Below are 144,179 nucleotides of genomic sequence, written 5' to 3' on the forward strand. Positions count from 1 at the left end.
TTATTGATATACTATTATCGTGTGGATGAAATTCCAACTCTGTATCATTCTTCTTAGCAAATTTATAAGGTATCAAACTTGAATACTTCAATTTCAGAAATGTCGCTTTTTGTATGCATTTCCATAGACTAATACGTATAGTTAATAAACATGTACTGTACATGTATAATATGTATAATGTATAGTTTAATAAAATTTAAATGCAATTATCTCCGCTTTTTAACCACTTGGAGAGTTAAGAGTAGGCTTTTCTCTATCAGCTACATAAAACAAAATGTTGGCACATCAAGGCCTGACCCTCTCATGGGGTGGGGGTGTCGAAGTCACCCCCCCTTGCCCTTGGCTATATCATGTTGTTGTATATTGCCTATTTGTTGGAAAAATCTCTGTTTTTTGGAGCACCCATTGAAGCAAAAACAGGCATTTCTGCTATACAGAACAGTCACTTTGATTGCTTTGAAACCACTTGGAGAGGAAAGAGTATATAGGCTTTGTTCTACCAGCTACATACAAAGTGGCACATCGAAGCCTACCCCTCTCGGGGGGGGGGGGGTTTGCTTAATATTGCCAATTTATTTGAAAATTCACAATTTTTGAGCCCCCATTGAGGCGATATGCACTTCTGCTGTATAAAACACCCAATTTCATTTTCTTGAAACCACTTGGAGAGGAAAGAGTAGGTTCCCATCTTTCAGCTATATATAACGAATTGCTGCCATATCGAAGCCTGACCCACTTCAGGGGACTATATAGATGTTACCCCACCTTTTTTACGATTTTTTCAAATTCATTGGAAAACTCGCCATTTTGGAGCCCCATTGAGGCAAAAAAGTGTTTCTGGTATATAGTAGAGCCACTTCTTTATATGTAGCTGTTAGAGGAAAGCCTACTCTTTCCTCTCCAAGTAGTTTCAAGGCGATAATAGTGGTAGAACTATATATCAGAACCGCCTTTTTGCCTCAATGGGGGCTCCAAAATGGTGAATTTTCCAATAAATAAGCAATAATGAAAAAGGGGTGGGGTGATTTCAACAGCCCTCTGATGGGGATAGGCTTTTATTTGCGAGCATGTCTTTATATGTAGCTGTTAAAGCAAAGCCTATTTTTTCTCTCCAAGAGTTTTCAAGGGTGAAAAAGGCAGAAACATAATCAGAAATGACTTTCTGCCCCAATGGGGGCTCCAAAGTGGTGATTTTTTCAATAAATAGGCAATAATGCAAAAGGGATGGGTGATTTCGACAGCCTCCTGCTGTTTGCCTGCACTTTTTTATATGTGGCTGATAAAGCAAAACCTATTCTTTCCTCCCCAAGTGGTTTCAAGGATTTAAAAGTGGCAGAACTATATATCATAAACGCCTTTTTTCCTCAATGGAGGCTCCAAAATGGTGAATTTCAAGGGGGGGGGGGTAATTTCGACAGTCCCTTAAAGGGAGTAGGCTTTTATTTGCCAGCACATCTTTTTATGTAGCTGATAAAGCAAAACCTATTCTTTACTCCCTAAGTGGTTTCAAGGCAGTAAAAGTGGAAGAACTATATCAGAAATGCCTTTTTGCCTAAATGGGGGCTCCAAAATGGTGAATTTCCCAATAAATAAGCAATAATGCAAAAGGGGTGGGGGGATTTCAACAGCCTCCCGGAGGGGGTAGGCTTTTATTTGCCAGCACTTCTTTATATGTGGCTGATAAAGCAAATCCTATTCTTTCCTCCCTTTTTTGCCTCAATGTTGGGTCCAAAATGGTGAATTTCCAAATACATTGGCAATAAGCAAAAGGGGGAGGGGTGACTTCCCCAGCGCCCTCCCCCCCGAGAGGGGTTGGCTTCGATGTACGTGCCACTTCTTTTGATATAGCTGGTAGAACAAACATGACAAAGCTTACTCTTTTCCTCTCCAAGCGGTTTCAAAGTAATTAAAGTGGCTGTACTGTATAGCAGAAATGCCTTTTGCCTCAATGGGTGCTTCAAAAAATAGTGATTTTCCAATAGGCAATATACAACAACATGATATAGCCAAAGGGGGTGGGGGGGGGGGGGGCTTCGACACCCCCACCCCATGAGAGTGTTAGGCCTCGATGTGCCAACATTTTGTTTTATGTAGCTGATAGAGAAAAGCCTACTCTTAACTCTCCAAGTGGTTAAAAAGCGGAGATAATTGCATTTAAATTTTATTAAACTATACATTATACATATTATACATGTACAGTACATGTTATACGTATTAGTCTATGGAAATGCATACAAAAAGCGACATTTCTGAAATTGAAGTATTCAAGTTTGATACCTTATAAATTTGCTAAGAAGAATGATACAGAGTTGGAATTTCATCCACATGATAATAGTATGTCAATAAAGTTTTCCGGAACATTTCAAGGTAATTCATTCATTTTTCTCAGAATTATGTAAAATCATGTATTTGCTAAATTTTCAATTTTCGGGAAAAAATGGCAAAAAATGCAGTTTTCTACTTAAAATCTCAGCCAAATGACCTACTTATCCCCTATAAATAGTACCAAATTGTAGAAAATTTATTTGTCTTTCATATGACACTAATTTTGTGGCAATGGAATATTTATGTCAAAATCTATGTACGAAAATTCACATGTTCTGAAAATTTGGCGGCCATTTTGAAAAAAGCGCCCTCACGGGTTAATTTTCAGGATACAGCCTGGTTACCTCATATATTCATATTCAGCGTAAAAAACTGGTCTAGAAGCACTATATGAAAATTTCTCCTTTTTCTTGTGGCACCTTGCTCAATTATAACCCGGACTATAAGGTTCCTGAGTGCTTTTATGTCACAGATGACATTTTGAAGAGGAAGTGGAGACCTTCCCGGAGACCAGCTGATGAAGATTGGTGTATAATTCACCACGGGTAGATCCTCCCTGTTGCCGCACACAGATTCTGAAATTGGCTCATGAGGCAGGCCAGCATGTTGGTATTCGGAAAACATAAGATAGAATTCTGCACGAAACATCTGTGATTCATTTTAGAAGAAATAAAATCTCTCATTAAGCTCCTGATCATTTTGTGATAATCAAAATTTCAAATTAATGGTGCAAAACAAGACTTGAGATGGCTGTGTAGTGATATCGTTTCATCGTATATACTTTTGCTTATAGCACAGCACAAATTTAATGCCTGTCCCTTTGAGCAGATACTTGCTGAAAAGCGGAAGAGATGGCATATGGGTATTTGTATTGTATTTTATTTATTTAATCACGGTTAAAAAGCCTGCTTTCAGCTAGAAGCTGCTTTTCAGCAAGGCCGTGGACAAATGATAATAACAAATAATATCAACATAAAACAAGCATACAAAAATAAAAACGAAAAACAAAATATATCAAAACATGGGTAAAATATAATTGGCAAAAGTAAAATTGGAGTAAACAAAAATGAAAAATGAATAGACGAAAATAATATACAAAGTTATGTCAAAATTAAACATAAAAAATGAAGATATATAATGCGGCATCATCAAGGGTGATCGGGGTGGAGAATTAAATTAAGAAAGTGATATGAGACGTGCAAATGTAGCCGGGTTTTTTTTCTAATCGGGTTGTTGCGGGTAGGTTATTGAATAATTTAGAAGCTGAATAAAGGGGACTGTTTTTTAGATAATTAGAATGAGGCTTCGGTAATTGAATTTGTCGGTCTATGTTTCTTAAAAGATATTCTCGTGATTTAAGTGTGATTCGAGTACAAAGGATAGATGGAGCTAGATTATTGACCAATTTAAAAATGGTAAAAATTGACTGATTGTTCCATCTCTTGTTGAGTTGATCAACCTTTAAAATGGCATATATATTCGCTGTACTAAATCTACTGTTTACTTCTAAGACAGATTTCAGTGCTCTGTTTTGTAGAACTTGGAGACGATTTAGTTGGCTTTTATTGCCATTTCTCCAGATTGTACAACAATAGTCAAATATCGGTTGGATTAAAGCCTTATACAACATAAGAGCTGTGTTTTGGGGTATATAACATCGAATGCGTTTTAAAGAATAAAATGTCTGTAAAACTTTCTTCCGAACACTGTCAATTTGGGGGGTCCAGGTTAGGGAGCTGTCTATTATTACACCAAGATATTTACATTGGCTTACCCTGTGCAATTCATAATTTTGCATTTGTATTTTTATATTACTAAATAGACGGAGTTTTGCTTTAGATCCTAATAACATAAATTGACACTTATCGATGTTGATTAATAGTTCATTATTAGAAAACCATTTAGAAATTAACTTCAAATCTCTGTTAATAGTCATTTCTAAATTTCTGGGCTCTTTAGATGCAAAGTAAATGCATGTGTCGTCTGCATATAAAGAGAGGGAGCATTGTTCTACAGATCTGACCAAATCATTTAGAGTGATTATAAAGAGGAGGGGGCCTAGGATACTCCCCTGAGGCACTCCACTTTCAACAGTACGAAAACCTGACATATTACCATTGACAACCGTTGATTGCTGCCTTCCATAGAAATAATTGCGAAACCATTTTACTGCATCCTGATCAAATCCAAAGTAAGATAATTTCTTTAACAGTAATTCAGACGATATTAAATCAAATGCCTTCTCTAGGTCTATAGTGACCATACCAATAACGTAACCTTGATCAATTTTGTTAGCAAAATCATCAGTAATATTTAACAAGGTTGTTGAGTGGCCTGGACGAGGGTGGGGGGGGGGGGGGGGTTTGTCGATGCAATTAAAAACAAATACTTTTCATACTTTAAACCATTGTATAATTTCTGGAAAGAAATACACTAGGCCTAGTCCCAAATCCAGGGAGGGGAAAAACTGAGTAGAAATAAGGTGTGAGAAACAAAGGGGGGGGGGGGGGGGGGTTTGTCGATGCAATTAAAAACAAATACTTTTCATACTTTAAACCATTGTATAATTTCTGGAAAGAAATACACTAGGCCTAGTCCCAAATCCAGGGAGGGGAAAAACTGAGTAGAAATAAGGTGTGAGAAACAAAGGGGGGGGGGGGGGTTTGTCGATGCAATTAAAAACAAATACTTTTCATACTTTAAACCATTGTATAATTTCTGGAAAGAAATACACTAGGCCTAGTCCCAAATCCAGGGAGGGGAAAAACTGAGTAGAAATAAGGTGTGAGAAACAAAGGGGGGGGGGGGGGGTTTGTCGATGCAATTAAAAACAAATACTTTTCATACTTTAAACCATTGTATAATTTCTGGAAAGAAATACACTAGGCCTAGTCCCAAATCCAGGGAGGGGAAAAACTGAGTAGAAATAAGGTGTGAGAAACAAAGGGGGGGGGGGGGGGTTTGTCGATGCAATTAAAAACAAATACTTTTCATACTTTAAACCATTGTATAATTTCTGGAAAGAAATACACTAGGCCTAGTCCCAAATCCAGGGAGGGGAAAAACTGAGTAGAAATAAGGTGTGAGAAACAAAGGGGGGGGGGGGTTTGTCGATGCAATTAAAAACAAATACTTTTCATACTTTAAACCATTGTATAATTTCTGGAAAGAAATACACTAGGCCTAGTCCCAAATCCAGGGAGGGGAAAAACTGAGTAGAAATAAGGTGTGAGAAACAAAGGGGGGGGGGGGGGTTTGTCGATGCAATTAAAAACAAATACTTTTCATACTTTAAACCATTGTATAATTTCTGGAAAGAAATACACTAGGCCTAGTCCCAAATCCAGGGAGGGGAAAAACTGAGTAGAAATAAGGTGTGAGAAACAAAGGGGGGGGGGGGTTTGTCGATGCAATTAAAAACAAATACTTTTCATACTTTAAACCATTGTATAATTTCTGGAAAGAAATACACTAGGCCTAGTCCCAAATCCAGGGAGGGGAAAAACTGAGTAGAAATAAGGTGTGAGAAACAAAGGGGGGGGGGGGGGTTTGTCGATGCAATTAAAAACAAATACTTTTCATACTTTAAACCATTGTATAATTTTTGGAAAGAAATACACTAGGCCTAGTCCCAAATCCAGGGAGGGGAAAAACTGAGTAGAAATAAGGTGTGAGAAACAAAGGGGGGGGGGGGGAAAGGCGATTTCGATATTTTTCCCGCGCGGAGCGCGGAATCAATTTTTTTTTAGAGAAAGACGAACACCCTCGTTAAGGTTTTTATTCTTTTGACAAAATAGGAAAAAACAATAAAGTTATACCCATTTTCCCTTTTCTCCTATGTTCGCTTTTTCGTTTTATCCCTTTTTCCCTTCCCCCTTTTTTCAGGGGGGGGGGGGCAACCGTCCCTATCGCCCCCTGGCTACGCGCCTGTCCATGTATAGGCCTTAGTGAAAGTATATATGTTATAACGAAAATGTTATGTTTTAAATCAGTAATCATTTTGATGTATGAAGTTTACTTTCGAGGAGCAGGTTAATCGAATAATAAAATACACATTTTTGAGGTCTCGCCTATAGTTGTTATTATTCAGATTCAGATTCAGATATTATTTCCAACAGAAAAGACATACATATTGATACAACTCATTTTCATACATTTATAATAAATATTTACGATACAAATCATTGTCATTATAATTATATTCAACAACACCAATGATAATCAACATATTAAGATATATATACAACATATGGTACATTTTGTAGTCAAATTATGATGTATGATTTAAATAGAAAAAAAGGTATCTGTTGAAATGGGAGATTCACTCAAAAGCATAGCTTGTATAATGTGAACCGCCCTAAAGAAAGAGAAAGGAGGACAGAGAGAGGGAGAGAGAGACGCAATAGTTGCTATTTGCCTACGGAGACTTACTGGACAGATAAAAAGAACAAGATAACACACAGGACAAGACAAAACTAAAAAGAATTAAATAAAACGAAAAAAAAAAACAGGACGACAACTAAGGAAAAAAAAAACATAAATAGAAACAGGACAAATTGCGACCGAAAAGAGAGAATAAAACAAAATGATAAAGACAAATAAAAATAACTTGATGTCTAAGAGGAGAAAATAAGGAGCGAGAATTAGTTTTGAAGACCTCGGTAGGATTTAAGTAAGAAGGTTTTTTTTTCAGTTTTCTTTTAAAGGAATGTAGGGAAGGGCTGTTTTTTATGTTATTGTCAAGAGAGTTCCAAAATCTAGGGCCATCGAACATGATAAAATAATGTACTCTTTGCCAATAAACATGATAAAGTTCTAAAAGGAGGTAAATTAAATTGGTTAGATTGCCTAGTAGGGAAATTATGAAAAGACCGATTAAGAGGAAACATAGATTCAAAATACATGTGGAAGGGTATTTTCGTCAAATTTAAACACAAATTGTCCTAAATGAAATATAGGCCGCTTATATACAGCAATTTTCTATAAAAAATAGTGGGTCTGTGTGTGAACGAAAAGCTGAATTATGAATAATACCAAGGGACTTAATTTGCAGTTATAACAGTCTATCTAAAATGGTTTGATGGGTGCTGCCCCAAGGCAAGTATCCCATAATTCAAGTAAGGTATAGCATTAATAGTGATGGCGACGAAAAATAATATTTCATTTTATTGATAATGCCAATATTTCGCGAAATCTCGGAGAAGTCCAGAAAATAATTCCCGACTAGATTTTAGCAATTATCAAAAGCGTGGGCCAGTCTTTATCAACAAAATTCAATATTAAATGAATGTTCTGTGTTATTCTTTTTCTCTAAATACAAACTGAAAGTTAGAAAAAAAAACATTGCGAGATTTTAAACATCAATTGTTTGGCTGTAAACCACTTTTTCTAAAATTTTGGATGCATGATAATAAAGAAATTATTGGGCGATAGTTACTGATACTTAACTTGTCACCCTTTTTGTACATGTATGGAATGACCTTGGCAATTTTCATGTTATCAGCTAGGGACTTGACCAGAGCTAACCGTTAGTGAAAGGTTAGAGATATATTATTATACCTTCTAAATTGATGACATCATCATAACCAGGACTTATTATTATTATCAATTATTTTTTGGGGGTGAAGTTGAAATATTATTTTACTCGTATCACTCTCATTCTTTCTTCTTCTTTCTTTTTATATACCGTCATTCTGTATGAAAAAAAATATGTTAGCTATACGAACGGGATACCGACAGGCAGTTCCTTCACAAATTGTGCAATCAATCCCCCAGCTTATAATACATGAGGTCAATTCACCGGACATGGAAATTTTCCCTGGTATAGCTGGTGGGGTTCGTAATGCCTATAATAACGGCCATCTAGTTCTACATGCAGGCCTGCATGCTCGCTATTCGGCGTGAGATGTGAAAATGTTCTTTGTTCAGCTGCTAAGGCATTGCCCTCGTCGATTACTTATGCTGCCGCATTCTGTACTGACATAATATTATATTGACACAAGACTATCAGAGAAGCTTTCCTAGCCGAGACTGAGAATATTATGAGAGTAAATGATTAACTCAAGTTGAAAGACATTAGCCGGCATTCACATAAATGACATATGTTTGGAGTCTTGTACAGGCCCTTTAGAGCAAAATAAGGTAAGTCTATTACTTTCTACCATTTTGATGTTTTCAAGAATAATAATTAAGTGATACCTCCGACCTGGTGATACCGGGTAATTCCAAGCATTTATCAGTCTACCTCCACGTTCCAATCAAGCAAGCCCGTATCGAAAGGAGATGGCATATGGACACGCTTTCATGGAGCTGATCAGATTATGTCTTTGCAAATTATTAAAGGATAATCAAACCTTTGGAACAAGATAGCTTGTGTGAAAACAGAAAAATCAAAGAAACAGATCAACGAAAGTTTGAGAAATATCAGACAAATAATGAGAAAGTTATGAGCATTTGAATATATTTACGATCAGCTATGGAGATCCTCATATTGGCAATGCAATAAAGATGTGTGATGTCACTTGTGAACAACTTACTTTATTATATATTTCAGTTAAACTGCCTCTTTTATCACATCTATCAGTAGATCATGACATGTGTTCTTTCTATAGGAGGGTACGTAATACAAGTTTTCAAAGAATACATCATGGATAAAGAGTTTGTATCACTGTATAAGAAAACGCAAAAAATGTATTGCTGTACACATGCGTGACCAAATTATTTCCAAACACCCCCTAAATGAGTTTTTCTATTTTTCTCTGTGTGCAAAATAGACCCCCTAAACAAGTCTTTCGCCGGCTTTATTTACACATTTTGGCCCCTAAACAAGTTGTCGCCAGAATATGACACCGGGGAAAAAGCTTGAGGGAAAATACATACGTACCAACACAGTCACGTTGGTCTTTAAAGTCTTTAAAGTCTTTAAAGGACAAGTCCACCCCAACAAAAAGTTGATTTGAATAAAAATAGAAAAATCCAACTAACAAAACACTGAATATTTCATCAAAATTGGGTGTAAAATAAGAAAGTTATGACATTTTAAAGTTTCGCTTAATTTCACAAAACAGTTATATGCACATCCGGGTCAGTATACAAATAAGGAGACTGATGACGTCATTCACTCACTATTTCTTTTGTATTTTATTATATGAAATATAAAATATTCTAATTTTCTCCTCATTGTCAAGTGAAACAACGATTAATTCCTCCTGAACACGTGGAATTAGGATTGTTTAATACTATTTGGTTCAGTCAAGTTGGTCCTCATTGTCAAATCTGTAAAAAATTAAATATTGTATAAATTCAAACAATAAAAAACAAAAGAAATAGTGAGTGAGTGACATCATCGACTCTCTCATTTGCATGTCATTGAGTTGTGCATATCACTGTTTTGTGAAAAAATAAGCGAAACTTTAAAATGCCATAACTTTCTTATTTTACATCCGATTTTGATGAAATTTTCAGTGTTCTGCTAGATTGATTTTTCTCTATTTATTCAAACAAACATTTTTCTGGGGTGGACTTGACCTTTAAAAAAAATCTTTGGAAAAAACACACCCTAAATATGATTAACCAGTCTTTCAAAACCACCTTGTTTTGGAAAATCGGTGTTTTTGATACCCTTAATAAGTGCACGCGCGGCCCTCGTCCAAAACTGGAAAAAACCTTTAAACGCGTTTTTTGGGTCACGCATGTGTACAGCAATATATTTGACTGCCCCCTTTTTCTCCTCATCTTTTCTTTCCTCTCTCTTCTTCCCTTCCTTTTCACTCCCCTTTTCTTTTCCCTTCTCTTTTTCTCTATCCCCTTTCCTTTCTCTCTCCCTTCCTTTCTTTTCCTTCACTTACTTTCACCTTTCCTTTTCCTCCCCTCCCTTTTTTTTTACTTCCCCCCTTTTTCTTCCTTTAGTTCTCACTTTTTTGGGAGAGGGGGGGGGCATTCATTACCATGGAAACCTTACCAGGGTAGAGGCTGCCACCTGTGGTTTTATCGCCTCTTGTTGAAGAATTTCACCCCCCTTTCTACCCGCCCGCCCGCTGCATGCTGGCAGGGCACTGATAAAACGGGGCTTTAGACTGCTATCGCCCTTACAAACCTACCCCGAAATTACCCTAGCACAACTATCCGCGTATACACAAAATCACAACAGTTAAAGGGGGAGTTCACCCTGAAGAAAGGTTTGTTAGGTAAAAAATAGTAGTTAGAAATATTGGTGAAAGTTTGAGGAAATTCATTAAAGATTAAGAAAGTTACTAGACTTCAGTTTTGGATTTGTGACGTCATTTACGAGCAGCTATAGCAGCTGCCCCATTATATTATGTAATAGAAATGCATATATTTCCATCTTTTAAAGGGGAATCCAGCCTTGGTCATAAAATGTTGTGTTGGGAAGGAGAAAAATAAATTAAACAGAATGGTGAAAATTTGAAAGAAATCAGACAAGCAATAAGAAAGTTATAGCTGCTCTAAAATTGAGATCACTGATAGTATGTAGATTTCAAATTGGCAATTTGGTAAGTAAATAATGACAAGGGGCAAGGACAACTTTACCATAGGCCATGTACTTTATTATCAGGGATTTGTGGTTTTCTCCCAAGTACCCATTCCCCTGGGGCAGTAATCTAAATATAATCCAGGTAGTATATTGTTTTATGTCCTCATGAAAGAAAAATAATATTTGAAATAAAACTTTGGGAAAAAATGACATGTTAGCCCTAATATGTATTGGAGTATACATGGAAGAGTAGTCCTTGCCTTACATCACTATGACATCCCATATGCGGCCAATTTGAAGTCTCCATGGGTAAAGTGATTACCATGCAATATTTACAACTTTTAAAAATTCATAACTTTCTTGTTGTTTGTCCAATATCGTTCAAACTTTCACCAATCAACTTGTCTGATTTTTTTCTTTCTCATAAAAACAAGTTTTTATTTGGGTTGGATTCCCCTTTAAAGGCTCGTGATGACTTGTTTTATTTGAACGGATGTGAAATGATTTGTCTATCTAAACATGAAGGTAAGCCCGTATACAGTAAAAATCATTTTCAATTTTCTGAGAAAAAAAAAAGACATTTCTTATTGATTTTTACCATACAGCTACTCGCATAATGACGTCACAAATCAAATGATTAAAATTCTAATAACTTTTTTTTTTATTCTTGGGTGGATTTTTGTCAAACCTTCGGCAATATTTTCCTTATTTTTCTGCTATATTTACAATTTACTTTTTGTCAGGGTGATCAACTTCCCCTTTAATTGTTTCATACCTGTTCTACAGCGCGTATCAAAAAAAAGTTTACACTTTGAAAAAGCCCTCGAAATTAAAAAATATACAACATGTGGGTAATTTTTTCACATATATTCTTGGGTTTGGGTCTCATCTATCCAATGAAAGTAAAAGTTTTGACAGAATGGTACACTTGAGTGAGCACTGTCCATTTTTGTAAAGCTTGCAGAAATCTGTTTGCGCAGAAATGCTCGTTTTCACGTTGTGTCAAGGGGAAAAGGCGAAATCAAACTTACCCTGCGAAACATTTCTCATACATTTCCCTTGCACTTTTAGTCAATTGAAATAAAACGGATACATTCAAGCATTTTGTAACAATTTCAGCACTTAGTAAGCGCAACATTTACCCTTTTTGTTCCAGCTGGATCTGAGAAAATAACTTAATCTGAACAAAAGTTTATTTCAGACATTTCCAGCATTTTTCACTAATTTCTTATCATTTCAAGTGGGTTTACATTTCATTTATTACTTGTTTCTCTGCACTTTTCCCAAGCTCGATAATGATTAACAAAATACAAATCAAGCCAAAGCCATGTCATGTAAATCACAGCTCAGTGTAAAGCAAATATCGTCACGATGGCCTCGGTGTGTGAGGGAGTGGGGTGGGGCGCAATTCACTCTTCAAAGTGTTTTGGGCAAGGAAACAAGTTAAAAAAGGTAAAAGATATCTTCAAATAAATTTTACTAGCTAAATTCCATGTGTTCTTCATGATTAAGGTCTGTTTTTCTTCACATAACTATTTCAAAGTTCTGCGCAAATCATTTTTCGCTAACTTTTCAAAAGTAAGTGGTGCTCACTCAAGCGTAAATATTTTTCGACAGTTTTATCGTCATTTGCTTAAATGGATCTGTACTAATGTTAAAATGTGGAAAAATCTTCAGGATATTACAAATGTATAATTTTACAAGATTTTTTCTAAGTGTAAACTTTTTTTTGATACGCACTGTATAGAAGCAATGATGAAGTGAGAATGTCATTGATAAGCCTTATTTGCCCTCCCGATATACAAATATAATTATCACTTCCCCGTAATTTGAGATAATTCTCCCAGACTATGTTGTCCTCCCAACGAGTAATAAATTATGTCATTGCCCTGGACATTGCCAATAAACATTACGTAATAATGTGCAGCTAGTGTCCACTCTCGGAAAACTAACCAAGGCCAGACACCAGCTATAGGGTAAACTGCCTCACGTTGACCTGCGTGTGTTTGAGCAGGGAAGTGTTATAACACGTCCCTGGTTTGAGATGCTAAAAGCTTTATACACGGAAATATCATACCCTGAGCAACACATAAGCAAGGAGTATACAATTAGGAGGAGGAAAGAGGAAGTTCGACAATGTGCAGTGTCTGAAGCGAATAAATCCATCTGGTCCGACGGTCTGACTTGTTGGCGATAGGTCAGGAGTGAAAAATCATTGTTTTGGAGCCATTATTTTTTTTCAGTCATCGATATATAGGAGCGTTTGGTCACTTTGGTGCTTTACATAGCTATAGTGAGGAGGCTTGACGAAAGTGTGAGTAGAGTTCATGTCATTCTCTGGTTCACAATCACATGTAAATTTCTCTCTGATCAAATATGATATATTCCTTTGTTTGAGTTCGAAAATGTTTGAGAATTTGGAGAATTTCAGGATCATTGTGGTCCTATTGTCAAGCTTACATTATTTTGTATACTATAGTTTCATAGTGTTAGTAATATTCGACATTTTATTAATTCATAATATCGTGGATCTTTCGTTATTCAATCTGATGAATCCCATTATGACGTAGGCCTACCGATCACTGCACTGATCGACAGCCATCTTAAAAAGAAAAAAAATGCATTTTATTTTAAGCTGATTACAATTAGGCATACTCGTATATTGCTCGTGTGTATAGCTTCTGGTAAATATCCATCTGATCTGGCATCCATGTATTGTAGGGCTTCGGTCTGAATTCTAGTCTTCAGAAGATGCTTTGAATAATAAAAAAATATATACGACTACGAGATCGATTTCTATCGATCTGTAAATTTATGTAGAGTAGGCATATAGGGGAAGGGGAGAGTGCACTTTACCTGGGGATCAAGATAGAACGTCACCTTTCATCATTGTTCTTTTCCTCTCTTGTCATTTAATACATCCTATTGTTAATATTTCATTTTGTAATTGTTGAAACACATCAGTATTAATTTCCAGTATATCTGAAGTTTGATGTATATTTTGTATAATTATATGGGATATGGATTTATTGTATAATTTATAATCACGTTTCAAATAATTTGTACAACTTGTTTATGGAATGTGATTTGATTTGAAAGAATACAATAAAAACATCCTTAAAAATGTACCCATGCAGGGAATTGGAACTTATTCTATAAGTTTCATTTGCAGCAAATGAGTTTTCAACAATAATTTTCACCACATTTTCGGCCATGATCTGGATGGTTAAAAATGGAGACATGTAAATTAATATTATCAACAATAATTGACCCCCCCAAAAAAAAAATCAATGAACAAGCTAGAAATTGTAGAATATAATTATACCACATAAAATATAACAAAAGATGAAAATGGAAAAAGAGAAAGAGAGCCATACAGTACATGAGTTTTGGCGAATTACCAGCGCTTTGGAGTATACTCCCGTGATCTGTAGGCCGTATATTAACAAGAAGTGGGAATTATGTAATCGAACAAAATGTTGAGCTGGCTGTGATGTGAGTTCGTAAATAAGTTCCATAAAAATTACGACTTTTCGGGCATTCTCAACTAAAAGAAGGCCACCTTTGTGTCAACTATTCACGTTTGAAGACACTGTACTGGTCATTTGTCAGCTTTCGAAAATGATTTTATTTTTCATCCCAGAAAAGGATGTATTGAGAATTATCAATGATTTTTCACGACTTAATTATAAGAAGGCCTTTATTAAAAGGCCATGTTTTGATATTTTGTAAAATTGCCTATGCTGAAATGGCCTATGATGGAAATAAACATACAAACATACAAACAAACATTAATGATCAGGGACTAATTTTCGTAACTTTCGTAACTTAGATCATGGACCTATATAGGTCTATGCTTAGATCGACTTCCCTCACTTAATTTTGATGGAATTTTTAAATATGTTTATACGATTTTTGCCTCCGACGAAGATTCTGCTAGGATCGAAAGCTTAGGCCCCTTTTGACTTTCTGATTTATTTACGTGTGATTGAGTAAAAACGACCTGAAAGTTTGCGTAATCTAAGGGCGGTGTCACGGAGGAGGTGGGCGCAGAGGACTTTCGCCTCAAACGATATTTTTCATGTGGGCGGGGGGGGGGGGGGGGGCGGGGGGAGACGAGGAGAAAAAAGAGGAAAAGCAAAATGAAGAAGAGTACATAGGGCCTATATTGTTGAGTCGTGGAACTCTATTTTCTCCTTGCTAAAAAGAGAGAAAACTTCACCTTTAGGTCTTCTGCCTCCCCTCTTATCAAAACATCAAGGCCCCCGGCCCGTGAATGATCCCCAGATGGACCAGGTTTTGGTAGAAAACCCTATCACCAAAGCGTGGTACTCAGCAGTGGTATGTGCACAGAATATTACATTACGTTTTTCCTACAGACATCAGGGGCCGCGGAACGGTTTGCGAGGGGGGGGGGGGGGTAGGTGGGCTGAGTCAAAAGTGGAGGACTGACCATGCAAAAAATCACAATCAAATTGTCATTTTTACGCTTATTTGTACACGTTTTTTTTGTTAAAAGTGGGGGGGGGGGGAGTCTGAAGCCCCCTAATAATATATCGTTTGCCTTTTGTGACTTCAACATGTGTTGTGTCGAATATATTTCCCCATGATAAGCTGCACCTTATATGAGAGATATTAATAAGAAAAACAGAGAAATTCTGTTAACACATATGCAGACAAGGGCCGCGCCACGATATTTTTTTTTATGGCAAAAGGCATTCTGAAAGAACCATGGAGGTAGAAAGAAACACAATGTCACTCACTGTCACACATTACAGTGTGTTCACATTGACATAGTGGACGATGTGAAAATGTCCGAATTCATCAGAGTGGACATATCACACCGGCTGCCTCCCCGGCAATGTCGACTCTACAAATACTCACAGATGGGCTATTTTTTATCTTCTAAAATGTAACTTTGAAGTATATAAAATTTAAATATCTCCACAAATTCTCCTCCATAGGAGGCGGCTTATTTTCATGGGGGGGGGGGGTAGTGGACAACTGTGCAAAATGTCGCGTTCGAAAGGTGAATGTAGAAAAAATGTCGAAATTTTGTCAGTTTTAAAAGAAATTTGATATTTTTTCTTTAAAAAAAGAACGGGCATTCGGTTGAGCTGGGGGGGGGGGGGGGGGTAATAAAAACTGCATGTAAATGAATTGAACCAATGCATTGTCTCCAATATTTTTATCGAACCGTATAGGCCTATATGTATTGGTCTCAACGTTGCCAGAACTGGCATAATTATGCTTTCTGGCATAATTTCGACCCTTTCAGCATAATTCATTATGCTGGCATAATTTTGGCATAATTAGACTTTTTAAGCAAAGAATCTGGCATAATAATAGCATATTTAGCATAATTTTGATTGATTTTTTCCCCCCACATGTTGTTTATCATTTTTCACATTTCTACTAACTAATGAACGGCGCCAGCACCGACAGAAGTGGGGGAAATCGTTCACATGCATGCATCCACTCCTAAAATTTAGGTTGATAACCTTTTTTTTTTTTTTTTTTTGCTAGTCAAAAAATTTTGGTTAGCCACTCCTAAAATTTATGTTGATAACTTTTTTTTTTTTTTTTTGCTTGTAAAAAAAAAACGGTTTGGCATAATTTTTCGCGATTTAGCATAATTTCGCTGCTACTGTTGTTTATTTTGAAAAGAACGCCATGCTCTCTCATCACTCAAAAACAGGTCCGACATCATCATCAAGCCTGCAGACAAAGGATCAGCCGTCGTTGTTATGGACCGCCAGCAGTACATCGATGAAGCCATGAAACATCTCAATAATCGATCTCACTATGCACTCCTCGATTCTGACCCTACTTGTAATTTCTCCCTACAGATCCAATCGACACTGAATGACATGAAAGAACACAAGCATCTCTCTGAGAAGGCCCACAAATTTCTCTCCCCTACTAATGCGAAACCTGCCCGCTTCTATCTCCTCCCGAAGATCCACAAACCTGGCAACCCCGGTCGACCCATCCTCTCAGGAAATGGTTCCTCAACAGAGAACATATCCCTTTTTGTTGATTACCACATTAAGCCCCTTGTCTCACGTGCACCCTCTTACATCCACGACACTCCAGACTTTCTCAGGAAACTAAATGACATCAAGGACCAGATACCCGAGACTGCGATCATCGGCACTTTCGATGTTTCTTCACTGTACACCAGCATTCCCCACGACGAAGGTATCCAAGCATCATGTGAAGCCTTGGCCGCCAGTGGCCATTCCAGTCCCCCCATATCCGATATCAAATCTCTGATGTCTCATGTACTAACAAAAAACAACTTCACATTCATGGGCAAGCACTACCTACAGATATTCGGTACAGCAATGGGCACCCGGATGGCTCCTTCATTCGCCTGTCTCTTCATGACCAAGCTGGAACAGCAGATGTTAGATTCAGCCCCCTGTCGCCCATGGATTTGGTGGCGTTACATAGACGACATTTTCTTCATCTGGACCAGGGATGAAGACAGCCTCCATACATTCATTGACCACATCAATTCCTTCCACAGGACCATCAAATTCACTTCTGATTTCTCCCAACAGGAAACCCACTTCCTTGATGTTACAGTCCAGAAAAAGTCTAATGGTATCACCACTACCCTATACTCTAAACCCACAGATACCCACCAGTACCTCCACTCATCCAGCTGCCACCCCCGTCACTGCAAAACCGGCATCGCTTATAGTCAAGCCCTCAGACTTCGCCGTATCTGCTCCGAGGACCCTGATTTTTCCTTCCATGCCAGGAATTTGCAGAAACATCTCTGTGCCAGGGGCCACAGGGCCAGGGCAGTCCAACTGGCAATTAACAAAGTTCGTTCTCTCCCCAGATCTGAAGTTCTCAAACCAAAAAGTGACAAGGAGACCACCGACAGAATACTGCTTGTGACCACCTTCCATCCCAATCTACCCCCTCTCCGCAAAATCCTGTGTGATAACCACCACATTTTACACACTTCTGATCGTCTCCAACAGGCCGTTCCCGATACTCCCCTTCTAGCATACCGACGCCCACCGAATCTCAGGGACCTCATTGTTCGTGCTGAAGTGCCCTCCCTCACTAACCATTCTTCTCCCATACAGCATGGCACCTTCAAATGCACCAGCAACAGGTGCATCCAGAGGCGTCGATCCTGGGGGGGCAGGGGGGGCGATCGCCCCACCAATGAAAATATTGGGGGGGGGGGGGCAAACATATCATTTTGCCCCCCCCCCAATAATTCCGGATATGCATTAAAAAAACAAGATTGTAATGTTCAGCAAGGGAGATTGAGATACACAACTCGTTCTTTATTTAAAATCGTGCTCAAAGTGTCCGCTTTTCAGATTGGAATATAAAAATTTTCAGCTCGCGCTTCGCGCTCGCATCATTTCTGTAGCAAAAACCCATACTTTTCATGATTAAATTGGTGAATGTAAATGTCCCATTTTCAGTTCTAAGCCTCAAAAGAGCTGCTTCAATTTGCAATCATCTTTTCTTTATCAAAAACGTCCAGTAAACTGTCATTTTTTCAGATCGAAATATCAAAATTTTCAGCTCGCGCTTCGCGCTCGCATCTATTCTCTTTTAGATACAAATCTTAATCATTGGTACCAAAAATGCTTAGAATATCAAGTTTTCAGCTCAGAATATAAAGAAATTTGAGCTCACTCTCGGCACTCGTACTATCTGTGTAGTGAGATACGTGTCTGTGTCTCATGAGTCATACATATATATAGATATATACATACATATATATATATATATATATATATATATGTATATATATATGTGTGTGTGTGTGTGTGTGTGTGTGTATATATAATATATATATATATATATGTATGTGTGTGTGTGTGTGTGTGTGTGTGTGTGTGTGTGTGTGTGTGGGTGTTTTGTACGATCGAGCGCCTTTGGAACGTTAATGATTTCGCCCCCCCCCCCAATCTGAAAAATGGATCGACGCCCCTGGGTGCATCATATGTGAAATACACCTTCACGAGGGCGATACTTTCACCAGCAACTCTCCCAGCCTGTCTCACCAAATCAAGGGCAACATCACATGCACTACCACTAATGTTGTATATCTCATCACTTGCAGAGTTTGTAGGGTACAATACATAGGGGAAACCAAGACCACACTCAAGAAACGATTCTACGGGCACAGATCCACCGTCAACACAGCAAAGCTGGACACTCCAGTTGGCCGCCATTTTAACCTCCCCAACCACTCCATCACTGACATGATGCTACAGGGCATCGAATCTTTAGGTACCCGTCCTGACTCAGTCCGTACTAGCAGGGAGAAGCTCTGGATGAGACGACTTCGCACCACCCAACCTCATGGCCTGAACATCCAAGAGGGGAACGACTGATTATTCTTTCCTATCCACTTTCAATTTATATACGGTATACATATAATTTTTCCCCTCAGCTCTTTTGAATAGTTACATTATAGTTTCTTCCTCTACTTTCCTCCCATATCTCATACAAGCTCAGCTCCAATTTTCCTTCCTTATTCAGGCGATATAATAATTATTATATATATATTTTTTTGTTTCTCCACTCACCTCTTTTAGATTTACCACATTTGCTTATTTACATGTATACTATGGTTTCTTCATAATACACCCCCTCTCTTCTATATTTGCTTTTACCTTTTTTTAAGCAATTTGCTTCCTCTTTTTCACATATACAGGTTTTTTTTTTTTTTTTTTTTTTTTTTTTTTGTTGTTCCTTCTATATAGTCTTATGTTTTTTTCCCGTCACACCTAGCGGATTACAATATCAGTTACACCATATGTGTATTAATATTTTTTCATATACATTTCTTTTTTGGATATATTTATATACATATCACTTATAGAAACATATTTACACTTACCTTCTCTTAGTTTGTTTAATGCTTTATCATATATACTTATATGTCTGTTGCACATTATCAGTTGTTCCCATTCTTTTCCTTTTTCCCCCACTCTTACGCACCAGTTTATTATGCCTTTCTTTGTAACCTGTTTGACCCACCTCTCACTAATTCTCTGTTATTCATCCCATTATCACTGTTTTGTTCCAGATCCTGTTTGATGTTGCCTGCCTCATTATTTTAATCCCTCTTGGCTTGAGGTCTTTTACTGGCCTTACTTACACTAACTTCCCTTTGTGTCTGCCTACTCCTTTTCTTTCATCCCCTTCACTAACCTGATTGGTCTTCTCTTACTCACTAATGCCCCTTTTGTCTCCTTGTTTCTAGTGTTGCTGTAGCTTGTTTGTGGTCTATATTATGGTTGTTCCACTTTATATGTTTGTCATTTTGCCTCCGACGAAGATTCTGCTAGGATCGAAAGCTTAGGCCCCTTTTTGACTTTCTATTTTGAAAAGAATGAAAATAAACTTAGCTAATTCAGCTGCATACACAGATAACCAATATGACATTATAAGCCTCAAGGCCTATGGCATAAATTGAGGCAAAGCCTTAGATGACAAAGATTTTTACACATTTTTAAAATGAAATCAACAGTAGTCCTTTTATTGCCCCCGCTATTGCCGGGCGTTATTGCCGTGATTGATATCGAAAAAAGAATGAGTGAATTTAAGACTTATGAATTAATCTTTGGTTTGGTCTACATTCATTCAGATGTGAATGACGTGAATGATGAAAGAAAAAGTGATTCTTTCTTTCTTTCTTTCTTCCTTTCTTCCTTCCTTCATTTCTTTCTTTTATTTTCTGCATGTACCTTTATTTTTGGTGTATCTGCCTGTTTTCCTGAATGTCTGTTTGTCCGATGCTAATCTCAAGTAAATTCATTTGGATTATTCATAATTTCCGATACAATTATACATTATTGATATCAACAGGCGATACTATTATATTGATTAATAATGGGTATTGGCTTTTTACAAATAATATCTTCATTAGTTTGTTTGGACAGATCTTTACATATTTTTCTTTCTGTTGTGATTTTTAAAAACAAATCTGTGATAAATCTGGAGAATATGTGGATCAGAGTCAATGGTTCTGGTGCCGTGAATGGAAGAGCGCCCCCCTTTCTCAGTACATGCCTGTTTTGTAATGATTGCGCAATCGCTATCGATGCGAGCGGTGAGCCGGGCCGCGCAGAGTACAGTACCGTACGAGTTGATTCAGAAAGCTGAAAGTATCGATTAGGGTCATTTGAACTAAAACCAGGGCGGCCTGTTACACTTAACTAATGCCCTGTCGTGCCTGTCGAAGTGATGCACATCCCATGCATCTCAGACAGCAGAGTTGTCTGATTTATTTACTTCTTCACGTCTTTTTCTAACTAAGTTTCATGAAAAAGAACTTTCATCATCATGTCTTTCACAGACGAAAACAACGAGAGAGCACCTCTCCTTGGGGGAGAAAATCACCAAAACATGGGCAAGAAGGACGAAGCAAAGAAAGCGACTGAGAATGGGGGTTACGGCGGAGTGAAGTCCTCTGGAGTGGCCATTAAAGAGCTTGGAGATGACAGCGATACCAGCAGTGTCGAAATTAAGTAGGTCCATCAAAGTCATCTATTAATTCTCTTCATTGTATTCTCTAGAAGCATCCAAGAAGCTTAGATCTATTCATTTTTCTATTTTGTTAATAAAGAAGGTGTTTATTAATATTACAATAGATCTAGACACACTACTACTTCCCAGTCTGAGAGTGAGATTAGATCCAAAATGATGATCTTCAAACAAAAAATTGATAAAGAATTAAAACTACATCTGACTATAGACTATCTCTAGGCCTGAGATAGTGATAAGATAGATCTAAGTGATTTAAGTATAAAACCATCTAGTATTAAAGTAAGGCAGTGAGTGAGTCCAAACTTTGTGTGTTCATGACCGATTCTTTAGCATTTTGTCATCCATTTGATATTATTAAATATCCCACCTTTTGAGCTTGAGTTTTTGTTTAAATCTTCACAATACTTTGCCTACTTTGCAGGGACGGTGAGGATAAAAGGAAGGTTCCATTGAGTACACTGGTAAGCTATTTTTTTCATTCGTACATCATTGGAATGTATACCCAGTTGTGTGTCCGGACAGGTTGTGTGTCCGGACGATCAATTTTAGAAAGTCATTTGGAAAAAATTACAAGCGAAGTTTCATCAATTTTTAGTACAAAATGTTAGAAAATATTATAGAGAACAAAATAGAAGATGATTACAACTATTGAGTTCATATTTTTAGTGTAATCTTAAGACAAAAAAGAAGGCTTCAAAAATATAAAGTGTCCGGACACCCGACCCCCCATCCTACAAGGTTAAACTAAAATCTATCCATTGCTCCATTTCTAGAAAAAATAACTGTTTGACCTAATCTGGTATTTCATTTAGCTCCAAGAAACATCTCCATTTAAGAGCATCCATTAAAAAAATTCTTAATAGAGGAATGAGAAGGATAATAAAATGTGATGATTGTATGATTGTGATGGTGATGGTGAGGATGATGATGATGATATGGTGATGACATAATGGTAATGATGATGATGATGGTAAATGATTATGATGGTGGTGGTGGTGGTGATGGTGATGATGGTAAATGATTATGATGGTGGTGGTGGTGGTGGTGATAGTGATGATGGTAAATGATTATGATGGTGGTGGTGGTGGTGGTGGTGGTGGTGATGATGATGATGACGATGAGATGATGATGGTGGTGGTGATGATGATGATGACGATGAGATGATGATGATGGTGGTGGTGATGATGAGGAGGAGGAGGAGGAGGTCAATGATCATAGCGATGATGATGATGATGACGATGAGATGATGATGGTGGTGGTGATGATGATGGTGATGATGATTCCATCCATGATGGTGATGTCTGGAGGGGATATGAATGATAATGATGATAATGATGATTATAATACTAAAGTAATCAGAAACAATAATTTTGTATCTGGAAGTGAATACCGTAAGTGAAAGAAACTTAACAGTATGAGTAATTGACAAACAACAAAAAGATAGAAATTTGAAGAGCAGAAAGACGAATGCAATTGTGGAACATATTGCATGAGATGAAAGAGTAGTAGGATCTTAGTAGGCAAATGAATATAAATAAATAAATAACTTTGTAAAGAAAAGTATAATTGCAAATATTGAAGAGCCCAACTTAAAAAAAAATACTTGCTGATGAAGGGTAACTTTTGTACACTATTTGCTATCCATAGATTACTAGAAAACTTCAAGTGACAGCAAAAATACCACAGGCTAAAAATAAGATGACGTACCATCCCCCCCAAAAAAAGAGCAGACCTGTAGAACATGCAATCAAAAACAAAATATCTATTGTATCTTCCAGTTCAGGTATGCTACTGCTTTTGATTATTTCATCATGGTCATCGGAGGTATCGCTGCCTTGGCACACGGTGCTGGCTGGCCGGTACTCAATCTTTTCTTCGGTGATCTTATTGATGAATTCATCGGCTTTGATACTGATAATACCACTGCTATTCCAATCCTTCCACCTGGCGTGACGTACCCTCCCTTTGATCCGATGGAAGAATTTGATAAGCAGATGACAAAATATGCCTTGATATTTACTTATGTCGGGATAGCCGTTGTGTTTGCTTCATACACACAGGTAGATCTATATAGTACATGTGTGTTGATTTTTTATTTTACCTTTTTCAATAATGCCACTTTCATCATCATGATGGCCATTGCTATGTACATGTATCATCACCTTCTTCATCTTCATTATCACCAGATCTCATCATCATCACCATCATCATCGTCTTTATCGTCATCATCACCACCACCACCATTATCCTCCTCATCGTCTTCATCATCATTATCATCATCCTCATGACACTATTCATCATCACTACCACCACCATCATTATCCTCATCATCATCATTACCACAACCACCATCACCCTCATTTTTACCATTATCATCATCATCACCCGTTCACTATCATCACTATTCACTATCATCAATTTTAATCATCACCATACAATAAGATGCCAAAGAAAGAGTGATTGAGTTGATATGATATCATTGACTCCTTCAAATGCATACAGCCTATAATGATGTGAATATGTTTTGTGAAAATAAGTGGAACTTCAAGGACAAGTCCACCCCAACAAAAGGTGATTTGAATAAAAAGAGAAAAATCCAACAAGTATAACACTGAATTTAAAAAAATCAAAATCGGATGTAAAATAACAAAGATTTGACATTTTGAAGTTTTTGCTCAATTTCACAAAACAGTTTATGCACATCCTGGTCAGTATGCAAATGAGGAGACTGATGATGTCATCCACTCACTATTTCTTTTGTATTTTATTTTATGAAATATGATATTTTCTAATTTTCTCCTCATTGTCAAGTGAAACAATGATAAGTTCCTCCCTGTCAAGTTGGTCCTTATTGTCAAATCTGTAAAAAATGAAATATTGTATAATTCAAGCAATAAAAAACAAAAGAAATAGTGAGCGAAGGACATCATCGACCATCTCATTGCATGTAACTGAGTTGTGCCTAAAAATGTTTTGTGAAAATAAGTGAAACTTTAAAATGTCTTTCTCATTTTACATCCGATTTGATGAAATTTTCAGCATTAATCTACATGTAGTTGTATTTTTCTTTATTTATTCAATTCAACATTTTTCTGGGTTGGTATTGACCTTTAAATTATTAAAAATAACTTCCTTATTGTAATTCACCGATATTAATGAATATTTTTAGTGCTGTTAACTATTCTCATCATAATTTTCTCTTCTAGGGCCTGTTTCAAAAATTCCTATGACAAATTCATCTCACAAGTTTACTATTAGCCAATCAAATTGAATTATTCCAGTAGCTTTGTTATTGCGATAATTACAAGTTTTATGAAACTGGCCTCTGAACCAATTCAACTTGTTCTTAAAGACTTCTTTTGAAGTCTATACCTGTGCTTATTTATAATCAATGCCTACATGTATATTTGTTTGTGCAGGTATCATGTTGGAGTCTGTCGTGCGAGAGGCAGAGCCATAAACTAAGGAAGGAATTCTTCCGAGCCATTCTCCATCAAGAGATTGCATGGTTTGATAAGCACCAAAGTGGAGAGCTTACGTCTAGATTAGCAGAGTAAGTAAAAGCAAAACTGATGGAGTTTTAGACATATTCAGGCCCTCTTGAAGTTCCAGGTGTTCTCTGATCAGGAAATCTGCCCTGAACTGCCCCAATCAGAAAATACCAGGTACTGTAGAAGCTGTTATTTTCGCGTACAGAATTTTTCGCGAATCGCGGGGGTCCCGACATTTTCGCGGGTTGTTAAATTCGCGATCGGAAGATGTAGAAAACATTTCCACAGCATTTAAAAGAAGCAAAACTAGTGCTAATCACGTGCAAATCTCTACTCCTCAAATTCCCATGCTGATGTGTCTTATTCATCATGCCACAGTTTGATCTGTAATTTATAGGGTTAAGCAATCTTTAGAATTTGTGTTTTGTTCTATTAATTTTTCAAAAAGTTGGTAAAACTGCAAAAATGTGGAATTTTGTGAACAGAATCTTCAACTGTAAAAGCTCTGGTCATGTGACTTATGAATATTAATGAGTATGCAAATAGCTGCCATTACGTGTGTAATAGAGTCAATCAGATGACAATAATATCAAATTATTTCATGGAAAATACATTTTAATATTACAATGAGTGTATAGATATTGATAAAATAATGTTAGAAAATACTTTAGGCTCTGATTTTGTTTGAGAAATTAAAAAAAGTGAAATTCTAGCTAACTTTTTGAATCACTAACTGTACTTTCTAAGCCTTATTTTTTGTACATATAGAGGTGCATATCTCCATTTTCTCACTACACAGTATGTTTTCAATAGCAAAGCTTTGCTGTTGGGGACATTGGCACTGACTAACAAGTGTGTCAATATTTTCGCGTGTTGTTAAATTCGCGGCCGATCGGCAATTCGCGAAATCCGCGAAAATAAAACCCCCGCGAAAATTACAGCTTGTACAGTATTTCTGCCAATGTGAAAGCAAATTACTTGTAATATCCCCGAAAGAAAATACCAACTAAATAAAAGGTAATCGCCGAAATAATGAGAAGTTTCACAGAGATTTTTCCAATGGTGTTGGTATTTTGGCAGTGTGAAAGCAAATTACAAGAACTTTCTCAACTGTGGCAGAGCAGTTGGGCGCGAATGCTGTGACCTCACCTGCTAATCCGATCACACTGCGCATGCTCGTAACTTTGATAACTTAACCCGAACGGATGTGTTGGGGGTTGAATGCGGCAAATAGTTATCGGGTATATTTTAGCCCGAACAAGTTCTTGTAATTTAACGGGTACTATGGTGTTTGAGGCGGTCTGAATATACCTATTGATATTTCTCATTAGCAACTGAATTTTCACAGATTGGGGTCTGCAAATTGTACAGTAATTCTCTCCCCACTATACCTGAAGACTTTCATCATACCCTAACAAGGTCGTAAAGCCATATTATCCATTCTAGAGACAGATCATTGGGGGTAAGGTACACTGTAGCCACTGTGAAATCATGCATAAATGCGGAGCTTGGACTGACTATTGTGCTACTGTTTCCTAAAATCTGTAGAATGTACATGAAATAAGTTTACCCGGGTGGTAAAATCAATAGAAATAAAGTTAGATATACACATTTCATACTTAAGATGTGAATTAGAACTTCATATTTATCATAGAAATACAGTATTATTTTATTGGCCTCTGTCCAGGATCTATTTCATAAACATTAACAATACTTAGGATAACTTTACCAGGTACCTGTATGGTAACTACCATGGAATCCTTGATTGTGATTGGCTGCTGAGCCATCTTACCATAGAAGTTTACCATATAGTGGTTCAGTTACCATAATTATAAAGAGGTGATCATGCATTGTCGGTTTAAATGATGGTTTACGACCTTTTGCCCCTGAATTGGATACACTCGGAACCCTTTATGTTATAGAGTTTGGCCAATTCGCTTTCATTGGGCTACAACATTTCACAATTTCTTTTGAAGTGTTCTAGCCTAACAAAGGAGTCCTGCTTTATTGTAAAACATTGAAAACAAATTGTCCCAAACTCTAATATAACTCTGATAATTGCATCATTGTGGGCTGTTTTTTATGTTTGAAATATGTAGTGTATAAACTGTGTATACGTGACCAATTCAGCCATTTGGCTGTGACTCATGTTTTTAATAAACCTTGAATTGAATTATGAAACCGGAGATGTGATGATAACCCATGTAGTCCATATGAAACGGCAAAAAAAAAACACAATAGAAATCCTTAAGCTGTGCAATTCCCAGTCAAGCCTCAATTATTACTATGCACCGTCTCCTGATGTATTGTTCATTGACCATGATAAGGCAATAGTAGGGGGCACAGATGGTTTTGGTTATTATGAAAGTGCATGCAGTATGCCCAAGGACTCTGGTTAAATGTCTTCTTTAGGTTATAACAGTGGAATGATCACTCTGTACTTTTTAAAGAATACTTTTTGAAAATTAACAGGTATATATTTTTTTTGGTATGCTTCCAAAAGTTAGGTCTACATGTAATTGAAAGACCTTGGCCAGGTACACAAAGGTTAGCGATTAATTGCTATTAAATTTGAAAGAACAATTTTGATTGGTTCCTAGTTGGTCTACTGACCAAAATGTGCATGCCATGATGGTCTTGATAACCCATTTCATTTAGTGATTAATCTCAAACCGTTGTTTTATGGGGGCCCAGTAGTTTAACTTCAGAGACCCCACATAAGACAACAACATGATATTGAAAGATAAAACAACCAGAAAACAAACAAACAAAGAGCTTTTGAAATTCAAGACCAGTCATCACTAGTTGTATTAAAAGTAAAGTTCCTTGATACATGCAGGCAAAGTAAATGTCAGTCCATATGTACATGGTCAACAAGTTATTTGATTAGGGTCCATTTTATCAATCTAACAAATAAGGCACTGTTTATATTGAGATACATGTATCTTAATACTGTCTTCTAATGAGATAACTGTAACACATGTGATTTATGTACATGTACGTGTTGATAAGGATAACAATTGAAGATAACATTTGCTTTTAATTACAGTTTTAACATTTAGATAATGAATGAGATGATCTCTAATAGCAGGCCTAATATCTCATGAATGACGTGGCTTGTCAGCATAGACAGGAAATATCAGCCCCTCTTAGAACAGCTTCTCAATGAGCATCCCTTAATTAGGCTGCTACATTCAAGTTACAGGAAGTTTTTTGCTCCCCCCCCCGTATATATGGGCAAAGAACAGGGTAGCCCTTTCAATTATAAAAACTGCTCGACCTAGGGGCCCTATTGGCTCCTGTATCAACACAGATTAAAACACATAACAAAACAATAATACGCAGTAATCAACAAAATGAACGTAATAATCAATGAGAAAAAAAAGTAATACAAAAAAAAGTGAATCAAAATCACTAATAAAATAATAACAACATTAAGTACTCATGGAAATCTTAAAAAACATCTGTGTGAGGGAGGTCAATTTGTAGTGTTTTTAAAATGAATCAAGTGAGTTTAAGTCGGAGAGAAGGGGATAATGCGTTCCATTTGACAGAGCCTTGATAGCAAAATGATCTTTAATAGTATTCGGTTCGGGGTTTTTCAATATACATGTATTAAAAGGGGACAGTTAGTTGAATATCTAGTTTGGAAATTTTATTGTTCAATGGCGCACAAAATCCTGAATATAATTTGGGGTTTTATTACTCATCACTTGGTACATCCATATTTTGAATTGGTACTGAACTCTATCTAGGTGGTTTCAAACCGCCTCGATCACAAGAATCCCCGTTAAATTACGAGAACTTTTTTAGGCTGAAAAATACCCATTAATTATTCCTGCATTCACACCGCCCTGAAACATACCCTTCGGGATAAGTTCCTGAAGTTACGAGCATGCGCAGTATGGTCTGATAAGCAGCAAGGCGCGAAATTCAAAATCACTAGCCCAGCAGCAACCCATGCACGGCGCCGCACCCAACGACACGCTGGGCTAAAAGTTCCCGTAATTTGCTTTCAGACCGCCAAAATACCCACGACCTTAGAAAAATCCCCGCGAAAGTTCTCGCAATTTCGCCAAGTACCTACTATTTATCGGGTATTTTCTTTCGGGGATATTACACGTAGTTTGCTTTCACACCGCCAAAATACCTGGTATTTTCTGATCGGGGTAAATTTCCCGATCAGAGAATACCTGGAACTGGCGAACTTCGAGGCGGTCTGAAACCACCTAGTGTGAAGGATTGCCATCCTAAAGAGGACAAAAATGTAATTCGAGAAGTCAAATAATGTGCATTAAATATCAGACAAGCATAGCAGTTTTGAAGCTTTTGTAATTTATCAAGATGGCGCTTTGCTGAACAGCCCCATAAATTTATCCCATAATCAATATGTGATAATTAATATCAAACTATCAGATAGCAATTTTAGAATTCTTTTTGGTACCGGTTAATAAAATCCAATGCGTTTATGGTTATATCTCAATATTTAGAGACAATTTTCGATATGTGAACCGCTCTTTAGACAGTATTCAAATATAACACCAAGATATTTAGATTCATTTACAACCTCTATAACACTATCTCTATAGGTCAAACAAACGGTTTTATTTTTATTTTATTGTTCCTCAAAAATTAGACAAAAAATAATAATTCAAAATTAAATCACATTATTGACTTTTGCTTAAATAACAAACCATATATTTTTGTGTATTTATTGTTCAGTTTGCTTGTATTTTTACATACTGTACTGTCTGTACAAACTATAAGTTTCTGTATTTTTACATAAAAAACCCCCAATGAATTATTAATTTATTGTTATTGTATCAGTTGTGAGTTAGCATTTTATAAATGTTAAACTTATTTTCTTAATAAGGTGATTCATGATTTGTGTCTTTATAAGTAGGTCAACCTTTGTATGATTATATTATTTCTTTTGATTTATTTTTTGGAAATTGAGGATTGTTGTTTTACTGGTAGTTGTTTTTGTTGCACTGCTCATTGTTGATTGTTACCATTATCGTCATTGTTTGATGGTAATCTGTGGGTGTGTTTACATCTGTGACAGTATCAATGCCCATATTAAAAACATTTCTTCTGCATTGTTTTATAGTGATATGGAGAGGGTTCGAGAAGGTCTCGGTGACAAGATCGCTGTATGCTTTCAGTTTCTATCCCAGTTTGCAACAGGTACATCTATATCTTTGGAGATTTTATTGTTTATACTAAACATTTTGAAAATATTATCTGAGCGAGCCCAGCTCTCAAAAGGATAATATTTACTGTTTTGAAGTGGTTTTGTAAATGTTTCAAGTCCTTAATGGAGAAATCTAAATGGACAAAATAATAGCTTTTGTAGCCATCTAAAAACGGCAATATGGAAATATTTGCTATAAACAGCAATTAAATGAGAGATAAAATGGCATTGGTATTTTGGGGGCTACAATGTATTTCTGTCATTTTAAGGGCTAGTTTTTACGGGTAACAAGCAAAATTGCAATAAAAAGCAAAAATCATAATTCTGCCATAGTTAAAATATTTTTTTCTTCTAAATAATCTTTAATATTGTTTGTGACAGATCTTGAGGCGACTCTAGAAAGAATGGTAGCCCCAAAGCATGCATTTTGGGAGAATTGTAGGGGTCATTTTGGCTGCCATGAAGGCTCAATTGCCCATTGTCCTCATGTATTATTTACGCTGTATAAACTGCATGTACAGTTACTGTAGGAGACACTTATGCAGCTTCACTTTATTCTGAATGCTAGTAATTGAAATATGGTTAAAAAGAGAAACAAAAAATGTACTGATGAATTTTATACCATTCCAGTTCCTGAATAAAAGTTGTTTAACATGCGCCAATCATTATACACTGTAAGTTGCAATAGAGTCCTATGGTAACAACAAAATCACTATTTAAAATTGCAAATCGGCAACTAATTAATTCAGCAAATTAATTAATTTAGTTAGTAGATGAATTAATGAAAAGATTAATTTTGACTCGTTATTTTCATATTACATGTATATTTTTTGTTTTGAATAAAAAAGAAAAGAAAATCATTGATAGACGGAACCCATGCTAAGCATGGAAAGAAAAAATAAAGTGGCATTTTTATGAAATCACAATAATACCTTCTTCTGTTCCAGGTTTTGCCATTGGATTTTGGAAGAGTTGGGAGCTAACTCTTGTCATCATGTCACTGACGCCTCTTCTTGCTATAGCAGGTGGATTCATGGCCTACGTAAGTATGCTTTGTCTGTATATGATAGGGACTGTTTGGCTTCAACCCCCCTACCCCACTTTTTTAAGGAAACGTGTACTTAAATATGAAAATTTTGATTTTATGCATGTTCATCCCCCCATTTTCAAAAGTTATTCCTTCATAGCCCCTGTGTGATTATTTCTCTTGTCTAGCCTCACCTTACATGTAGTTTGGTTTGCATACCAAGCAACTACAAACTTGCAGGGATAATGCAATAATGCAAATTAGGCCGCCAAATTAACCAATGAGAAATCAGTTAAAATTGTCTAGGCCTGATGCAATAAGGTTGTATGTGCAAGGCAAAGTCTGTGAACTTTGCAATTTGATAAATCATACTCATGGGAAAGGGTTTTATAACTTTATTACTTTAGTATCAGTAATTAGTTTGAGTGTGTATTGTAGTGGGCAAACAACCCCTGTTGCTTATTTTTGCCACTTCCTTTTTGGTACACCGTACATTACATCCTTGAAAACTTTGAGCAGGGCAAAGTCCTGTAATTAGTTACTTTTTTTTCCTGTCGTATGAACCTGACTCTGGGTCTTGAGCAAGGGTTTCAAATAAGCTTGTATAAACAAAGAAGAAATACATCCATATGCCTACAAGATTTCTCCCAATGCCCCTTAACTTGTGGAATAATTCATCACCAGATATCATTACCGGTAATAGCACCTCTAGCAATTTCTTCTAATGCTCAGGTACTATGAAGTCTTTGTTACTGTGAGAGCCAGATGGATCATATTGAGAAAAAAATGTGTTAACTTGTTTATCATACTTGTAGAGTGTTCTAAGGATAATCTTGTATATATAATTGGTTTGGAATACCAGTGTGCACTCATTTACATGTACTATTGGAAACCCAATGGTGGTTAATGAGGAAATGGGCATTGTATGAGAAATAATACCGACCAGTGCAAATAAAAACATGTCTATGTATGTGCAATGGTGTGAACCAAACACTCAGAAGAGTTATGAAAGACACAAAGAATCGTTGTCAAAACTGAACTTTAAATCACCCAATATATGCATTTGTATTATGTATCCTTGTACTTGTATACATGGACGGATCAAAAGTCAACAGATAAAGTAGGCAGATAGAATTTTGTTTCTTCAAGACCTTTTCATGAAGAAATTGGTGAACAAAGTTCATTTCTAATGACTTATTATATACAGTACATGTATATACAATAAACTCAGTGTTGAAATTACATTATTTATTGGCACTTGATGTGGTATACATGTATGAGCCTGTATAGAGGTCAATTGACATAGTTTATGCATTGAATAGGGGGTCTGATAATTATGTTTAGACATGTTTTATTACAACATGAAATATATAATACAACTACATGTGTACAGTGCATGTACATCGGGGGGGGGGGGGGGGGGCACTCGGTATATAACGCGTGGTGGGTATGTGCCGCGGAGAGGACCCTCATTTTTACACTCAAATATCTGTTCCAAGGCATAGTATTTTTTGATCTTATCGAGAAAAAGAAAAAAGAAAGCTGTTCCAAAGCATAACATTTTCTTCTTAATATCGAGAAAAAAGAAGAAAGAAATCTGTTCCAAAGCTTTGCATATTTTTCGTTACGCTGTTCCGGCTGCATTGATTTGCTACAGTAAGCTGCATTTTTTGGTGATAAGTGGTCCGCTGAGCACTGTCCGACCATCACCTCTGCACGAGGCTAGCTGCATGCACGTATGCCCGTTCCATAGGGATGCATACGCACTTACACACAGGAGAACTGTTCCAAGGACCCCTGTTTTCACAAACATTACGTCAAACCCCCGTTTGGAGAAAGACCGCAGTTCAGATTGCAAACTGCGGTTCTATACCCCATTTTGCGTTTGTAAATCCCAAAATCATTTCCAAGACCAGGGGGCCGTTTCATAAAGCTGCTCGTAAGTTAAGAGCGACTTTAAGAACGACTGGTGATCCTTTCTCGCGCGCTAGATCTTCGCCAATGGTGTGTACCATTTACCGCAAGACAGGATCACCAGTCGCTCTTTATTTACGAACAGCTTTATGAAACACCCGCCTGATCAATCCCGCTAGGCCAGGTAATCCCCGCTGTCTCAATTTTACCTCCACAGGCCAGATTATGAGCGTTGAGCCAAGGACGAAATGATAAACAACAGCTGTGCTATTACGTAAGACTTCTCTGCCTGTAGTAGGACCTTCGGAATGAAATTATTGTATTCGATATTTAATCACGTTTTCAAATGCATATTGTATTCAGAAATCCAATGTTAGTCCATTTTCAAGTTCGAACGAAGAAAATCGACCTCGAAATAAGGAAAGTAAGTGAATTAAAATGACGGCATGCTTTGCTCGGGCTGTTGTGTTATCTTCGGACCGAGGTCAAGAAACAGGTGTTTTGATACTTAAATTGCTTGCTTGGGGCAGTTATGGTTTGTCGTACTTGGAGAAGAGAATTGATTGAGGGAAACTGGGGTAAAGTGTTTTCAAATGAAAGGTTTTCGTCATGAACATTTGTAGTTCCGAAGCCCGTTCCGAGGACCCTCGTTTTTGCAATAAGCCTGTTCCAAAGCCCCCGTTTATTTTGTCTCGAACGCGGCACATACCTACCACTTTTATGATCGAGTACCCCCCCCCCTGGGTTGTACATGTATACTTCTTTTCAATAGGGAAGTCTTAATAATACAAATCCTATTTGTGTGACATTGCAATGGAAGCACCTACATGTAGTGTAGGTTCCTTTCTTGGCTGCCCTGTGACAATATGAAGCAACTCTAATTTATTTCAAAATTGACTTGATTTTCATTTTGGAACATTTTGAGTGCTCCACATGATGCTAAAGGAATCACATACATGCACATGTAAACCCCAAATTGTAAAAAACAGACTTTCAAAAGCATTTTCACATAGAACAATGACACATTTTTCCTCATTTAACTCATTCCACAGAGTTGCTGCCTTTTGTCATTGTCTAACTTGCAGTAGTTCTTCATCTAAAAGCTGATTATTGTTTGATATTCTTTTTAAAGTCCACCCAAGCAAAAAGTTGATTTAAATAAAAAGAGAAAAATTCAACAAGCATAACACTGAAAATTTCATTAGAATCGGATGTAAAGTAAGAAAGTTATGATATAAATTTATCTTAATTTCACAAAACAGTTATATGCACATTCTGGTCAGTATGCAAATGAGGAGACTGATGATGTCATCCACTCACTATTTCTTTTGTATTTTATTATATGAAATATGAATTATTCTAATTTTCTCTTCATTGTCAAGTGAAACAGTGATTAATTCCTCCCTGAACATGAGGAATTAGCATTGTTAATAGTATACAAATAGCGAATAGGCATGAGTGTGATGGTGCGAGATTTCGCATGAGGTGAAAGAAAGATGCTCTAATCAACGAGGCATTAGCCGAGTTGAATAGAGCGTCTCTTTCTTTCACCGAATGCAAAATCTTGCACCATTGCACGAATAAGAAAATTCGCTATTTGTGTTGTGCAACGCCTCTGAATTTAGCAAAAATATAAAAAAAGAAGAGTTTTTCCCTGCAGTTATCTATGGAAAGGGAGCCAAAAAATGAAAGCGAAAAGCAAAATCCCACAAAGCGCACATGACCTTGGGCAGCATTTAGCCAGCAGGCTTATACGCGTATTGCACCTTCATTTTACTGAGCGCAATGAATCAAATCGTATTGTGACGTCACCTCCTAAAGCCGTGCAACGGTACATTTTGGACGGTACATATACATTTTGGATGGTACGTCTTATGTGCAACGGTACGAATGTTTGACATTCAGCCTCCCATTTGCTCGCGTACAACAAGCTAAGTAGGCGTTGTACAATACTATATGATTTAATCAACTTGGTTTTTATTGTCAAATCTTTAAAATATGAAATATTGTATAATTCAAACAATAAAAGACAAAAAAATAGTGAGTGATGGACATCATCGACTGACTCACTTGCATGACACTGAATTGTGCATACGTATCACCGTTTTGTGAAATATAAGCGAAACTTTAAAACGCCATAACTTTCTTATTTTACATCAGATTTTGATGAAATTTCCAGCATTATGCTAGTTTGATTTTTCTCTATTTATTCAAATCAACATTTTTCTGTGGTGGACTTGACCTTTAATTACCTTTTCTGCCAAAAAGGCCAAACTGATTTTGAATTCTTCATCTTTGTGAAGTTCACAAGTAATTTTGTCAGTCACAAAAAAAAAATTGGAGGAAGAAAAAGGGTCACGTGTACAAGAATTGAAAAAAAGAATATTGATGAAGGTAAAGATTGTGCAATGAATGTATGCTCAAGATAATTATGATGATGATTGACCCTTGATATTTGATGAATAATAAGATAAGTTAATTGCAGATAACCTTAGTTTGCCATACTGACCCAGTTGAACAATAAGAAACATATTTCTGAATCATGATCACCCGCATTGTCTATGATTAGTCACACTGTATTGCATAAAAGCAGGTCATACAATGACAAGGGGGGGGGGGGTAACTATCTCTTGATAGTTGAGTCGATAATAATAAATGCCTATTTGGAAGTGATAATCTGCTTTTTAAAAAAGTTTCTTGGCGGAAAATGCAACCATTTTTAGAATCCACAATTTGTTTTTATTTTTGTTTGTTTTTTATTCATTTATTTGTATTTTTATCATTATTATTATTATTATTTTTTTTTTTTTTTGGGGGGGGCAATGACCCATTCTACTAGTTGATCGTTTTTTTTTTTAAATACCCCTGTATGCGAACTTGTAAGATTTTTACTAACCGAATCCCACTAAAAAAATTACAGGCTTACTTATATAAGTTGTATAAAGTCAAGATAGTTTCATAATCTTCTTCTTTGAATGATTTTGTTTTTCTCATCAAGACATGGAAGAATTATTCTGTTACTTTATGGTACTTTTATCATTTAACATACAATAAATATTGTTTCAATTAAAGCCAGTTGATTCAATGTGTATGTACATGAACATATGTTCCAGTAAATCAGATGTGTGCAATAGTTACTAAATTGTAAATGGTATTACCCCACAGGGGGGCTTTCGGGTTTAATAATGATTGGTAATTTCAAATTAGATTTCATCAGCGTTTTAATGTATTGAATAATCAATCTCACATGTTCTTGTTTTTCAGTCGTTTGAGGGGAATGTGACTTGTCTACTTGTCTCATGCTTTGTGAAATATTGAACTATTTCATTTCAACTAATTTTGAGCTTACATACATGTACATGTATGTACTTCTAGCAAAATGAAAGTCTAAGCTTTTTTGGACATCATGTGAAAGAGAATGTTGTGAATATACATGTACATACATGATTACATGAAATGGTCAAGGTCTAATGTATTTGCTAAAAATCCCTGATACCAACTCAAATTTAATGAAACATGTTGGATAGAATTACAAACAGCATAATTGAAAATGAGAGAAAATTCATCATGCCTGTGGGATGGATTTATTTATAGATTATGCATACATATGTAGATGGTAGAGAATACCGTACTTTAAACATACAGTTATGTAATTCTCCTGCATTCTCAGTCAGTCATTCAGTGCAAGACAAGGCTCATTGGCTTATCCTGTTTAAAGATTAAATAGGTAATGAATTGATATTGTTTCCCTATGTCATTAAAGGTCAAGTCCACCACAGGAAACTGTTAATTTAAATAAATAGAGAAAAATCAAACTGACATAACGTTGAAAATTTCATCAAAATCGGATGTAAAATAAGAAAGTTATAACATTTTAAAGTTTCGCTTATTTGTCAAAAAACAGTGATATGTACAACTCCGTGACATGCAAATGAGACAGTTGATGATGTCCCTCACTCACTATTTTGTTTTTTATTGTTTGAATTATACAATATTTCATTTTTTACAAATTTGACAATATGGACCAACTTGACTGAACCATATAGTATTAAATAACGCTAATTCCATATGTTCAGGGAGGAATTATTGTTGTTTCACATGAAAATGAGGAAAAAATTAGAATATTTCATATAATAAGATACAAAAGAAATAGTGAGTGGATGATGTCATCAGTCTCCTCATTTGCATACCGACCAGGATGTGCATATAACTGTTTTGTGAAATTAAGCGAAACTTTAAAATGTCATAACTTTCTTAATATTTTACATGGTGGTGGTTGTGATGATTTTTACCTGATTGCTAACAAAGCATGAATACTTGTACACAAGAAACCAGAGGACCAAAGGTTTTAGGTCCTCTCCAAGGGACCTGGTAATGAGGATGTACATGTATGATTTACCATAGGTCACTAGCACACTAAGGGTGTCTTCAATTTCAGTTTCTAAATTTAAACGGCAACACAAATCATGATTGAAGATGTGATTACACATCGCGGATATAAAAGGATGTGTTCAATGTCCTCCATTCCCGGTTGTAAAAGTAAAGTTACGTCATTCAAATCATGACTCCGAGGAAAATTTAAATGTTTAAAATGATGCGTTTGTAAACGCGATCAGCTCAGATTTTCCGACCTTCAGCATCGCAAATGCTACATTTACACGATTGAGTTTTGAAACGTTTTAAATTTGCTCTCGCCATGGAAGCCTTCACAATCAGGTGCCAGAATAAGCCAGTTCGTAGTTCCTTTCTGCGCATGATCAATAGATTTTGCGCATGATCAGAGGAAGGTCAATGGTACTAAAGTGACACGGTGGTTTAAAACCTAATGAGATATGCACCAACTTTGTTGTCCTGATTATTCATGTATTCTTTGAATTGTGTTTTTCATTTACATCCACAAAAAACAACAAACAACAAATGAACGACTGGTATACAGTTTGCCAAGTACTTTGTGCAACATGCTGTAATATGCATTCAAAGTAGAAATGCAACGAATACCTTCATAGAGTGTTCATTGGTGTGCTATTCTAGTCACCTGGTTTATTCAATTTTTTCATCCTGCTATGTAAGGCATGCTTACGTAATATCTTGCTTGAAGTAACCAAGAACTGGTCTATTGACCTTTCTTGTGATGGGTCAAACTGCGCTCTAAAACTTCGCTAATAAAAGATTTATAAAGACGATCGACAAATAGTCAGCTTTATTTTTTTCGACACTGAACTGTGCATCAGTGATCGTGTTCTGTAAATGAGTTTTCAATCATGATTCACGTTGCTGTTTAAATTTGAAAATCAACATTGAACACACCCTAAGTGGGAATGGAACCTTGGTCACTTGAATATAGAACCCCCGCTCTACCGACGGCTACACTATTATGAAATAATTGCCACCTGAATTTCCTTGTTTTCTTCTTTATTCTTATATCATTGGTGCTTCTCCAACAGTTGATAACATCATTCTCCAAAGCAGAGCAGGAGGCCTATGCCAAGGCTGGAAGTGTTTCTGAAGAGGTTTTGGCTTGCATTAGGACTGTCATAGCATTTGGAGGGGAACACAAAGAAATTAAGAGGTACATGCACAATACACCATTGTTTAGCAGTACTCTTCTAAAAACAAATTTAATTAAAAAAGTTCAAGAATATCTAATATTTTCATTAAGACATCAGAAATGCGAAACAAATTCACGAGTAATGCAGTTTTTGAAGTGCCAACAGTTAAGTTCTTTTATAATATTTTCATTTATATTGTAGATGATATGGGTTTTTATCTCACTATCAATTTGATGGAATGAGATAAGATCTGTGTGGTCCAAAGAAGATTTGTGGATTGCTGAGATAATGCCATTTTAATAATTTGCAGCGCCCTACAAACATCCGTACATAGCCCATAAATATTGAATGTTATAATTATGACAATAATTATGGTTGTTATTATTATTTATTAGTAACATATTTTTTAATCATTCGTTTTATATTTACTATTGATAGTTTATATTATTATTGTTATTATCATAATCAATGTTATCATGTAGAATGTTATTTTACTATTAAACAAAATTGAATTAAACTTAAATACAGTATAATAATTACAGTAATATTATATATATATATATATATATATATATATATATATATATATATATATATATATATATATTGTTAGATTGTTATATAACCCTAACCCTTTAGAACCCTAACCCTGTTATATTGTTATATCATAATCAATGTTATAATCAATATTGTTATATCATAATCAATGTCATAATCAATACATATATTGTTATTATCATAATCAATGTTATCATGTAGAATGTTATTTTACTATTAGACAAAATTGAATTAAACTTAAATACAGTATAATTATATATATATGTATATATATATATATATATAAAAATATATATATATGATATAAATATACATCGTTATGAATCATTTATTCCTTATTTGCCATCTAGATATGAGAAAGAGTTGGAAGGTGCAAAGAAGATTGGAATAAAGAAAGGAGTCATCACGGCCTTTGGTCTTGGTCTAACTTTCTTTATCATGTTCTCAGCGTATGCATTAGCTTTCTGGTAGGTCAAGGGTCAAATCAGTAGTGCAGGGGTAGTTCAAACCCCCCTAAATTTGTTTGATACCCAACCCCCTGAGAATGTTGTTAAAGACCTTTTTTTTTGGGGGGGGGGGGGTCATATGGAGTTCCATATACTTGAGATTGATCAGATTGGCCATAACTCTTTGTAAAACGGGGCCCTAGCGAACTACTTCTGGGTCAAATTTCACCTTTTAAAATTAGTTAGAATTCTAAAGTCCCAATAGATTGAACTTGGGCAGTTTCACCTGTAGGCCGACTTTGTTTCCAATAGGGAAGTTCCTGGTGTGTGATTTGAAATCCTCCAAATTGTTTTGGCAAGAATACAATGACTTGACCCTTGTTTCCCGAGCAACTACATTTACATCCTTGAAACATAATGTAGTGTTGATTTCAATCCTTTTTTCCAGGAAAAATTACATCAATGTTTTCTGTAATTCTCTGACACAAGGAAGCAAGTTGCATACATCAACAAAGCTTGAGCTTGTTAAAAATGTATTTATATGAACATTGCAGATTAATTTCTTCTTCCATGCAAAATTTCATAGTGATAGAAAAACACTGATTCTTGAGTGTTTCACTAAGAGCTATTAAGTGTGATTGAAGGTCATGCTTAAATTGATGCACACACATGATAAGGAATGCTCAATCTTATTGATTAACACGCAGTTGCATGCACCTTTTCAGTTTTATCTGATATGCGGCATTGCATCACATACCATGTACACAATTGGAAGATTTGGACTCACGCTTTTGGATTGGGCTTTCATTTTGATGCCTAAGAAAACTGGGGGAGGGGGGGGGGTGGGGACTTACATGTATTCAGGCCCCCTTAAGATCTCGGCTTTCGATCATGCGATCGCGACGAAATTTGTACACGCATTACCCATGGCATAATCTACGAACAATCTCACTGCTAATTAATTATACTAATTTATGAGTTAAAATAAATCAAAAGTTTGCTTTAATTAACTAAGTAATGCCCCTAAAATGCTAATTTTTGGTTCACACACTCTTTATAGGATTTTGATCAAATGTATTTAAAAAAAATTCAATATCACATTTATTTTGTTATGTATTTTATTGTTTTTAAATTTTATATGTATTTCAGTGTTTTGTCACCTTTTGTTTGTTATTGTTTTTTCAGTGGAAATTTTCAGTGACTTTATTTTTACCATAAACAAGATGAAATTATTTGATTTTAAATCAGTAAAAAGAAAGATATTGATAAACTTATGAATTTTGGCTTAAAACAATAATTGCATTGGATTTGTACACAAATTCATGTTTTTGAGCAATTTTGGGTCTGCATGCACTTACAAAATGTTGCGTGAAACTTGAAAGTAAAAAGTCAGCGAGCGACGCGGTCAACAAATTTTGCGCGGCAGATGCATCGCGCAAAATGTTAAGGGGGTTAAATCAGCCCCCCAGTCTTATTAGGGTTAAATCTTTGTGAAACATAGATATGACTTGTTAAAACAGATTTATTGGCATTTGTGTATTTAAATGACAAACACATTTTCCTCTTTTATTGGAAATTAGCCCTATGTTACTTGCATCCTTTTGTCAAAGAAGTGCATCATTCGAGTTCTTGATTCATATTTAGTCTTTTAAGGGGATTTCATGTGTACTTTGTAGGACAAAATTGTCTGGAGGATTTTTTTAAATAAAGGGAAGACCCCCAAGGTGCAGTTCTAATCCTTCCTTGTAATTGTAATGTTGAACTGTCACTGTGGTTGACTCCTATTTCCCATCGGCTACATCCTTGATAGACTTAATATATAGTAAAAGGATGTGTGTTTAGTGATTTTTATTCATGTGTTTTTTTTACTCTTCTATTATCATTTTTATTTATTCATTTTTTTTTTTTTTTTTTTGGGGGGGGGCTAGGTGAGGGGAAATGGGAAGTCAAATGTTACCACATTGTCTTGTAAAAAAGATTAAGATTAAATGATTGTTATTCAGGCATGATTTTTATTAACCCTGAAAGAAATGTTCTATTGTTCTTGCATATCTTGCGAATGGGTCAAACTGTACATTGTTGCCCTAAAATGTTATTCTAACATACATTAAAAATGAATTATCAATATATGAAATAACTCCCTCACAAGCAGCCTTATACTTGAATGAACATCATACTCCACACGCTGTCTTATTCTGTGAATCCCTTTCCTAAGTTCCTCATTGGGTCAAGTAATTTTATGGGAATTCTATTTGATTATGTCCACAAATTACAGGTGTACATAATTTCAAAGCTTTGAGAAATCTTTTTCAACCTGTATAGAATTAAAAATGAATTATTGGACTTATATTGTGAGATTTTAACTGGCAGTGAATTAGTCATACATGTATGTATCCTTGTAGGTCTATGTTTTGTATGCATATGTACATTGTAGGAGAGAGTACATGTACACCTTGTAGATTGTAAAATACAACATAATTTTTACTCACCCCTCCCCCCTCCAGGTATGGGCCTAAGATGGTCAGCGAAGGTCGTCTAACTGGAGGAGAGGTCATGACCGTCTTTTTCTGTATCATGATTGGTTCGTTCTCAATCGGGAACATGATCCCGCCTCTCAGCACTGTTGCAACGGCAAGGGGAGCGGCCGTGATGCTCTTTGATGTTATCGATGAGGTGAGTCAGCATTGGTTGGGTTAGTTTGGGTGCAACATCAATGTCATTGTTATCAATTGTAAGTCAATTTAAGTCCAAAATCATTTCAATCAAGAAAACATAAAAGATGAATAAAAATATGTGGATGAATAATGGAATATTGAAGAATGGATAAATGAAAAAATAAAGAGAGAAACCAAATGTTTTTTCATTCATGCAATGACCTGGATGAATGAATGGATGAGTCGATAAGTGGTTGAATAAATGAGTGAATGAGTAAATGAGTGAGTGGATGAATGAATTAGTGAAATAATGGAGGAATGAATAGATTAATGAACAAGTGAATAGATGGGTGAAAGATGAATGAATTATATAATATATGAATGAAGTAACAAATAAATTTATGAATAAATAATAAATACATAGATGAATAAATAAATGAATAGATAAAGGAAATGAATAATTAATTAGATAGTCAAGAAATTGAATGATTGATAAAGAAATGAATGATTATAAAACAAATCGTTAAATGAATGAATAAATGGTTGAATGTATGAATAAATAAATAAATTTATAATAGAAATAATGAATAAATGTATTCATTTTTATTCCGTCATCATCACAGGAGCCTGTAATCGATATGCGCTCCGAGGAAGGTCTAAAACCCAACACCATTACAGGGAACATTGACTTTGAAAAGGTTGAATTCACGTACCCATCTCGACCTGATGTACCCGTCTTGAAGGGTATAAGTCTGAGCGTTAAGACAGGACAGACTGTCGCCCTCGTGGGTTCTAGCGGATGTGGGAAATCAACCACAGTCAATCTCTTGTTGAGGTTTTATGATATTCTTAGAGGAAGGGTAAGCGTTTTATTTTTACCCCACACTTATTCTCCTTGTACATGTATTTGTCCAATTTTATCCCCCACTAATTGATTTGTCACCTTTGTACAGAGTAAAAATTAGTTGATTAAGGCTTGGTCCCACTGCACTTATGGATGCAGAGAGGATGTAAAACGGAAAAGAATCTTGCCATCCGTTGGAAAAAGTTATGTGTCCGTTGTGTACTCTTTGCATATCCTACATGGGTCATACACTCTATAATTCATCGAGCATCTTTGATTTCATTGTTCACCCACTTTGTCCATTGTCTGGAGCGGATGAAAACGCTTGTTTGCTGTATCCATTATAAGTACATTTTGTATCCGTCGGCCAGTGGGACCAGGCCATTAGTAATCTAATGTTAAGAGGTTAGTTTCTATTTGGTCTTGAGGCTTCTATTTGAATAATTGGGGGGATTTTCTTTTAACTCTAATTGCTACTTGTTTATTGACATACAATTATGTGAATCATGAAGGAAATTGACCAGCTGTATTTTGATGCCTTAAGGGTGTTGTGTCAAATCAACGTTGGAATAACTGACTTTAGCACAACCCATGAGAGATATTTTTTTCATTAAAATAACCATGTGTGCTTATACTGCTAACATGTGTGGATCCATGATGTAACCCATGGATGTAAATGGCCGAGAGCTTCAATACTCACTCATTTCTTATTCTATTTTCCCTCTAGATATTAATCGATGGCAACGAAGTCCGCGACCTGAACCTTCGATGGCTTCGTCAACACATTGGTGTCGTGAGCCAGGAGCCGGTCCTGTTCAACTGTTCCATAGAAACCAACATCTCTTACGGACGTGATGGTGTCACTAAGGAAGAGATGGTGAATGCTGCTAAGATGGCCAATGCTCATGATTTCATTATGAAATTACCCAAGGTAAATGACTCATTATTGAATATTAAAATTCTTGTTTTTATTGATTTTCAAAAATTGTACATCATTCATCATTAAAAAATATTTATCAAGCTCTTCCCCCCCCCCCTGTAAAAGAGAGGCTAGAATTTAATACAACATACATGTTTGATGCACTTTTGCCACTCATAAGATTATACTGATCTTTCCGCCAAGTTGGACCACATTTCAAAAAGATGGGAGGGGGCTAATATATTTTGTGATGAATCTGCAATGCTAAAAGCACTCGCTGCAAGGTCCTAATTGAGTGTTATACTCGTGTGTTTACAAACAAATTTGTTTGTATATCTTTATTTCATCCTTATTTTCAGGGTTATGATACCATCGTTGGTGAGCGTGGAGCCCAGCTGTCTGGTGGTCAGAAGCAGAGAGTAGCCATCGCTAGAGCTCTGGTCAGTAACCCTAGTATTCTACTCCTGGACGAAGCTACTTCTGCTTTAGATAGCGAGAGTGAGAAGGTGGTCCAACAGGCCTTAGACAGGGTAGGTTGATGGATGGAGGGATGAATGGATGGATGGATGGATGGGTGGGTGGATGGATGGATGAATGGATGGATGGATGGATGGGTGAGTGGATGGATGGATGAATGGATGGACGGATGGATGGATGGGTGGGTGGGTGGATGGATGGATGGACGGACGGACGGACGGACGGACAGACGGACGTATGGATGGACAGACGGACAGACTGATGGATGGATGGACGGATGGGTGGGTGGGTGGATGGGTGGGTGGATGGATGGATGGACAGACGGACGTATGGATGGACGGACGGACGGACGGATGGATGGATGGATGGATGGACGACGGACGGATGGATGGGTGGGTGGGTGGTTGGATGGATGGATGGATGGATGGATGGAGGAGGTATAGAAGGATGGATAGATAGGTGGATGGGTGGATGCATGGAGGGAGGGGTGATTGAATGAATGAATTGATAGAGGGATTGGTGACTGAATGAATTAATGAATAGGTGCTTAAAACAAAATGCTCAAATTATTAAATCTACTCCTGGACGAAGCTACTTCTGCTTTAGATAGCGAGAGTGAGAAGGTGGTCCAACAGGCCTTAGACAGGGTAGGTTGATGGATGGAGGGATGAATGGATGGATGGATGGATGGGTGGGTGGATGGATGGATGAATGGATGGATGGATGGATGGGTGAGTGGATGGATGGATGAATGGATGGACGGATGGATGGATGGGCGGACGGGCGGACGGACGGACGGACGGACGGACGGGCGGGCGGGCGGGCGGGCGGGCGGGCGGGCGGGCGGGCGGACGGACGGACGGACGGACGGACGGACGGATGGATGGACGGACGGACGTATGGATGGACAGACGGACAGACTGATGGATGGATGGACGGATGGGTGGGTGGGTGGATGGGTGGGTGGATGGATGGATGGACAGACGGACGTATGGATGGACGGACGGACGGACGGATGGATGGATGGATGGACGACGGACGGATGGATGGGTGGGTGGGTGGTTGGATGGATGGATGGATGGATGGATGGAGGAGGTATAGAAGGATGGATAGATAGGTGGATGGGTGGATGCATGGAGGGAGGGGTGATTGAATGAATGAATTGATAGAGGGATTGGTGACTGAATGAATTAATGAATAGGTGCTTAAAACAAAATGCTCAAATTATTAAATCAATAAATAAATGAATAAATAAATAGGAAGAATAAATATGAATTTGATTAATAGATGAGGAATCAATGAATAAATAAATAAATTGATATATCGAATCAATAATTAATCCAAAGAAAGAATGAATAAATAAATAGCTAATTTTAACCCTTTCCACACTTTGCACCAATGCACACTTGGCGCCGTGCGAACTTTGCATTTCACACTCAAACAAACAATCCATTGTTTCCCTCCCTGAAAATAATTCAGTACAGAGGTGTTCATGGCCCAGCACACAAAGAATTAATAGATGAATAAATGAATTATTAATTGATTGAATAAATTAATAAGTGAGTGAATGAGTGGGCGAAAAATTCAACATTTGATTGATGGATGAGGAATGCATGATTAATCAATCAATCCAAATAATTGAATAAACTGTTCCACTGAACTCCTATTCCTGTAGGCCTCGGAGGGACGCACCACCATCGTCATCGCCCATCGCCTGTCAACCATCCAGAATGCCGACATCATCTACGCATTGAATGATGGGAAGGTGGTGGAGTTTGGAACCCACGCGGAGCTAATGAAAGCTGATGGAACCTACAAACAATTGGTAACCCTCCAGATGATAGGCACAGAGGAAGGAGAAGATGGTAAGAGAGAGGATACAAACAAAAAATTAAAAAGGGAAAATTAAAAAGCAGGGAATAATTAGTAGGGAATAAACAAAGTTGATAGCTTTTCTCCTATAACCGAAGTGCTAATCAAATTTTATCAGATAATTAATCAGGACATGATCTTTTTATCCTGTATAATTATATTATAATAAATGAATATTACATAAGTAATTTTCTTGACTATTTCTCCCCATTTTCCAAAGTCTGCTACACAAAAGGCCTTTCTTGTGGAAGATTTTTCATATAGGAATGTATAGAATGAAGTTGAGAGCTTTGTCGTATGGCCGAAAATGCTAGTCAAATTTGGTAAGCAAAATTATTCCCTGAGAAGGCCACCAAGTATTTCCAAGGACAAGAGGGATGGATAGGTAGGCCAGTCAAAGGCAGGGCATCCACAACATTGCCCCTTCATTGCATAACATTGTATATATTCAAAAGGTAAATGGAAAAGAGAAAATGTTTGATACTTTTTCAATGTAACAAATCGTCAATCCTGTATATAGTGAATTGTGAAATGCAGTTGACTTTTCCAGAGTATTCCACTTGTTTGAAAATTCACTTTAGAAAAAGATGATTGTTCCGGATTTTAAGAAAAAAAAACATAATTGCATAATACTTCAATACTATTTTTGTATGTTTTTTTAAATTGATTTTTGTTTGTTTTCTCTCCAGAAGAGGATGAAGAAGGAGACCTGAAACACCAGCCAAATAAGCTGGCTAGACAGCTCTCTCATCAGAAGTCTCGTCACATGTCAACAAGCAGTGATCAGGATAAAAAGAAAGATGAGACAGAAGAGGTATTAATGAATGGATTTTTTTTCATTCTAGGCCTGATAAAACAACACACTGCTGGGGATTGAACCTATGACCTTCCATTCATGAAGTTGGTGTTCTAACCACAGAGCTACCATCTCAAGGGGGGGGGGGGTGGACATTTTATATAGCTGTTCATGACCCATGACTGGTGACCATTTCTTGTGCTAAAATATATATCATTATGCAGCTGTAATAGCATCTAAGAACATGTTCCAGTCTTGCTTATTCAGGTTCAGTAAAGTATCATGACCGAATACAAATTTTGACTTGAATTTGTACTCGTTTTCTTTGGAGGAAGATGAAAAGGAGATCCTCAAAGGTAGCGGACATTGACATTCATGAGGTGGGTGCCGATAACCACTGAGCCACCATACCTAATGCAGTTAAGTAGGATATGAATGGATCCATTAAAGGACAAGCCCACCCCATCGAAAAACTGATTTGAATAGAAAGAGAAAATCAAACAAGCATAACACTTAAAATTTCATCAAAATCGGATGTAAAATAAAAAAGTTATGACATTTTAAAGTTTTGCTTCATTTCACAAAACATTTCAGTTAAATGCACATCATGTTCAGTATGCAAATGAGGGAACTGATGACATCACTCACTATTTCTTTTGTATTTTATTATATGAAATATGAAATATTTTGATTTTGTCATTGTCATGTGAAACAAATTTTCATTGCTCCCTGGACACATGGAATTCCATTATTTTATTATTTTGTGGTTCAAGCAAGGGGGTCCCAATTGTCAACTTCGTAAAAATTGAAATATTGTATAATTCAAACTATAAAAACGCAAAGAAATAGTGAATGAGTGACATCATCGACTCTCATTTGCATATCACTGAGTTGAGCATAGAACTGTTTTGTGAAAAATAAGCGAAACTTTAAAATGTCATAACTTTCAAATTTTCAGTGTTTTTCATGTTTAATTTTTCTCTATTTAAATTAACTATTTTCTTGGGTGGACTTGACCTTTAACCAATGATAATAATTGCACCTGTTTTCATGGGAGGAAGAAGAGGTCCCTAAAGCTAGCAGGAATTGAACCCATGACCTTCCTTTCTTGATTCAGGGTGCCTCTAACCACTGAGCCACAATGTGTGGTTCATTAGAGCATTATTCAAAGGAATACATTTTTGTTATTAAATTGAATTGTCCCTGTTTTCTTTCTAAGGAGGAAGAAGAGATTCCTAAAGCTAGTTACTGGGAGGTTCTGAAGCTGAACGCCCCTGAGTGGTATCTGATCGCCATCGGCTGTTTCTTTTCAGCCATTCTCGGAGTCACCATGCCGGTCTTTGCTATCCTTTTCAGTGAGATCATCAAGGTGAGAATGTAAAGTTATAATATTTTCTCCCTGTCTCATCATGATAACTCTGGTATTGACATGATACATATAGTCTACCATCAATATCATTCTCTTTCTCTTTCATTCTCCTTTTCTGCTTGTCTCTCCCTCTCTCTTTGTCTCACTCTCTCTTTCTATCTCTTGCTATCACTCTTGCACACTCTCACTGTTCTTCAGTCCCTCTTGTGCTCTGTCTCCGTTTTTGTGTGTCTCTCTCTCTGTCCCCTTCCCTCTCCCCCTCTCTTTCTCTCGCTCAACCAAAAAATTACACGGGGGCGGCGGGCGAATTCGCCCCGGAAAGTCCAAAAAGAGCCCCGGAAAAGGGCTAAAAACATTCACACGAGGGCGACTGCAAAACTCATAATCGCCCCCGTCAACTAGGCTTGGGAGCCAGCGCCGGGTAATCGAGTCTACCCGATTCTCAATGCCAGAGTCGGGGAGTCGACCCTGATCTCTGGAGACTCGAGTACCAAGCGGCGGCGGTTCTGAGATAAAGGGACTCGAGTCTTTGCCATGCTCTCTCATTCATGGACGAAAATCGGCCCCAGCGCCGACTCCAAGCACTGAGATAAAATAAATGTAGAATTTGGAGCCGAGGAGTCATATACTTCAAGCAGAACGTTTCTCTGCTTGTGTGCTTTAGGCTCAGTGTGACTGCATGTGTATGGGGATGCATCGTGTGCATTGTGTGTAGTGTGTATTTCTGTGTGTGTGACTGTAAAATGCCAGTAGAGACCACGTGCGCATGTGTTGAGCGACACTTGTGATTGTATCATGAACTGGGATTTGTGTGTGGATTGTGTGAGAAGTTTGGTGAAGGTGTAAGATTTTGGGCGACTTGATAGATGATTGCTCCCCCCCTCCCATTTATGTACACTCTCTAGCCCCATGTCGAGCTGCAGCCACCCATCTTGATCCTTCCCCCCAAAGCTTGTCTCTCCTCATTCCTTCTTTTCTTCCAAACTTTATTTCCCTATTATTCTTGTTAATTTCTCCTTTTACAAGTTGTAATTCACTACGAACTTCATTATAATTTTAATGAAGTGTTTATCACCTCTTGTTTGTTTTTAAATATTTTTATATCTCTGTTCAAAACAAGAGTCTTGTCTATCCCTTTAAAAAAAATCACGCTTTGATTTTTTTTTCTTTCATTCCAAAATCCCATTGATAACGTTTGCTTGCTAGTCTTAAATGGGAGTCTTGCCTTATTGGAATATTGGCAAGAAGTTAATAAAAAAAATGATGTTATTGTTCTGTCAGTAATAAAAGTAGAGATTCAACTATGGATAATTTTCAGTCATATTTCATTTAATCTTCGTTATTTTAATCCAAACATTCATTTTTTTTTCAATGATGTATTTCACCTTTGGCCAGTTCGCCATTTTCTTAAGTGACTGAAAACGTAGACTAGCCCCTTAATTCAGGGACATCAACCCTCGGCAATTTGTTTACATAACTTTCTTTGTCTCCGTCATGTATTGCACAATCTTGAGAAGCACATGTTTGGAAATCTGATATTCTTGCGGTGGTGGTGGGGGGGGGGGGAGGTACGAGATTGCCGCCCTTTTCATTCTGTTTTGGTTTGGCTGCCACATGGCCTCTCTCACTGTGTGGAGAAATTAGGTCAGGTAAAATTTGCAAAGACGTGGATAAGTTCATTTCAATTAGAGGCCGTGCAAGGCTAGGCATTCATGATGGATGATGGAAATTGCCAGTTTTGGTTCTGGTAGGCCTTTTTGTCATGAATCTGTGTAACTGATACGAACGCTTAAAGGGGAATCCAACCCAAATAAAAACTTGTTTTTATAAGAAAAAGAAAAATCAGACAAGTTGATAGGTGAAAGTTTGAACAATATTGGACAAACGACAAGAAAGTTATGAATTTTTAAAAGCTGTAAATATTGGTAATCACTATACCCATGGAGACTTCAAATTGGCCGCATATGGGATATCATAGTGATGTAAGGCAAGGACTACTCTTCCATGTACTCCAATACATATTATGGCTAAAATGTCATTTTTCCCAAAAGTTTTATTTCATGAGGACATAAAACAATATACTACCTGGGTTATATTTAGATTACTGCCCCAGGGGAAAGGGTACTTAGGAGAAAACCACAAATCCCTGATAATAAAGTACATGGCCTATGGGAAAGTTGTCCTTGCCCCTTGTCATAATTACTTACCTAGTTGCCAATTTGAAATCTACATACTATTAGTGATCTCAATTTTAAAGCAGCTATAACTTTCTTATTGCTTGTCCGATTTCTTTCAAATTTTCACCATTCTGTTTAATTTATTTTTCTCCTTCCCAACACAACATTTTATGGCCAAGGCTGGATTCCCCTTTAACAATTCAATGACCTTTATGACTTATATCATTATTTTGTATGAATAATTTTAAGTCTTTTTTAAAAAGTGTCATTTAAATAACTTTCAGTCAAATATGTACGAAGGATATTTGTTCAACTTCATAACATTTGCAGGTACCTGTATTGTATGATAAAATAAATTACCTCAGAATTGTACAAATTCAGAACTTTCTTTTTCTTTTACATTGTCTTTAGACACGAATACAGATCTTTCTAGATTAATTTGGCAAATGGGCTATAACACTAAATAGTAAACACGCAAAGCTCACGTCAACCAAGTATCAAACATTCAAACTTGGATTAATTCATGGAGGTTCTACCTCCATGATTTAATCTGAATAGGTCTGTATTAGGTCCATGAATCAACTCAGATATCGTTCAAGCATCAAAATCAATCTATCATCACAACACTAAAATCATAAACAATCACTTCGAAGAAACAATGCGAAGGTCAAACCAGGGAAGTGTTATACTTCCCTGGTATATGCTAGCTACCGTGTATATATATACACACACACCCTTACACACACACACACACAAACTCAAAAAAGCCACGAAATAGCTCCAGAAATTGTAGCCCTGGAAAGTGGAAAAAGAGCCCTGGAAAATGAAAAAGTAGCCCTGGAAAATTTTTAAGTTTCTCCAAAAAGAGCCCTGGAAAGAAAAAAAGTAATTTTTTGGTTGCTCTCGCTCTCTCTGTCTTTGGATGCCCCTCTACATCATCCAAAATTCTTGACTCCAGAAGAAGTATTTTATTTAGAAGTAGGGAAAACTAGCACACTCTCAATGTAGATGTGCATTAACTCTTCCAATGAAATTCACCTATTAACTTTAACATGTGATTTATCTCTGTGAGTTCTGGTTAATTTGTGTATATCATTAATAAGCCAAAGTACTATAAGAATTTACATTGCTGATTTAAATGTTCTGTATGCATTTAAGTTATGCCAGTGAAACCTTTCTATATATACGACTCAAGTAAGACAAGAAAACAGGTCTTTGAGCAGGTTATCTTTATTGACAGGTTCCTTTTTTACAAGGGTAACAAAGAATTTGGTCTTATGGGATGTTTTCCTATACATATGGTTGCTCAAGTAGGTTTGATTGTATGATGATTATTTGTTTTATTTTTCATACAGATCTTTAGTTTACCTGACGATGAGATGATAGAGCAAGCCGTGTTTTGGTCCTGTATGTTTGTAGCTCTGGGCGGGACCATGTTTGTTGGATATGCCGTCAGCATCACATGTCTTGCAATATCCGGAGAACAACTGACGATGCGGCTACGTAGTAAAGCATTCTCCACCATTCTCAGACAGGTTAGTTTCTCTTCATTTTGCTCCCTTTTTGTAATTCAGCCTTTGCTCCATCTCTCCCTCTTTCTTTTATTCAACAGATTTTTAAAAATACCTTTCATATCTTATTTCATTCACATATACCATTTCTCTTTCCTACATGTCTAGTTTTCTATATAGTGATATTTTCCGTGGCATGTATGCAAAATTTTAGTGACATGAAAATGGTATTGTATTACCAAACACGATTTGTTCTACTTGCGACAAGTTGTACATAAACATAAATCAAGAATTGGCTTTTATTATCATATTTTTTTTCTTCATTATTTCAGAAAAAAAAAATTGCCAGTGGATATATGCAAACATATTTTTTTCCACCTATTTTTGAACGTTTCTTTGAAATTTGCGTTCAAAGAATGTTGCATAGGTCGAAGTGAATGAGATTCTTAATTGTTATTGCTCATGTTTAGTGGTACGATCACTTGCTAAACCTTATACACAGAAAATATTTTATTTATTTATTTATTTATTCATTCATTCATTTATTTATTTATATATCCATCCATCCATCCATTTTTTTATTTCATTACAACCAATAAAACAAGGTGGAGTGTAGTCTGGTTCAGTCAATGAAAATGCTTTTCAACGGAGCCCTCCATCTTTACAAACAACTTGACAACTTTGAATAATTTTCCTTGCTTTTTACAGGACATTGCCTACTTTGACCAACCTACTCACAGCACTGGTGCCTTAGCTACACGTCTTTCTGCTGATGCTTCTAATGTGAAAGGGGTAAAAATTTTATCATTTTGGTTATGTTAGTCCAGGTTTTTCATGAAACTTTTATGAATTTGAATAGAACATTTAATTTTATGGAATTTGAATGAAACACAGAATTTAACAAAATCTCACAGAAAACACAATAACATACATGTAGGCCTAAAGTTTCAAATCAAGAAAAAATTAGTGAAAACCTTTAAAATCAGAGTAAATTTCAATAATAACAACAGAAAACCATCAGGTAAAAACTGCCATAGAAATGATACAAAAGACTGAAATATTATAATCTAAGCTATAAAGCAAGTGCATGCATTGGAAGTTGCCAACACATGTTGGGTTGGAACCTATTTCATGAAAAATGTCCTGTTGTCATGATGCATGAATGCCAAGTTTATTTCACTAATTTCTCAGCAATTACAGGTTTTTACCAGAATATTTTGGCACATAATTTGTATTCACACTACGAACACTCCAATGGTAACTGGATCCTGTTTGGAGTTATTACCACCGCAGCTGGAACTTACATTTGAAATGATAACCTTGGTGCATATTTCCCCTTACCAAACTTTCATTCTTCTCTTTACCCCTCTTCCAGGCCACAGGGGTGCGTCTCAGCACTCTCTTCCAGACAGCGGTTACCTTGGCTGCAGCCATTGTTATAGGGTTTGTCTTTGGCTGGAAGTTGGCCTTGGTTGTCTTAGCTTGTGTCCCATTGCTTGTTGTTGCTGGTGGGTTGCAGCTGAAGCTCATGCAAGGAACTCAGAAAAGAGACTCTGAATTACTTGAAGAAGCTGGAAAGGTAAGAATTGTTTTGTTTATGATGATGATGAGAAGGGGTTGCTGATGGTGGAGATGGTTGATGATAGTGATGATGATGATGATGATGATGTTGACAGTGATGATGATGATGAAGATGATGATGTAGACAGTGATGATGATGATGTGGCTGATGAAAATGATTAATGGTGATGTTATTGATAATGACAGTGGTGATGATGAGGATGATAGTGTTTCTGATGGCAGTGATGGTAATGATGATGATTATGGTAAATATTAATGTTGGTGATGACGATTATGGTAGTTATGGTGACTATGATGATGATGATGATGATAATTATGGTGATACTGATAGTGATGATTAGGATACTGAGTAATGATATTTATAAAGCAATGAAAAGTATAGAAAATAAAATTTAAAATATCACATACTCTCTGAAGAGTGAAAAAGTTGCTTCATGGAATATACTACATCATTATCTATTGCTGACATTGATGAGTTGTAAACTTCTTACGTTCTGTATTCCTTTTTTTTTTAAACTATGTGTAGATTGCTGCTGAAGCAATAGAGAATGTCCGAACTGTTGCCTCACTCACCCTAGAAGATAAAATGTACCAGGGATATGCTGAAATGCTCCAGCTGCCATTTCGGTAAGAAACTTTTGTTAATATTCGAAAACTGGGAAAGTGCCAAGATTTGTTGGCTGACCTTTGACATTTCATAGTTCGAAAATGACACAATATTACCGTAGGGTTTACTGTTTGATGATGTAGCTTGTTTCTACACACCGTCAGGTCTTGTAAACCCTGGTTACTTGACTGCATCCCACTCTGGGCTAGGAATCCACACAGATTTGATACGACGTTAAGACTTTCCCAACATATCGTGTCTATTTGTCATATGTGTTCATGATTACTATTTATTTAGGGATCATTCCTTTAGTTTACATTATCAGGGATGCAACTGTTTTCAGAGAACTAGCTCCTTTCTACATGTACTTGTGTAGCTGAGCTACATGTGTATCAAATCTGTACTGTGACAAATCTTTGTATTTCCCCCCATTTTGCAACTTCTGTTACTGTTATGTAGGAAGTAAAATTCGCCAATGAATAGACAACATATTAATATCGGAATAAAATCATTAATCTCTTCTGTCATGCTTTGTTGTTGACTGTTATATTTCTTACCTTCAAGTCTTAACCATTGTATTTGTTTGCAGTCAGGGCCAGATCAACACGCAGTCTTATGCCATAGCCTTTGGTATCACCCAAGGAATGGTGTTCTTCCTGTATGCTGCAGCCTTCAGGTTTGGGGGTTACCTCGTTGCTCAGGGAGAGATGACCACAGATGAAGTATTCAAGTGAGTTCAAAGATTCTCCTTATCAACTTAACCTGTTTGAAACCGAATGGCCCGAATTCACAAAGGTGGTTTTTAAAACCATCGGTTGAACCCATGGTTTTATGCAGATTTCCTGTATAAATTACACTTATTTACCGCATATATTAAAAATTGTCCAATGTTGATGCGCGCTTATGTCACAGTGTGCCAAATTGATGCCTGTTGCCATGGTTATTTACGCTATTTTATTCATGAGTCCACTGTTTTGAATTAATGAGTCCACTCTTCAAACAGTGGACTCATAAATAAAATAGCGTATTTAACCATAGCAACAGGTGTCAATTTGGCGCACTGTGACAAAAGCGCGCATCAGCATTTGACATTATTTTTTAATATACGTGGTAAATAAGCGTAACTTATACAGAAATCTGCATAAACCATGGGTTCAACTTATGGTTTTTAAAGCCACCTTTGTGAATTCGGGTCTTTGAGACTTAAGATTTTGCTATAACACACATTTTCCATGGATTCCAGCCGGTGTGATCTGAGTCTCCAATGGATTGAAGGGGAAGTTCATCCACGTGTCAAATTGATTTTGATGAATACTGAAAAATGGAGCAAGTAACATTGAAATTTTTGCAATAATGCATCTCTCTCCATTCTTAGATTTTGATTAGATCTAGATTTTAATCATTTCTGTTTAACAGAATACAAACAAAATACAATAAAAATAACAGTACATATTCAAATTAACACAAACAGTTCAATGATATAAGAAAAAGTAAACACGAAATGAGGTGAGCTTCTATTGATATGGCTATTAAAAATTAAATGGAACAGAGCGGAGGGACATTTCCTACTGAACATTTAATTCACCAGAATTTTGTATTACTGTATATTTATCTTTAGTCGCTTATTTTCATTATGGATTTTGATACTTCTCTTTGTCAGAAAATATAAAAACTGAAAGGACACTGTCACACACGCTTGCACATGCACTCACATGTTTCAACAGTAAACAAAACATATTCTATACATCATGGTTTTGAAAGCTCCATTTAAATATATCTTCTTTATATTTATTGCAGAGTTGTCTTTGGTATTGCCTTTGCTGGTATTTCACTTGGTCAAGCCTCAGCATTCTTGCCAGACTACGCCAAAGCCAGGCACTCAGCCAACATCATCTTGAATTTATTTGCTACCAAACCTCTCATTGATAACTACTCCAAGAGTGGCCTAAAACCAGTAAGTCCATGTTATTTGTGACATGCTGCCCTAAAACTGAAAAAATGTCACCGTGGAAGGTTTTCTGTAATAAGTCAAAATAGCAATTTGGCCTTCAAAATATATAAATGAGAAAATTGGCTCGAGTGAAAGAAGAATGTGGATGTTCAGAAGGTTTTTTTTACGTGGAATTGCCCTCGACTACATGTAATTAAGAGAGATCTTGTTCCTTTTCAAATTAGTGAAAAGAGAAACTCACAATATTACCATATGACTCTTTGTCGTTTCAGATATGTATAATTTTAAACTTTGACATTATATTGGTTATTGTCTCACCTGCATAGCAGAGTGAGACTATAGGCGCCGCTTTTCCGACGGCGACGGCGGCGGCGGCGGCGGCGTCAACACCAAATCTTAACCTGAGGTTAAGTTTTTGAAATGACAGCATAACTTAGAAAGTATATGGACCTAGTTCATGAAACTTGGCCATAAGGTTAATCAAGTATTACTGAACATCCTGCCTGAGTTTCATGTCACATGACCAAGGTCAAAGGTCATTTAGGGTCAATGAACTTAGACCATGTTGGGGGAATCAACATCAAAATCTTAACCTAAGGTTAAGTTTTTGAAATGTCATCATAACTTAGAAAATATATGGACCTAGTTCATGAAACTTATACATAAGGTTAATCAAGTATCACTGAACATCCTGCATGAGTTTCACATCACATGACCAAGGTCAAAGGTCATTTAGGGTCAATGAACTTTGGCCGAATTGGGGGTATCTGTTGAATTACCATCATAACTTTAAAAGTTTATGGATCTGATTCATGAAACTTGGACATAATAGTAATCAAGTATTACTGAACATCCTGTGCAAGTTTCAGGTCACATGATCAAGGTCAAAGGTCATTTAGGGTCAATGAACTTTGGCCAAATTGGGGTATTTGTTGAATTACAGCCATAAATTTGAAAGTGTGTTGGTCTAGTTCATAAAACTTGGACATAATAGTAACCAAGTATCACTGAACATCTTGTGCGAGTTATAGTAGTTTTCAAAATCAGCACTGCTGCTATATTGAATCGCGTGATGCAGGTGAGACGGCCAGAGGCATTCCACTTGTTGTTGATTATGGTAGTCTTGTTTTTATTTTCATTTTTATTTTCAATATTCACTATTTTTTTGTGGTTATTACAAATTGACTTGCTTTCATCTGTGATCATGTTGTAATTATTGTAACATGTTCAGTTTCCATCCTTGTAGCTTAGAATCCTTTATTAGATTTTTGTCAAATAAAAGATAAATAAAATGATAAAATAGATTTAGAATTTTTCTTAAAGGACAAGTCCACCCCAACAAAAAGTTGATAAAAATAAAAAGAGAAAAATCCAACAAACATAACACTGAAAATTTCATCAAAATCGGATGTAAAATAAGAAAGTTATGACATTTTAAAGTTTCGCTTAATTTCGCAAAACAGTTATATGCACATCCTGGCTTGTATGCAAATGAGGAGACTATGACGTCATCCACTCACTATTTCTTTTGTATTTTATTGTATGAAATATGAAATATTCTAATTTTCTCATCATTGTCAAGTGATACAACGATTAATTCCTCCCTGAACATGTGGGATTAGCATTGTTTAATACTATATGGTTCAGTCAAGTTGGTCCTTATTGTCAAATCTATAAAAAATGAAATATTGTATAATTCAAACAATAAAAAACAAAATAAATAGTGAGTGATGGACATCATCGACTGAGTCACCTAGTTGTGCATATTACTGTTTTGCGAAAAATAAGCGAAACTTTAGAATGTCATAACTTTCTTATTTTACATCCGATTTTGATGAAATTTTCAGCACTATGCTAGTTTTATTTTTCTCTATTTATTCAAGTCATCATTTTCCTGGGGTGGACTTGACCTTTAAGTAAATGGCCAGGTTGGATGACACATTTTTTTTCCTTTATTTTACAGAGTAATTTGAATGGAGAGATTTCCTATGATACCATCAATTTCAAGTATCCTACAAGACCTGACATTGAGATTCTCAAAGGACTGAGTCTCACCATCAAACCAGGCCAGACTTTGGCTCTTGTAGGAGAGAGTGGATGTGGAAAGAGTACCTTGGTATCACTTCTAGAGAGATTCTACGATCCAGAACAAGGCTCTGTGGTAAGATATTATCTTGAATCAACATGATATAACATAGGATTAGATAAGATTAGATTAACAACAGTCTAGACCAGACTGAAGCCTTGGTAGGAGAGAGTGGATGTGGAAAGAGTACCTTGGTATCACTCCTTGAAAGATTCTACTATCCAGAACAAGGCTCTGTGGTAAGATATTATCTTGAATCAACATGATATGATATAGAAATAGATTAGATAAGATTAGATTAGATTGGATTAAAATCAAACTAGGTCAGAGGCCTTGGTAGGAGAGAGTGCATGTTGAAAGAGTACACTGGTATCACTCCTTGAAAGATTCTATGATCCAGAACAAGGCTCTGTGGTAAGATATTATTTTGAATCAACTTAATATATGTATAAAATAGGATTAGATTAGATTAACAACAGTTTAGGCCAGACTGAAGCGTTGATAGGAGAGAGTGGGTGTGGAAAGAGTACCTTGGTATCACTTCTAGAGAGATTCTACGTTCCAGAACAAGGCTCTGTGGTAAGATATTATCTTGAATCAACATGATATAACATAGGATTAGATAAGATTAGATTAACAACAGTCTAGACCAGACTGAAGCCTTGGTAGGAGAGAGTGGATGTGGAAAGAGTACCTTGGTATCACTTCTAGAGAGATTCTATGATCCAGAACAAGGCTCTGTGGTAAGATATTGTCTTAAATCAACATGATATGATATAGAAATAGATTAGATAAGATTAGATTAGATTGGATTAAAATCAAACTAGGTCAGAGGCCTTGGTAGGAGAGAGTGCATGTTGAAAGAGTACACTGTTATCACTCCTTGAAAGATTCTATGATCCAGAACAAGGCTCTGTGGTAAGATATTATTTTTGAATCAACTTTATATATGTATAAAATAGGATTAGATTAGATTAACAACAGTTTAGGCCAGACTGAAGCATTGGTAGGAGAGATTGGGTGTGGAAAGAGTACCTTGGTATCACTTCTAGAGAGATTATATTATCCAGAACAAAGCTCTATTGTAAGATATTATCTTGAATCAACATGATATAACATAGGATTAGATAAGATAAGATTAGATTAGATTAAAATCAAACTAGGCCAGAGTGAAGGCTTGGTAGGAGAGTGTGTGGAAAGAGTACATGGGTATCACTTAAAGAGAGATTCTATGATCCAGGACAAGGCTCAGTGGTAAGATATCAAAATCATTCAATGTCAGGTGAATTAGATTAGAATAGATTATAATCAAACTACTCCAGACTGTAGTCTTGGTAGGAGAGAGAGAGTGTGTGACGAAAGAGTACATTGGTATCACTTCTAGAGAGATTGTATAATCCAGAACAATGTTCATTGGTGAGGATTGGCATGATATAAGATTAGAACAAGGCTGGTGGTAGGATGTATAGCATATCATGATTCAACATGGAATTAGATTGGATGACATATGATAAGAGGAGATTGGATTTAATAATAATGTATTAGACAAGATTCAAATCAAACAGGCCAGGCCAGATTGTGCATGAAGAATTGAGACTTCACTGCATGAACAAAAACTGTGATCTCATTAACAAAATGCCAAGGCAAAATGGAAATATAAGTACTGTATAATACATGTATGTAATAGTTAAAGGGATGCTCCAGGCTGAAAATATTTATATCTCAATAAATAGAGTAAAATTCACAGAGGCGAATGCTGAAAATTTCATCAAAATCTGATGAGAAATAGTGAAGTTATGGCATTTTAAAGATTTGCATTATTCTGGTGAAACAGTTCTGGGCATGTCTTCATGAATATTCAATGAGCAAAGTGGTGATATCATATACCCACTTGTTTTTTGTATTGTATTATATTAAATTAGGTTTATTCAATTTTTTTCCTTGTAAGAACCAATAATATTGGAATAACAACTGATTAAGTGTATTAGATATTCATTGCTGCAACTTATTCATTACAAGGGAGAGATATCATTCACACATGTATGAAAAATGAAACAATTATGATTTCATGTAATAACATAAGAAAAATGAAAGTGGGGATGTGACATCATGAGCCCATCTATTCTAATGAATATTCATGACAATGTGCACATAACTGTTTTCACAATATATTGCTAAACTTTGAAATCCAATAGCTTCGCTATTTGTCATCAGATTTTGATGAAAATTTCAGCATTTTGCTCTGTGAATCTTACTCTATTTATTTAGATGTAAATGTTTTCACCCGGAGCATTCCTTGAATCAGCATTGAGAACTTCTTATTGTTTTATTATTTTCAGACTGTTGATGGCAATAGCATCAAAGATCTCAACGTCCAGTGGCTCAGAGCAAACATGTCAGTGGTTAGTCAGGAGCCTATTCTCTTTGCCTGTTCAATCAAAGAAAATATCCAGTACAGCGTGGATAAGGAGATGGACATGGCTGATATCGAGAGGGTCGCCAAGATGGCTAATATCCACTGTTTTATCTCAAGTTTGCCTATGGTAAGTGTGCACTAAATGGATTGCCATTTTTCAGGATGTAGAAAAATAGCCTTTTGTGAAAAAAAAATATGTGTGAGTGAATTTCAGGCCGTATGGTTGACTGTGCTGGTATGCATGCTTGGATTTCATCTTTATTTTCTTTTCAATCTCTTTTGTTGCTTTCATTGTTTCCTACATTATCTTTTTTCTTTATTTCTCTCTCTTTTTTTTTTCATCAGAGTTTCTCTTTCTCTCTATTTTTTCTTCCCCAATTATTTGCCTGCCTTTCTTATTGCCCCTTCTTTCTTGATACTCCTACATTTCCCGGGTTAGCTTTGAAGCTGCTGAAAGGGATTACTCTTCAAGGTTCTGCTTTTCACCTCTGTATTCTTTCTCTCCTTCCTTCTTCCTTCCTTGTTTCCTTCCTTCTTTCCTGCTTTCATTCCTCCCTCATTCTTCCTTCCTTCCATTTATCCCTCCCCACCGTCAATTTTTATGTCTCCTTTCACTCTTTATTCCTCTTCCAGTGCTAGAATTATAGAAGATGATGTTGCTATTGATAATCATATGACATTCGCGTGGCTATGTACACAAAATAGATTATGATATACTTCTCTTGTTTTTCCCATCAAGGGATATGATACCCTAGTGGGAGAGAAAGGAGCTCAGTTATCTGGAGGTCAGAAACAGAGAGTAGCCATCGCCAGAGCTCTGGCTAGGAATCCACGGATCCTACTCCTCGATGAAGCTACTTCAGCACTTGATACAGAAAGTGAAAAGGTAGGAAATTAACAATCAAACAATGATAATTATGTACCTACAAAATAAATTTCTCTGTTGGCAATCTTCAGGATGCTCCGCTTTCAGCCTTGATTTATTATTTAACATTAGAATAATCACATTGACAGAAACAGCGTGTAGCATAATGAAATAGAATACTTAGTTGGAAGAAAGCTCAATCCAAGAATATTCTAGTAGATGGTCATTTCAAAAAAAGTAAAACATGGTTTAAAATGAAGTTAAAAATAACTTTATTTTGAAAACAAAATCCAATTTAAAAAATGAAAATTAAAAATGTTGGAAACTGTCGTAATTCAATGTGTTAAGATGAAAAAATATACGTCCTTAGCTCATTAAAAAAAAAACACTTTCTAGTTCGTCAACAAAATTATTATGAAGAAAATTTGTAGAGGAGAGTAACATCAGTTTATGCATAAACTATTTTAGTGCTAACTAGATTAAAACTACAATAATATGGTAGAAATTAAAACTAGATTATAAAACATTCCGGCTACTCAAGTAAATATGCTTATTGAATATTTGTATTTCAAATAAGTGTTGTCTCATTTTAACTTCAGATTGTGCAAGAGGCTCTGGACGCTGCGGTAGAAGGCCGGACCTCGATCGTCATCGCTCATCGTCTCTCCACGGTTCAGAACGCTGACGTCATCGCTGTTATCAGAGATGGGGTCGTCGTGGAGAGCGGAAGTCACCAAGAACTTCTCAACAAGAAGGGTCATTATTACACCCTGACAGGAGGTCAAAGGTCATAATAACCATTGCCAGGATAGACTACTATCCAGCCTTTTATAAGAAAAAAATATATGATTGTTTTATCTCATTCATCTCAGAGATACCATAATATGCCATCGTGTGCCCTACAAAAAATACTTTCTTCCTGCTAAGATTTTGTTGTTGGTTTACATGAACTATTATAGTGCTTAGGTTTATATCTACCATGATATGGTAAGAATAAATGTACATTACAAAGACCTGTACCTGAAATCATTTCTTGCCTTGAAGTACAGGTGTAGAAACATGGAATCATGCTTCAGCTTCATGCGGGGGCATCGTGGTCTAGTGGTTACAATTCTTGTCTTTCAATCAGGACGTGGGTTCGAATCCCAGCCATGGCGGTTTTTTCCTTCAGCAAGAATTTTACCCATATTGTTCTGCACTCGACCCAGGTGAGGTGAATTGGCTAAAAAGCCGGGGTAATAATATGATACCAAGTATCAAGCGCAGTAGAGTATATACAATTATATCAGCTGTGCTGTAAAAATGGATCATATTATCATTATATAATGCTTCTCAGCGGGGGTAATAATATGACACCAAGTATCAAGCACATTAGAGTATATACAATTATAGTAGCTGTGTTGTAAAAATGGAACATATTATTATATGATGCTTCTCAACTGGGGGATGTGACTCTAAAGATCATCCTCTGAAATATTGTTATGTCCATTGATTAATTGGAGGCTCAGTGGCATCTCTGCTTAAAGCCACAGCTTTTTTTAGGCTACAAACAAGGTCACACTGTAAAAGGCAATTTAATAAATCACCTAGCTCGGGGAACTGTCTGGATTTTGACAGAGTAAATTATTATACGTGTACCAAAATGGCTCAATCTTATTAATTGGCATGTTGTACTTAATATGTAAAGTTGCACATATAGTCAATGTGGTGTTCAAATCTTGTGTCTCAAAACTTAAATTTTGAGGACAGGTTGGAAAATATTTAAATAAGTAGAGTTATGACTTAAGTAACCTGCCTTTGCCTACAAAATGTTCTGTGCAGGAATTAGGTGGCTCTTTTCAGACAAGTTGATGTTAACACCATTGCCATGTTTTTAAAAGTACGGCTATTTCTGAGCTGCCATCGAAATGTTTTGAATTTTGATATGCAAGGTTTCAACAACCTCATTGAACTACGTTTTTACACCTTTTACCTTGCTATTGATTCAACGCTTGGCTTTGCCTATGTACAGTGTTATACATGTATCGTATCTGACATTTCAGTATTTTAATATACATAGAACTTAGCCAAGCAAAAAGGTCTGCTGCTTCTTATGTCTTATGTTTTGTTTATTTGTTTGATCTTATTTTTTTACTTGATATGTATTGTGATGTGCAGTTAAGTATATCTGTATTAGTGCACAATATAACTTCACAGTTTTTATTATTATTGATATTATTATTATTATTTTCATCATGATCATCAACATCATCATCATCATCACCATCACCATAATCATCATTTCATTACCAATTACTTACAAATAAAAGAAATATGCAAAGACATGCTCCAGTGGTTATGCACTTTGAAGGATATTCTAGTATTAAGCGATTTATGCCATATTTTGAGCCAGTGAATCAATACGTGTGTGTAGTTTATGAAAAGATTTTTCTTTTACGTTTGGAAATGAAATAAAACTCTATTGTTATTTTCAAGATAAAGTCATCTTTTTGGGAAGTTTTATGTAAGATTTTGTGATGAGTATGATATATATGTCTGTTTTAACATCTCATTTTAAAGAAGTGAGATACAAATCTTTATCTTATTTTCACTTTCAATTTTTTCATTGTATCTCTGTCTATATACATTGTAGTTTTAAAAAAATATATGTATTATGTCAAATTCCATCATGCAAAGTTTGCAATAGAAATTGAGAGTATGACTATTATACAGGGAAAATCATACAGATTTTATATAAATGACATTCCTGATTTTAAAAAAAGTTGTGGCTAGTATTACACTCATTTACCCAGGTTTATACCTGTGACGAAGCTGGCACTGTATTCAGAACCAAAGTAGACTTGGTGGGTGTTTCATAAAGCCGTTTGTAAGTTACAAGTGACTTATAAACGATTAGCGATTCTTTCTTGTGTTAAATGATATCCACTCCATATTTTCATCGGTGCTGATTTTGATCCTGAGAAAGGATCACCAGTCTTTTGTAAAGTCGCTCCTAACTTAAACACAGCTTTATGAAACACCCACTGGGCTCAGATATAGTATGCAGGAGAAGTGCTAGGCTCCGGTTATGCAGTTATTTGTGATCATTTGCAAAATTCATTGTCACTTGCACATATTGCATCAAGGACTCTGACTGTATGATGGTATGTATATTTAGCAATATGTGCATTCAATTATGTACTGGATAAGCAATTGCAATTTTGCATTTAATCACTTTTCTAGGAACCTGATGTCTATAGTTTTTATTGATTTCATCTTTGCTTTTTTAAACATGTGACATAAAATTTTAGCTCTAAGGTGGGAGATATATTATATGTCAAGAATGTGAAGAAGTTATATTGAGTAAGGATTTAAAAAAGCAAATTATCATTGTATACTTTATGTAATGCAATATAAATTATTTGTATCATGTTGTGTAGGAAAAACAATGAGGGCTTTATACCTCAGTCATATTTGCTCTACGGCGGCCGTAAGGTGAGTCGAAAACGACAGTTTTATTCATTTTTATTCAAACCACGTATACGTAGCTATTACAAAAAATGTTAAAATGGCTGTTTTTTACTCGCTATGTGGCGGCCTTAGAGTAAATGTGACCGACTCGAGGTATGAGAAAGACTTTTTCAATGTTATTTTATCATGATAAATAATTTTTTTTTTTTCTCAGTTACAGTGTATCTAATAAATTACCAATGTTACATTGGATTTATATCAGAATACATAAATAAATATTTTAGGTAATTGTGTTTGATACAATTTCTTACTCATTTTGTTGTATTATTTTTATACTACATAGAAGGAGATTTTAATTTACCATTTTATATGTAGTATTATGCATCATGTTACCAATGTATGATATACATACAATGTATGAATAGAAGTACACTCTGTGGTTTATTGATGAAAGAAAGCATCATCTCAAATGTTTTACAGTGGCGTTAAATAATACAATAATAAAAATAAAAAAAATATTTAGTTTCCAAATGAAATTGCCCTTGTGTGTGAGCCGAATTTCAGGAATTTCAAAATGATGAAAAAAATATGATTTTGTTCATAATGTTTATTGTGATAATGTTGATGATAAATAATGCACCATATTGATGAATAAATGAATCATGATTCATTTGTAATTGAAGTAGATGTTGCATTTATTTAGGATTATTGCTTTAAAATGTCTGTGTGTTCTAATATGAGGAAGGCTTTTCTGTGTAGGTATATGTCTGTGTGTGTGACTGGGGTGGGGTGAGAGGCCCGGGCGGGGGGGGGGGGGTTACATCACATTGAATAGTACTCATCATCACTTAAAAGCCAAGTCAACCCGACAATAAGCTGACTTAAAAATAAGAGAAAATCAAACAAGCATCGGTCTAATGCAAAAAACGTGAAAATTGCCTGAAAAAATAGGAGAGTCAGGGCATTAATAGAATAGCAAGTTCTATGCACAACACACATGGTATACATATCAGAGTTAATGATGAGAGTTTAACATCTCAATACTTGCAGATTCAGGCGAGTATTCAGGGGGGGGGGGTGGGGTTGGTTTTGCTTGTCAAATTTTCATTCAACTCGAAAATATGGGCAAGCAAAAAATAGCTGCTGGCATATCTTTCCTTTAAGATATTCATTTGTCGATCACATATCAGGATAGATTGCGGTGAAATGTGTGGGGGTATTCTGCAGTTAAGCCCAGATGGATAAAATGTTAGATTTTTACATTTGGCACCAATAGTTTGATAGATTTGTCCTCACCATAATCTACTCCCCCATCCCCTTCACCTACTTCCCTTGAAGCAAAAAAAAATTGCGTTGGCCGGGAGTCGAACCCGGGTCAATTGCTTGGAAGGCAACTATGCTAACCGCTATACCACCAACGCTTCAAATGATAGACTAAATGTATCATAGGAATATATTTTATAGACATGAAAAGACTGAAGATATCAAAGGCGGATTTTGCTTCGTCAGTTCAAAGCTACTTATTTTGTAGATTGTTTGATAGAGAAAAGTATATTGAATTGGTTGACGAATAATAACTGAATATTTCCCTATTATACGATGGCTATTGACACGTAGATTCGTGCTCAGTCCCACACCTGAACTTTCATGTATCGCACCCGAGGCGAGCAGTAGACTTGCCGAGATATCCAGGCAAGCGGAGACTTCCCGCGCCGACCCCGGGCCTGGCGGGCGATCGGTGCAGCTACATGAAGAGACCCCTCGTCGCGCATGAGAGGCAGATCGACCAGCCTTGTGACATACGGTCACGGAAATCGTGCATACAGCATAAACCCCAGATAAGAAGACAAAGTAGTGTAAATTACTGAGACATTGTGTTGAATTGTCTGAAGAGAAATATATTGTGCCTTTCCCAGAATCGAATTTCTTCTAAAATTGAAGATGTTGAATTTATTTATAAGAACATTTTCTAGTTAAATAATAGACCCAGGGCCCAGACCAAAAGCGCTGTTCATATTTTTAGGTATTCCTCTGGACAAGAATTAAATAAGTAAAGCAATATTTAAAAACTACTCCAGACGTATTTTAGCTGTCTAGTTGAATTAATGCAAAATGTGAATGACAAGTCAAGATGATTATGTTTCATCAGTTACCTTTTCTATTTGTAAATAGATTATCATCATTATTATCAGACCTATTACTGTATTATTATTATGACTATTATTATTATTACTAATATTCTTGCCTATCATCAATATAATGGCAGATACGACAAATCATTTAAAGGCCAAGTAGTTCATGATGCTCCTTCCATTGGCTCACTTTATTCATCATCCCAGTATAGCTTCTGTATGAGCTGCCAAAGGGATTACATCAAGTATCCACCCCAAACAAAAAGTTGATTTGAATATGGCACAAAGAAAAAAATCCAACAAGTAGTAGTTTCATCAAAATGTGATGTAAAATGGGAAAATTATGACATTTTTAAGTTTTGCTTAATTTCTCAAAACAGTTATATATATGCACATCCTGAGGGTATGCATATATGGGAACTGATGACATCACTATTTCTTTTGTTTTTTATTATATGAAATATGATTTTTCTCCTCATTAGAAGGTGAAACAAGTTTTCTTCCTCCATGAACGTTGGGAATTTGTTTTAACATGTTATGGTGCAGTCAAGCTGGTCCATATTGTCATATCTGTAAAAAATGAAATATTGCAGGATTCAAACAATAAAAAACAAAAAGAAATAGAGGGACATCAACGACTCTCTTATTTGCATATTGTCGAGTCGTGCATATAACTGTTTTTTGTAAAATTAGCGAAACTTTAACATGTCATAACTTTCTTATTTTACATCCAATTTTGATGAAATTTTCAGCATTATTCTTGTTTGATTTTTCTCTATTGATTGAAATCAACATTTTTCTGGCTTGGACTTGACCTTTAAGAAAACATTTGAATTACAAAGAAAAAAGTAACTATTGCAGTAAAGCAAAAATATTTTAACAATACGTATATGTGAAACAAATGATCTGAAGCTCACAAATAGGCTATGAGCATGAGACGGCACTCTCAAAGTCATTTGCTATTCACTTTCTAAGACACATGGTGGGCATTTACATATGCAATAATTTCAATATTTCAAATGAGAATGTCCTAAATTTTCTTTTGATCCCTGAATGCTAAACATACAATTTTGGGATCTAATTTTCCATTTCAGGCAGCATCCCCCCCCCCCCCCCGTCACAAAAAAGTAGTGCCATTTTTCTCTCATTCAGTATGACTTTATGGTTTCAAGCACCCCCAGACACCCTATTTGACTTGTTTTAGCTTGCCCCTTTTATATAAATAACTTCTTTGTAATTTTGTCAAGGCTGCCAGTTATAGTTCAGTCAAATGGCTCTGTAAATTTATAAAGTGAAAAGTTCAACTATTAACAATAACATAACCCACACAGTACAGGCCTGCCTCCCTCTACTCCATTTCAATTCATCACACATACTTCATTCATTCCAATGAATAAGAATCCAGCCTGATATTTTGCAATCATTTTTATCATTAGGCCTATGCATCGACTCATTGCACTGTAAACTTATCAAAAATAGGTATGATAAAAATTGTTTCACCCAAGCCCAAGACTGAGAAAACAAAATAAGGGCAGGCTGCATTTAGAGTTTCAGTCAACTTTTGATTTTATTAGATTTTGTTTAAAATAAAATATGGAAAATACTAATAATAAAAATGAGTTACACATCTGCAAACGTATCAATAAAATTGCTTGTGACACAAACAGAAATTGAATGATTTAGCAGTCATGTCAATGTCTGAACTACAATGTCAATTCATTCTCCAAAATAACATTCATTTTCTGTTTAAATAATGCTTTTACGTAGAGCTTGAAACTAACGGGCCCGGCCGTCACCCTTATGTAAAGCATTACAACTATGGTTGTTTTTTTCATTATGAAAATTGCCTTGGAAACCTCAAATTCAATTAGCTGTTGAGTGAGCCCTGGTACCATGGTACTTGCCATAATGGCAAAGTTACCACAGTTGAGACTATTCATGAATTTGGGCTGCTGGTGTACCATCAAGTCAGTTTGAGAAATTTGTGATAAGCTTAAATAATAATTTCTATTAGATATGATTAAATCCTAACTCATCACCTGTAACACACACTTGACTATAATCTCTTCAATGATGTATTGGTAACATAATCACATAAATTACCAGTGTCTATAAAAAAACTTTTATCTCTTCAATGATGTATTGGTAACATAATCACATAAATTACCAGTGTCTATAAAAAACTGAGAGTGATCAAATTATCAAAATAATACTGCAAGATATGTTAGAATTCAAGTCTTGACAAAGTAAGACAGTTAATCAATAAAAAAAATATCATATACACACAATGATGGCACCATTAATAATAATTACAAAAAATATATAAAATTCAAAATCCCCATTGAATCTTGGATGAAAGATCAATTCAAAAGGACTAGCTCGGTCTAAATTATTCACATACTGAGATAACAAGGAAACCAAGATATTTGTAGAAAAATATTTTGAGGTCCCAAAGAATCGCTATAAAAACTAATTGGCATTTGTTTCATTAGCATACAATTAGTTTCTGAAATCATCTTTTTTAAAACATAAATCATACCATCTAATGCCTCATTTGAATACACATGCTTTCTAATATAACTATGATCATAAAAAAAAAGAAATTTCCCATGACTTAAATGTTGTCTTTACATACAGATCATAGATTTCTTCCATCTTCTTAGTTTTTAAAAATAATTTTGGGGATATTGGTAGTACCTCTACCACGATATCAGTTAACTATAGACACCACATTATAATCACAATATTCATGGGCATGACCCTTGGAAGCGGGAGTGCTGAAGCACCCCAAGATTTTCCTGGGGGTGCTCGTGTGTTTACTGTCCATAGGCAGCACCGCCTTGAATTCTGGTAGGTGTGGCAAAATGTACAAATATAACCAAAATGACCTCTATTTTGTAGTGAAACCCTTTTTTTTGGGGGGGGGGGGGGGGCTTGTCAAATTTTTCTGGACCAAAATGGATTCATTTTGTAGTAAAACCCCCTTTTTTTGCCTTGCCAAATTGATCAACACTTCCTGTAAAAAGATCATTCCCAGGACCCTGACAATATTCCATTAGCAATCTCTCTGTTTGCAATCATCTAGCACAAACAAATATACAGAATAACACAGTACATTGCAAAACAAAATTCAACAAAATATTAAACGTGAGACCCTTTCAAAGGGTAACTTCGGTGGGCTCATAGTATACAAATGAATGAAATAAATATTTCCATATATTTATCAAAGCAAGAAAATATGGATGTTATTGAAAGGATGGATGATGTTGGATGGACAGATAGATAGGTACATGTAGATGGATAGTTAGCAAGCTAGATAGACATAGATTAATGCAACACCCATATTGTAAGAAAAACAAAGCTTCATGGTTCTTATAATAATAATAATAATATGGAGCTTTTATATAGCGCTTAATACAAGACAGTTTCTAAGCGCTTTACAATTTAAACAGAACGTGAATAAAACAAGTACAATATAATCAATTTAAATAGAAACAAAGTATGAATATAAGTGTACAATTTTAAGGAGTAATTAATGTCAATCATATAAACAACAAATGGAATATAAAGAAAATAACAGATAACTTATGAATAAAAGAGATCATATAGTTACATGTATAACTATAAAAAATGAATTTAATAATAAATACGCACTACTCTACAAAATGACATTTTATATACATTCATGCACATAAAATGGTTTGATGAAAGTGCCGTGACAGTAGCAAAAATATCAAAAAAAATCATAATAAAAAAGATCCAAGAAAATTTGAATAATTCTTTTATCTTAAGCCTAACTAATGTTCATTTCAACATTTTAATTAAAGAGAAAGAGAGAGTTGAAAAATAACTATATTAAAGACACAAGAATTTGAAAATAAAAAGGGAAACCACTTTTGTAATGCTGAATCATATGGGGAAAATGCTTATACACCATAAGAAATTTGCATAACATTTGCACAATGACAAACTCTATCATAGCCTACACAAGTAGGTACATGCAATATACTTGACTTGATCATAGGCATTAGAAAGTTTACTCCTAATACCGAGAGAACTTCACAATTGATTACTTTTTTAATTTACCGGTATATATTACAGAGAAATCAGGAGATATTGATAAGTACACCTCCACCTAAGTATGATGTTTCATTTGAGTTAATTCACACTCATAGTTTTTTCCAGGTAAACTGGAGCAGTGGCAGTGAATAATAATTGAGAGAAAGTCTTCCAACTTAAAATATTAATTTATACCATATCACAGATCTACTTGTAGATTAAGTTCTGGCCATCATTACATAAAGCCATACACGCTAAGGGAAAATTGGCATCAGACTGATTAAAAATTCTCTCAACATATCTAAATTCCAAGAAAATATCCAAGCAGGACACAATTCAAATTCCATTCATGTCACCTGTTGACTTTTTTGTAAAATATAATTCAAATGACTACGTATCAATTGTCGCAGTCCAGGCAATGTTCCAGTCATTTCTACTGGCAGCTCCCTGCATAAAATGTTCCACGGATAGCATACACATTCGCATGAAAGGGACCCAATTTGTTTTACAAAAGGAGAGTCTCATTGTGTGATGCCCAAAATATAAGACTCAATGGATGATTATAAGTAGTGATGAAATCTGGTGTTGGTATTATCATAACACTAACACCAGCCACTCCTTACTTGAAAGGAGGCCGGTGTTGGGATTGACCTTGGAAATACGACAATTTCTGGCAGTTCCTGTTGAGCGCTGGTGTTGAATGTCATCTGCTGAACCAAGCATGCAAGCTGGTGTTTAAGACTTACATGTAATTTTCCCATTGACCAACAAGAACCCCAAGGGATTGGCAAAATCATGATTTCAAGTTCAGTGTTGGTGATCTGAAGCTCATGATTAGGAACAGGATGAAACATTCCCATAAAATTACTTTTTACAGTTAGAATGAGTGCACATCCTTAGAGCTTTATACATCTTCATGGAAAATAATATTTATTTTAGGGGAATCTTGAAGCGATTTTAGCCTTTTCATTCTGTACAACGAGATTATGCTGCAAATTCTCACCGAGTTCACTTTTGTTGTCGAGACTTCTCGCGAAAGTTGACATGATCGGCAGCACAGTGGAGGTGCGCGTGATGCAATCTGTATTGTTCCTCTGAACCCAGCTCGGTTCAGTGGCCTTTTCATGCTCTCAACACCAACACCGAACACCGCACTTGAAATCACTCAATGTTTTCATTCAACATACGTTAGCAATTTCTGAACCATTATGGCTCAATCAAATATCACCGTGTTTGAAATTTCAAGTCTAACACTTTAGGCATTTACATTTGAGTAATCCACTTCAAATGCCACCTCTCACAATACTGCACAATATACATAAATCATAATTGTCATCCAGCACAGTTTCTTTATTTCAGACGTGTGAAGAAAGCTTCAGCCCAATGCAATGGCTCAAGATCAAAGCAATGGCAGAGAGACTTGTGCATAGCCTTGTCAATAGTATTTCAGATGGGATTTTAATCCGTCCACGAGGACATCCTTCAGTCGTTGGACAAGCTCATCTCCTCTTCAGAAACCTGGGAGATGTAACATAAAGAGACAAAATTGATAACTACAACTGATTGTAATCTCCTATACATGATTTGCCATAAATGTGCAGTTATGCTACATTTTATAATCGATACATAGCTTCTATGTAACAGGGTACTGAAACGTTACATTATCAGACAAATCAAGATTTAGGATTGATACATTTTTGTACATGGTATGCTATAGACATACAGTTATCCAACATTCCATGATTGATTGTAGCTTTTATGTAACAAGGCCTTAGATGTATCAACAAAACAAATATTTTACAATTGAGACTTTTAGAACGAGTGAACGAGAACGGCGAAGCAGTAGACTGATCATGTGTGTCAACGCAGTCGTCTGTCTATGTTAACTACAGATATGAATATTTTATCACTTGACGTGTATGTACGTCCGCATGAAAGAGCATGATAGCGAGCGGGTCATGATATGCTGCGAAGCCCAGAAGATCTGGCATACTATAGCATCACAACCCGGTCAGGTGATGCGAAGGTGCAACTTATGCACACTTGCTCATTCATTTGCTGTAATTCCTTTACGCGAGTTAGGAGATATAGCGATATACATTTTGGAGTTCAGAAAACAATTTCAAATATGATTAAAGATAATGCATCATACAACTTACATGTAAAATCACTGAACATAAAACTACAAATAAATAAATTAGATAAAATATTCTGTTATTACCTTCAATTTCTTTGTGGCATTGCATTCATCTTCGACATCTCTAACTCGGCAGTCTCCCTTGGAGTTCTCGCACCTCTGCAGCATACGCTCAATGATTTCAAATAGGACGTTGCCTTTGACGTAGTCATTGTCAACAAGGTTCACCAGGAAGTAGGTGTCGTGGATGAACTGTATGATGTGCCAAGAGGGCGAGCCTTCCTTGTAGAGTGTTCCCCAGGATTCTAGCCACAAGCCAAATGCTTCGTCCTGTGGAAGAGATTATAATTTTAATGGTCACTTGAACTAAAATTTGGGGGCTTTTGAAAGTACAACTGGAACAATGGGTAAAGAGTTAGCCCTCATGGTCTCCCTCGATGTTTGTGAGATAAATCTGTATTGTGAAAAGTTCATGACACAATGTTTGATGATTGTTTGAAAAGTTGTGGTTCTCGGGTGTACAGTTCCGAAGATACTCAGTAATTTTGTAAGTGCATGTCAGACTCAAAATGGCAAAAATATATGTCTTCATGTACAAATACAATGCAAATTCTGTTCCTGGTCAAAATTAATGTGTCATTATTTCTACTCTTCTAATTAAAATGAAATAAATTTTGTCATGATCAGAATAGTATTACAGATGATTTGGAAAAAAAAAACATTTACCTTAAAAAAAAAAAAAAGATAAACAAGAAAATTGTTGATACTTTTTTCTTTTTCAGGACACCACAAAGTGACTCAAAATCACAAAGCTAGTGGTTCATGAATAAAGCCGAACAGCAAATACATAAATTATTTCTGGGGCAAAAGTGACTTGACATACACATAGGCAGAGATACTTGAATGTCTATTCTATCATTCATTATTTCAAGCTTTTCATCTCAATACTGCTATACAAACACTCAGAACAATTAAGCGGTTGACTTCTGATTATTGTAATTCCCATATGATTTGTACAGGGACCTTCCGGTTTCATTAGGCAATGGGTTAATGCATCAATCACTGACCTTCCATGACATGAAGCTGACCGGGTCCACAACGGTGGGCTGTTTGACCTCTGCTCCGGGGAAGACACCCCATGTCACAGCGTTCGGCTTGAGACGGTCGGCATTGGTTATTGTCTCAGTGCCCTTCACACAGAGAAAAATAATATATCCACTACTTTTAGATGAAATAATAATGATAGTGATAATCAGTTCTTAGAGATGCATAATACCATACTATAAATAGTCTCTATGTATGTGGAAGATTTGTCTTAATTTTGTATAGGGCTAAGTGCTTCTTAAAAAGGTATAGTTTAATACAGACTTGAATCTGTTGAAATCATCAAAGGTAGATCATGGTAGATAAATCTCATAAAATATGTGAACATTATGTGCAAATAAGAATTGAGATAAGAAGTAAAATCATGAAATATCCCAAAGATGGTGAAAATGTATGACAAAAAGTTTTAATGAGTGCAACAATAATAAATCTTTCGCTAAATTATTCAAAGCCCATCAAGTATCTATATACAGACAAAAAAAAAAGATTGCACCATGTGGGGTAAGACCAAACAAAATGTAAACAAAGAGGGTGTACACCAACTAAAGGCGATACAGACCTTGGCATTGACGACGTGGTAGTTGACAAGAGGAAAGTCCTGAAGAATGTGAAGCAACGCAGCAATGTTCTCTCGAGAGCAGAAAAACTCAAGGTACGCCTGCAGAAAGGATGAACAAGAAAAACAACAGGAAAACTTTGAGAGTGGAATTGAGACTTTAATAGCGTGTTAGCAACAATGTACGAATGAAGTCTACTTGTCAAGGCATTTATTGAACAGGAAATGGCAGTCATATTGGGAAAGCTAATGCAATGAAAATGAAAAGGCAGGAAGAAGGAAACAGAGAGCTACATGAGAAGTAACACAGAACATGGAGAGAGCAAAAGTGTTTGGGAAGAGCAAGGTAGAAATTACACAAAAAAAAGGGGATATCCTTAAAAAATATTTCAAGGCAGTTTTATTCATGCCTGTAATGACATATTAGGTTATGATAATACTTTGAAATGTACAAAAGCTTGAAATTGTCATTTATTTGACAAGATCGCAGGATACTTTATATTGACATGGTGGCTTAATATCCTTGTGGAATTGACATAGAGATGCCATCTTGCCAAGTTGACTTATAACCAATTTGTATGTTGACATTGGGATATACGTCATCTTGCCAAGTCAACTTCTAATAAGTCGCATGACTACATGCTGAGATAGAGGGTTTAATCCCAATTCGTCTATTGCCAATTCGTCCAATTGCCAACTCGTCTACAATTATTTGGTCTACCATCAGATCGTCCACTATCCACATAGTCTAATTGCCCATTCGTCCACTTACCATTTCTTCTAATAACCAGTTGGTCCAATAGCCATTTAGTCCATATACCATTTGGTCTAATTGGACAAAGTGTTAATTGTACAAAACAAATGAAATGAATATTAGACCAACTGGTTATGAGACGAAATGGTCATGTAGACGAAATGGTGATTAGACGAAGTGATTATTTGACCAAATGGTTGTTAGACAAAATGTTGATGGACGGAATGGCATTAGACTAAATGAAAGTAGACCATGTGGTGAGTGGACGAGTTGGTAGTAGACAAATTGACAATTTACCAGATAAAGTATATCGCCAAGCTTGAAAAGTCAAATTATAAAAATTACATGTAGTAATGGCTCGATACATACGATAAAGTAACTCGCAATAATCAGGTGGCCATGATGACATATTACCTTTCAATTTTTTACTTGACAAAATGACGTATGACGCTACGACAACATAATAGGCTATCATAATGACATGGCAAGAAAAATAGATGGAACTTGAAAGCTTCTGGAGAAGGCTTAAATAAATTACCTGCCATTAAAACCATCCATTCCTGTTGGGTGACATCTATACAGCAAGGATGCGGTATATGGTATACGGTAAATAGAAGAGAAGGTATGAAACTGGCTCTACTGACATTTTTGCTCCTTGGAATACCTTACAAATTCTGAATGGCTACAGTTTGGGGAAAAGGTAGCTATACTGTAAGCTCTAGATCTTAAATCAGAATTTGATTATGGTCAGAGTAAACTCAAGATATTTTCAGGATTACACTTTAACTTAAATAGGTTTTAATTATGGATCGTCCTACAAATTTAAGTGATGATGAACTGACCAACACTCTTGTTACCTCTGTTATGAATAACTCTAATCCTATTCCTTTTTATATGCAATCAATAATACAAAGAACAAATTAACCTATTACTTTGTATGGGGGGGGGGGGGAACTGAAACATCTTGAGGGGTAAAGTGCTTGTTGGGCTACTCAAGTGGCATCATAATTAAAGTGGTATGAATGTAATGAGCAATTAATTGGTGTTTTATAATTCAAATGGACAACTACTTTGTTGCATTATGGGTTAGAAACCTGGCCAGATTCAAGGAGTTGAAGACATGAGGAGGTGCTGGTTCATAATGGCTTTAAAGGAATGAAATAGAGGACATCTTAGGCTTTGGCCTGGCAAAAAGAGCTTCTTTTTCCCTGATAAATTTTGAGTGCAGGAAATAGACCAAAGAGCAAATGATGTCAACAAGGTTTGTGTAAAAAAAAAAAGGTAAAATGACGAGGTTAACTGGCAAGAGGTAAAACATGCAATGATGAGTAGCGCATTAGTAGAAACCAACCGCACTGCTACTTTACCATTCACCACTGTGAAACAGTACCTGTCAGGCCAGATAATAAGAGCCCCTGTCAACAGGCTTATGTTACCTTTTGGTAGACATAACCATTAGATGCCCCCCATCCTACCACCGGATCGGAGGATGGTTCACCGTTAACGTTGGGTTGTGAGTTGATGGTGAGCACGCCGCGCTTGTTGATGGACACCAGCTGGGACGACACCCTCATCGTCTCGGAGGACACCTCGTCATCGTTCCATGGAAATCGTGTGATCTGTGGATATGGTTGACGTTATCAAATGGGTAAAAATTATTGGACATTACATGTATACAAACCACTTTTAAGAAAAAAGATACATCTTACAGAAACAACATATTTCATTCTCTCCACATGACCATGTGACCTGTGAATAAGGTCAGAAAACGCACTGGCTCAGCACTATCAAATTTGTAGAAACAATGGATGCCTTTACAAACCACTAAAAAAATGCAGGTCAAATTTTTACAGGAACGCCATCTTTCTGCCCAAGCACAAGACCAACACTTCACTTGACTACTTAAAAAAAACTTTCTAATCCTTAAGTTTTACATCCCAATACTATGAAATTAATGTCATCAACTGGTCTCTGCCCACCTTGTTGCCATATCTGTTGGGTTCTCCCGACAGGTAGCACGTGAAGATCTCACTGACGTCTTCAACGCAGGTAATCTCCTCGCCCCACATGGCTCGCAACTGCTTCTGGTCGGACTTGCTAGTCAGGTAAAACAGATGGTAGTCCCTCAGCTCACCAAAGGCTGGAGACGAGGAATCGCCCCAGCGGCCATTGGGGAAATCGTCCCATTCTTGAGTCCTGTAAACATAGCTCTTGGGTCTGGAGGCCCAGAAGATGGGACGTACATCCTCCTGCTTTCGCTTGAGGTTGGCAGTGGTCTTCCACGGGAGTGATCTCTTTGGCTCACCACACCATAGTCCAAGAGAAGATAGGATCTCGATGGTGGCTACCTCTCGGTTGAGGGTATAGATGTGAATTCCAAACACTTCTCCGCTAGAAAAAGCAAACAACTAATTTAACATCAGACTACGCAAATGGGGATTCAAAGGTAGAAATTTAGTAATCCGCACACACAACCATGAAAGAGTTGTGTGCGCTTGTAACCATCATAATCATACAAATTATGATCAAGTATGAGTGTTCCTGGCATTGTGGTGCACTGGCAGGTACTTACAATGGTGCAAAACCATAAGGCTACTTGGAAGCTTTTGCACAACACTGTTAATACCGAAGATGCCTGCATTGCCCCTTCATCACAAAGTCAATTCTGCGTGTTATCCGGCATGTCTGAAATACTAGGGCAGAAGAAATGGATTCAAATTTGTTTGACTTTTAAAAAATATCAAAGTCAATAAAGCAAAGCTGCAAAAGTTCTTTATGACATCACTGCCTCCTTTCGTCTCGGCATTCAAAACCGCATGCACCATCTCAGCACACTGGGTTTGTATATATTAGAAATAACATATTCAATATTAAAGTGAGTGTTAATGCATTTTGCTGTAGTCTTGTTGCACTCCTGGGCAAGTTTGCCCCCCAAATAAAGAGCATATATGTGATCTATCTAAGCTCATGTGATTGGCAACAATTGTTACTTTAAAATCTGAATTGCAGCTTGACTTCTAAATGCTGATTTTGAATAGACTCTGACCCGTTCCCTTTTCTCTCAGTAGACTTCCCTCCAGGTATTTCTACTAAAGCTTGACTTATTATTTGCAGAGAATACAATGTAACTCCATACCTTTCAAATAATTCTTTGCACATAGTGACGGCCTGATGGATGCCGTAGTTCCTTATTGCAGCATCATTTTCTTTGATTGGTTCGATCACATCCATGATCTCCTGAGGAACGTCAAGCTTAGACAATTTCACCAGACTCCTTAGAGAGTGATAACCCTGGTTAAAAGCAATATTGTTTGTAATGGTAATATTAGTAGTTGTTGTATGATGATCTTATTCAAAGACATACATGTACAATGTACATGTATCCACAACCCTAATGACTTCATGGAGTTGGCTTATGTAAATAAACCTGGGCTTGTAACACAGTGATTGCTAAATGGACTCGCCAATCAAATTCAATGATACACGCTCATTCAATTCAAAATACTGACCAGGAACCAATCAGTAGTGTTCTTTCATATTTGTGTTACGGGGCCAAGATCTACCATGACATTGTGACAATTAACCTTGATTTTACAAACACTCTCATCAAACCAATATTTAGTGCAACTCCAGGTACTGTACTTTGCTTTAAAGATACGTATACAACTAGAATATAAGCCATCTTGCCGTTAGCTCATGAAATACTCTTCGAAAAATTCCCATTTTCCATTCCAATTGAAGATGTTGTTAAAGCCATCCCTGACACAGCATCATGCATAATACAAAATCTAAGAAAAAAAGACATGGCATAGACCAGGTGACTAGAGTAGAATGTCAGTGATCAAATTTGGTAATTTTCTGCCTTTGGCACATTGGACATTATTTGGGCTACTGTCAAATACCAACCATAAAACACTTTGTTGCTCTTAAATGGATGTGATGAAAAGAATATTTCAAATTATTTAACCAACGATGAAACCATGAATGAAAACCACCTTGAAACAGAGCTGCCAACCTCTTTTGACCAATAAACATACTGATCCATAATTAAAATCATATTTTGAAGGAAAAAAAAACACATTTTGGTACAAAAATTGATAAAATACACATATGAATCATGCCAATAAAAAAAACCCATACTAATATCGTTAAAACACATTAGTTGGCAGCTTTGTTGAATGTTTAAACAACCTTTCTATTTCTGTGTAGAATGCAATTACCGCATATTCTCTTGCCTCACCTGTATGGGCATGATTCCCGGGATAATTGGCACGGTGATTCCTATTGCACGACAGTCATGGACAAACTTGAGGAATGTCTTGGCTTTAAAGAAGAGCTGTGTGATGATGAAGTCTGCACCTGCATCGACTTTGGCTTTCAGGCACTTGAGATCCTCCTCGTAGCTCACAGCATCGGGGTGACCGGATGGGTAGCCTGACAAACAAACACCACGGTAACTCAATAAATATATTCCTTATCTGGTGCTTTCATCAGAAAAAATGTTTCCAGAAAGGACATGTGGACGTTTTGTCCGACAAGTCTCATTTTATCTGATGGTTACCATAGGAACCTAGCGTCTCATCAAATCAAAATCAAGGAAAGATGTCAGATGAAAAATGTTGATGAAACGCTCTCCTGAATCAATTACTGTCACTTCCAACCTGCATGTGTCCAATAACACATTCCACCTTCCCTTATTTCTATGACAGTATTACGACAAAATTTAACTGAGGTAAATCATAATCTCCCCATTATCATCCTGCAAGGCAGATCATGAAATCACCGAGGATATACACTGTAGACCAAGTTGGTTAAAATGCATTTCTTACGATAACTTCTAATGGGAGGGGGGGGAGAGGGACTTCAAATTTGGGGGAAGAAAGATTACCTATGCACTGACAAAGCACTTGGTTAATTGCACCATTGTAATGCTTTTATTCTTCTTTGGAATAACCCTCCTCCAATGTCCCCCCCACCCCTCTTATGGTCACCATAACTAACAGTACTCTGAAGTCAAATTATTAACTGGCAATTCCAAATTACCTGCAACTGCAATGACAAAATCGTCCCCGAATACTTTTCGAATATGTTTGACAAGATCAACAGCATAGTTAAACCCTCCCGGAGTGGGTTGCCATTCGTCTGTGTGACCAGGAATATCTGTGAAAAAGACAATCTTAGTAAAACTATTTTCTCTCAAAGCAGAACCATTAATATAGGGGATATAAATAATATCAAAAATTATAAAACAGGAAAATTTTCATCATTTTCCAAAACATAATTTTAGATAAAAACTGCAATTGGCAAAACATGGCACGTGGAACAATTCTTGAAGAGGGGGTGCTGGTTTGGGAAAAAAAAATAACAAGATGGTGTATAGTACATGTACATGCAGCACCCCAAAGAAAAATCTTGGGGTGCTTCTTCACCCCTCGTCCCCCTGGGCCATGCTGCGAAAGCTCCCTATAAAATAATAACATATTTCAAAACTAAAAAAATCAAATTCAGCACTGAACATCGATCCGAGTATTACCTCCACGAAGGGCCAAGATGTTGCGGATACCACACTCTTTAGCCCACTCCAGATGTCTGGTGATCACATCCGCTGATTGACTGACACAGCACATGTGAAGCATGGTGTCCAGTCCGCAGTAATTGAGCATGGTCCTGGCTATCTCCATAGAGCTGGTCTCCTTGCGCCCTCCAGGGTTGCCAGCAGAGTGCCATGTGATGTCGCAAAAGAGAGGCCCACCATGGAACATACGGTCAAATCTACGGAAATTAAATCAAAGATGGAGAAAAATACACTGTAAATGGATTAATTCCTTGAATGCGCCAAGCAGCTGAAGCTTACGCCGGGGTAATATAATATATAGTGCGCCATTGAATAGACAACTAGATAATCGGCACCTCATAAATGCTTTATACAATTATCATTATTATTCTGCAGTCACAGACCCTAATTGACATATCATTCAGCAAGTGGGTCTGAGATAAATTTACCGTATTTCCTCTTGCTGAAGTTTGAAGAAGCTACAAAAATACAATCTCATTCATCTATGCTAGTCTACAAATTCAGACCACTGTACTGAAATTATACATCTGAAAAGAATTAGCACCTTCTCTCTGTAGTGTTAAAAGGCACATTTTTAAACACAAATTATTTTACAAATTTAGTGACTGCATACAGAAAAGATACAACAAAGAAAATATCCTGACTTTTTTTTCTGCCCATTCCATATTAAAAAAAAAAAACCCAGAAAAAATACCGCTCTTTATATTTTGACTGGGTGCATAATGAAAATAAATGTTCATGAAAAATTTCAAAATACATGATCCACATTCCACAAAAATAACTTATTATTTCATATCATCCACAGCATAACAGTTTTGGGACAGAGACATTCATTGACAAGAAAAAAACTTGAATAGTTAAACCTCATTACCAAATTTTTTTTGAGAAATTCCCAAAACTAAAGAGAGGCTTTAACCCTTATCAAAGGACAAGTCCATCCCAACAAAAAGAGAAAGATCCAACAACAAACAACTCTTACTGAATGGGGCTGCATCGGAATCCCCCCCTCTTATGTGCAATGTAGTCTTGTATACAGTGGCGTACCTAGGATTTTCCACAGGGGGGCAAAACCGTCCGCCAAAAAATTTGACAAGCAAAAAAAAAAAAAAAAAAAAAAAAAAAGGTCTTCGATCACAAATAAAGGATTCCGTACCAGAAAAAAATTGACAAGCAAAAAAAAAAAAAAAAAAAAAAAAAAAAAAAAAAAAAAAAGCTCGTCAGGGGGGCAATAAAGGTCTTCAAGCTCGTCAGGGGGGGGGGGGCAAAACAGGTTTTTCAAGCCCGTCAGGAGGGGCAAAGATACGTCTTTTGCATTGGTTGTGACTCGTCAGGGGGGGGGCAGAGTGCCCCCCTGCCCCCCCCCCTGTAGGTACGCTAGTGCTTGTATACTATTGCATCACGGGCAAACAACCTGGCCAGATATTAGTAATAGCCTGCCCCACCCCAAGTGGGGCAGGCTATTATTAGGCTGCTGGATCATTTGGCCTTTAAATGACCTAGACACATCAGCAAACAAGCTTGTTGTTTATCGGTATTATGAGACATTGCCCTATTGACGTCACCTGAACTGACAGAGAGGTCACCTTGACAATGATAATCAGCCATCATGGCTTATCTAGATCTACTTTAGTTTGCTTTTCAGGATGATAAACTTGACTAGACCCTGTGTCTCATTTTCCGGCGGCCGTGTTAGCCCAAGGTGATAGAGGCAATTGTCTTTGGACGCCCTTCTACACCTATCTTTCTGTTCTTGACATTCCTCCATGTATTATTAAGGTTACCTTCACACTTTTAAGTCAACTGCAACCCCCCTCCCCGAGTTACAGATTCTGGGTAAGGGGGTGGGGGTAGGGATATTAAGTCAGCTGTGCCCTATTCACCTAGCAAGTGTGAACTTTACTTTTGCATTCTAAAATTCATTGGCTGTGTTCACTCCTTAATTTCTCACCAACTTTAAATCAAGTTTTATTTCTTTTTATGATGACCTATTTTTTAGGATTTTCTTTTTTCAATTCATTTTATTATTTGTTTCATCTTTACTATTCTTTTATATCTTCATCATCATTATTAGGATAATCATGATTATTATTCTCTATTTTAACATTTTTTTGAGGGGTATCCCTGTAATAGCACTTCAAAAAATTAATAACTTTTTAAGAATTTGCACCCTCCCCAGGAGTCCCCCCACCCCCCCCAAAAAGAAATTCTTTTTAACCTACAAAGATCCTGTTCACTACTATAATGCTGAGAACTTACAAGCAGAAGTCTAGATACACATACATTATCATAAATTAAAAATAGGCTTAAATGTCATAGAAAAAACGTATTACAATGAAATAGTTTTAAATCTTTTGAACAAAATCATGAGAATCAATTATTTTTCTAATCATTATTTTAATCAATTTTATTTTCATTCTTCGCATGGTCCGGAAATGGTTTTCACTTTTCTGGGGCTACTTCTTTCATTTCAATTTTCTAGGGCTACATGTACATCTTGTTTCTCAATAAAAAACTGCTTCATAAATTCAATTTATTTCTAAATGTTCTTGAATATTATTTGTGGCAGATATTAGGGCAACTTTATAAGAAACATGGTCGAACCAAACCAATTTGGCTGTCATGAGGGTGAAATCGTCTGTTGTCCTTATGTATTTCCTATGCTGATTAATAGATAATAAATTTCTGCTAAATCAAAATTATAAGCAACCATTCTAATTTTACACTAAATACTGCAGCAGACCCGCAAATTGATGAAAATGAATGCACATACCTTGCTACAAGATTGACTGCACCATTAGCAGTCCTGGGAGGAAAGAATTCCAAAGAGAACCAGCGTTCTTTATTGGCGATACGGTTGGCAATCTTCTCGGAGAGTCGCATGAAGGGCAAGACCGGATCCGGGGAGGGGCTACGAGAAAGAGATGTGGGCGTCAGGTTTCCATTCTGATGCAACGTTTGAATAAGGGTTTGGAGATTTGAGACCGAGGCTTCCTTCTGAAGGGGAACTCCATTTTGATCAACTGGTGTCACAACTGCCATGATAGGCAAAGAATTGCAAAGTGCTTTGATGGTTTCTGCTTAATCTTCCACTTCTGGATACTAATGCTGTGAATTTGTAAGTGTTATCCTGCAAATTAATAGACAGAGAATATCACGAGACATGATCCACAAGCATTATCGACATACAGAGTTAGGGTAATTTATTCAGCTTAAAAAAAAAAAGAACAGTGTAAGTTATATGTTTCAAAAATAAAGTTCAGTATTTATTTTAGAGCTAGATCTAGTCTAGACAGCTGGCAGCCGTCTGTTTCGAGGAGTTTTCTAACATTTTTATTTTTTAAAAATTTCTCCTCGTACACAGACTGCTCGCTATCGTGCAGCCACTATTAGGGGGTTAACAATGCATAATCCCCCCCCCCCCGACGGGGCTCATCGATTTTTGTCTTTATTTCAGATAATATATAAAAAGAACTGTACCAAAATAAAGATTATCATTCTGTTTTGGCCTAAAATGCACCAAAACGGGGAAAAAACAGTGACTTACTTCGGCTGTCGCGCAACTTCGGTCTCTGTATTTGGCGAGTGGAGCCAACGGAACAACCAACATAACAGGACCGAAGCTTTTGGTCTAGATCTAGTCTAGACAGATAAATAGACCTGTCTATTTCTGTCAGGGATATGCTCCGCTAAGACTTTGTCTGGCTCCACGGCATCCCCTAAATTTATAAAAATCAGAAAATGTTGAAAACTCCTCCGAAACAGCAGATTTAATATCAGTCTACATCTAGTCTATAAAATCACATTAAAAAGCAGCTGTAATTCTGCGTTATTGAATTGTCCATCACCCCTCCACTTTTAATGTCATAAAATGTTGGTGGATGGAGATGAATGATAGGATAATATTAATGAAATCATAGATACAGTCTCAAGCTCTTCAGGCTTTGGATGGTGACTTCTTTGGACTTGGGACTTCCAAATAAATAGGCCTAATATGTTCATTCATGTTGACGTCCATGCTGTTCCTCTTCAGGGACAGCAATTTTTTCGTCTTAAGAATAAGAGGGCACGCTATTTATATTCATATCAAAGACACTAGATCTAGCCTAGCCTAGGCCTACAAGGGAAAGACTAGGGTCCATCCTCCAGGCACCACTATTTTACACACAAATTGATGCAAAGCATTACGATAAGTTGGCAAAGTGTCCAGTCTTTTGACTTTTCACTGTAGTCTAGACTTTGGTAATGTTAGACCGTTTGTTGACAAACAGTCAGTCTCACCACTGCTTGTTTCGCTTATTTTTTTTATTCGTTGATTTCCAAAAGTGGCCAGCAATAATATTAATCTAAAAACAAAAGTATCGATTGTTTTTAAAGGTATTAATTGCCTTGGCTTGCATTTATTGGTGTCCAGCCAAAGCGAGGCATGATGTAGACTGAAAAATCTGCTGTTTCGCAGGAGTTATTAAACATTTTCTGATTTTCTTTTAGTCCTCCTGCTTCTTTGACTTTGTATCGAGTCAACAGTGCCTCGGAGGGCTAGGCCCAGCCCCAGAAATGCCGCCCCGCGGAGCCAGGGGCCGATTGCACGAAAGGGTCTTTCCAAGGACAGTCTTTCATGTCGCCCGTCTTTTATGATGCGCTATAAGCAGGGCGTTTCTGAAATTTATGATAAACAAATACAGTAGAGGCGCTGGTCAGAAAATTGGGATTGTCCCAGTTTAGAGGGACTGTCTCAGTTTTTAAAGATTTCTTCACACAAGAAATCTAGTAATGTAAAGTTCATTCACCTGTCAAGTGCCACCGGCACCACCAATCAAGTGCACTAGTGACTAGTCAATGTAAACATATCACTATCAGGTTTCATATTACATTACAAGATTATTGGAAGACGGTAAGTCATGAAAAATAGATGGTGAACTGGGGGGAATTGAGCCTTTTTTAGCACTCTCAATTCCTGTAATTGATGTCTTTGTCCCGCAGGGGGAAGTGAAAAATAAAACCGTCCCCATAAACAAGGACAGTCTCAATTTATCAAAACAGACTTGGTATTGGTAAGTCAACGCTCGTGCTCTTAAAGGCCAAGTCCACCCCAGAAAATTTTTGATTTTAATCGATAGAGAAAAATCAAACAAACATAACGCTGCAAATTTCATCGAAATCGGATGTAAAATAAGAAAGTTATGACATTTTTAAGTTTCCCAAATTTTTCACAAAACAGTTCAATGCACAACTCAGCGATATGCAAATGAGAAAGTGGATGATGTCCATCACTCACTATTTCTTTTGTTTTTTATTGTTTGAATAATACAAAATTTCTATTTTTACAGATTTGACAATAAGGACCAACTTAACTTAACCATAAACTGTTAAAACAATGGTAATTCCACATGTTCAGTGAGAAATAAAACTTTGTTTCACTTGACAAAGAGGAGAAAATTAGAATATTTCATATTCCATATAATAGAATACAAAAGAAATAGTGAGTGGGTGACGTCATCAGACTGCCAATTTGCATACCGACCAGGATGTGCATATAACTGTTTAGTGAAATTAAGCGAAACTTAAAAATGTCATAACTTTCTTATTTTACATCCGATTTTGATGAAATTTTCAGTTTTTTGCTTGTTGGATTTTTCTCTTTTTTTTCAAATCAACTTTTTGTTGGGGTGGACTTGTCCTTTAATTATTTTTAATATTATTAACTAATATTTATTGAAGGAATATGTACAAACATATCAAATTTGGGGGGAAAACTTAGTTTTGGCCCATGTACCTTAGTTTGGGGTCAAATTCCTAACCAAAACTTATAATTTAGGTCTACTTTCACCGTGGGAAAGGTCTACTGTGACTATTGCCCCGGGAACCTCGACACGACGTCTTTAGACAGTGTGACTATAGACCAATGCAATGCGTAAGTGAACCAGGCGTCAGTGGGGAGTAAGCCTACGCCGGGCACGGCTACGGCTCTAAGTCTAAGAGTAGGCCCTAGACACTTGTTCACTGCAACCACCCTGCCTGTGGGGAATCTACAGGTTGGACTATGGCATGCCAATGCTGTACAGAGCACACACTTTAAAAAATGATTAAAATATCACTTTTGTGACCCAAATTACTAATTTCTGTACAGTTGCAATTTATTTTTCATTAGTAACTTGGGAATAATTTTTGTATTCACTAGAGCGCTCAAAAACTTGAATTTTTGGCATATTTTTGTGTACGCCCTCTATTGGTGGAAAATAATATGGCAAGAAAATTTTCATTTTTTAATCTCTATTTTAAATTGAGAAAAAAATAATTTAAAGAATCAAATTTACTTGGGCCAAGTTGTATGACGAATACTAATAGGTGTAATGGAAACTGTCACTGTCAGTGTAAAAAAATCAAGCATTTGTCCCAAAGAAAAAGTGAAAATAAGCCAAACATTGCCATCCTTAGTTATTTTGCCACACATGGAGATATAACTGAGAACAAGGTTATATCATAACCTTGTTCATTGAATGAGTGGCCCTAGGGCTAGGCCTAGATGACTTTTCTCCCCAGACGCCTCCAGGCCAGGCTAAGTAAGCCTACGTAGAGTTTTACTCCCCAGTCGCCTCCAGGCTAATCTGGTCACTTGACAAGCACAACGAGTACGATATACGGTATGCCAACGGAAGTCTGTACCTATATAGGAAGAAGAAGGGCAAGGGCCGGTGTACCGGCGGATCCTGCGCCTGGCAGATACTGTTCTAGGCACCAAATCCGCCGGCGGATATGGTTCTCCTCCGGCGGATTCAGTACCAAAAAAGGCCACTCCCTTCGGAAGATATCGTTCTTGCGCTATCGCGATATCCTTTATTCATCACGTTCACACGTCATGCATGCACGCGTCTCATTTCTCTTATGGCAGCCGTAGGGGGAATCGAAAACAGTTTTAATTTTCTGTGGCATCTCAGATAGATTGAACATATTACATCAATATTTAATTTGAGGAGTTTGAGGGGGTATATGGGAATCAGTTTATGGTCCGTTGCAAATCTTGCAGTTTGAGCAACTTCCTCAATTTTTAACAAATTTTCATGAAGTTTGGTATAAACATTGTGTGATTTTGAGTTTGGTATTGGGTTGGTGTTGGAGTTGGGTCAATTTTTACACGAGTATAACACCAAACTCTATGTTTAGCTGTCAATATTGTGATCTGAATTATTTGTTATAACTCAGAATAGGTTTTGGAGATAGTAAAAGCAATCTAAAATGTGCTTCCAACATCTAACTTGAAATCACCCATTGGTCTTGGGGTAAAGATGTACAAGAAACATTTTTTGTATGTGAAGGAAATTGTGTTGCCATGGTAATGGTTTGAATTACTTTATTGATTTTCAACCAATATACATTGGTCTTGAGGTTAAGATGTGCAGGACACATTTTCCATGTGTTGAAAACCATGTTGACATGGTAACAATGAGTAAAATAAATTAGGCAAATATCTTGGTCTTGGGTAATATTTGGCAAGACATTTTTTCAGATGTGTGAAACTGTTGCCATGGTTACAGCGTATGGCGAGGGTATTATTCACCGTCAGAGATAGTTCTAGTTAAACTTAATATTCAGCCATGGAATCAGCTGAAAATTTGAGGTTGAATTTTCTATTCTAATATCCATTAAAAAAAAAAAAATTGCAATAAGTATTTCCAAGCAGTAGTTTTAACTAAAAAATAATGCAGTTTTACTTTTACTATTAAAAAAAAAATAAAACTTTGAATGGTAGCAGTAGATAAATCCAAGGACCATTACACCTTTGTAATATAGGAATGTTGCTTGAAACTCAAATGTGACACATTAGTGACGCTGTCGGCTATTGTAGTAAAATATTGGATGGACATTAATTAGCTAATGCTGGTAGTGAGAAAATGTTTTATGTAACTGTATAAAGGTTAAGCTTTTCTTCATATTCATTTACATGCATTAAAGTGGAAATGAAAGAATCAAAGTTGTAAAGAAACAAAATAAAAGGGTTCACACCGAAATGGTACTTTTAGAGTATTGTTCTGATGTGTTTTGTAAATGTTTATGACTTGTGTCAATTACACCTTAATTGTGATGAAATCACACGTGATATATCCCATTATTCAGTATCACCAGAAGTACAGGCGATATTGAGGGATCCAAATCTCTCCTTTTTTTTAAGGAAATGTATTTTTCATGATCATTTATGGTGTGGTGGGTGTGAGGCATCTGTGACAGCTAGAGCAAAGTTTGGGAGAGTTAAGTTTAGGGAATGTGGAGAGCTGCTATGTGGGAAAAGAATTCCTTTGAAGATGAAAGGAATGGTGTATAAGAGTTGTGTAAGATCGGTGATGTTATATGGGAATGAGACATGTGTTTGAACAAAAATAAGATGGGGATCTTAAGGAGGGCAAGGAGAGAGCAATGGTGAGAGTGATGTGGGATGAAGTTGATGGACAGGAAGAAGACTGAGGACTTGATGAAGATGTTAGGGTTGGAAGAAGCGAAGGACCAGTTGGCAAAGGCGAACGTCGTGCGTTGGTATGGGGACGTGCTGAGGAGGGATGATGGGCATGTGTAGAGAAGGGATCTTGAGTCAGCGGCGTAGCAGGGGGGGGGGGGGAGAGCCAAAAATTTTGTGTAATGAGGCGATTATTTTGAAAAGGCCAGATATTGCGTATCGGGCATAATTTATCTTTAAAAAAAAGTGAGCGAAGCGAAGAGAATAATATTTTTCACTCTTCTCTCTTTAGATTCCTTTTTTTTTGGTGGTCTGTATACGCCACTGTGAACAGGATTCTGCGGCAGTAGCGTGAAGTGTAAAAAAAAAACGAGGGGCGCAGTATAGCACATGAGCTAAAAAGCTGCTTTATATAAGTCCCGAACGAAGCCAGCGAGAAAAAAAATCACCTTTTCATGATAATACTACTAATAATAATAATGGGTATTTAGAGGCGCTAAAAACAAAACGTACCATAGCGCGTACAATGTAGGAATAACAATTCAACATTTGCAATAATTACTACAATATTCAACATAAAAAGGGAAATTAATTATTGAGGAAAAATGTATGTCTTAAGGGAAGATTTGAAGCCAAGAACACTGGAAGCATTTCTTATTGAAAGAGGGATAGTATTCCAAGTCTTGGCAGCTGCTACAGCAAACCGTTTTTCGGCAGAGGAGAGTTTTGACAAGGGAATGCAAAGTCTGCATGTGTCAGTGATTGAACGAAGATTACGAGAGGGTGTGTATAATTTGATGGTATTATTAAGATATTCAGGTGCTAGATGATTTAGAGTTTTGTATACATATAAACAGACTTACTACTAATAATACTTCCCTTATATAGCGCATAAAACTGAAAGTTTCTCTACGCGCTTTACAATAAATGAAACAAAATTCACATACTGCACACAAAGAAGAATCTAACTTTGAGCTATTTTTTGGCATTATATTCAGTAAATAAAATCATATTCTACACTTTTCCTTTGCTTTTCTTTCCTCCTTTCTTTTTGTTCTTGTTTGTAGAACTTTTTGGGATCATAGCCCAACCCTTCCATACGCAGTGCTGTGCGGTTGGGGTCCGGAATTTTTTATATCAAAGCCATTTCCTCGCAGATTGCCGCTATTTTAATCAAATCGCGGGCATGTACAGGATATAGCTTTTACAAAACACATTTATTCAACCCAGTTGCGTAATGAACCAAATATTTTGAGGGGCAAAACATAGTAATGTGGGAAAAATCTGTAAAAAGTCGCAAAGCGATCGAGCTGGAAAAAAAAATGCATTTTGAAATTAAATTCGAATTATGTAATTGATTTTTCCATTAGATTCAGCAACTAACAAATTTCATTGTTTCCATTCATTTCATTATACCTTGTCTCCTTTAATTTATTATATTTCTCTTGGGTGTGGAACCAAGACCCCCCCCCCCCCGCGCATGTGCAGTAATTGAACGTGATTGTGAACGGGAAGCGTTATAGAGCAATTTGAGGTTCAGTATAAATGAAGAGCCCCTACAGCTGTGTGGGGTCTGGGGCAAAGCCCCGGTAGCTTATTTACATAAAATTTAGCTAGCTTATATATAGCACAATGTTGTATGCAGTCCATCTTTCTTCCTGCTCTTTAATTTCAATCATCGGAAGCCCGGTCGTGTTATTTTTTTTTCTTGTCCCTTTTCTTTGTTTTCCAAAAATTAGCTTTTGACTAATTGCATTTTACCTTCGTTTCGCGCTATTGTTTGCCATTTTGTCATCTTTTAATTTATTTCCCACCGTGCTATTGCATTACATAATTATGCCTGTTTTGGAATGATTTGTTCTTTCTCAAATGTTCTTCTTTCGTTCATTTTCCCGATTTCCTTCCTTTTCCGTTAAAAAGGGTTTTTTTCTTCGTTTTCTTTTCACTTTTTCCTTTCCTTTTCCCCTCATTCCCCTTTCCCTTTCTTTCTCCCTCCTTTTTTTTCCTTTCCCGTTTTTCTTTTATTCCTGGTTAAATCCGCCAGGGGGCAACTCCCCCCCCCCCGCCTGTTACGTCATGAATATCCATTAGGTGGACTGATGATGTCACATCTCCACTTGTTCTTTTGTAATTTATTATATGAAATTAGGTTTATTCAAATTTTTTCCTCCAAGAACTAGAAAATTTTGAGTGACAACTGATTTAGTGCATTAGATATTTATTGCTGCAACTTATTTCATTATAAGGGAGACATATTATTCACACAAGTATGAAATAAATGAAAAAAATATGGTTTTGTGTGATAACATATGAAAACGGAAAATGGGGATGTGACATCATCAGCCCAACTAATGAATATTCATGATGACTGTTTTCACAAAATATTGCTTAACTTTAAACTTCAATAACTTTATTATTTCTTATCCGATTTTGATGAAATTTTCTGCATTTTGCTCAGTGAATTCCACTCTATGTATTAAGATATAAATATTTTCAGCCCGGACCATCCCTTTAATTCAGATTCCTTAACAAAAATATTGAAAAAAAAGGAATAAAAAAAAACAAATAAAAAAAATACATGACAAATTAAAAATAGGCCTACAATAAACTACATAAGATATTAATCATGTTTTGAAATTCTTTTTTTTTAATGTTTTCACAAAAAATTAGCACTCTACAAGCAATAATATGAGTTAACAGCAATATATATTCATAAACTAATTTGCCTCATTTATTTTGAAATTATGAAGTTTTAACTCGTTGAAAATCTGTAGTTTTATAAAAACCATAGGCCTATATGGGGGTACAAATTTTCGCCAGTCTGGCAAACTTACACTAATCACGGTGTGAAAAAGCACAGTTAAAGATATCAATGCATACTGCGGACTGAAAGTAGTATAAATTTTCACGTAGGGCCTACAAAACAAAATGATGAAAATTTCATCAAAATCTGATAATAATAAATAGCAAAGTTTTGGCGCATGTGCCACTGCCAGGTCTATGTATACATGATATATCGAGTCATTGTTTCTCCTATTCCCTCACCCCCATCGAGCCCTTCGTCAAAAGCTGTATGGATCCGCCCCTGAATAAAAATTCACTAAAAGTCTAAAGGCGGACGAAAATCCCCCCCCCCCCATTGGTAACGACATTGCCAGAGCCGCGCATGCGCGCGCTGCCGAGGTTGGACGTCTGTCCAAATAAATATTACACGTATCGTCAATAGAACCAAATCCGCCGAGGAACCAAATCTGCAAACATCAAGCCGCGTTAAACCCGGTTAAAAACGATATCGGCCATTAAGAACGATATCTGCCGGCGGATACGGTATCCGCCGGTGGAACCAAATCCGCCGCTACACCGGCCAAGGACATTTGTTGTTGTTGTCTGTTGATACCGCAGATCGAAAAAGCTAGTCTAAATTTGTTCACACAGAGACTTGAGTTACCGTACCGTACCTAAGGCTAAGGCTAAGTTAGATCTCAGACTCAGTTCTCTAAAATTTTCGTGCAATTTTCTGACTTTGTGTTCTGCGCGGCGCAGTGTTGCAAGTTTCCTCCCTAAAAATGCATAATGGTGAAAACAATAAACAAATTGGCCAACAAACTTCACAATATAAACCAAAGTAGGCTTAGCTTTACGAAAGGGTCTATAAAAATTGAAGAGTAGAAGATACGTGCCTGTACAACAAAGCAGAACAAGACTACGATATCTCGTTTACATACAGCAGGTGCTTCGACGTGCGTTCGGCGAAGGTTGAGAAGCGAAAGAGACCCAAAGAACATCGCAGCGTAATTTTATGCCGTTCGCAATTCGGCATATATATATCAGAGTGCAGTTCGTTGAGCGCCCTCTAACGTTACAGCGAAACCACCGTTCAATGCAGCTGTATCGATATCCGAATGCGTCTATCACACCAGAATCAAAGGTTGATTGGAATATCACATCACGAATTGAACTCATGTTCATTTCTTCCACCCCTTCCACCTACCTACAAAGTCAAGAGCATGATGCGCATTCAGCGCTGAGCTTGGATAGTTGGGGGTAAAATTAATATAGGCATGCATTTTAAACGTCTTTTTTAAATTGTAATAATTGTATTGTATTTATTTTCCATTCATAAAAACATGCAAAATACAAACAAAATACATCAGATATAATTACAAAATAAAATAAATACATAGGAATGGCTGGATTGCCCATTCAGAGTGGAAATTATTACCACTCTGTTCTGCCTAGGGGTCCAGAACATAATAAAATAGATCAGATTGTATTATAAACATCATTAACAACAGAAAAGAACATTGTTAAACACAATATAAAGTAATGAAAACTAGACAATAGACATAAAACAAAATTTAAAGTTATGAGTTCAAGCCATAGAGATGTATACTGGTTCAAGCTACAAGCAAATACACCCCACCCCCTCCCGGCAAAACAACGTGTTGCTCAGAGATCAATGTAATTTGAAATCTTAGAGCTCAAATAAGTAATAAATGTAGTTAAGTCTTTGATAAAATAATTTCATATCTAAAGGTAAGTCATTATATAGGCGTGAACCTCTATATATAAACATTCTACGGCAATTTTCTGTATTTGGTTTGGGCATAATCACATTACCTACGGTTCTTAAATTATATGAGTAATTACAATATTTAAATGAATCTGCTAAGTATAATGGAGCCAGGCCGTTCAATGATTTGAACACCATTGTATATATATATGGATATTTCTTCGTGATTGTAATGACCTCCATTCGAGTCGTTGGTGTATTTCTCTATTTGATATTCGATTTTGCGGTTTAATGAACATTCAAAATGATACGGCCAGCTCTGTTCTGAATTTTTTGAAGACGTTTAGTATATTTCTTATTTGTGGATTCGTACACAATATCAGCATAATCAAATAAGGGAAGTATAACTGAACTATACAATGATTTTAGATTACTTTCAGTTACGAAATGTCTTAGACGTGCTAAATATTTGACAAGCTTATTAGTTTTCTTACATAGTTCTTCAATATGAGTATCCCACTTCAACTTTGGATCGAGATACATGCCTAAATATTTAACAGAGTTAGATTGCTTAATAGTTTTATCAGATATTTCAACATTTATATTTGCACATTTTGATAACATAATATTAGTTCGAAAAAGCATAGAATTCGTTTTATCAACATTACGGCTTAGTTTGTTGTGGCACAGCCAACCATATATGTTATGTAGATCAATATTTATGTAGTATTCTATCTCACTGATATTTTTCCAGAAAAATAAATAACTGTGTCGTCTGCATACAGATGCAGTTTACAATATTTTACATGTTTATTGATATCGTTTATGTATAACGTAAAGAGAATTGGCCCTAGGGTTGAACCCTGTGGAATCCCATACTCTATACTTGAGACGTTTGATGTAATATTCTCGATACATGTACATATATTCCGGTAATCCGGTTGCATAAATAACTCTCAAACCAGTGCAAAGCATCTTCTGAAACACCAATCTTTGCTAGCTTCTTCACAAGTATTTTAACATCCACAGTGTCGAAGGCTTTTTTCAGGTCGATGAATACTGCCCCGTATAACATGTATAAAGACCCTCGTCCATTGCCTTGTGACTTTCAAAAGAGAAGTCATTGTTGAGTGTTTCTTTCTGAATCCGGACGGACGTACTGATCCACACAGATCAGTATTTCATTTTCTTTCATGTACAATTTAAGTTGGTTGGATACAAGTCTTTCCATAATTTTTGAAATATAAAATGGAGATTGGTCTATAGTTACAAGGTTCATTTTTATCACCTGATTTGTAAATTGGAATAACTTTTGCTATCTTGTATTTATGTGGGAACGTACTATCTAGTAGTGATTTATTGATCAAATAAGTAAGTGATGGAAGCACTGGCGTACCTATAGGATTTTCCAGGGGGGGGGGGGCAAAAAGGTCTTTCAAGCTCGTCAGGGGGGGGGGGGGCAGGGATACATGCATGGGTGGTGGCTTTGCATGGGTGGTGGCTCGTCAGGGGGGCAGACTGCCCCTCTGCCCCCCCCCCGTAGGTACGCTAGTGGATGGAAGTATGGCTGGTGCAGACATTTTTAGTATTTGAGCAGTAATACCATCTATACCAGAAGAAGGTTTATATTTTTAATAATTTAATCTCTTTTGAAACATCCTCTTCTGTTACTGCTGTAAAATAAAAAGATGAATCCAGGTTACATTGCTCCGGCACTATTCCAGAACAAATAGGAATCTTGGATGCTAAATCAGCCCCGATATTTGCAAAATAATTATTAAAATTCTCACTTTGCTCAAATATTTGTTCTTTGTCAGTTTTAATCACAGAATTTGATTTCTTAGAAGGTAATAATGATTTCATAACAGTCCATATATTTCCAGCATTTACTTTTAGTTTTGTTATTTGATCATTATAATATTTTTTCTTTTCTTTCCTAATTTGGCAAGTGATTTTATTCCTGATCTTTCTATATTCTATCATTTTAATTTCATCTTTACTTTTTAAGGCCCTTTTCTTCAATTTCTCCCTTTCTCGAATCAATTTAAGTATTTCTGAGTTCATCCAGGGCGATTTTTTACTCTGAATTCTTCTACTTCTGATAGGCGTACAATAGTCAACAACTGACATTAAAAGTTCTTCCCATTTGATAAATGCTTCATTTATATTATCATAATTAAGTATCTCGTGCCAAGACTGGTTATTTAATCTTTCCATGTACGCTTCTAGATCAATACCAGATAGTTTTCTGAAGTTAATCATTCGAGAAGCGTCTTCATGTTTTGATTTCTATATCATGTAACTCATTGAGTGGTCACTGATACCAATGTGAATAACACCATATTTATTTATATTTTCAAGTGAATTAGTAATCATATGATCTATGAGAGTCATTGAATTGCATGTGACCCTTGTGTAGTCGGTTCTATTAATTTGATCTAAAGAATATAAGTTATGAATTTCTTGTAAACGTTCAGTGTCAGTCGATAATGGAGACTTTAAGATGTCACAGTTGGTATCACCCATTATGACAATATACTTGTTAAAACGGTCAAGATATGATAAATAGTTTTCATATTGCTGGAATATATCAAGATGAGAGTTTGGTGGTCGATACCAGGTACTAAAAATAATTGGGTTTGAAAACTTTGGACGTATCATTAACGAAATTATTTCTAATGAGTTCTCTACTTTATAATCAATTTCTTCAAAAGATAACGAATTTTGGATATAAACAGCTACTCCACCTCCGTGTCGATTTCTATCTCTACGGATAAGGAGATAATTGTCAATATTTAATTCACTATTGAATATTGATTCATCTAAAAACGTTTCATTCAGTGCTATATAGTACATGTATTTTGTTACATTCTAATAATAACTTTATTTAATCAATGTTCCGAAGGAGGCTACGAATATTTAAGTGTACAAATCTAAGACCTGTACTTTGTAAGCAATCAAATTGCAACGGGTTTCCTATTTCTGATAAGCAAGAAGTGTTGACATTCACATTACTTTTAGTGTGAGTGGTACATGAAATGTTATCAAATTCACCAGTTAAAAAAGGTAAGTAATTGAAAAGACAATTGGTACATTGCCAGTCTAAAAACAATTGAGTATATAGGATCATCATATAAATCATTACTTATTTTAACACATTTTGTGTAAACCCATTTTTTACAGACAGTACATTGTAAAGCTCTTTGAGTATTTTTTACACTTTTAAGGCACTGACGCAAGGAAATTGTTTCACCATTAGCTAAAAACTACATAAAAGTAGAACAAAATGTTAAAACACTATTCAATATAAAAATAATACAGCCGTAAAGTTAATACAAGAGTTCTAGTTGTAGATAACGAAGGATTACATCAGGTCCATGAAAATTAATGATTAATATGTAATCAACCCTGCATTTATTAAAATCTTCATCAGTAATATCAGTCCTGTTTAATCAGGGATACATCAAGAGATTATATATTCATATAGTGTCCAAACCACTCTCAGCCCTGATCAAACGTTTGACAGTTTTTCCTCCGCTTGCTGGAAGTAAGGCTATTATTCTGCCATCCGAAGACCAGGCAGATATGACTTTCGTAGTTGGGGTGCGTTTATCCGCCACTTTTTTACCCTAGAATCATGATCTGAATCATGATTCAAATCATGATTCTGCAGAATCACGATTGCGTTTAGTCGAAATTGAATATAATCATGATTAGAATCACAAACATGAAACACGAAAAAAGGGGCGTTTGGAAAGACGTTTCTGCAGAATCACGTACGAAAATGTTCGAATAAACGATATCGTGATTACAATCATGATTCTATGACCTCACTGTTGTGTCGGGCTACTTTCGGTTTGACTCTTGCCAAGCTCAAGGCGCTCTAATATGCTCATTGTATGTACATGATTATGTACTATAAAGCATGCATTTCTTGTCATGTTCAAGTTCTGTGTTGGTCATCGCATCGTCCACTACTTTTAATTTTTTGGTCATGTCTTCAACTTCAAGTTCTAGTAAATGAATAACTGGACAGACAATGATCTCAGTTGTTGTTGAGTATACAGTATCAATATTAAATTGGATCTACGCTGAAATTCACTTCCGAACATCATTTTGGATAAACTAACAAGATGAATAGAAGCATACCCTTATAAAAAAAAAACCATGGTTTTACAACCGTAATCATGGTATAACCATGGTTAGGGGCGGTTTTACAATGGATCGATGGTAGTCCATGGTTTTACATTCATAACCAAGGTAAATGTGTGGCGGAAGTGTGGTAATACCATTGTTAAAATACCATAGTTATAATAACATGATAAAAATGTCATTTTATGACGATTTTAAAACCATGGTTATAAAAACCATCATTATACCACAGTTTTAAGAAAGTTAAAATCAATAGTTATAAAACCATGACAAAATCATCTTTCTACTTTGGTGAAAAAACCATAGTAATTTAACCATGGTTGTAACCATGGTTTCACAGTAGTATAAAAACAATGGTTAGGAAACCTTGGTTTAACTCCCGTTTTACCAAGGTTGAAAACGACGGTTATACACCATGATTTTAACCATGGTTTTAAGGTAGTTTGAAAATGATGGTTATATAACCATGGTTTTAACCGTGGTTTAATGAAAGTGTAAAAACAGTGGTTACAAAACCATGGTTAAATTTCTGTTTTCCCATGGTTGAAAACGACGGTTATACACCATGATTTTAACCATGGTTTTATGATAGTTTGAAAATGATGGTTATATAACCATGGTTTTAACCGTGGTTTAATGAAAGTGTAAAAAAACAGTGGTTACAATACCATGGTTAAATTTCCGTTTTACCATGGTTGAAAACGACGGTTATACACCATAATTTTAACCATGGTTTTATGATAGTTTGAAAATGATGGTTATATAACCATGGTTTTAATCGTGGTTTAATGAAAGTGTAAAAACAGTGGTTACAAAACCATGGTTAAACATTCGTCTTAGCAAGGTTGAAAACGAGGGTTATAAACCATGCTTTTAACCATGGTTTTAAGATAGTTTGAAAATGATGGTTATATAACCAAACATGGTTTTAACCGTGGTTTAATGAAAGTGTAAAAACATTGGTTACAAGACCATGGTTAAACATTCGTCTTAGCAAGGTTGAAAACGACGGTTATAAACCATGATTTTAACCATGGTTTTAAGATAGTTTGAAAACGATGGTTATATAACCATGGTTTTAACCGTGGTTTAATGAAAGTGTAAAAACAGTGGTTACAAGACCATGGTTAAATTTCCGTTTTACCAAGGTTGTAAACGACGGTTATACACCATGATTTTAACCATGGTTTTATGATAGTTTGAAAATGATGGTTATATAACCATGGTTTTAATCGTGGTTTAATGAAAGTGTAAAAACAGTGGTTACAAAACCATGGTTAAACATTCGTCTTAGCAAGGTTGAAAACGACGGTTATAAACCATGATTTTAACCATGGTTTTAAGATAGTTTGAAAATGATGGTTATATAACCATGGTTTTAATCGTGGTTTAATGAAAGTGTAAAAACAGTGGTTACAAAACCATGGTTAAACATTCGTCTTAGCAAGGTTGAAAACGACGGTTATAAACCATGATTTTAACCATGGTTTTAAGATAGTTTAAAAATGATGGTTATATAACCAAACATGGTTTTAACCGTGGTTTAATGAAAGTGTAAAAACATTGGTTACAAGACCATGGTTAAACATTCGTCTTAGCAAGGTTGAAAACGACGGTTATAATTAAACCATGATTTTAACCATGGTTTTAAGATAGTTTGAAAACGATGGTTATATAACCATGGTTTTAACCGTGGTTTAATGAAAGTGTAAAAACAGTGGTTACAAGACCATGGTTAAATTTCCGTTTTACCAAGGTTGTAAACGACGGTTATACACCATGATTTTAACCATGGTTTTATGATAGTTTGAAAATGATGGTTATATAACCATGGTTTAATGACAGTGTAAAAACAGTGGTTACAATACCATGGTTAAATTTCCGTTTTACCATGGTTGAAAACGACGGTTATACACCATGATTTTAACCATGGTTTTAGTGATAGTTTGAAAATGATATATAACCATGGTTTTAACCGTGGTTTAATGAAAGTGTAAAAACAGTGGTTACAATACCATGGTTAAATTTCCGTTTTACCATGGTTGAAAACGATGGTTATACACCATGATTTTAACCATGGTTTTATGATAGTTTGAAAATGATGGTTATATAACCATGGTTTTAACCGTGGTTTAATGAAAGTGTAAAAACAGTGGTTACAAGACCATGGTTAAACATTCGTCTTAGGAAGATTGAAAACGACAGTTATAAACCATGATTTTAACCATGGTTTTAAGATAGTTTGAAAACGATGGTTATATAACCATGGTTTTAACCGTGGTTTAATGAAAGTGTAAAAACAGTGGTTTACAAAACCATGGTTAAATTTCCGTTTGACCAAGGTTGAAAACGACGGTTATACACCATGATTTTAACCATGGTTTTATGATAGTTTGAAAATGATTGTTATATAACCATGGTTTTAACCGTGGTTTAATGAAAGTGTAAAAACAGTGGTTACAATACCATGGTTAAATTTCCGTTTTACCATGGTTGAAAACGATGGTTATACACCAAGGATTTAACCATGGTTTTATGATAGTTTGAAAATGATTGTTATATAACCATGGTTTTAACCGTGGTTTAATGAAAGTGTAAAAACATTGGTTACAAAACCATGATTAAATTCCCGTTTTACCAAGGTACTAACTTTGTTAGTCTGGGCCTATAAAGCTTGTCACGACTAACTCAGCTGTGGACTAACGAATGTTTTTCATTACTCGTATTTCGTATACTGGGTCCATTGATATTTTGTATTTTTATTAATGACATGTGTAATTTGAAATTGCATGTACATTCTAAAATGTCTCTTTATGCTGATGATACCGCCATTTTTAATCACGGTGAATCAATTAAGGAGGTACAAAATTATTTGCAAGATGATTTTGATTCAATAAGTAAATGGCTAGACTTAAATAATATGCATTTACACCCGCAAAAAACAAAAGCCATGGTATTTGGTCAAAAGAAAAAGTTGAGGGGTGCTCATTTGTCAGTGAAATTCGGGAACATACAATTAGAAAATGTAAAAAAGATTAAATACTTAGGTGTCATGCTCGATCCGGGCTTGACTTGGTGCGAACATATTACTAATATCGTTTGTAAAATATCTCGGGCAATAGGTTGTGTAAGGCGGATTAAGCACTTACTGTCCTTTGATATCATGAAGAAGCTGTACTTTTCTATGATTTTACCTTACATTGATTACTGTATTACATCTTGGGGAAGCAGTGCAAAAATACATTTAGATAAGATACAAAAACTTCAAAATAAATATGCTAGAATGCTTTTGAAAAAAGATTATAATACATCACAAATTTCTTTGTTGCAGTCACTGAAGTGGCAATCAGTAGATCAGCGTATAAAATATCAGTATTGTGTTCTTGTATATAAAATAATGAATGATTTAGTTCCAAATTATTTAAAACCTTTAGTATGTAAACGGCCCGTGAAATACAGGACACGGTATTCTTTACGATGCCCCCTTCAGCTTCCCAAAGCTAGAATTGTACATAAAAGAAAATCTTTCGCATATGTCGGACCCAAATTATTTAATGCACTTCCTTAAAATTTACAAGTTTGTACCTCCTTGTTAGTTTTTAAAAAATTATGCAAAGCCTTTCATACGAATTGATAAAGAGCGAAATGATATTCCATTGATTTACAATGCTATGTATGTTTAAATTGTCACTTCCCACTCTATATTTTGGTGTTAATTGTTTCTGATGTTAGATATTTTGTATTTTTGATGTTAATTGTTTGTTGTTGAATTGTTGTTCATATATAGTTATATCTTGACATGTATTTTAAACTGCAGGGCGCCTTTGTAAAGCAGTTTTAAGAACTGAATAGGCCTACCCTGCAGTATAAAATAAATAAAACAAAATAAATAAATAAATAAATAAATACTTTATAATTGTGTTCAACACGGATTTCGCGCATTCCCCGCCTGCCCCCCCCGTTCATTTTCGCGCTTTTTTTTTTATACGCGTCGATGTACTAGTACCACGCTTGGTACCACGTGTGTAACGCACAACCCGCACATGCATACACACCATAGACAAATGCACACACACACGTACACGTGCAGATACAATCAGCTTAAGGACGTTCCACTGTTATATTTGTGCGCATTATGATCTGCGCATAGTTTACACTCTGCGCGCTGACGTCACAATGGATGAACAGGTGATTAATAAGCTGCGGGTATGAGCTGATTTTTCTCATCTTCTGCACTTTAACTGCAGATCCGATGCGTTATTTCATGAAGCTAAAAAATTGAATTATTCCATGGACCATTCAAAAAAATATTCTCTACAATTTCAAAATACTTTACTCTGCAGTGCTGCCAAGAATCACGAATATTACCCCGAGTTTGAATAAATGGTAGAGTGGTTTTGATTTTTTCTTCACATAGATACTAAGCATTCGGCCCATTTTTGGTGTTTTAAAAAGCACATTTGCTCTAATAAAAATGCTGATAGTTTAAAAACGAGCACATGAACCCCTATTTTTTAATGTTTGTACCTCTTAGGTATACCTTCCTCTACAACTCTGCAAATTTTGGTGAAAATGACATGGATTTTGAATAAAGTGCAGCATTTATTGTACGTTTGTAGTTTGTTACTGAAATTTTACATTTTTTAGATTGGGATTTTGTTATCTTTTACGCCATTTTTAAGAACTGACAGTGCTGTTAAACTTAAAATTGCAAACAAATAGCACTATTAATAGATTCTCCATTCTAACGATACAATTATTAACTCTCTTGCGAAATTTGATGACCTTTTCATGTATTTTGACTGTGTAATGGAGGTTTAAACTCATTGTAGTAATCTTGGGCGGTCTAAAAGTGCCAAATTCTTTTGAATGCGCAATTCTTAAGAACATCAATTTGGGTGAACTTTGAAGCTCTATAGCAAAAAATCAAGCACATGGACCTATGTTAATTTTTGCATATTTCGAATATTAAGGTTCTAAAGTATCTATGTGCAAAGTTTGGTGAAAATGACATGGATTTCACTTTAACTGTGGAACGTCCTTAATGCTTCGAAGGCCAAGGCCAGGGCTAAGCTTCAAGTCCATGAAATTCAGGCAATTAACTGCATTTTGAACTGAAACTATAGGAGAACAGACAAATTATGGAACTGTCAGGAGATAGTTAACGGTAAGTAAGCTAATCTAATCAGTAATCTGTTGGGCATTCTCGTGAATTAGTCCACTCCTGGCACCTCCTTGGCCTTGCATGACTCGGAAATTGAACACTCAGCGGATTGTGCGTGTACCGTACGGTACGTACCGTACGCGTACCAAGGAGATAGAGTGATATCTCCTTGACCGTACCAAGCCCGAGTGGTACCGTGCGGTACTGCACTCTGCAGCAGGCAGTGTCACTGTCAGTGGATTATTTCAAGGAGATATAGTGATATCTCCTTGATTATTTCAAGAGTTTGCCTTAGTCTGTAATGTTGCTGCATTTATTTTGATTAGGACTCAGAGTGTTGCATGGGTCTAGAAATGTATTCTGACTTCAACTTGAAGTTGAAGCCAGGCATTGGGGCGGGCTACATGTACTATGTAGGGCCTAAAAGTTATGGCTATATATTATAGGCTTGAGCTTGCCTTGGACTTTGTCTTTGCCTTGCTTTGGACTAGATCTATTATTATGGTGGAACACGTCGTACTCGTAGCCTAGTCCCGGCCCTAGCCTAGGCCTAACTTAGGCTAGCGCTTGGCCTATACCTGAAAAAAAAAACTTGTTGGCTGCCATCGAGTATGAAGAACAATTTTGTACTAGATCTACTGGCTTAATTAACGTTAGCTCGATCTATCGACTAGGGATCTAGATCTAGATCTAGATCTATACTTTAACTTTTTAAAGTTTAAGTTAGAGTACGGTGTCGGTGGTCCTAATTAATGTTATACTTTTGAACGGCAACAGCATTCAGTCCACTGATCTGTATTTTTTTGTTGTTGATAGGTCTAGACTCTAGGCCTAGGCTACAGACTCTGCTACTGCGGGTTAATTAGTCCTCATTTAATTAGTAATACTTGATCAATGGATCAGCTAGCTGCAAAGTAGCATGTTTTAATAAATCCTTTATTTTTAAGCGGGAGTACAATTCATATGTCTGTATATGTTTTTCCATGTGAATTTTCTTTTTCTTTTGGTAAGTTCATACAATTCATATGTCTGTAAATGTTTTTCCATGTGAAAATCTGTTTTTTTTTGTGGTAAGTTCAGAGTGTGGTTGTGCGAACGTGGCTGGCTCCTTGTTTCGACAATTTCTACAGCATGCATGCACATTACGATAGTAGATCTACACGGTTGTACACAACTGAAAGATATGCGCATTTCCCTAGCCATAGCGGCGATCGATGATTGTTACCAAAAGAAAAGTAATGCCAATAAGTGTATACTTTCGAGTCTCCTTGGTATTTTCATATATAGGCCCTACAACTATTCATGAAAAATCCGAGGCCAAACCACGTAATGTGGAATTTCGTCACAAATGGGTTAAGTTATTAATTTAGGAAGTGTTGTTCCATATGTGTCACTAATAGTGGAATTGTCTGAAATTTGTATGAATTTTAAAATATGGTTGGTCATTATGAAATGAATGAAATTTCATGTGATGAAAAATGGAAATAACATCGCTGGACCGTTGTGTCGTAACTGTATCTTAATTTCAAATCAAAATTTTTAATAGACTACAATACAATTTTCTTTCCTGGTAGCGGGAAGTTAATGGGATGGTCCAGGCTGAAAATATTTATATCTAAAAGTATATAAATGGAGTAAAATTCACAGAGTAAAATGCTGAAAATTTCATCAAAATTGGATATCAAATAACAAAGTTATTGATTTTCAAAGTTTATCAATATTTTTTGGAATATGCACATCATCATGAATATTCATTAGGTGGGCTGATGATGTCACATCTCCATTTTTTCTTATGTTATTACATGACATCGTAAATGTTTCATTTTTTCATACATGTGTAAATGATGTGTCTCCATTATGATGAAATAAGTTGAGGCAATAAATAACTAGTCCACTTAATCAGTTGTCAATCCAATTATTTTAGTTTTTGGTAGCAATTTTTTTTATTAAACCCAATTTCACATACAATTTCACATAATAAAACACAAAAGAACAAGTGGGGATATGACATCACCAGCCAACCTAATGAATATTCATTAAGACATGCCTAGAACTGTTTCACCGGAATAATATCATTTGAAATTCAAAAACTTTATTTGTTATTCGATTTTGATTAAATTTTTAGCATCTTGCTCTGTAAATTTTCTTCTATTTATTGAGATATAAATATTTCCAGCCTGGACCATCCCTTCAATTTTACTAATATTCGAAGACAGGAAACTAATACTAGAAAAAAAAGATAAATGAATGGAATATGTATCACCAAACCCAGATAAACATTGGAATATGTCTGTTTGCCTCTTGCATCAAGGCAAAAACTGAATATTTGTGTCCATGTACATGCAATATCTTTTGATTACACACATTTATCCTGAAAGCTCTTTGCATACATTATTTATTCAAAATTCAGGTTTAGTAAGAAAATCAATTACTTTTCATTCCAGGTACAAATTTGTATTGATATATGGCCAAAATCAAAGAAGGGTGTTGGTAACCAACAAGTCAGAGGAGACCTCAAAACGGGAGCTGCTTAGGGTGGTGTGCACAACATTTGGAGTGAAAGAAGAAGATATTTTTCCTGCAGACATGGCAAGACAAATTCAACGATTTTGCAGACATGGAAGAGGACGAACTTGTGTCAGGGCCATTGAGAGTAAGAATTACAAACTACCTGTGGTCCTCGGTGCACAGCAACTGGTGAATGGTGGAGAGTAAGTATCTGGTACCAAACAGAAACCCTAATTAACTCTCAGTGTGCCATAGTCTTGCCCAAGTGCATGCCATTTAATTTCTTTGGCAATTGATTCATCCTTCTAGATAAACATATTACTTGATTATGGCCAAACTTAAAGGCATTTCTCTTTTTCACATGACATAGTTATATATGAGACTCAACCAGAAGGATTATTAAAGAGGATTAGAACTTGGCCAGTGAAAACGCTTTAAACGTGTATGGGGCACCTTAAGAGTTGATGAATTAAGTAAATGTGAGTAAATGCATAAATATGAGAATATTTCTTGCATTATAACTTACTAATGTTTGAGTATCACTATTGATGCAGGAATCTTACAGTGGCTACATTGTTGTGACATTTTGTAATGCATTTCTCTGTTATTAGATTTTACCTAAAGTTTATTTTTTAGTCTAATTCGCATGTACATTGGTTCTGCTATGGTCTTTCACCAAATGTTAACTGGTACAGTGTGTTTGTGACAGATAGTCGCAAAGTGTGACCAAGTGGAGCTTTTCTGTTCTTGTCTTTGGCAACAAGACTGGCGTGTCGTTGCATAAAACTTGCTATTATAGTAAAATTTGCTGTAAATATCTATTAAGGACTCGGATGAAAAGTGATTTGACAGAAACTAAATGAATGAGGATTCTAAATCTATTTGTTTTTTCTTTTTTAAGTATAATTTTTTATTCTTTGTTTTTTCTTTTTTAAGTATAATTTTTTATTCTTTCCAAATCTGACACTGTTGCAAGGCACATAGAGTGGATGAGCACTGAAAAAAAGGCAGCCAGACTTCAAGAGAGTTGAGTTCTGCATGCAGAAGACACTGGCAGACAGAAGGGCATGGATCATAAATTCTGTCCCTCGGCCAAGGATCACTGATGACCGACTGAAGTATCCTTGGCTCTTTGATGAGGATCAGGTAATCTATGCAGAGTTTTCTCACCAGATTTTGAAATATACTGAATATCCCGAGATTGATTGAATGCTGACGGACGTTGATAGAGTTGCTTACTCAATGTTTCCCTATTACAGTGATTTACAGAATTTATTGGAAACTTCTAACTCCACATGGATTATCCAAACTTGCTCATGAACTTAATTTATTCAAGACTGCGTAAGGTATGAACTTCATATGTGGTCCTTGTATGACAAAAATTCAGGTTATTTTCTTGTCAAAGCAATATCACCTAAACAGCTTGAGGTATGGATGTAAAAACTTGGTGTTTAACATGTACCATCATAGGAAGACGATTTGAATGGATTTTGGAATATGTAGGTCAAAGGTCAATTTGTGAAATTTATTTGTTTAAACACATAGTCACCTTAACAGTTTGAAATATAGATGTGAAACGTGGTGCTAACATGTACCACTATAGGAGATGATCTGGATATATTTTGGAATATGTAGCTCGAAAGTAAATTTGTGAAATTCAGGTAATATCTTTGTTAATGCAATGTCACCTTAACAGTATGAAATATGGATGTAAAACCTGCTAGCATGTATCACTGGGAAGAGGATGCATTGAGTAGTGTATGTTTCATTGACTGTTTTTGAAAATTTGACTCAATGTCTCTAATCTTCAAATTAAAGGTCTAGTCCACCCCAGGAAAATGCTGATTTGAATAAATAGAGAAAAATCAAACTAGCATGAAATTTTAAAGTTTCGCTTATTTTCAACAAAACAGTGATATGCACAACTAGGTGAGCCAATGATGTCACTCACTATTTCTTTTGTTTTTTATTGTTTGAATTATTCAATATTTCAATTTTTACGAATTTGATGATTAGGACCTCCTTGCCTGAAGCACAAAATGTTAAAATAATTAAATTCCACGTGTTCAGGGACGAATGAAACTTCATTTCACATGACAATGACGAGAAAATCAAAATATTTCATACTTCATATAATAAAATACAAAAGAAATAGTGGGTGAGTGATGTCATCAGTTCCCTCATTTGCATACCGACTGAGGTGTGCATATAAGCGTTTTGTGAAATGAAGCAAAACTTTAAAATGTCATAACTTTCTTATTTTACATCCGATTTTGATGAAATTTTCAGTGTTATGCTTGTTGAATTTTTCTCTTTTTATTCAAATCAAGGTTTTTTTTTTTTTTTTTTTTTTGGGGGGGGGGGTGGACTTGTCCTTTAATCTTGCCATATCTGTGCTACCTCTGTGTGTGAAAAGTACATTAATTTATTCAGTTTATTCAGGGATTTTTTTTTTGTATATACATATAGTCTTTCTACCTTGTCTTCTCAGTCAAACCAAATCTTATAAGATCAACAGCAAAAAAAAAACAGTTTTCAGGAGTATATGACATCATTCTGCATTCCATACTTAATTAAGCTTGACATATCTGTGCTAACTCTTAATTTATTTAGAATATTTATGATTTTTTATGCCTCCGCCAACGTCCGCCAACGAAGTGGCCGAAGGCATTACGTTTTCGGGTCGTCCGTACGTACGTCCGTCCCGTTTTGTTTTGTCGAAATCTCAAGAACCGTGGAGTGGTTTTACATCAAACTTGGTATGAGGGTATATCCTGGGGGGATAATACTTTGTTTTGATTTTATGGTCACGGGTGAAAGGTCACAGAGGTCGTTATATACCTTAAAATGTCCTGTTCTTGTGATAACTTAACCATTGGAGCTAATAACTTCAAACTTGGTACATTCTTTATATACATAATAGAGGGAGAATGATCTGATTGGATTTTGGGGTCACATGGTCAAAGGTCACAGAGGTCAGTATGCCTTAAAATATCTTGTTCTTGTGTAACTAAAGGAATGTTAGAGGAAGTAACTCCAAACTTGGTACATATATGCTTGATATAGGGGGGGGGGGTAATTTGGGGGGGTTGCAGGGCCAAGTTCAAAGGTCATAAAGGTCATATACTTACAACTTTTTTATCCATTTAGTAATTTTCTTGTGTTTTATGAATACTAAAAATTATTTTCATATATCAAGTTTGATTGTAGGTCAGTGTATGCATGAAATTGTTCTTGTGATAAACCAAAGACTTCGATAGATCAATTTCAAATATGGACAATGCATACATTATGACATTGACTTGAGAAGTTCAAAGGTCTAAAGAGTTCATGTCTCTTGTCACAATTGCTTGTAGATTCAATATTAATGGTTCTTGGATGCATATATGAGAGTGATCAATATGATAATAGAAAATATCAATCAAGGTTTTCCGTTGGGTAGATTTAATTTTATTGAATAATTTTTGCCTTATCCAAATATAAGTGAACACCAAATGTTCAGGCCAGCTATGGTAGGAATCGAACTCACGATCTCCTGGTTACTAGACAGGCGTCATACAACTAGACCACCAGGAATTAAGCCCGATGGCTATTGGCTGCTATTATGTGATATATCAACACAGTACTGTACCTGCTGCTATTATGTGAATCAAACCAGCTACCAGCCATTGGGCTTCTCGGTGGTCAAGTGGTATGACGCCTGTCTGATAACCAGAAGGTCGTGGGTTCGATTCCTACCCGAGCCGGCCTGTAAAAATTTTTCTTAGCAGCTCAAACATGCACTGAACATTCAGTGTTTATTTATGTTGGGATAAGGCATAAATTATTTAATATAAAAAGAATAGAACAAATTTGAAGATTTATGGGAAATTACCTGTGCAACATATTTCTGATCTAGTGGCAATGGCGGAGGCATAAATTTCGACTGTGTGCAGTCGAGAATCCATCTAGTTATTTTCTTTTGTTTTTTGTATAAAGTTTTTCTAACATGTCTTCTTGGCCAAATCAGTTATATGAAATCAGCAGTAATAAAACAGTTTTCAGGAGTACATGTATACATTCCTTACTTAGTTTAGCTTGCCATATCTGTGCTAACTGTTTGTGTGAAAAGTACAAAATTTATAAAGAATGTATTAAAATTTATGTGGGTTCTTTTATAGATATGTATTCAAACCTGCCATGTATAAAGACTTGCCTCTTTTGTCAGCTAACTTGGGTAATGTTTCCAGAGCTGTACAGGTAGTACTGTATTAGATGTGTTTGACTTTATTTTTATTAAAAGTTTTCATTGCGTTGTTCTTAACACTGATTTGCATTTTGTCCCTTTTTAGGTCATTGTGTGATCTCTCACTGATTGATACAATAAGTGGCGATGTGTAGTGTGGAATATGACCTCTGTCATATTATCTGTCTGACTGACCTACAATTTTAAATGTAATTTCTTATTATACCATCACCAATGTGGCTCTTTGATGATGTAGCCGAATGTGTACATTGTAACTGTATTTTAATTGACTCTTTTCGCTGATACACTAGAAACTCAATATACAGAGATTCCCAATATAACAGTCAAATTTGCTGGTCCAAGGTCCTTTTGTTTTTGTGCCCTGGTGAAGTTAGATTCCAGGTATAATAACAAGGTTCATGATCCCAAGGTCCTCCTTATACTGAGTTTCCACTTTATCTCATTTCAGCAGATAATATGATAGAGGTAAAAAGCAGACAGGTTGGATGACGTGTATGCTGTGTATGACCATACGACCATGGTTATACTCTGGTTTGGGTGGTATAGCAGTTGATGGTTATACCAGAGGTCGGTTGTAAAACCATGGCTCTACTGTGGTTTGGTTTGTAGAACCAGGGATTTATCATCGTTTCTGGCTGTGAAACTACAGTTAAACTTTGGTTTGAGCTTGAGAACCACGGTTTTATTGTCTCACTTGCATAGCAGAAGTGAGACATAGGCGCCGCTTTTCCGGCGGCGGCGTGAACACCAAATCTTAACCTTGGTTAAGTTTTCGAAATGGTATAATAACTTTGGAAGAATTTGGTCCTATTTCATGAAACTTGGGTATAAGGGTAACCAAGTATCACTGATCGATCTGCTATACATTTCAGGTCACATGATCAAGGTCAAAGGTCATCTGGGGTTACTGAACTTAGGCCATGTTTAGGTGTCAATATAAAAAACTCAAAGATTTTGAAATATCATAACTTTGATCGGTTTTAAAATCGGTGTTTGATCGATGTCATCGAGCGCCGGTGCAGATTTTGCGAAATCGGTGCATCGAAAAGAAAAGAAAAATACGTCGGCCGATTCGCTTGGTTAACACAATCATCAAAATAAACAGTAATGTCCAACTTGACTACTACTTACTTGATCTACATTGCCCCCAAAATAACACCTATTGTGTAATTATGATGCCTATTCACCACTAATTCGAAGTTTATTTCAATCATAGTTCGAGTCTAAGTCGTCTGCTCGTGCCGAGATAATTTATGCACGATGAATTCATGAATGGAAATGGTAATACTGTTGTAAATCCTTTCAAATTTACCATAGTTAAATCACAGTAACTGTAGTACGATCACGGTTGAAGGATGTCCAAACCATGGGCAGACCAAGGTGCACCATGGTTTAACCATCATCAGACCATCATGCACCATGGTTAAACCATGGGTATGTCACACAATGGATCCAATATTAACCATGCTTTTACCATGATTTTGAGGATGCAAGACCATGGTAATTCTATGATTGGTTTGTAGTGAAACCATGGTTATACTTTGGATTTCATTGCATAACCATGTTATTATCGCTGTTTCTGTTTTAAAATCATTGTTTCACCTTTTCTTAACCATAGTAAAGACACTTTGAAACGATGGATTTACCACAATAAAAACAAGGTTTTAACCACGGTTAAACCATGGTAGCCATGGTTTATCTACAATGAAACCATTGATTAACTGTGGCACATTATGGTTAAACCGTGGTATACAATGGTTAAACCATGGTTAGACAGTACTTTGACATGGTTTAACCATCATCATACAATATTGCACTAATGGTTAAAAGGTGGTTTTACCATATGATTGATCATGGTTTTACCGTGATTTGGGTTGTAATTATGTGGTTTGGCTGCTGTAAAACAATGGTTTCACCGTTTTCTAACCATGGTTTCACCTTCGCTTTACCATGGTTTTACCTACCCTTTACCATGGTTTTATACTTTCTTAACCATAGTTTCACCTTTTCTTAACCGTGGTTATAGTACGGTAAAAACACAGTTGTGACCATGGTTATGCCATGGTAATGTCATGGTAAGTGCGTTCCAATTTAACACCTTTTAACCATGGTTACCATGGTTTACCCATGCTAAACCTATAGTTTAACCGTGGTACACCATAGTTAAACCATGGCTAGACAGTACTTTGACATGGTTCAACCATCATCATACAATATTGCACTATGGTTAAAAGGTGGGTTTACCATACAATTGATTATGGTTTTACCGTGATTTGGGTTGTAATTATGTGGTTTGGCAGCTGTAAAACAATGGTTTCACCTTTTTCTAACCATGGTTTCACCTTCTCTTTACCATGGTTTTATACTTTCTTAACCATGGTTAAACTATGGTAAAAACATAATTGTGACCATGGTTATGCCATAGTAATGTCATGGTAAGTGCGTTCCAATTTAACACCTTTTAACCATGGTTACCATGGTTTACCCATGCTAAACCTATAGTTTAACCGTGGTAAACCATGGTTAAACCATGGCTAGACAGTACTTTGACATGGTTTAACCATCATCATACAATATTGCACTATGGTCAAAAGGTGGGTCTACCATACAATTGATTATGGTTTTACCGTGATTCGGGTTGTAATTATGTGGTTTGGCAGCTGTAAAACAATGGTTTCACCTTTTTCTAACCATGGTTTCACCTTCTCTTTACCATGGTTTTATACTTTCTTAACCATTGTTAAAATATGGTAAAAACACAGTTGTGACCATGGTTATGCCATAGTAATGTCATGGTAAGTGCGTTCCAATTTAACACCATTTAACCATGGTTACCATGGTTAACCCATGCTAAAGCTATAGTTTAACTATGGTTAAACACTAGTGCACCATGATTTCACCATAATTAAACCATATCTTACTATGGTTAAACTATGAAATTACTGTACGATGGATCCAATGCAAAACCATGGTTTTACCTTAACATCAAACCATGGTTTTTTTTTACAAGGGATATGGACCCTATATGATAGAAGTAAACAAAATGAGGTATAGACTGAATTCTGGAAGCAAAAGATTTTTCGAGAGCCGAAACACGTGCGAAAAACTTCCTCTGTCAAACTGCGCACTAGTGATGCGCACTGGATTGGCCCGTATCTGAGGAGAAACAGCATTGGAATGAAGGTCGTCTAAACGCTGATTCTGTGATATTGTGATTCATGTTTGTGTTTTGAATCATGATTCAAATCATGATTCAAATCATGATTCTGGCTTGAGGTCGCATAAACGCAGCCTTAGTCTTTTTCAAAAGGTCTGGATTGACCCTCGTCAAATCCTCATCAATGCCCATCTTCTTTCCTTTTAGTTCACCGCGTTTAGAAAGGATTGTACGTCGTATATGACACGAACTTCGCGATTAATGGCGCTGTGAGGGGCTGTGAGACCAGCCCCTCGGTTACAGCCCGATAGACCGCGGGTCCGATAGTCCGCGGGTCCGATAGTCCGCGGTGTGTGTAAAATTATGATAAGGATAATTGTGAGATCCAATGTCATCAAAAGGTCAATGATACGAGTCCATGTGGTTCTATAACGATGACCCAAACTTTGAAAGGACAATTGCCCCCTGACAACTACTTCAAGGAAAATATTATCCCCATATTTTTATCGTCGGGGACTGTTACCCCCCCCCCGGAAATTTACCCTCTAGACGCCAATTACCCCTAGTACGGAGCCTTTCAAATGCCATTGACTTGACGACATGGTGAGATACTTTATCTTGCCATGTCGACTAAATAAGCTTATTATGTCCGCATGGCGATATACGTTATCCAGCCAAGTCCACATATTATAAAAAAGTTATACGTCAACATGGTGAGATATTTTATCTTGCCAAGTCGACTTGTAACAAGTTATAAATTATGTCAACATGGCGATATATCGGGATTATCGCCGGGACTTGTACACTTCATATCTCGCCATGTCGACATATCGACTTGACAAGATAGAATATATCGCCATGTCCAAATAATAAGCTTATTAATTATACATGGCAAGATAAAGTATCACGCCATGTCGTCACGTCGATGGCATTTTAAAGGCTCCGTACTAAGGGTAATTATCCGGGGTAATTGTCTGGAGGGTAAATTACCGGTGGTAACAGTACCCGGCGGTAAAAATATGGGGATCATATTTTCCTCGAAGTAGTTGTCAGGGGATGATTGCCCTAATTGGGTTATTGTTATAGAACCCAGGCGCGGATCCAGGATTTCGTGAGAAGGGGGGCCCAAATTTGACCTGATTCTTGGCGCCCATGTGTACTTTTCGAAAAATGGCGCCCACTCCCTCCCAGCCAGGCTAACTTAAGTGCCTTAAATGGATTTTGAATTATCTTATAATCACATTAAAAAAAGGCAATTAAAGACCACTCTTTTAATGTGTTCTTTAAAAAAAATCCATGAATATATAATGAAATATCAATGGGAGCGCGAAGCGCGAGCGATTTTCGGGGTTTCAATTTGGTTTAACTTCTCTCCAGAGTAGGCCCAATTAGAATATTATGTGAACGGGAGCTGTTGTTTCTTTACTAGTTGTTTTAGAATAGCCTTCAATAATATTAATGATAACTTCTTGGGAAAAATGCAATCTCGAAGCAATCGACTCATTCTCCTCATTAGTGGCGTATTTATTCAGCATGGATGCACGGGGGGTGGGTTCTTGTTGAACTTTTGTAGAGGGCACCAAGATAAAAAAATAAATGAAATGGGGGGGGGGGGGAGAAGATAAAATAATATCTGAAATTTTATTTTTTTAAACACATTGAGGTATTTCACAAGGCCTAAATAAATAAAGAGAACGCGAAGCGCGATCTGTTTTTTAAAAATATTTTTCATGTATTTTATCCTGAAAGCCTAATTCCGGGGGCGGACCCAGCTTCCGCAAATAAGGAGGGGGGGGGGCGCGAATTTTTCACCCATATTTTCCCTGATCGGCCGCTCAATGTTGATTTTTTTTTGTTTGGTTTCTTTGAAGGGGTTGTTCCAGTGGCGTAATGAGCCAACAATTATGAGGGGACTCGATATGGTGTATCGCATAAGATTAATAAGAAGTTTCCATTGAGCGAAGCGAGCAAGCAAATATGCTGACATTTTTATTACAAAAATACAAGGTTGTAATAGATTTTGATATAATATTTGGAAAATAATATCATATTTCATCCTAATCCCTTTCTTTTTCTCTCTCTTTTTTTTCTTGGTCGTGATTCTTTTTTTTTTTTTTTTGGGGGGGGGGGGCAAAACGCCCATGTCCTAACAGTCATTTCTAGATAATTACCATGAGCGCGAAGCGCGATCAGAAGTGTTAAATATGCATTCTAGCCTAGTCGAAAAGGGACCTGTTAAGGACGTTTTGCAGTTAGCCATTAAGACGATACATATTTTAACGATTAAATAATGTGAGCACGAAGCGCGAGCTGAACATTTTGATATTCCAACCTAAAAAGATGAGATTTCAAACCCCTCAACGGGACACTCGAGTCATGTTTTGTCAATCATGAAAAAGGATGGGTAATTTTTGGTATCTTCATAATGTGAGCGCAAAGTGCGAGCAGAAAATTTTTGATATTCTGATCTGAAACTGGATAATTTTAGTACGTTTTGAATAAGATCAAGCTGCGTATCTCAAAAAACATGCGTGCGCGTGTTTTAGAGTTAGACAGAATATGCATTCTGAATACATTTTATTTTTCATCATGAAAATCAATAATGCGAGCGCAGAGCGCGAGTTGAAAATAATATTTGAAATTCCGATATGAAATGAGTCAATTTATGCACTATTTACAGCACTGTGTATATAGGGAAATTGTGACGTCGATGTGGATAGCACTAAATAAATGATGCGAGCGCGAAGCGTGAGCTGATATTTTGTTATTATTTTAACCTAGGATCGATACATTTTAGGCCTAAGGATATTTTGTCATCATATAAGAATGATGACTATCTTCATTTTCTTTTTCTAAATTGTGTTGATATTTATTTATGAAAAAGGGACAATTTAGTTATTATGAATTCATAAAAATGTTATTTCATATTTATTAATCTAATAAGCCTAATGAGTGTGTGAAATTGGTTGACAGTGTATGATGCCTAAAAACTGGAAATTTTAAGTATTTTTGTAATCATGAATAGGATTCATTGGTTGATATATTTTTAGCAAATAACGCGAGCGCAAATCGCGATCCGAAATTTTTAAATGGGGGGAATTTAAGTAGTTTGTTATAGAATTAATATATAGGTGTACATAACTCACCAAAATGCGAGAGCACAGCAATAGCATAGGCCTTCATTTTTTTTTAGAATCGGGACACCTGAAAAAAGAATATTTAGATAATCTTATATGAAATACAAAAAGACAATAGGTAGGCCTACTTAGCAAATAATGCGAGCACACAAAATGTTGCAAATGTTGATTCACGCCATAAAACGGACATTTTCCAGAGCACTTAAAAAAATAAATTGGTAAAAAAAAAAAAAATGAAAGATCGATGTCTGAGCTGAATTATGTTTTGTATATTGACTTCAAAACTTGATATTTTGAACTATATATCAGCCTATATTGACCGAGATATGTATCTCATCGAACAGGCAATGCGAGCGTGATGCGCGAGCGAAATTTTAATATAGTGTCATTAAATATTTTCAAAAATTATTTTCCAAGTCTTCTCCTGACATTATTTTATTCTTCGTCCTTTTATGTTTCGTCTTCTATTTTTCCCCTTCTTTTTTTCTTTTCCCCCCCGTTTTTCCCAATTTATTTGCTCCGTCAATAGGGGGAGGGGCCCTCGGGCCCCCTGGATCCGCCTATGTTAGTAGTTGTTAAGATGAACACGATGCATATCTATTAAGAAATGAATGCGAGCGCGAAGCGCTAGATGAAAACTTTTATAATGATGAAATGAAAAATACATTTTCAGTTGTCAGGTTAGAATATCTAATATTTTCAGCTTGTGCTTCTCGTTCGCATAAAAAACTGTGAGGTCGGGATGCGTATATAACTAAACAATTTATTATATATTATATTTATTATATACTGACTTAAGAAGGACTAAGGTATAATTCCTATTCTAATTGCTTGTCCTTTTTCTCTTCTTTTTCTGTTTCTTACCCCTTTTTTGCGCCACCATGGGGGGGGGGGGGGCAAAATCTTTGCCCCTTGGATCGGCCTATGTATGTTGACTTGAAAAACACTAACACTTACATGTGGGATTGATGCAGAGGATGCATACCTCATTGATGAAATATTGCAAGCGCGTAGCGCGAGCTGAATTTGATATAACCCTTTTTTGTGACCCTGAACAGGATATCTATCTCGCTAAACAGATTTAAAACTCAAAAACATTAAAACATTGTTTTTGATGAAATTTTTTTTTAATGAAAATTTGGTGCCCCGCTAGATCGAATCAATTCGGCGCTCCCATAGTTCGAACATCAATTTGGCGCCCCCCTCCCAGTTCAAACATCAGTTCGGCGCCCCATAGATCGAACGTCATTTTGGCGCCGCCTATAGTTCGAACATCAAATCGACGTCCGGGTCAACATCTCCCTCTTTCGTTTCCCATCTCCTATTCTTTTTTTTTCTTTCTCTTATCCTCATTCCCCTTCCTTTCTCTCTTTCTTTCCCCCTCTTCCTCTCCACTTTTCTTCCTCTCTTCTTTTCCTTCCTCCTTTCTCTCTCTTTTTCTTCTCTTTATTTTTCCCTTTTCTTCTCTTTTTTCCTCATCTTTTCTTTCCCCCTTTTCTTCTCTTTTTTCCCCGTCTTTTCTTTTTCTCTTTTCTCTTGGTTCTCTCTCTTTTTCTTCTCTTCTTTTCCCCTCTTCCTCTCTCTCTCTCTTTTTCTTATCTTTCTTCCCCTCTTCCTCTCTATTTAAATATTCTTTTATTCCTTCCTCTTTTTTTCTTCTTCCTTTTCCTCCTTTTCCTTTCTTCTTTCTTTTCTTCTCTTCCTTTTCCCTCCTCTCTTTTTTTCTCTTCTTTCCCCCTTTTCTTCTCCCTTTTTCTTTGTCTTCCCTTTCCCTTTTTCTTCTCTTTTTTTTCTTCTCTCCCTCTCCTTCCCCCTCTTACTCTCTTTTCTATTCTCTTCTTTTCCCATCTTCCTCTATCTCTTTTTATTCTCTTCCTCCCTCTTTTTTTTTGAGCTAGGGGTGGGGGGGGGGGGGTTGAGGCAGTTTCCCCTCGGCCCCCCATGGATCTGCACCTGATAGAACCCCATGGTCTCGTATCATTTGACATTTGGACCTCTCGATGACATTTGATATATCTGATCATAATTTTACACACACTGCGGACTATCGGACCCGCGGACTATCGGACCCGCGGTCTATCGGACCCGCGGTCTATCGGGATGTCCCCGTGATAGTCAGGGGCCTTTGGGGACAGAATTTACAAAAGCGTCATTTTTTGCATGTGGGTCCCTGGTATCAAAAGCATTAATTCTAGATAGGGTGCCCCGAAATCGGTGAAGGGCACCCTATTTTAAAATGCTATTTTATGCAAATTTTATGCAAAAAACTCATAATTCACCATATCTCACTATAAATAATTTTCAAATGACAAATTTTTGTGTATTTGGGTCTTCTTTTGCTAAATATTTAACTGTAGGTCGATTTTTATAAAATTGGTGAGAATGAATCAATTCTTAAGGTTAATTTATGCAAATTATATGCAAAAACACATATTTTATCATATCTCAACATATAGAATTGTCAAAACCACAATTATTTTTCCACATGTGTCACTGGTTCCAAAAGCATTAATTCTTGATAGGATGCCTCGATATCAATGACTGGAATCCTATTTCATAGTGCCAATTTAGGCAAAATTATGCAAAATCACACTATTCACCGTAAATTACTGTATATGTATAGTACAGACCTAAACTTTTCTAGAAGCCTTTTTTTTTTGGGGGGGGGGGGTATTTTGGATTTATTTTGATGGGGCATCAAATCTAGATTGCTTTCTGTACAGTTCCCGAATCAGAATCAATTTTCAATGTTAGTTAATGCAAATTTATGCAAAATTTATGCAAATATGTGTAAAACACATAAACTATCATATTTCGAGGTTTTAAACAGAGGGACGAGCACAACACTCTGTATATGAGACACTGTTATACAATTCATTCATTATGGTGACTTTCCATGCGACCAGAGGAGGGTATCATGTTTAAAATGCAAATTTATGCAAATTATAAATCCTGTGCATACCCCTTTCTTTCCCAAGTAGAGTTTCCCCCTGTCAGAAAGAGGAGGGTATATGGATCGTTCTAATGTCAGAAAAAGCTGTCCATGTTTGCCCCTCTGACAACTATGTACATTTTTTTAGAACAGGGACACATCAGATTTGAGCAAAGAGACCTGATCATTCTTCTTTTTCTGTCGTCCCTTTGTTGACGGTGACCTGAATAATTTCAGTGATTTTTCTTTATTGGCTTATGAATTGATCTCTATCACTAAAACTAGGGTTACACCAAAACCAAATTCTCCCAATCAATGTCAGACCGAATCAGAGTCACATCGGTCTGGAATAAGTCCCAAATCAGAGCACTATTGACTTCTCAAAATAATTGTCCAAATGCTTCCCCAAATTCAACCGAATTCCATCCGAATGTGGCTCGAATAAAATTTTTCGTGGCCACATTCGGGAGTATTTTTGAGGATATTCGGCTGGTTTTAAACATTTCAAGACAAGCAGAATCCCTCCACGAATGTTCCCGAATGTTCTCGTATAGGGAGAAGGAGAACAGAATAGTCTCGGATCCTTCCGAATAGATTCCGGGAGCTCCCCGAATCGGAGACGAATAAGTACCAAGTCCAGGCCATTCTGGGCAGAATTTGTCCGAATTTGTTCGGGAGAATTTGGTTTTGGTGTAACCCTTGCTTAAAGCTAGGGTGAGAACGGAACTGAATCAGCTATACACGTATTCGGGTGGTTCAGGAATATTCTGTTTTGCCTTCGTAAATGCGAAAAAATTTGGGAGCATTCGCTGAGGAATTCAGCTCATTTTGAAATGTTCAAAACCAGCCGAATACCCTCCAGAATACTCCCGAATGTGACCACAACAAATTTCACTCGGGCCACATTTGAGATGTATTCGGGTGACATTCGTTTGGATTAGGGGAGGCATTTGGAGTTTTCTGGGCAGATTCGGACCTATTTGTATCATTCTGGGCATAACTGTCCCGAACCGTCCGAGCTCGGCACATTCGTTCTGATTCGGGTCCACAATCAGGCCATCGTTCGGCTGTAATCAGAGATATCGGGTCACATTCGGCTGGATTCTGGATGCAGGTTTTCTTCCAAATTTCGGCCTCTTTTCACTGTAATATTTGCTTAGTCATTGGAATACAGCTTCATACACAAATTATTGTTAATTTACATATTAATATAACACACTTTTGCATGGAAACAGGATTTTCAATAGCATGATTTGCTGGTAAAATTGAAGCTTTTGAGCTGATAGAGGTACTTCAAATTAATGCTTGGCCCCTTTTTCACTGTTAATACCCATTGGAATGGGATAATTTATACATACATGTATAAAATAATTGATAATTTACATAAATTAGCATATTTTGCATGAAGACGGATCTTTCAATAGCACGTTTGATAGGGAAAATTAAAACTATCGATCTGATAGAGATTTTCTTTAAGTTTGGTTTCTTTTTATTCCTTTTTACTAATTTTTACTATTCATGCATAAATTAATTGCTAATTTACATAAATTAACATATTTTTGCATGAAGACACAATTTTCAATATCATGTTTGATAAGGAAATTTAAAGCTATTGACCTGAAAGAGACTTTCCTAAAGTTTGGTATCTATTTACTTTTATTAATTAATTCCTATTGGCAGTGGCTTCATGCATAAATTACTGCTAATTTACATAAATTAGCATATTTTTGCATGAAGATGCAATTTTCAACACTATGTTCTGTGGGGAAAATTAAAGCTATTGACCTGATAGAGACTTTCCTAAAGTTTGGTATCTTTTTTATTAACTTTTATTGATTAATTCCTACTGGCATATGGCTTCATGCATAATAATTGCTAATTTACATAAATTAGCATATTTTTGCATGAAGATGCAATTTTCAATACCATGTTCTGTGGGAAAAAATGAAGCTATTGACCTAATAGTGACATAGGGAAAGTTTGGTGCTTTTGTAAACTCTGTCCCCAAAACTTCTAATTATGGGCCTAAGGCCCCTGACTATGAGACCATCTCCCCGGACCATGCACCTCCGGCCCCCTCCCCTAGAATTTTGTACCTCATTGTATGTCAAATTCTATCATGGATTCTTTTTTAATGAGAGTTCGCGACATTTCAGAATAGTGACTGAATACACCAGCCACCGACCTCATTTTTTTGGGGGGGGGGGGGGGCGGGGGCCGGTGGGGCAAAAGTGACGTTGAGTTGGTAAATCAAAGTGGATAGCCATTAATGGGTATTGAGGGGGCACCGGCGGGAGATGGGTGGTGATAAATTGGTTGGTTCCAGATGTGATTACCCATCCCCAAGTACCCCCAAGAAGAAAATTAACAGAACACCCTACCCCCCCCCCCCGGTGAAACCGGACTTGGAACTATAAACTTTATTATTTATCCGCTTCAGTAGGCCCACGGCGGAGCTTACGTATACGTAAGATCGTATCTTTGTGCCCGCCGCTAAATAGGCCGCCCTCTTTTTATTTGTTTTTATTATAAAGCTCGATGCAGCTAAACCTATACTTTCTTTATAGTTATAATATTAGAGATTATGCTGTCCCGGGGGCACTTCCATTGACGAGTGGATACCAGGGGAGCGTTTCATCAATATTTTCATCCGACAAGTTGTCAGATCTGACATCTTTCCTTGATTCTGATTGGCTGAGAGGCACTGTTCCTATGGTAACTGTCGGATAAACTGGTACTTGTCGGATAATGTCCGACAAGTCCTTTTATGAAACGCCCCCCAGGAGCGACCTTAAAAACGCGGAAACCTATATCTCTTTTACAAGATTGGGCACGTACTTACAAGTCCACCCCAACAAAAGTTTATTCCTATTTTGTCCTCATTTTCAAGTGAAACAACGATTAATTCCCAGGGACCTGGGAACAATGGGGGTGCTGAAATCTCTCCTCAAAGGTGGGGGGACACAATTGAGTTTTCTATTGTTCTTTTATACACACACACACACCCTCACATATATATATATACATATATGTATAAATGAATAAATAAATAAATAAATGTATATATGTATATATATATATATATATATATATATATATATATATATATATATATATATATATATATATATATATATATATATATGACGATATTACGTTCCGCGTGTTGGACATAGAAGATATTAATGAGGCAAAGTGGTAATGCATTGTACTTTGTTCCAACAGTTTATTTTGAATTCCAAATTTTCGACGTTAAACATACATGCTGTGAGCTTTATTGTATCCCTGAGGAAGACGTATGTTTAACGTCGAAAATTTGGAATTCAAAATAAACTGTTGGAACAAAGTACAATGCATTACCACTTTGCCTCATTAATATATATATATATATTATATATATATATGATATATGACAGTCACTTCTTAGCTTTATTCTTATAAAAGAACATAGATATATATAATAAGAAAAATTCGAGCGCGAAGCGCGAGCTAATTCATTTTTGGAAAGTTCATGCATTTTGTCCTGAAAATTGAACATTTTGAGCAATTATTGTGGTCCTGAAGAAGATGCGTATATAACAAATAATAACTGCGAGCGCGAGCAGATATCTTTTATATGAAGAGTTTAGTTGCAAAGGGGGTTAGGTCCACTTTGGACCATTCCGAGAAAAAACATGTTTTTTATTCTCATTTATTGCTATATTCCTATGAGAAACTAAATTGTCATGATGTACTTCCCTATCATGTGAACATAAAATTGGGTATTATAGAAATCTACCTGTCTTCAATTTTTTTCTATATATTCTATTAAAAATCATCATCGTGGACCTAACCCCTTTTGCAAGTAAACTGAAATGAATCCAATCTCTTTTGATTAAAACAATGATTTTTCTTTGCCACTTTCATTCACGTTTTCATTTGAATTTCAAATTTTCTTTGGTATCATCAGAGTGACTTTCCAAACAAATTAGTTTAGAGACAGAAAACAAATAAAATTTATGATAAATGGACTTAACCCATTTTGACATATGAGTTCTTCAGAAGAGTTTAGTTGCAAAAGGGGTTAGGTCCACTCCAAGAAAATCAATTTTTTAATTCTCCCATATTGGAATATTCTTATGCGAAACTTAATTTTCATGACACCCTACCATGAGAACATAAAATTGGGTATAAGAGAAATCTACCTGTCTTCATCTTTTTAAAGATATTCTTTTCCATAAAAATTCTGTGTGGACCTAACCCCTTTTGCAACTAAACTGAAGTGGACCTAATCCCTTTGAAAAAAAAAGTGATTTTTCTTTGCCATTGTAGCTCACTTTTTAATAGGAATTTCAACTTTTTTTTGTATCATCTGATAGAGCTACTAAAAATCTATACATTGAGACATAAAAATCAAATTTGATGAAAAATGGACCTAACCCCTTTTGCAAGTGAGCTCTTCATATACGCTCTGGCATGATCGAAAGGGACGTGTTATAAGGACTGTTTGCAGTTACCCATGTAGACGATACATATATCAACAATCAAATAATGCAAGCGCCAGCTGAAAATGTCATATTCCGACCTAAATACTGGACATTCCAAGCACGTTTTGGTAATCATGAACAGGATAGGTATATAACTATACAATTGATGCGAGCGCGAAGCGCGAGCCGAAACAAAATTGAGACTTCAGACCAATTAAAACGAGACATTTTAAGCACTTTTATAATCATGAGAGGATAGGTATATAACTATACAATTGATGCGAGCGCGAAGCGCGAGCGGAAATAAAAATGAGATTCAGACCTAAAAACGGGACATCTTAAGCACTTTTCTAATTATGAACAGGATAGGTTTATAGCTATACAATTGATGCGAGCGCAAAGCGCGAGCGGAAACAAAAATTGAGATTTCAGAACTAAGAACGGGACATTTTATTCATGTTTTGTAAATCACAATTTCACAAATGATAGGTAATTGGATATCTTCCTACATTAATAATGTGAGCGCGAAGCGCGAGCAGAATATTTTTGATATTCTGATCTGAAACTTTATAATTTAAGCACGTTTAAATGGGTACTCCATACTTACTGTAATATGGTTACAACAGATTAATAAAAATCAGACGAAGAAAAGAATAAAGATTTGATCAAAAAGAGACAAGTAATATCAAAGTTAATGCATTTTAAAGATTAGCATTATTCCGGTGAAACAGTTTTAGGCATGTCTTCATTAATATTCAATGAGCAAAGTGATGATGTCATATCCCCACTTGTTCTTTTGTATTTTATTATATGAAATTAGGTTTATTCAACATTTCCCCTTCAAGAACCAAAACAGTTTAATTGACAACTGATTTAGTCCATTAAATATGAAATGATTTTGATTCCATGTAATAACATAAGAAAAAGGATAGTGGGGATGTGACATCATCAACCCACATATCAAATATTCATGACGACATGCATCTCACCATTTTTTAAAAATATTGCTAAACTTTAAAATTAGATAAATCAACTATTCGTTATCAGATTTTGATAAAATTTGTTTATTTTGATAAAATTTATTTGATATAAATATTTTCAGCCCGGAGTACCCCCCCCCCAAAAAAAAAAATGCGTATCTGAATAAACATGCGTGCGCGTGTTTAGATTTAGACCTAGTATCTGGTCATTCTAAATACATATTTTTTATTACAAAAATCAATAATGCGAGCGCGAAGCGCGAGCAGAAAATATTTGATATTCCGATCTGAAAAATATGATTTCGACCCTTTTTGTTCCTTCTCTTTTTTCTTTCCTGTATATATACGCATATGAATAAGTCGATTATATATTTTTTTTCATTTCCAAGGGGGATCCACACTTTACAAGCTTTGCTTTTTAGTGGACCCCCCTCATTTCCATTTATGTTCAATATTATACCGTTTTTTGTTTCAAGAAGTAAGAATGCTCATCTGTAAAATTGTACTTGATTTGTATTACTTTATATTACTTTATATTGTGTAATGTGTTTTGAATGGAAATGGAATAAAGAATTGAGAAAAGAAAAGGGTGAATTCAAATACTATTTCAAGTACAGTGTCGGAATATTCTGAAGTGGGGGGGGGGGCAGGGTCCTACAAAACGTCGTTCATTTTCATTACATTTCTGTCATTTATCATTACCTACCAGATTTCCAGGAGGTGCTGCCTATGCAAAAATAACACACGCAACACCCCCAAAATCTGGGGGTGCTTCACCCCCAGTACCCCCGCTTCCCAGGCCATGGGGCAGGGTGAAAAAGACTGAAATTTGATTTCTATTGTCTGACTTGTAAACACGCGCGGTCGGGCGCGCGCACACTAGTCTTGATTCGACATAAAACCGGGATGTTTCAGGTCCAACCACACCATGTCCCTCCCTATAGTGTGTATGGTTATCGCGCGCGACCACGTCTGTATCGTGCCGGAGCTTGATCGAGTCGCGTTATAGAGGGATCGATATATGTTATTGGAATATGTAAAAGACAGTAGTAAATGATTTTTAATTGTCGGATGTGATAATTATGTACATTATAACATATTAAAAAAATACAGGGGGAACCTGATTTCGTGGGGGTGCTGCCTATGGAAAATAATGCACGCAGCACCCCCAGCACCCCCGCTTCCCAGGTCCATGTTAATTCCTCCATGAACATATGGAATTAGCATTGTTTAATATTATGGTTCAGTCAAATTGGTAAGTTTCGTCAAATCTGTAAAATATGAATTATTGTATAATTCAAACAATAGAAAAACAAAAGAAATAGTGAGTGAGGGACATCATCGACCGTTTCATTTGCATGCCACTGAGTTGTGCATATCACTGTTTTGTGAAAAATGATCGAAACTTTAATGTCATGACTTTCTTATCTTACGTCCGATTTTGATGAAATTTTCAGCATTATGCTAGTTTGATTTTTCTTTATTTATTCAAATGAGCATTATTCGGGGGTGGACTTGACAATTAAGTACGTGACGTAATAAGGGTGTCAAAACACCGGGCCGGAACAAATACAAGAAGCATGGCCCTGGGAAGCGGGGGTGTTGAAGCACCCCCAAAATTTTGTTTCGGGGAGTTGCGTGTGTTATTTTCCATAGGCAGCACCCCCTGGAAATCTGGTAGGTATGATAAATGACAGAAATGTAATGAAAATGAACAACGTATTTTGTAGGACTCCCCCCTCCACTTTTTCCTACACAGTGCTTGAAAATCGTGCTTAAAATCACACTTTTTTCAGATCGGAATATCAAAAATCTTCTGCTCACGTTTCGCGCTCACATTATTAATGTAGGAATATACCCAACTACTCATCCTTTTCCCGATTTACAAAACATAAATAGAGTGTCCGGTTTTAGGTTTAAAATCTCAATTTTGATTCCGCTCGTGCGTCGCGCTCGCATTATGTACGTATAGGCCCTAAACCTATCCTGTTCATATGATTAGAAAAGTGCTTAGAATGTCCCGTTTTTAGGTCTGAAATCTCTTTTTTTCCGCTCGCGCTCCGCGCTAGCATGCGGCGGACCGTGATCCGGAACGAGAAGACAAGGCCTTTTCGATCAGGCCAGAACGTAAATTTCTGATCGCGCTCGCAGTAATTAGTAACATACACATCGTGTTCAGGATCACAAACATTGCTCAAATATTAATATTTATGTGTGTGTGCATGGGAGGGTGTATTCGGTGGTGTGGGCAGTGGCGGACCGTGACCCGCGGAGGAGAGAAAACAATGGAGGAGCACAGCATTGTGCAAACAATACAGTGCCCCTCCAATCATTGTCTCCTCCGGGTTCCGTGGTCACGGTCCGCCACTGGGTGTGATGGTTCCCTTGCATATGTGTGTATAATTATAAAAGACAATGGAAATCTCAATTGTGCCCCCCAACCTTTGAGGAGAGATTTCAGCCCATGTCCGTCAGCATGCACCCGTCAGCACCCCACTGAAATAATCGTTCCCAGCTAGGCCCGGGAAAAAGGGTATTATTTCGCTAAGAAGCTACGTGTTTAATTTGCGAGGGTCAAATTTGCAAGGGTATCTTTTTGCACCAACACTACGTGTTAAGAGTCCGATTTGAGCGAGTTGAGGTGTGGAAGGTGGGGCGGTACTAATCCCCGGGGGGGGGGGGGGCAGTCAAATGTATTGCTGTACACACGCGTGGCCAAATTATTTCCCAACACCGACCCCCTAAACGAGTTTTTCTCTGTGTGCAAAATAACCCCTCAAACAAGTTTTTGTGGGTTATTTACACATTTTGGCCTCTAAACAAGTTGTCGCCAGGATATGACCCCGGGGAAAATTTTTTTTTAAACATACCCTAAACACATTTGGCTAGTCTTTAAAAAAGCTTTGGAAAAAAAACATACCCTAAATACGTTTGACCCAGCGATTGACCATTGACCAGTCTTTTCTTTTAAAATACCCAATAAAAGAAAAAAAAAATCGCGTTTTTTTTTGGGTCACGCGTTTGTACAGCAATATATTTGACTGCCCCCCCCCCCCACGGTACTAATATTGTAAGTAAAGGTAAAGCCGACGTCCGATCACGTGACATAACAATATTAATTAAAATATCGCTGTACTTGTTTCCCGGACTTGTTTAAGAGGTCAATTCAGGGAATATTGGTCAGTTTGTTTCCAATATAATTGTTAATAATTGTAGGGTTTAACACGCCAATTAATACTTGTTATAAAAAGGGGTGCATTTTCAGAATATGGAAATACTTGTTTCAGGCCTTTTCGAAATGTTCGTGTCTTGTATTGGAAGTGGCCACTGGCCACCCGGGTGTGTCGAGTTCCGGACCCCAAGACTTGCTTCTTCGGAATATGAGTGCGCAATTAAATGTGGTCGTTGGCGTTCACGATGCCACGAGCACCCTCAAATTACCGGTAGCCTACCCTTTCATACGCCTCAGGCTTTTATTATATCTATAATTATCTATAGATCAAATTCTTAAACACTTATGAAATTGCCATCAATTGCAAGACACTGAATGCTAGACTAGGCCGGGGCTAGGCTATAGCTAGGCATTAACTTTTCACCTTTAATGATAAAATACGGCCGTAAATACCCCCCCCCCCGAAATTTCCAGAGCTGCGCATGCAATTCAAAGCGGGATGTCAATCATGTCATACCAATTCAATAATGATTTAGACATAATATTTAATATAGTCAAACTGAACCAAATCCGCCGAGGAACTAAATCTGCATACATCAAACCGCGTCAAAATTTAACCCTGCAGATTTTGTTCCAAGTATAACGATATCTGCCGTTATATCTGCCGGCGGAACCTAATCCGCCGCTATCGTACCGGCAGGTATCGTTGGTCCGGGAATCGAACCCCGGACTTTCCATGTATAGCCATGCGCCTTAGACCACTCGGCCACGGCACCTCGTATATGCCGTTAAAGGGATGGTCCGGGCTGAAAATATTTATATCTAAATAAATAGAGTAAAATGCTTAAAATTTCATCAAAATCGGATAACAAATAACAAAGTTATTGAACTTTAAATTTTATAAATATTGTGTGAAAACATTATATCAAAGATCGGACTGTATAGACCGCGTAATGAAACGCTCGGGAAGAGCGCCCCACAGCGTTGAGTAAGTAACGACCTTTCGCGAGATGGTTGTGTACAAAACATATGAGAGAAATGGTGATGTTGAAGGAATAGACGATTTTTACATTAAATTTTTTTTCTTCAATTTAAAAAAAATTAAATTAAAGATGAATATATTTCAGAGGTTTCTGGATAATTAAAGGTGGAATTATTCCCATGCATCACCCTTGAGCCCTCTCCAAATTCTCCTCTCTCATTTTCCCCGATATGTTTTATACACAGCTACGCGCCGATGTGCCATCGGGCGTTTTGGAGCGTTTCAAAAAATTGCCGAACTGTCCGATCTTCCCCTTGTAGTATTTTTTGTTATAATTAAGCACATCGTCATGAATATTCATTAGGTGCGCAGTAAATGATGTTTCACCGTTATGATGGAATAAGTTGCGGCAATAAATAACTAATGCACTTAATATCGTTGACAATCCAATTGTTTTAGTTCTTGGTCTTTTTTTTAAATAAACCTAATTTCATAAAAACAAAATACAAAAGAACAAGTGGGGATATGACATCATCAGCCCACCTAACGAATATCCATTAAGACATGCCTAGAACTGTTTCACCGGAATAATGCAATTCTCTAAATTCAATAACTTTGTTATTTGTTATCCGATTTTGATGAAATTTTAAACATTTTGCTTTGTGAATTTTGCTCTATTTCTTGAGATAGAAATATATCCATCCTGGACAATCCCTTTAACGGCATATACGAGGTGCCGTGGCCATGTGGTCTAAGGCGCCTGGCTATACATGGAAAGTCCGGGGTTCGATTCCCCGCCGCGGCACCTATGCCGGTGAGCAAGGCATTTACTTAACAATGCTCTTTTTATCCTGCTTTCAAATAAATGGAAATGCCATATGCATTATTGGTAACAAGGTGTGCACTTGTTAAAAAACTATTTTGTTGCTTGTTTCCTTTTTTTTAATTTCTCTTCTTATGGTCATTTTATAGTGGCGCTTTAATCATGATCGACTCCAGGGGCGGCGAAGCAAAGTTGGGGGGGGGGGCAGGGAAAAGGCAGGGCACATTTTCTTTCGAAAAGGGAACGCTATGGCAAAAAAAGAGACTTATTTACCGTGATAATGAGCCAAAAAATTTAAGGTGACTATATTTGTCGTATCGCTTAAAATATATAAGTTGCGAGCGAGCGATCAAAAACTTGTGACATTTATAACGAAAATCCGATGTGATAGATTTTGACGTAGTATTCAGAAAATAATATAATATTTCACCCTTCTCTCTTTCCTTTTCTCTCTTTCTTGGTCTTGATTTTTGAATTCTAAACAAATATTAAGCAAAGTTAAAAAGTTATTAAATTGGTGGAAACAGAGATCTAACTTTGTTTGGAAAGATCCATCTGCTTAAAACATAAGCATTCTCTATATAAATTGATTTATGTAAGTTCTTTAACGCCAGTGCCGGTGTGGGCTTTTAAAGAAATTGAAGATTTTTTTTCCGACTTTTTATGGCGAGGAAAAGATAAAATTAAAAGAAACACATTCTATCTGGGTTATAAACAAGGGGACTATTAAGCGCGCTATGTTACATAACACCTGTTTAAAATTTGACAAGCGAAAAAAAGGGTTTTAGCCAAAAATTAAGGATATTTCGTACCCGAAAAAAAAATCAAAAGAGGGAGCACTATTCTGTTTAAAGGCATTTTTACATTACAATTTTAATTTTGCTTCTCTAAGGGGGGGGGGGGGGGGGGGCACGGGCCGGCCGGTTGTGTCCCCCGCCAGTGTGTTGTATAAAGCGTAAAGCACCAAATTACCATTATAAAGTGTTACAGTTCACTACGCTGATCCCAACATGCATGCCGCTGGTCGACCATGCCGATCGACTAAAAAAAAAGAAAGATAAAAAACCCTACGCCTTATAAGAACCCATACTAACAATAACCTTTTCTTGGAAGAAAACAAAAGTCCAAGGCTTTTTAGTCAGTATAGAATAGCGTTGATTATCATGCAACTGTCACATCACCGATATTAACCAAACAAAATATATACCAAAACCGACTGATGGCACTGGAAATATAGTCCCGACCTTTCGTTTGAGGACGCGCACGCTTATTTACGACGGTAGTTGATTTTGGAAGAGACTTTTTGGGCCCGTCATCATGGTCGTAAAACTCTGTCCTGCAATGCAAATTGTGTGACATGAGATTATTTTTTTCGTTTCGCATCTGCGACGGAAACATTCAATATGTGTTTCGTGTGCAAACTTCTGGTTGCTACTATGGTAACAGCGATATATCCGAGTGAGGACGACTTTCCAAAGCCACATTTGACTCGTCCTAGAGCTCGAGAGGACACCCGGGGGCCCACTTCCATTGATTAGTGGATACCAGGAGCGAACACGCGTTAAAGGGGACAGAGTGGGCAGGTACGTTACTTATAGGCCTATGTAACGTAATAAGGGTGTCAAAACGATGTTTAAAATGCTGAAAAAAGGGATATATATCCAATACTTGTAGGGTTTCACAAGCCAAATACTTGTTCAGAGATGCATTTTCATAATCTGGAAAAGAATTGCTTCCCTTGTTTAGGGTACTTTTCGAAACCTCATGGTCGTGCCTGGTATCCACTCATCAATGGAAGTGGTCCCCCCGGAATTTGAATCTAATCCCCCATTTCTGGGGAAAGTAAAACATAATGCCCATTACATCTTGTGCGAGAGGCATATCGTTTGTGTAGAAGGAGTAAACAAAAGAAACAAAAGAAACAAAAGAAACAAAAGAAACAAAGAAACAAAAGAAACGAGTTCAAACGTATTGCATATGCTGTGCACATATCAACGCGTGCGAAATTTTCGGCTGGAGAGGTTGATCTGACCCATGAAATCAATTGCCAGTGATCCACCAATAATCCACATTAAATGTAATATCGATTCGATGGACTGTAATGATCTATATCTAAGCCTTCATTCAGTAAGTTTTTCCTCACTCAATATGTACTCAATTTGTTTGAAAAACCACTTTCTTATCCATGTCATAATCTATTTTAGGTCCTGCATTTCGAATATCTCCAGCCATCAGTCGTAATATACATGCATGTATGGTGGGTGTCGCGGAAAAGCATTTTGCACACGAAAAGCAGATCTGTAGGGCCTGTAACCCCCCTGTAACACAAAGCTTAGCATTGATTGTAGAGCAGTTTTCTACGTTTGATTCTATTGACTATAATGCACAATCAATCTTAAAAATCAAGTGTATGATTAAGCGTTAACTTTTGTGTTAGGGGACCCTAATATTAGCGTCCGTGAGGACTGCGAAAGGTCCCAAGTGACGTAATCCGTGACGTACTGTATTTGTTCTATTTGTAGTTTGTTACGCTGGTGTGATAGGGCTTCGTAATAGTGCTTAATCGAAATACAAACAGGCATGTCTAGTATGGAGTTGTAATCTTTGATTTCAGCGTAGCTAACTTGGCGTCACTCCATTAACGACAAATCAATGATTTTATAAATTGTGCGGATTTAAAATTGGAGGGATTTAAAATATATTCTTTTCCCAAAAAAATATGTGTGGACCCAACCCCTTTTGAAAAAAAGTGATTTTCTTCTTTGCTATTTTAGTTAACGTTTAATGGGAATTTCAACTTTTCTTTGGTATCATCTTATAGAGCTACTAAAAATCTTTACATTGAGACATAAAAATCAAATTTGATGGAAAATGGACCTAACCCCTATGTAAGTGAGCTCTTCATACATATTTTTATTTATGCATGCAAACATTTGGGTTGTCATTTTAATTGGATTGTGAAATTATGGGATCTCAGAGAGCGGAGGCCAGCTTGAAAAAAAAACGAAGGGCTTATGAACGGGGAGAAGGGACTGGTAAAGGAAAAAAAAAGCGATGATCGGTGTCGGAAACTTGGGCAAGGGGTGAAAAGGGAGTCATATAAGGACATACTCAATGCTGCCATTATGTGCCCCCTCCAGGGGTCATAATAATGGCAGCATGGTTTGTTTTTGGTAGGATTTTCTGCATTTATTGGATTGAATAAACAAATAAATTTACAATGCATGAAACTAAATTACAAATAATCAAGTGACATTTTTATTATAACAGGAGTATAAGACATAAATACAATGAAAAAGCACAACCTAATGAGGAAAAAATGCAGAGGCAAACTATATAAGCATATAGTAGGGGAGAGAGATAGGGTTCCCACGCACCCTATTGATATATTTTTTTAGCATACATTTTTGTAATCCTTAAGATGTCTAGTGAATGAATTTTGATGTTCCCAAAACAAAATATTGTCCCATGGGGTTCAAATCCAAGATGGCGTCCAAAATGGCCGCCATATTCATGGAATTTGGATTTTCGTACATAGATTCCGACACAAACATTCATTTGCCACAAAATTAGTGTCATATGAAAGATAAATAAATTTTCTACAAGTTGATACTATTCATCGGTGACGAAAAGATAATTCGGCTGAGATTTTTATAAGAAAAGTGCAATTTTGATATTTTTTCCCAAAAAATTGAAAATTTGCGAAATACATGATTTACTATTAATCTGATGAAAATGATGGAGTTGCCTTGAAAATTTCTAGAAAACTTTCCTAATATACAACTATTAAGTGGACGAAATTCCAAATTGATATCATTTTTTTTTACAAACTTATAATGTCTCAAACTTGAGAATTAAATTTTCAGAAATTTAGTTTTTTTACTGCATATCGCAGACTCGAATATGCTAATGTATATTGTCACATTTTCAACCCAGAAAATGGAAATAGGCCTTAATTAATGCAAAATTATTTTTTATTTTGTTGGTAGAATTTACTACAATCCCTTTATTCTTCAATTTAAAGTCGGTTGATATAGTTTTTGAAAGAATTAAGACTTTTGGCCAAAATTTGTATGTTTTTGGTAAAAAAAATGCACATGCACTGTTATTGATCAGATTTATTATGAATAGCAGTAATAAATGCACAATCTCAACATTCGATATGAAAGAGTATGTATCAATGAGAATATTTGCAGTCTTCATGCCACCATAAGTATCTTCATTTGCTTAGAAAGAAAGAAAATATGCTGAATGTATTAACCGATTTTGCGCTAAAGTGAGGCCAAAAAGCAACCTCAGTGTGGCAGTCACACACATGAAAATGATTGCAGTGATTAATGGTATGTCATTCAAATAATACAATAGCTTTGATCGGCCTCTCGCATCGATTGTATTGGTATGACTAACACACCGTCATTTACAGTATGTAATGTGCATGGTAAGAGAAATGTATCTGATTTAGAAGGATGTAAAGACCAAAAAAGTGTTTCTGTTACATCATAGATACATTTATTTAGTGAAGTCTCTTGGAAACAGTTATAAGATACACAAGCACTGCAGGTAATAGAAATGAAGTTCTGACACATCAATACACAACTCAAAGGAACATGTCGAAGCTACCCCCACTTTATCTGTATTTTGAACCTATGGCCTGTATTCCGAAATCAGGTTTATCTTCGAACACAAAATTAGTGTCATATGAAAGATAAATAAATTTTCTACAAGTTGATATTATTCATAGGTGATGAAAAGGTAATTCGGCTGAGATTTTAATAAGAAAAGTGCATTTTTGAAATTATTTCCCCCCAAAAATGAAAATTTGCAAAATACCTGATTTACCATATATCTAAGGAAAATAAAGGAATTGCCTTGAAACTTTCTAGAAAACTTTCCTAATATACAATTATTAAGAAATTTAGCTTTTTTAATGCATTTTACAGACTTAAGTGTACTATATTGTCATTATCTTTACCACCCTTTTCACCCTATTGATAAGTTTTTCTAACCTACACATTTTTTAATCCTGGAGTTATATACTGAATGAATTTATTTTGATGTTCTGAAAACTTAAAAAGTGTCCCTTGGCCGCCACCTTGACGGCCATCTTGGATTCTGACGAAAAACTCTTAACAGAACTTTTTAATTCGACATCATAGGAAAACAAATTACAAATGTTTTGAGGGTATTCTGAGTATGAGAAATTAATTGAGTAGGTTATCTTTATTCTTTACGTTTTATATTAAACAATCATGTTACATTAAAGTGCCAAAATGATAAAGGGAAGGTCTTTTTGGTACAATGAGATGTGCATGGTTGTGTTATTATTCTATTAACTATTTTCACTTTTAGGTGCAAGATTGTAGATTTAGACTTGTATTGGTGAACTAACAATAGCATATTAACCATGCCAAAGTGCAAAAGTAGAAAATGTGGTGACGAATCAGTACCAGGGAAAAGGCCTCCTGTAAATTGCATTTTACAACTTGCAACAATCCACTTATATCATGTCAAAATGTAAGCTTTATGGTTCTTAGGGAGGACTTAGCCAAACTTTGACAGACAGGCAGTCAATCTTAAAACTCATTGGCAGGCTCATGTTCTAGATTTGGGCGATCTTTTTTAGCTAAAACGTTGTACCAATGTGATCTTGAAAGATATATTCCTGATCCAGAAGTTGTAAACTTTGGACTGGAAAAGCATTTTTGCTTGCTGCAAAATTCAGAATTTTATTCTCTTTGAGAAAAAAAAATATCCGGAATTTTCTCGATTGCCATCCGGGCACTAGCGTACCTACGGGGGGGGGGGCAGGGGGGGCACTCTGCCCCCCCTGACGAGCCACAACCCATACAAAAGGCATATACCTGCCCCCCCTGACGAGCTTAAAAGACCTTTTTTGCCCCCCTGACGAGCTTGAAGACCTTTTTTTTTTTTTTTTTTTTTTTTTTTTTTTTGCTTGTCAAATTTTTTTCTGGTACGAAAACCTTAATTTTTTTATTGAAGACCATTTTTTTTTTTTTTTTTTTTTTTTTTTTTTTTTTGGCTTGTCTAAATTTTTGGCGGCTGATTTTGCCCCCCTGTGGAAAATCCTAGGTACGCCACTGCATCCGGGCAACCATGATGGCAGTTTTGGTTGCCAATGTCACCCGGGCAACCGCTAATTTCGAGCCCTGCTTTGGAGTGGGGATGGTGGATGGAATTTCCCTCACGTGTGATCTGTTCCTTCTCAAGATTCCTTTGTTTGGCTTTGATACTTTGTAAGACCTGGGTTCCTCACAGACTTTGGATATTTTAGCTGGTATCCAAGTGTGGTCTCTTGGATGTAGAACTCTCACTGGCTGTCCTACATGCAGATCAGAACTTGCATGTCGATAATACACTTCCTTCATCTTGTCTTGCCTATTCTAGAGAAAATCAGTGGTAGTAGAATCTCTCGAGAAATAGTGACTTGGCAATGTGGTTCTGATGGGTCTACCAAATAACATTTCTGCTGGTGATCTCAAGTTACTTTCGACTGGTGTTGCTCTCAGGTTCATCATTGCTAGTTGACTGTCTTGGTCAGTCTGAGAACATTTTGTCAACAGATTCTTGACTGTACGAACCATCCTCTGAGAGCTAATCCGTTTGATCTTGGATAGTGTGGAGAAGAATTAATGTGCTTGATATTCAACTTCTTTTCTTCTGCTGCCTTGCTTGATGTTTCTCGCATGTTTCACACTGCTTTATCAACTGGTCGATGTCCTTATTGATGTTTGGCAAGAACACTGTCTCACGAGCAAGTCGTCTGGTACTTTCGATTCCCATGTGTCCTAGGTGAAGCTGTCTAAGGATATCATTCCTCAGTGACTTCGGTGCGATGACTTGACTTTCCCTGAAGAGTACTCCATGTGATAATCCGATGTTATCTCTGTACGACCAATACTGCCTAAGGGATTTCGGTAACTCTTGGATTGTTTCAGGCCAACCATGAGTAACTATCTGCCATAATGATCTGAGAATTGAATCATTAGCCGTTTCTCTCTAAAGTTCTGTCCTCTTGTGTTGTCCAAAGAGTAATAAGTCGATCGCATAGTATGCGAATCTTTAATCTCAGAGCAGATGGATTTAACTCTAACATCTAACGGTACATCGCATGCTTGGGATTAGGAAGTCGACTCAACGTATCGGAAAGAATTATGTCTTTTCCAAGTCGATAATTGACTTGACACCTATTTCCTAGGACTTTGATAAGCGATCGCTGTAGATGTGATGGTGCACTTCCAAGAGGTTTTTTTTTCATATAAATTTAAGTGGTCTGTGATTGGTTATGACTGTGAATTCCTTCCCGAACAGATATGTATGGAAGCGTTTGATACCAAACACTAGGACTAAGATTTCCCTCTCTATGTTTGAGTAGTTGGACTGTGCAGTGGAAAGACTGTGGATGCAAACGCAACAGGTTACCTTCCGGAAGCAGGCATGCTCCTAGATCTTTCATTGATGCATCTACCTCGACAGTTGTCTCTTTCTCTGGGTCATAGAATTGTAGACATGCGCCTGATGATACTGCACATTTCAGGCTGTTCAAGGAATGTTCATGATCATCGTCCTAGATCGATGAACGGTACTTCCTTGTGAAGAAGTTATCGAAGTGGTGCTGACTTCTCCGAGAAATTAGGAATGTATGCTGCTATTAGGCATTTCTGAACATCCTCTTTGTCCTTGGGTAATAGTACTTGGGTAATGTGTTGGCTTCTACCTTGCTAGGATCTGGGTAGATATCTGATCTAGTGCACTTGGAGCCAAAGAAGTTGATAGCTTCTTTCTTGATTGTGCACTTGGAGCTGTTGCCTTCTTGCTTTGCTGTCTCCCTGAATAAGTACAGATTCTTGTCGTGTTCCTCCTCCGTTCTCCCTACAATAGCTATGTCATCTGCAATGCATATGCACCTGGCACCTTCTGGACACTCATATCCATGTGCTGCTGGAAGATGTCTTGGCTATTGCATAAACCAAATGGTAATCTTTGGAAGCAGGACCTTCCAGATGGTGTTCGAAATGTGGTGAGGTCTTGGCATTCCTCAGCCAGGTGAACTGACCAGTAACCAGCCTTTGTGTCTAACTTGGAGAAGTACTGGGGTCCTTCAAATGTAGGTTGGACCTCCTCTAAGGTTGATACCTTGTGTGGGCATCTCTTCAAGGCGTTGTTTAACCTCCTTGGGTCAAGAAAAATTCTGATAGAACCGTCTTTCTTCACAACAGTGGTCATGCACCAATCGGCGTGGTACTAGATTTTCCTGGTGACTCCTTGCTGCTCCATCTTGTCCATTTCAGCCTTGAACTTGTCCTTAAGGTGTGCTGCACTTGCGTGGTGCGTCTATGGTAGGTTTAGCGATGTCCTTGACATGAAGCATCGCTTTTCCTTTGAAACTACCAATAGCAGCGAATTGCTCTGGGAATACTTGTTTGAGATCCTTATTACTTGTGATAGGTGTTTGTTTAGGTTTATTGTTAGGTGTAGGTGTGTCATAATTGTGCATTGAGTAAATTGTGATGATTCCAAGGTCAGTGCAACCTAACAACCCTAGGATAGCTGAATCCTTGACATCTGCTACATAGAATGTCTGTGTTCAGGGACCTGGGAACGATTTTTTTCAGTGGGGGTGCTGAAATCTCTCCTCAAAGGTGAGGGGGGGGGGACAGACACAATTGAGTTTTCCATAATTACACACACACACAAACACACACACACACACACATATATATATATATATATATATATATAAATATACATATATATGACAGTCACTAATTAGCTTTCTTCTTATCAAAGAACATAATTAGATAATTTGAGCGCGAAGCACGAGCTATTTTTTTGTGGAAATTTCATGTATTTTGTCCTGAAAATTGAACATTTTGAGCAATGTTTGTGGTCCAAGATGCGTATGTAACAAATAATAATTGTGAGCGCGATCAGTTTGAGCAGATATTTTTTATGTACGCTCTGGCCCGATCGAAAGGGACGTGTTATATAAATGATGGGTAATTGGATATATTCTTAAATTAATAATGTGAGCAGAAAATTTGTGATATTCTGATCTGAAACTCCACACTGAATGTAAAATGATTTGAACAGATAAAGAAAACTCAGACGAACATAAGAATGAAGATTTGATCAAAATCAGACAAGGAATATCACAGTTATTGCATTTTAAAGATTAGCATTATTCCAGTGAAACAGTTTTAGGCATGTCTTCATTAATATTTAATGAGCAAACTGGTGATGTCATATCCCCACTTGTTCTTTTGTATTTTATTATATAAAATTAGGTTTATTCAATATTTTCCTTTCAAGAACCAAAACAGTTGAATTGACAACTGATTTAGTCCATTAGATATTCTTTGCTGCAACTTATTTCATTATAAGGGAGACATATCATTCACTCTGGTACATGGGTGTCGATCGGTATTCTTGGTTGGGGGGGATGATTGACACAAATATTCTTGTGGATGGGGATCTTTCAATATAACCCCCACTAAAATCACAAAATTCAATTTGTGTTACAAGTAAGCCCAGTGGCGTACCGTGGGTCATGGCATAGGGGGGCACCAGCAAAAATTTTGAGTCAATTAGTTTATTAGGTCAGTATACCTGGCAACTAACTGAGCGCGCTTCGCGCGCTCAGTTGCCAGGTATACTGACCTAATAGACACACTTTAAGGACAGTGCCATATATTAAACAGATATGTATCTCACTGATGAAATAATGTGAGCACGAAGCGCGAGCTTAAAATTTGTGATATTCGGACGTAAAAAGGGACATTAATCAACTTTTTGTAATCATGATACTTACCTGTCTCGCTTAACAATGCGAGCGCGAAGCGCGAGCTGAAATTTTTGTATATATTGACCCCAAAAAGGGAGATTTTAAGGACTATATTTAAGGAATCCACTACATATCTCACCACAGTCATCTATTGCGAGTGCTAAGCGCTTGCTGATTTTGTTAGAATTACACATGAAGCACTTGAAGTCATTGTAATCATGATTATTAACATACGCATCTCAATAATCAAATATTGCGAGCGCGAAGCGCGAGCTGAAAATTTAGAAATTCAGACCTGAAAAGGGGCATTCTAAAGCTTGTTTGTAGGAATTCACTAAGACCATACGTATTTCATTAACCAAATGATGCGAGCGCGAAGCGCGATCTGAAAAGTTTTGATATTGAGATCAGAAAAAGGGACATTTTAAGGACTGATTCTAGGAATTCATGGAGAGCAGACATATCTCACTAATGCGAACATAAGCACGGACAAAAAATGTTTTATATTAAGACCTTAAACTGTGGCAATCACTTTAAGTAGTCATTAAAAGAAGCATACTATTGCACATAAAATAGTAATTCGAAGTGCGAGGAAGTATATTGAAAACAGGAGGTTTTAGTCCCACAGGATTATATATCTCGTTAAAGTTAAACAGACAATGTGAGCACCAGGAACAATGAAGACATGGGCCCTAATCAAATTATGATTCATAAAGTTATGAAAAATGCGTCTTATGTAGTATAACAGAATTATAGTATAATCTAACATCATAATGAACAATAATTTCTTCTTTCCCATTACATTCCTTTCCTCTCTCCCTCTTTTTCTCCTTTTCCTCATTTTTGGATGGGCATGTGCCTCTCATGCCCCCCCCCGTAGTTACCCCACTGAGTGAGCCTATTCTAAACTCATACGAAAGAAAAAATGACAAAAATTGTCTGGACCATGTACAAAGTGATCTGTTTATTGAGCATGATGTAAACAACTTCTCTCTTAAATCTAACCCGACTGGCAATATCTTTTTTCTTCTTAATGCGTGATGATAAAATGCAGATTCGGACAAATTAAGACTAGCACAAATTACAAACTGTGTGGCTTCTCGTGCGCCATCGGGCTTACCGTCAGACGATTTTTACCCTGGATTTTAACACGTTTTAAATATTTTATAAGTGCATGAAACAAAACAAACATAAAAACAATCAAAACTCAACTGTCATGTTATGATATTTCTCCAACATCTTCTTGAATCATCAGTGTGTAATATCAGCTAATATATGTGTTAAAATGAAATTAACATACCGCATGAGTGTGCTCATATAGAATGCAAAACTGTCATCCCTTTCCAAACTCAAAAAAGATTTTTTTTTTGCCAAAATAAGAAAAAATCAACCAAGTTTAGTTATTCAAGTCCATAACAATTACAAGAATAACATGGGGAAAAAAACCCTCCGATGTTCATATCCGAAGATACGCTTTAGAGAGAAATGAATGATTATTCTTTCTGAAACCATTAATTGATTTCACTTATTAAAAAAAATGTAAAAATATGATCATATTATATTGAGCTCACTGAACCTCAATATTTTCATGAGAGGTATCTGATGGGGTCACATGATAAAATGTTTAATATTCAAAAGGGTTGTAGATTAAATGGGACAAACATCATGCACTTGCATGTGGGGAGGGGTAAATCTGAGAAAAGTTGTTTTTGTTGTACTTTTTCAAGATCTACCCCTCTAGGATTTACGTCCATGGAGGTTTCCCTGTTTATCTTGCCACCCTTTTATTTTTCCACCCTTTTTAATCAATTGATTTCTTAAAATTAATTTATTCACCACTGGTGGGATGGAACACCCTATCAACAAAAGTTTTTTTTCGGCGGGGTCCTTTTATGTCATGTGTTTAAAAAATATCATATACCGGTACATAAACTTTCATTCATAATTTCATTCTTTTTCATCTTGAACCTCCACCCATCTGTTTAAAAGCCCTGGAAAAGAATGTTTTTTATTTAATAACAATATACACAAATTGCGGGGGAAACAAAACAAACTGATTGATGGCATACTATAATCATCACTATATAATCATCATTATCAAACTTTTCATTTTTTCATCATCATTATTACAATTTTTCTACCCTGAATTATTGGGGGGGGGATGATAATACAGGCCATCCCCCCCACTTGAAATATTGGGGGGGGGGATATATCCCCCCCCCATCCCCCCCCCCATCCCCCCCCCATCCCCCCCCCCGTGATCGACACCCATGCTCTGGGGAGCGTTTCATCAATATTTTCATCCGACAAGTTGTCAGATCTGACATCTTTCCATGATTTTGATTGGCTGAGAGGCACTGTTCCTATGGTAACTGTCGGATAAATTGGGACTTGTCGGATAAAACGTCCGACAAGTCCTTTCATGAAACGCCCCCCAGGTATGAAAAAGATGAAACAATTTTGATTCCACAAGAAACAGGATAGTGGGAATGTCACAGCATCAGCCCACCTATAAAAAATACAATTTTTTATTATAAAAATCAATAATGCGAGCGCGAAGCGCGAGCAGAAAACATTTGATATTCCGATCGATCTGAAAGAGGGTGAATTTAGACACTATTTCAAGTAATGTGTCGGAAAATTCTGAAGTGGGGGGGGGGGGGGTTACAAAACGTCGTTCCTTTTCAATACATTTCTGTCATTTATCATACCTACCACTAGATTTCCAGGAGGTGCGCTGCCTATGGAAAATAACACACGCAGCACCCCCAAATTTTGGGGTGCTTCACCCCCAGCACTCCCCAGCACTCCCGCTTCCCAGCCCCCAGGGCCATGGGGCAGGGCGAAAAAGACTGAAATTTGATTTCTATTGTCTGACTTGTAATTGTTGTATACAATACACGGGCGGTCGGGCGCGCGCTCACTTGATTCGACATAAAACCTGGAGTTTCAAGTCCAACCACCCCCATGTCTCTCTCCGCTATCGAAGAGTGTGTATGGTTATCACGTATTGCGCGCGACCACGTCTGTATCAGAGTGCTGCCCCGCGCTGTAGCTTGATTGAGTCGCGTTATATAGGAGGGATGTTATTGGAATATGTGAAATACTATGTACATGATTTGCGATTGTCGGATGTGATAATTATGTACATTATAACATATTTTTAAAAATACAGGGGAACCCGATTTCGTGGGGATGCTGCCTATGGAAAATAATACACGCAGCACCCCCAGCACCCCCGCTTCCCAGGTCCCTGTCTGTGTTGACCATTTTGGACTGTAACATTTTATGTCTAGGGTACCTTAACATTTAATTGGAATCTCACCATAAGCTTCGTTTTACTGGTGTTTGTTTCACTAATGATTCCCACTTTGAACTTCATATTGCCTTGGCGGCACGTACTGTGATAGTGTCAGGCGCGGATCCAAAATTTTGTGGGGAGGGGGGCCCAAATTTGACCTGATTTTTGGCGCCCATGTGTACTTTTCGAAAAATGGCGCCCCCTCCCTCCCGGCCAGGCTAACTTAAATGCCTTGAATGTATTTTGAATTATCTTATTACATAATCACATAAAAAAAGGCAATTAAAGACCACTTTTTTAATGTGTTCTTGAACAAAAAAATCCATGAATATATAATGTAATATCAATTGGAGCGCGAAGCGCGAACGATTTTGGGGGGTCTCAATTTGGTTTAACTTCTCACCAGAGTAGGCCTTACTAGAATATTGTGTGAACGGGAGCTGTAGTTTCTTTACTAGTTGTTTAGAATAGCCCTTATTAATATCAATGATAACCTCTTGGGAATAATGCAATCTCGAAGCAATCGACTCAATCTCCTCATCAGTAGCGAAGCTGTGATTTATTCAGCAGGGTTGTACGGGGGGGGGGGGGGGGGGTGCTTGTTGAACTTTTGTAGAGGGCACCAAGATAAAACAATAAAAATAAAATGGGGGGTAGAAGTTAAAGAAATTCCGAAATTTTATTCTTAAAAACACATTGAGGTATCTCACAAGGCCTAAATAAATAATGATAACGCGAAGCGCGATATATTTGACATAAAATTTGGAAAATAATATTATATTTCACCATAATCCCTTTCCTTTTCTCTCTTTTTTTTCTTGGTCGTGATTTTTTTTTTTTTTTTGGGGGGGGGGGGGACAAAACGCCCATGTCCTAACAGTCATTTCCTAGCTTTACTTTATAAACAACATTAATGTGCAATAATCTCATAAGCCCTATGCGAGGAAAAAAAAAATTAAATTTCATGTA

At 36.5% G+C, this 144,179-nt stretch overlaps 2 protein-coding genes, 1 long non-coding RNA gene and 1 other non-coding gene across 5 annotated transcripts; 2 read left to right on the forward strand and 2 right to left on the reverse strand.

The window, feature by feature from the left end:
* The first annotated feature begins 12,802 nt into the window (after positions 1 to 12,802).
* LOC129276742 (ATP-dependent translocase ABCB1-like) lies at positions 12,803 to 65,789 on the forward strand. 2 transcript variants are annotated; one of them, XM_064109113.1, is made up of 26 exons: positions 12,803 to 13,133; positions 21,168 to 21,339; positions 21,780 to 21,819; positions 23,137 to 23,418; positions 24,778 to 24,911; positions 29,960 to 30,036; positions 30,991 to 31,085; positions 38,429 to 38,553; positions 39,442 to 39,558; positions 42,042 to 42,210; positions 42,815 to 43,051; positions 43,763 to 43,966; positions 44,314 to 44,484; positions 46,107 to 46,296; positions 46,993 to 47,117; positions 48,319 to 48,468; positions 52,001 to 52,180; positions 52,865 to 52,948; positions 53,532 to 53,735; positions 54,264 to 54,364; positions 54,934 to 55,074; positions 56,142 to 56,298; positions 58,259 to 58,456; positions 60,721 to 60,924; positions 61,537 to 61,683; positions 62,262 to 65,789. In XM_064109113.1, the coding sequence occupies exons 2-26, from the start codon at positions 21,218 to 21,220 to the stop codon at positions 62,454 to 62,456; spliced, it is 3,849 nt and encodes a 1,282-aa protein (XP_063965183.1). In that variant the 5' UTR covers positions 12,803 to 13,133; positions 21,168 to 21,217; the 3' UTR covers positions 62,457 to 65,789. The 2 variants fall into 2 exon arrangements, with proteins under 2 accessions (XP_063965183.1, XP_054769121.2); XM_054913146.2 differs by lacking the exon at positions 12,803 to 13,133 and having other exon boundaries at positions 20,930 to 21,339.
* Positions 65,790 to 66,461: 672 nt separating this feature from the next.
* Positions 66,462 to 66,533, reverse strand: TRNAG-UCC (transfer RNA glycine (anticodon UCC)). The gene has a single exon. It is a non-coding gene; the product is annotated as a tRNA-Gly (tRNA).
* A 2,252-nt stretch (positions 66,534 to 68,785) lies between these two features.
* Positions 68,786 to 93,709, reverse strand: LOC129276741 (methylenetetrahydrofolate reductase (NADPH)-like). The gene is made up of 12 exons (XM_054913145.2): positions 93,556 to 93,709; positions 84,200 to 84,556; positions 81,388 to 81,626; positions 80,898 to 81,014; positions 80,095 to 80,288; positions 78,991 to 79,145; positions 77,834 to 78,245; positions 77,291 to 77,473; positions 75,104 to 75,202; positions 74,508 to 74,630; positions 73,525 to 73,770; positions 68,786 to 72,821 (listed from the first exon to the last, which is right to left on the reverse strand). Exons 2-12 carry the CDS (start codon positions 84,466 to 84,468, stop codon positions 72,786 to 72,788), a joined length of 2,073 nt encoding a protein of 690 aa, XP_054769120.1. The 5' UTR covers positions 84,469 to 84,556; positions 93,556 to 93,709; the 3' UTR covers positions 68,786 to 72,785.
* Positions 93,710 to 103,586: 9,877 nt separating this feature from the next.
* On the forward strand, positions 103,587 to 110,531 carry LOC135156685 (uncharacterized). Its single transcript, XR_010295735.1, has 3 exons — positions 103,587 to 103,707; positions 106,149 to 106,415; positions 107,189 to 110,531. It is a non-coding gene; the product is annotated as an uncharacterized LOC135156685 (long non-coding RNA).
* Positions 110,532 to 144,179: the final 33,648 nt, after the last annotated feature.

This window comes from Lytechinus pictus, chromosome 14, assembly GCF_037042905.1.
Source record: "Lytechinus pictus isolate F3 Inbred chromosome 14, Lp3.0, whole genome shotgun sequence".
Taxonomy (NCBI): domain Eukaryota; kingdom Metazoa; phylum Echinodermata; class Echinoidea; order Temnopleuroida; family Toxopneustidae; genus Lytechinus; species Lytechinus pictus.

What these genes read in the sequence shown, in the direction of transcription:
- LOC129276742 (XM_054913146.2), top strand. Translation starts at nt 21,155, where the DNA reads ATGTCTTTCACAGACGAAAACAACGAGAGAGCACCTCTCCTTGGGGGA. An exon ending in ATGCTCCAGCTGCCATTTCG is followed by an intron (nt 54,365 to 54,933) that starts GTAAGAAACTTT and finishes ATTTGTTTGCAG; the next exon opens with TCAGGGCCAGATCAACACGC. An exon ending in TTGATACAGAAAGTGAAAAG is followed by an intron (nt 61,684 to 62,261) that starts GTAGGAAATTAA and finishes TTTTAACTTCAG; the next exon opens with ATTGTGCAAGAGGCTCTGGA.
- LOC129276741 (XM_054913145.2), bottom strand. Translation starts at nt 84,468, where the DNA reads ATGGCAGTTGTGACACCAGTTGATCAAAATGGAGTTCCCCTTCAGAAG. An exon ending in CGGGAATCATGCCCATACAG is followed by an intron (nt 79,146 to 80,094) that starts GTGAGGCAAGAG and finishes GCTTTTAACCAG; the next exon opens with GGTTATCACTCTCTAAGGAG. An exon ending in ATGCCACAAAGAAATTGAAG is followed by an intron (nt 72,822 to 73,524) that starts GTAATAACAGAA and finishes TACATCTCCCAG; the next exon opens with GTTTCTGAAGAGGAGATGAG.